At 49.5% G+C, this 110,092-nt stretch overlaps 3 protein-coding genes and 1 non-coding gene across 6 annotated transcripts; all 4 read left to right on the top strand.

The window, feature by feature from the left end:
• Window positions 1-5,597: 5,597 nt before the first annotated feature.
• On the top strand, window positions 5,598-5,670 carry TRNAR-CCG (transfer RNA arginine (anticodon CCG)). The gene has a single exon. It is a non-coding gene; the product is annotated as a tRNA-Arg (tRNA).
• A 40,467-nt stretch (window positions 5,671-46,137) lies between these two features.
• Window positions 46,138-57,085, top strand: MGP (matrix Gla protein). 2 transcript variants are annotated; one of them, XM_077276952.1, is made up of 5 exons: window positions 46,138-46,251; window positions 48,839-48,945; window positions 54,462-54,497; window positions 54,664-54,727; window positions 56,708-57,085. In XM_077276952.1, the coding sequence occupies exons 2-5, from the start codon at window positions 48,885-48,887 to the stop codon at window positions 56,844-56,846; spliced, it is 300 nt and encodes a 99-aa protein (XP_077133067.1). In that variant the 5' UTR covers window positions 46,138-46,251; window positions 48,839-48,884; the 3' UTR covers window positions 56,847-57,085. The 2 variants fall into 2 exon arrangements, with proteins under 2 accessions (XP_077133067.1, XP_077133068.1); XM_077276953.1 differs by having other exon boundaries at window positions 46,210-46,251; window positions 48,836-48,945.
• Window positions 57,086-64,534: 7,449 nt separating this feature from the next.
• LOC143787846 (osteocalcin-like) lies at window positions 64,535-81,641 on the top strand. The gene is made up of 5 exons (XM_077276951.1): window positions 64,535-64,718; window positions 75,403-75,450; window positions 78,414-78,486; window positions 78,900-79,960; window positions 81,191-81,641. Exons 1-4 carry the CDS (start codon window positions 64,658-64,660, stop codon window positions 79,027-79,029), a joined length of 312 nt encoding a protein of 103 aa, XP_077133066.1. The 5' UTR covers window positions 64,535-64,657; the 3' UTR covers window positions 79,030-79,960; window positions 81,191-81,641.
• Window positions 81,642-93,220: 11,579 nt separating this feature from the next.
• WBP11 (WW domain binding protein 11) lies at window positions 93,221-109,699 on the top strand. Of its 2 annotated transcripts, none has more exons than XM_077276950.1 (12): window positions 93,221-93,461; window positions 94,154-94,255; window positions 97,734-97,765; window positions 97,901-97,994; window positions 98,230-98,426; window positions 100,566-100,699; window positions 100,779-100,975; window positions 102,193-102,381; window positions 107,917-108,021; window positions 108,210-108,509; window positions 108,601-108,774; window positions 109,037-109,699. In XM_077276950.1, exons 2-12 carry the CDS (start codon window positions 94,192-94,194, stop codon window positions 109,462-109,464), a joined length of 1,914 nt encoding a protein of 637 aa, XP_077133065.1. In that variant the 5' UTR covers window positions 93,221-93,461; window positions 94,154-94,191; the 3' UTR covers window positions 109,465-109,699. The 2 variants fall into 2 exon arrangements, with proteins under 2 accessions (XP_077133065.1, XP_077133064.1); XM_077276949.1 differs by having other exon boundaries at window positions 93,453-93,592.
• Window positions 109,700-110,092: the final 393 nt, after the last annotated feature.

The raw sequence follows: 110,092 nt of genomic DNA, 5'->3' as shown, positions 1-110,092 counted from the left end.
ACTTTTGCAGGATGCGTTTTTTCTCCAACGACGCATTGCGACGGAAGCCAAAAAACGCTAGTGTGAAAGTAGCCTAACCCTAACCCTAGCCCTAACCCTAACCCTAAATTTAGCCCCAACCCTAACCCTAACCCTAACTCTAACCCTAACTCTAACCCTAACCCTAACCCTAACCCTAACTCTAACCCTAACCCTAACCCTAACTCTAACCCTAACCCTAACCCTAACCCTAACCCTAACCCTAACTCTAACCCTAACCCTAACCCTAATTTTAGCCCCAACTTGTATTCTCCTGCCGGCCGGCAGATGGCAGCAGATGGCGGGCGCACTGCGCATGCGCCCGCCATGATGAAAAAGCCGGCTGGCAGGAGAAGACAGAAGAGGACCCAGGGACCCCGGGTGAGTATGATAGGGTCCCCGAATCCCCCTATTTCTCTGTCCTCTGATGTGCGATCACATCAGAGGACAGAGAAATAACTGATCGCTTTTTTTTTTTTTTTTTTTTGCGGTCGCCGGTAAACTGTTAATTACCGGCGATCGCAAAGCAGGGGTCGGTGCAAACCGACCCCGATCATGTTCTTTGGGGTCTCGGCTACCCCTGGCAGCCGAGACCCCAAAGAACATCCGGGTGCCGGGCGGCGGGCGCACTGCGCGTGCGCCCGCCATTTTTTCCCGGAAGAAAGATGGCGGCGCCCATGGGGAGACACGAGGAGCACCGGGGGAGGTAGGTAAGTATTGGGGGGCTATTGGGGGCCATCGGGGACCACATTTCTCTGTCCTCCGATGTGCGATCACATCGGAGGACAGAGAAATTAAACGGCAAATCACGTTTTTTTTTTTTGTTGTTGCGACCGCCGGTAAACGGTTAATTACCGGCGATCGCAACTCGGGGGTCGGTAAAAACCCCCCGAATCATGTTCTCTGGGGTCTCGGCTACCCTCGGCAACCGAGACCCCAGAGAAAATCCGACTCTGGGGGGCGCTATTCACTTTTTCCACAGCGCCGTTAATTAATGGCGCTGTGGATTAAGTACCCTTAGCGGCCGCCGTTAAAAGGCGTATCGGCGGTCGTTAAGGGGTTAAAGGCAATGTTAAATTATTGTTCCACAATTTTGCACTTAGTAGAATACACGGTTGGGTAAGAAAAGTTAATTGTAGCATGTTGCTATGATATCTAACCATGTTTGTAACGTTCAAGTGTCCTTACCTCCCATAAAGGGAAGCTCTGTTTAAATATGCTTATTGTTATTGCACTCAACAAAACTGTATGTCTTTTTGCTAACTTGTATTGTTGTTTTCTTCCCAGTCCCGGAGTACTGTGTTTAACCAGGGGGGAGTGCAGCGCCCCAGAGTCCTGGTCGTTGCAGTACTGTGGCTCCGCCACTATGGGGAGCTATGGTGCGTCCGATGGCACTGAAGGAGTTCATCTGATCAGGTATCACAGACACCAATACATTTCACAGTCGGGCCTCCGGGGGGAGCTAAGGGTTCTATTCACTAGGCCACTCCCCACCATAGTGGGTAAACTGGGGGTCAGGCAGGAAGTTAGATCAGAAAGCTGACTGGGTTGGAACCAGGCAACACCTTGTGGCAGAGGGTGTTGTGGGGGAAGATACAGTAGGGTCTCTGTCAGGGGTGGGATCCTGACAGAGGCTTGGCAACTTGAGCGAACGTAACGGGACCGTGCCTGCTCCGGGTAGCGGCGGTGCCCAAGGAAGGATCAGAAGCGAGATAGATTGTGCTGAGTGAGAAACGAGATCAAAGCAATAAGGAGAAATACCAGTAGGAGTCGTGCTGTAAGACCGAGGCAACATCCTACTGAGGCGCACTACCGGTGGCCGGAACGCCGAGGGAGTATCATAACATTCAGCTTCAAGCAATACTCCAAACAGCGGCAGGACAGTCAGTCTAAGGTGGGCTGTCTAACTTAAATCACCTATGCAGTCTTGGGGGGCAACTTGTGGAGAGGGGCGTCTCTAGGGTCCCGGAAGAGCTCCGAGCCTACCCGTCAAACGGGTGCCGTTCCTACCCGAACCTCAGGGAGGGACGGAGGATTAGCAGAACATCATCTAATCGAGTTGTGAGGGAACTTAAGAAACAGACACAACAGTTGTGGGGACTTTCCGTAAGCACAGCAGGGAAGGACCACAACACATAGCGCTAGCAGGAAGGCACAGATTTCCACCTGTGGAGAGAACTCTGGAGGTGCCATCGGACCGGCCAGACTTGCGCAGCCTGGTGAACCGTGTTCTGGACTGAGGACCCAGAGACCTTCAGTAAAGAGGTAAAGAGACTGCAACTTGGTGTCCTCGTTATTTACTGCACCGCACTACTACAGCATCACCGCCGTCACCCGTCACATCTTTCACTGTGCGCCCCTCGGCAGGGTCACGGACCGGGCCTAGCCCCCGTGACAACCCCAGAGCAGAGACTCACAGGCCCGGTACCGGGTACCCCTCGGCCCTGCGGCAGTGGGGGGGTGCCGCAGAAGCTCAGTCCAGAGAAGCTCAGTCCGAAGAAGCTCAGTCCGGAGAAGCTCAGTCCGAAGAAACTCAGCACAGAGAAGCTCAGCACGGAGACATTCAATCTGGCTCTGTAGCTCGCTGCTCCCACTCTGTGACTCATTGCCCTCAGCTCTGTGACTCGCTGCCCTCACTCTGTGGCTCGCTGCTCCCGCTCTGTGACTCGCTGCCCTCACTCTGTGGCTCGCTGCTCCCGCTCTGTGGCTCGCTGCCCCTGCTCTGTGACTCGCTGCTCCCGCTCTGTGACTCGCTGCCCTCACTGTGTCTCGCTGCCCCCGCTCTGTGGCTCGCTGCTCCCACTCTGTGACTCGCTGCCTCCACTCTGTGGCTCGCTGCTCCCGCTCTGTGGCTCGCTGCTCCCGCTCTGTGGCTCGCTGCCCCCAGCTCTGTGACTTGCTGCCCCCGCTCTGTGACTCACTGCCCTCACTCTGTGACTCGCCGCCCCCTGCTCTGTGACTCGCTGCCCTTGCACTGTGGCTAGTGCCCCCACTCTGTGGCTTGCTGCCCGCTGTGGCCCGCTGCCCCCACTATGTGGCTTGCTGTCCCCGCTATGTGATTCGCTGCCCCCACTCTATGGCTCGCTGCCCTCGCTCTGTGGCTCACTGCTCCCGCTGCGACTTACTGCCCTCGCTCTGTGGCTCACTGCTCCCGCTCTGTGACTTGCTGCCCCCCGCTCTGTGGCTCCCTGCCCCCTGTGGCTCGCTGCCCCCACTCTGTGACTCGCTGCCCCTGCTCTGTGGCTCACAGCCCTCGCTCCGTGGCTTTCTGCCCTCGCTCTGTGGCATGCTGCCCCCACTCTGTGACTCGCTGCCCTCGATCTGTGGCTCGCTGCCCCCTGTGGCTCACTGCCCCCACTCTGTGACTCGCTGCCCTCGCTCTGTGACTCGCTGCCCTTGCTCTGTGGCTTGCTGCCCTCGCTCTGTGACTCGCTGCCCCCCGCTCTGTGACTTGCTGCCCCCACTCTGTGACTCGCTGCCCTCGCTCTGTGGCTCACTGCCCTCGCTCTGTGGTTCGCTGCCCTCGCTCTGTGGCTCACTGCCCCCGCTCTGTGATTCGCTGCCCTTGCTCTGTGGCTCACTGCCCCCCGCTCTGTAACTCGCTCTCTGACTCGCTGCACCCTGTGGCTCGCTGCCCCCGCTCTCTGATTCGCTGCCCTTGCTCTGTGGCTCGCTGCCCCCTGTGGCTCGCTGCCCCCGCTCTGTGATTCGCTGCCCTTGCTCTGTGGCTCACTGCCCTCCGCTCTGTAACTCGCTGCCCTCGTTCTCTGACTCGCTGCCCTCGCTCTGTGGCTCGCTGCCCTCGCTCTGTGGCTCGCTGCCCCCCGCTCTGTGGCTCACTCCCCTCGCTCTGTGGCTCGCTGCCCTTGCTCTGTGACTCGCTGCCCTCGCTCTGTGGCTCGCTGCCCCCGGTGGCTCGCTGCCCTCGCTCTGTGGCTCGCTGCCCCCTTCTCTGTGGCTCACTGCCCTCGCTCTGTGGCTCGCTGCCCTCGCTCTGTGACTCGTTGCGGCTCATATCTGTTCCTATCTGTCTGACGATCGCCCATATCTGCGGCAGTTTTCCTAGGTCCAGATCTGCTGCAGTCCTGGTACTGTGCCCATCATAAGGGTGGAAATGACACTCCAGCCTCAGAACAGATAGAGGGCACAGAAGTCCACTCTGCAGATCCAGGGAGTGGAGCTTATGCTTTTTATTTGTCTATTTCCCACTTTTAGGGGGTCATTCACTTTGTCTGATTGCGCCCCCTAGCTCAGCAGCACGAGCACATGGCACAGATGCCCGGATCTGAGAACTGGACTGGATCCCTTTAAGAAGGTTACGGAGCCATTACACCACAGTACTGGTCCTGATTGCACAATTTGGGGGGATTTTCGTGCGTTATGAGGCAGGGGGGACGGCAGGATCTGGGATTGGCGTTGCTCCAGACGTTCCTTCATGGAACATTAGTACAGTAAATTCTTTCTCTCGGGCAGAGGACGGTGGAAATGAAATCAGCAGCAATGTTTGCTTTTATGTGGTTACATTTAATTTCCATGTAAAGGAGAAAAACACGAAAGAAGAAGTCTGGAGCAGAGGGAGAGGCGACAGGAACCGACGCGGATCCTAAAAATAGGGGATTGTCCAAAAACATAATAACAAGTGAATCAGATCACGAGGGATGATGGGGGCTTATTACTTCCCCCAAAACATCCAGTGCTATCAATTATGCAATATTTTACTGTTCCCTGGATCCAGCCTGCAGTGTAAAGTATAGACTATATAGTGGTGTATATAGCTGCGTCATGTTAGGGCAATGATGAGACCCTAGAACCACAGTCCATTATCAGCTGAAGAAGAGGCTCCCACAATAAGAATCGCTGTCACTTCAAGAAACTCAATAGTGTAAGAAAATAAGAGACTTTGCAGTATATCAGGAAATGTGCTTCTTTCTCCACTTATAGACCACTTCTGCTGTTGTAGCCCTTAGTTAATGTGTATCTCACCCAGAGCTGGATTCACAGCTCTGCAGCTCAGTGCTGCTCTATAATTTCCTTCATTCTGATGCTTTCTAGAAAGTGTTTTATCGCACCTCATCTTCAGCTGCACTACTGCTGTATAATGTCTTCTACACCGCTGCTGCTTTCTAGCAAGTATTTATCTCACTACGGAGCAGGATCTGCAGCTACACTGCTCAGGGCTGCTGTATAATGTCCTCTACCCAGCTGCTTTCTAGTAAGTGTTTTATCTCACCACAGAGCTGCATTCATAACTACTCAGCCCAGTACTGATGTATTATGTCTTTTATGCTGATGCATTTTTTCTCACCTGATTGCTGCATTCACATCTGCACTGCTCCGTACTGCTGTATAATGTCCTCCATGTTGCAGCTGCTTAATATGCTGTACATAAAGAAGAGCAGGAATCCATCATGTCTGTGTCTGCTGTGTATGGGAGACATTATGGCAGCTTGTCTACATCCACCAGCTCAGAGACAACTGATAATTACAGATGGGGTCTGCAGAGAGGAAACTGGTGAAATTGCAGAATGCAAATCACATCACTGGACGGCTCATCCTGAACTGTCACCTGAAACTACAGTGGCCCAGTGGCCTAATGGATAAGGCGCCAGCCTCCGGAGCTGGAGATTGTGGGTTCAAGTCCCATCTGGGTCGGAAATTTTAGGAACTTGTAAAATCCCTAAATGATTCCAGGGACAGAATTTACCAAAAGTGTCAGACGTCACGTGATGTATCCATCACAGGAGTGAAGAGAATCCTGGGGCTTTTATAATATATGTGTTTATCAGCATTTTTTTCATTCTTGAAGGAGAGGGGTTAAGTAAGCAGCACAGAGGATTTCAGGATAGGAGTGTTCTAGTCTGGGTGGTCACTGACAGCAGCACAGAGTATTTCAGAATGCAGATTATGTGGGAGGTCACAGACTGAGGGTTACATAGTATAAGGAAGTGTGTCCAGCAGCAGCACAGAGTATTTCAGGATCGTGCAAATTATGTGGGCGGCCATAGACAGAGGGGCTTCAAGCAGCACAGAGTATTTCAGGATTGATTGTTAGATGTGGGAGGTCTCAGAATGAGGGTTACATTGTATAAGGAAGTGTGTCCTGCAGCGGCACAGAGTATTTTAAGAGAGGATTAGTGAGTGCATCATCTCCTCCTCAGCTCCTTAGGTGGTTGTCACTCAGCTTTCCTGGGCTCCTGATCGGCCTCGTTATACATCATCCCTCTATATCAGTATATTAAGAGGTTTGGATCCCGGTAAAGATGGGTGACAACCGTTGAGGATCAGCAATGGTCGCCGGATTGGTTGTCGCCCGTTTTATCAGGATGATCTGTCATCCAGACGTGAAGAGCTCCTGATTTGCCTGCGGGGTTTTCTCGCTGCTGCTTTTTATGCACATTTTTCAGGTAAGGTAAATAGATATTTTCTCTTCGGCTTTAATTTCTTCCATCTGCAACTTCCCGGTCCAGAAAGTGGGAGCGAGCGGATAAATAAGACATAAAGCAGAATCTGTGCACCCTGTGTGTGACCTGAGGGGCCCCGGTGCCAGCGGGCGCAGTCAGACCTGTGCCAGTCACACGCGGAAGTCTGAGTCACCGACAGCGAGGGGCAGCGGTGCCAAAACCTGCACACCCGGGGAAAGGAAATGTGTGCAGGTATTAATGGTATCACTCCCACTATCTGCAGCCACTCACCAGAGAACACAAGTGATTCATGGACACGAAGAAACGAATGAAAACACAGAAGAAAAATAATATTTACAATTAAAACCTGAGGAAAAGTGAAGTAACCAGAAAAAGCCGATCACTGCACTCTCCGCCCGGCCACGGCCCATCTGTTACTCAGCTAATGGGCCCAACAGGCGGTGCTGAGAAACCTCGTATCACATCCACATAGAAGACAGCCCGGAGAACCCAACACAAAGCTCCAAAACTCCAGAGACGATCAAAGCTGTAAGTCTGCAGCCACCACTAGGGGGAGCTCCCTGTATACAGAGATACATGATAAGATCCTGTCTGCAGCCACCACTAGGGGGAGCTCACTGTATACAGAGATACATGATAAGCTCCTGTCTGCAGCCACCACTAGGGGGAGCTCCCTGTATACAGAGATACATGATAAGATCCTGTCTGCAGCCACCACTAGGGGGAGCTCCCTGTATACAGAGATACATGATAAGATCCTGTCTGCAGTCACCACTAGGGGGAGCTCCCTGTATATAGAGATACATGATAAGATTCTGTCTGCAGTCACCACTAGGGGGAGCTCCCTGTATACAGAGATACATGATAAGATCCTGTCTGCAGCCACCACTAGGGGGAGCTCCCTGTATACAGAGATACATGATAAGATTCTGTCTGCAGTCACCACTAGGGGGAGCTCCCTGTATACAGAGATACATGATAAGATCCTGTCTGCAGCCACCACTAGGGGGAGCTCCCTGTATATAGAGATACATGATAAGATCCTGTCTGTAGTCACCACTAGGGGGAGCTCCCTGTATACAGAGATACATGATAAGATCCTGTCTGCAGCCACCACTAGGGGGAGCTCCCTGTATACAGAGGTACATGATAAGATCCTGTCTGCAGCCACCACTAGGGGGAGCTCCCTGTATACAGAGATACATGATAAGATCCTGTCTGCAGCCACCACTAGGGGGAGCTCCCTGTATACAGAGATGCATGATAAGATCCTGTCTGCAGCCACCACTAGGGGGAGCTCCCTGTATACAGAGATACATTATAAGATCCTGTCTGCAGTCACCACTAGGGGGAGCTCCCTGTATACAGAGATACATGATAAGATCCTGTCTGCAGTCACCACTAGGGGGAGCTCCCTGTATACAGAGATACATGATAAGATCCTGTCTGCAGCCACCACTAGGGGGAGCTCCCTGTATACAGAGATACATGATAAGATCCTGTCTGCAGCCACCACTAGGGGGAGCTCCCTGTATACAGAGATGCATGATAAGATCCTGTCTGCAGCCACCACTAGGGGGAGCTCCCTGTATACAGAGATACATGATAAGATCCTGTCTGCAGTCACCACTAGGGGGAGCTCCCTGTATACAGAGATACATTATAAGATCCTGTCTGCAGTCACCACTAGGGGGAGCTCCCTGTATACAGAGATACATGATAAGATCCTGTCTGCAGCCTCCACTAGGGGGAGCTCCCTGTATACAGAGATGCATGATAAGATCCTGTCTGCAGTCACCACTAGGGGGAGCTCCATGTATACAGAGATACATGATAAGATCCTGTCTGCAGCCTCCACTAGGGGGAGCTCCCTGTATACAGAGATACATGATAAGATTCTGTCTGCAGTCACCACTAGGGGGAGCTCCATGTATACAGAGATACATGATAAGATCCTGTCTGCAGTCACCACTAGGGGGAGCTCCCTGTATACAGAGATACATGATAAGATCCTGTCGGCAGTCACCACTAGGGGGAGCTCCCTGTATACAGAGATACACGATAAGATCCTGTCTGCAGCCACCACTAGGGGGAGCTCCCTGTATACAGAGATACATGATAAGATCCTGTCTGCAGTCACCACTAGGGGGAGCTCCCTGTATACAGAGATACATGATAAGATCCTGTCTGCAGCCACCACTAGGGGGAGCTCCCTGTATACAGAGATACATGATAAGATCCTGTCTGCGGCCACCACTAGGGGGAGCTCCCTGTATACAGATGTCGGGGTCGTAACAACAATTAATCCTCATTCACCAGTCATTCCAAATTGTAATGTGAGCGCAGAATATCTGGTACCGAAAAAAAGAAATGATTCAGACACGTAGCTGATTCAATCTTTGCTGATGCTCTTGCGTTCACTTGTGTCCAGAGCAGTTACAGCAACTACTTTATTTTTGAATACGCAGTACTATTGTTTAGGAAAAAGGAATGCATTAGGCGGAGTTTAAGCAGCATACATCTAGTGCTCAGTCTCTCTCTCTGATTGGTCAGAACGTCTCCCGCTGGTTACTTCTTTCTTCACATTCCAGAGTTATCTTTTTAGGAGAAATAATACTTAACCCTTCAAATTCTAAACTGAGGTGAAGAATGAACACTGGCAGCCATCTTTAGATACAATTACATGTGCATTAGCTAGCAGATAGGAAAAAACTTATTGCTTCACAGTATAAGATATATAAAGTACAAAAAAGTATATAAGAAAGTATATTTTCACCTTGACACAGAGATACATGATAAGATCCTGTCTGTGGCCACCATTAGGGGGAGCTCCCTATATACGGAGATACATGATAAGATCTTGTCTGCAGCCACCACTAGGGGGAGCTCCCTGTATACAGAGATACATGATAAGATCCTGTCTGCAGTCACCACTAGGGGGAGCTCCCTGTATACAGAGATACATGATAAGATCCTGTCTGCAGCCACCACTAGGGGGAGCTCCCTGTATACAGAGATACATGATAAGATCCTGTCTGCAGCCACCACTAGGGGGAGCTCCCTGTATACAGAGATACATGATAAGATCCTGTCTGCAGCCACCACTAGCGGGAGCTCCCTGTATACAGAGATACATGATAAGATCCTGTCTGCAGCCACCACTAGGGGGAGCTCCCTGTATACAGAGATACATGATAAGATCCTGTCTGCAGCCACCACTAGGGGAGCTCCCTGTATACAGAGATACATGATAAGATCCTGTCTGCAGTCACCACTAGGGGGAGCTCCCTGTATACAGAGATACATAATAAGATCCTGTCTGCAGCCACCACTAGGGGGAGTGTTATGATCCGGTTACCTTGGAGCCGCATGAGAGACTTTCTCAGGAGTAGGTGGAACCTGTACTGACCGCAAACCCTAAACTAACACCGCAACTAGAAGTAGCCGTGGGATGTACCTAACACGTCCTAGACACCTCGACACAGCCGGAGGACTAAATACCCCTATAGATGGAAATGGGAATTCTATCTTGCCTCAGAGCAGAATCCCAAAGGATAGGCTGCCCCCCACAAATATTGACTGTGAGTATAAGAGGAAAGACACACGCAGGCAGAAAAACAGGATTTAGCAAAAGAGGCACTTCTAGCTAAATAGAAAAGGATAGGACAGAATTCTAAGCGGTCAGTATTAACATCCTAAAAATATCCACAGCAGATAATACAAATATTCTACATCTAACTAAAGACATAGAAAGTATATCTGCATCTCCTGAGAATCCAGCATGACTGAAAAATCCAAACAAAGTCTAAGCTGGACAAAAACACAATGAATTGCACTGAATTGCAAAGCACACTGCATGTGTGCACAGAGACAAAAAACCAGACACTTAGCTGAATTGGCAGCAGGGCATGAGGAACCAGAGAGAGATGCAATCCCTCCAAGAACAATGGACAACTGGCAAGGACTCATGGATCCTGCACACCTAAATACCTAATAGAGCTGCAATCAGCAGAAACACCTGCCCGGATTACAACCCCAAGACAACTGCACTACCACCAACAACCACCGGAGGGAGCCCAAGAGCAGAATTCACAACAGTACCCCCCCCCCCCTTGAAGAGGGGTCACCGAACCCTCACCAGAGCCCCCAGGCCGATCAGGACGAGCCAGATGAAAGGCACGGACCAAATCAGCAACATGGACATCAGAGGCAAAAACCCAAGAATTATCCTCCTGGCCATAACCCTTCCATTTGACAAGGTACTGAAGCCTCCGCCTCGAAAAGCGAGAATCCAAAATCTTCTCAACCACATACTCCAACTCCCCATCAACCAACACAGGAGCAGGAGGATCAACAGAGGGAACAACGGGCACCACATATTTCCGCAATAAAGATCTATGGAAAACATTATGGATGGCAAAAGAGGGCCGGAAGGGCCAAACGAAAAGACACCGGATTGATAATCTCAGAAATCCTATAAGGACCAATAAACCGAGGCTTAAACTTAGGGGAAGAAACCTTCATAGGGACATGACGGGAAGACAACCAGACCAAATCCCCAACCTGAAGCCGGGAACCAACACACCGACAACGGTTAGCAAAACGTTGAGCCTCCTCCTGAGACAACACCAAATTGTCAACAACATGAGCCCAAATCTGCTGCAACCTGTCAACCACAGAATCCACACCAGGACAGTCAGAAGGTTCAACTTGCCCCGAAGAAAAACGAGGATGAAAACCAAAATTACAAAAAAAGGGCAAAACCAAGGTAGCAGAACTAGCCCGATTATTAAGGGCAAACTCGGCCAATGGCAAGAAAGCCACCCAATCATCCTGATCAGCAGACACAAAGCATCTCAAATAAGTTTCCAAAGTCTGATTAGTTCGCTCGGTCTGGCCATTTGTCTGAGGATGAAATGCGGAAGAAAAAGACAAATCAATGCCCAGCCTAGCACAAAAGGCCCGCCAAAACCTAGAAACAAACTGGGAACCTCTGTCGGACACAATATTCTCCGGAATACCATGCAAACGAACCACATGCTGAAAAAACAACGGAACCAAATCAGAGGAAGGCAATTTAGGCAAAGGTACCAAATGAACCATCTTAGAAAACCGGTCACAAACCACCCAGATAACCGACATCCTCTGGGAAACCGGAAGATCCGAAATAAAATCCATAGAAATATGCGTCCAGGGCCTCTCAGGGACCGGCAAAGGCAAAAGTAACCCACTAGCGCGGGAACAGCAAGGCTTGGCCCGCTCACAAGTCCCACAGGACTGCACAAAAGAACGCACATCACGTGACAAGGAAGGCCACCAAAAGGACCTACCAACCAAATCCCTGGTACCAAAAATACCAGGATGGCCAGCCAACACAGAACAATGAACCTCAGAAATCACTCTACTAATCCATCTATCAGGAACAAACAATTTCCCCACTGGACAGCGGTCAGGCTTGTCAGCCTGAAATTCCTGCAGAACCTGTCGCAAATCAGGGGAGATGGCAGAAAGAATCACCCTTTCCTTCAGAATGCCGACCGGCTCAAGTACCTCAGGAGAATCAGGCAAAAAACTCCTAGAGAGGGCATCAGCCTTAACATTCTTAGAACCCGGAAGATACGAGACCACGAAATCAAAACGGGAGAAAAACAGGGACCATCGGGCCTGTCTAGGATTCAGCCATTTGGCAGATTCGAGGTAAATCAGATTTTTATGATCGGTCAAGACCACAATACGGTGCTTAGCTCCCTCAAGCCAATGTCGCCACTCCTCAAACGCCCACTTCATAGCCAACAACTCCCGATTGCCGACATCATAATTGCGTTCAGCAGGCGAAAACTTACGGGAAAAGAAGGCACACGGTTTCATCAAGGAACCATCAGAATTCCTCTGAGACAAAACGGCCCCTGCCCCAATCTCAGAAGCGTCAACCTCAACCTGAAACGGAAGAGAAACATCTGGCTGACGCAACACCGGGGCAGAAGTAAATCGGCGTTTAAGCTCCTGAAATGCAGAGACAGCCGCAGAGGACCAATTCGTCACATCAGCGCCTTCGTCAAATCGGTCAGGGGTTTAACCACACTGGAGAAGTTAGCAATGAAACGGCAATAAAAATTAGCAAAGCCCAAAAAATTCTGAAGGCTCTTCACGGATGTGGGCTGAATCCAATCATGAATGGCCTGAACCTTAACCGGATCCATTTCTATAGATGAGGGAGAAAAAATAAAGCCCAAAAAAGAAACCTTCTGCACTCCAAAGAGACACTTAGACCCCTTCACAAACAAAGTATTATCACGAAGGATCTGAAATACCATCCTGACCTGTTTCACATGAGACTCCCAATCATCGGAAAAAATCAAGATGTCATCCAAATATACAATCATGAATTTATCAAGATAATCCCGAAAAATATCATGCATGAAGGACTGAAAAACAGATGGAGCATTAGAGAGCCCGAATGGCATCACAAGGTATTCAAAATGGCCTTCGGGCGTATTAAACGCAGTTTTCCATTCATCACCCTGCTTAATACGAACCAAATTATATGCCCCCCGAAGGTCAATCTTCGTAAATCAACTAGCCCCCTTAATCCTAGCAAACAGATCAGAAAGCAAAGGCAAAGGGTATTGAAACTTGACCGTGATCTTATTCAAGAGGCGATAATCAATACGGGGTCTCAAAGAGCCATCCTTCTTAGCAACAAAAAAAATCCCGCTCCCAACGGTGAAGAAGATGGCCGAATATGCCCCTTCTCCAAAGACTCCTTAACATAACTCCGCATAGCGGTATGTTCTGGCACAGACAGGTTGAAAAGTCGGCCCTTAGGAAACTTACTGCCTGGAATCAAGTCAATAGCACAATCACAGTCCCTATGCGGTGGAAGGGAACTGGACTTGGGCTCATCGAATACATCCTGAAAATCAGACAAAAACTCTGGAACTTCAGAAGAGGAGGAGGAGGCAATTGACATCAAAGGAACGTCACCATGACCCCCCTGACAACCCCAACTAGTCACAGACATAGATTTCCAATCCAACACAGGATTATGTATCTGCAACCATGGAAAACCCAGCACAATAGCATCATGCAAATTATGCAACACCAGAAAACGACAATCTTCCTGATGGGCTGGCGCCATGCACATGGTCACCTGTGTCCAAAACTGGGGTTTCTTATTAGCCAAAGGTGTAGCATCAATGCCCCTTAAAGGATTAGGGTTCTGCAAAGACTGCAAGGGGAAACCACAACGCCTGGCAAACTCAAAGTCCATTAAGTTCAAAGCGGCGCCTGAATCCACAAACGCCATGACAGAAAATGACGACAATGAGCAGATCAAGGACACCGATAACAGAAATTTAGGTTGTACAGTACTGATGGTAAATGAACTAGCGATCCTCTTTGTACGCTTAGGGCAGACTGAAATGACATGAGAAGCATCGCCACAATAAAAACACAACCTATTCTGACGTCTGAATCCTTGTCGTTCAGCTCTAGACACAATCCTATCACACTGCATAGGCTCAGGACTCCGCTCGGAAGACAATGCCATAGCGCGCACAGTTCTACGCTCCCGCAAGCGCCAATCAATCTGAATGGCCAGAGACACAGAATCACTCAGACCAATAGGCGTGGGAAACCCCACCATAACATCTTTAACGGATTCAGAAAGACCCTTTCGGAAAATTGCCGCCAAAGCATCATCATTCCATTTAGTCAGCACAGACCATTTTCTAAATTTCTGACAATACAATTCTGCCGCTTCTTGACCCTGAGACAGGGCCAACAAGGTCTTCTCCGCTTGATCCACAGAATTTGGTTCATCATATAATAATCCTAGAGCCTGAAAAAAGGCATCTACATTAAGCAAGGCCGGATTCCCAGATTCCAGGGAAAATGCCCAATCCTGAGGGTCGCCACGCAGCAGGGAGATGACAATTTTAACCTGCTGAATGGGATCACCAGAGGAACGAGGCTTCAGAGCAAAAAACAGTTTACAGTTGTTTTTAAAACTCAAAAATTTGGACCTGTCCCCAAAAAACAAATCAGGAGTAGGAATCCTAGGCTCTAAAAGCGGAGTCTGAACAATATAACCAGAAATACCCTGTACTCTAGCAGCAAGCTGGTCTACACGAGAAACTAATCCCTGAACATCCATGCTAGCACAAGACTCCTCAGTCACCCAGAGGAAAAGAGGGAAGAAAAGACAAAGCAGGCTACAGAAAAAAAAATGGCTCTTTCTTCCCTTCTTCTGAGATGCATTTAAGTCATTGTTGGCAAGTTGTACTGTTATGATCTGGTAACCTTGGAGCCGCATGAGAGACTTCCTCAGGAGTAGGTGGAACCTGTACTGACCGCAAACCCTAAACTAACACCGCAACTAGAAGTAGCCGTGGGATGTACCTAACACGTCCTAGACACCTCAACACAGCCGGAGGACAAAATACCCCTATAGATGGAAATGGGAATTCTATCTTGCCTCAGAGCAGAACCCCAAAGGATAGGCAGCCCCCCACAAATATTGACTGTGAGTATTAGAGGAAAGACACACGCAGGCAGAAAAACAGGATTTAGCAAAAGAGGCACTTCTAGCTAAATAGAAAAGGATAGGACAGAATTCTAAGCGGTCAGTATTAAAATCCTAAAAATATCCACAGCAGATAATACAAATATTCTACATCTAACTAAAGACATAGAAAGTATATCTGCATCTCCTGAGAATCCAGCATGACTGAAAAATCCAAACAAAGTCTAAGCTGGACAAAAACACAATGAATTGCACTGAATTGCAATCCGTTACCTCTCCACCCATTCCCTTCTAGACCCTTCACAGTCTGGTTTCCGCCCGCGCCCTACATTCGACAGAAACTGCACTCATCAAGGTGACCAATGACCTTCTGACAGCAAAATGTAACGGTGACCACTCTCTGCTCATTCTCCTCGATCTTTCTGCAGCTTTCGACACTGTTGACCACCCTCTCCTACTCTCTAGGCTCCAGTCACTGGGCATTAAGGACACTGCTCTCTCCTGGTTCTCTTACTATCTTTCTGACCGCTCCTTCAGTGTTCTGTTCTCTGGCTCCACTTCATCTCCTCTTCCTCTCACTGTCGGGGTACCCCAGGGCTCAGTCCTTGGCCCCCTTCTCTTCTCCCTCTACACGGCCCCAATTGGACAGACCATCAGCAGATTTGGTTTTCAGTACCATCTTTACGCTGATGACACACAACTATACACGTCATCCCCTGACCTTACCCCCGCTGTACTACAGAACGCCACTGACTGTCCGCAGTCTCCAACATCATGTCTGCTCTCTATCTGAAACTCAACCTCTCCAAAACTGAACTTCTTCTGCTCCCGCCTTCTACTAACCTCCCTAAATCTGACATTTCCCTCTCCGTGGGTGGCACCATAATAACACCCCGGCAGCAGGCGCGCTGTCTGGGTGTCATGTCTGACTCCGATCTCTCCTTCACATCCCATATACAATCTCTTGCCCGCTTGTGCCGCTTACACCTAAAGAACATCTCTAGAATCCGCCCTTTTCTCACCATGGAGACAACAAAAACTCTCACTGTCGCCCTAATCCACTCCCGTCTGGACTACTGTAACACTCTATTAATTGGCCTCCCTGTTACTCGACTTTCCCCTCTCCAGTCCATCCTTAATGCAGCAGCCAGGGTCGTCCATCTGGCTAATCGTTACTCGGACGTGTCCGCTCTTCGCCAGTCGTTACACTGGCTGCCCATTCATTACAGGATACAATTCAAAGTACTTGTTCTCACCCACAAAGCTCTCCACAGTGCGGCACCCCCTTACATCTCCTCCCTCATTTCTGTCTATCGGCCTAACCGACCTCTGCGCTCTGCAAATGACTTTCGACTAACCTCTGCACTAATCCGTACCTCCCACTCCCGACTCCAAGACTTCTCCCGTGCTGCGCCAATCCTCTGGAATGCTCTACCCCAAGATATTAGGACCAGCCACAACTTGCATAGTTTTAGGCGCTCACTCAAAACACATTTGTTCAGAGCGGCCTATCACATTCCCTAATCAAACTCATTTTATGTTTTTTTTTGTGTGTGTAGCCCATTCACTACTTCCATCTACCCCCACCCCCGGAAGATGGCTGGACCATCACTGTAAATACTCCATTGTAAATACACACCTGTGCTTTGTATCTCCCCACCTCATTGTAGATTGTAAGCTCTCACGAGCAGGGTCGTCTTATTTTGTCTTATTTTTGCTTTATTACTGTATTGTTAACGTTGTTAACTATGACTGTTGTGTTTGAAACTGTTAAACTGTAAAGCGCTGCGGAATATGTTGGCGCTATATAAATAAAGATTATTATTATTATTATTATTAAAGCACACTGCATGTGTGCACAGAGACAAAAAAACAGACACTTATCTTAGCTGAATTGGCAGCAGGGCATGAGGAACCAGAGAGAGATGCAATCCCTCCAAGAACCAAGGACAACTGGCCAGGAGTCATGGATCCTGCACACCTAAATACCTAATAGAGAAGCAATCAGCAGAAACACCTGCCCTGGATTACAACCCCAAGACAACTGCACTACCACCAACAACCCCCGGAGGGAGCCCAAGAGCAGAATTCACAACAGGGGAGCTCCCTGTATACAGAGATACGTGATAAGATCCTGTCTGCAGCCACCACTAGGGGGAGCTCCCTGTATACAGAGATACATGATAAGATCCTGTCTGCAGCCACCACTAGGGGGAGCTCCCTGTATACAGAGATACATGATAAGATCCTGTCTGCAGCCACCACTAGGGGGAGCTCCCTGTATACAGAGATACATGATAAGGTTCTATCTGCAGCCACCACTAGGGGGAGCTCCCGGTATAAAGAGATACATGATAAGATCCTGTCTGCAGTCACCACTAGGGGGAGCTCCCTGTATACAGAGATACGTGATAAGATCCTGTCTGCAGCCACCACTAGGGGGAGCTCCCTGTATACAGAGATACATGATAAGATCCTGTCTGCAGCCACCACTAGGGGGAGCTCCCTGTATACAGAGATACATGATAAGGTTCTATCTGCAGCCACCACTAGGGGGAACTCCCTGTATACAGAGATACATGATAAGATCCTGTCTGCAGCCACCACTAGGGGGAGCTCCCGGTATAAAGAGATACATGATAAGATCCTGTCTGCAGTCACCACTAGGGGGAGCTCCCTGTATACAGAGATACATGATAAGATCCTGTCTGCAGTCACCACTAGGGGGAGCTCCCTGTATACAGAGATACATGATAAGATCCTGTCTGCAGCCACCACTAGGGGGAGCTCCCTGTATACAGAGATACATGATAAGATCCTGTCTGCAGCCACCAGTAGGGGGAGCTCCCTGTATACAGAGATACATGATAAGATCCTGTCTGCAGCCACCACTAGGGGGAGCTCCCTGTATACAGAGATACAAGATAAGGTCCTGTCTGCAGCCACCACTAGGGGGAGCTCCCTGTATACAGAGATACATGATAAGATCCTGTCTGCAGCCACCACTAGGGGGAGCTCCCTGTATACAGAGATACATGATAAGATCCTGTCTGCAGTCACCACTAGGGGGAGCTCCTGTGTACAGAGATACATGATAAGATCCTGTCTGCAGTCACCTCTTTGAGGATTTTCTTCAGAGCCAGGTACCCTTACTGGATCTTTGTAGTAGTAGGTCAGAGTGGTGGGAGATGTTCAAGGAAAGGGTGGCGAGATTCTTCCGCCAGCTCTTGAGCCTCAGGAGTCTGAGCAGGTACCGCCTGTATCAGGGTCTGAGGAGGAAACTCGAGCATCTTGTCTCAACTGGAGGTAGCCGCGAGGAGATCTCCAGAGTGAAATCTTTGCTTATGAGGTGTCAGTACGATAGACACGCATCTTTGGTTTTTGAGGGCTCCACCGTGGGTATTCTCCTGTAGGGGATGGTTTCAGCCTTTCTTCCAGAAATGGGAGACAGGAGGGCAAGTGAAGGATCTTCGCACACCGCATGGACATCTTCCGGCTTACGCTACCTTGGTTCTGAAGGTAATTCGTCGGTGGGGTCTGGGAATGTGGGAGATCAGGACTCTGCCAAGGAAACTACTTGACAGTAGGGTTCTGTTGACCCATTTCCAGAGGCCTCTGGCGCTCAGGGACTGCCCAAGTCGGGATCTTGGGGTGGGTTTACATCTTTTGAATTCTATCAGGATCCCCTCGAAGTTTTGGGACTTGGCTTGGCGCTGCTTCCATGGGAAACTGTGTGTGAGGGACAATCTGAAGTGTAGGAGCTCTGAGGACAGGAATTGTCCTCGGGAGCATTGTGGTACCCTGCTGGAAAGCATGGACCACTTCCTGCTTCATTGTCCCTTCAACACAGAGGTGTACAACAGGGTGGGCGCCTTCATTGGCTGGTCTCGGCTGGCCGGTCTCTCCTATGCGGAATGGGCCTATGGAGCATTCGGAGACCTGGGTGGTCGGGACCGTTGCACCTTATTTCTAGTTAGCGCAGTGGTTAGGTATCACACGTGGAACGCACGGTGCTTAGTATCGACGCAACGAAAAATCCTCCCAGTGGACGATGTGTTTAGGACCATACTCGGTGACCTGGTGAAGGTGCGCTCTCTGGAGTATGGGAGACTGGGCGCACGGAGAGCCGCGCTCCTCTGGAGGGGCTTTTCTTTTAGTGTGCCCTAGTCTGGTCATCTCCTTTCCTGGTGGTGGGCTGCTGCTGACACTGTAGATGTTTGTTTTGTTTGATCATTATACAGTGATGTAGGGCTGCAGGCGCCAAACTTGGGCTTCGTGAGTTGTGATTATTGTGGTGTGTGCTGCTGTATATAATGTATATATTGTATATAGGGATATAGAATTGGGTGTAGGTGTTAGGTTGGGTGGTGGGAAAAGGGGGGCGGTGGGTTTATCTTGTGGGACTATGGGACACTGGGTTGTTTGGGGGAAAAACTGGCACTGCCTGATCTGGCCTATGGACGTTGGACATGGACTGAGGCATGAGACGCAGGACCAGCTCTCAGGTCAGTGCGGGGGGTTGGGAATGGAGGATAGCTTGTAGTATTGTATATATTTGTTTAATTTGTAGTTATTTTATTTAAAACGAAAAAAAAAAAAAAAAGTTAATGTATATAGTCTTTGTTTTCCATTGTTTATTTTATTTGTTATTATTATTTTGTTTGGTGACCGGACCTGAAGTTATTGTTCTGTATATACTGTATAATATGTGTGAGAGGAGAGAATGAGCGGCTGGACCAGTGTTCAGTATACTGATTATTTTCTGGCTAATATTTTTGTTATGTTTTCTGCTATTATTGTTGTTATGTTTTTCATTTTTATAATAAAAGATCTACAGGATGTAACTCAGGATCAGTAATGTAATGTATGTACACAGTGACTGCACCAGCAGAATAGTGAGTGCAGCTCTGGGGTATAATACAGGAGGTAACTCAGGATCAGTAATGTAATGTATGTACACAGTGACTGCACCAGCAGAATAGTGAGTGCAGCTCTGGAGTATAATACAGGATGTAACTCAGGATCAGTAATGTAATGTATGTACACAGTGACTGCACCAGCAGAATAGTGAGTGCAGCTCTGGAGTATAATACAGGATGTAACTCAGGATCAGTAATGTAATGTATGTACACAGTGACTGCACCAGCAGAATAGTGAGTGCAGCTCTGGAGTATAATACAGGATGTAACTCAGGATCAGTAATGTAATGTATGTACACAGTGACTGCACCAGCAGAATAGTGAGTGCAGCTCTGGAGTATAATACAGGATGTAACTCAGGATCAGTAATGTAATGTATGTACACAGTGACTGCACCAGCAGAATAGTGAGTGCAGCTCTGGAGTATAATACAGGATGTAACTCAGGATCAGTAATGTAATGTATGTACACAGTGACTGCACCAGCAGAATAGTGAGGGCAGCTCTGGGGTATAATACAGGATGTAACTCAGGATCAGTAATGTAATGTATGTACACAGTGTCTGCACCAGCAGAATAGTGAGTGCAGCTCTGGAGTATAATACAGGATGTAACTCAGGATCAGTAATGTAATGTATGTACACAGTGTCTGCACCAGCAGATTAGTGAGTGCAGCTCTGGAGTATAATACAGGATGTAACTCAGGATCAGTAATGTATGTACACAGTGACTGCACCAGCAGAATAGTGAGTGCAGCTCTGGGGTATAACACAGGATGTAACTCAGGATCAGTAATGTAATGTATGTACACAGTGACTGCACCAGCAGAATAGTGAGTGCAGCTCTGGAGTATAATACAGGATGTAACTCAGGATCAGTAATATACGTACACAGTGACTGCACCAGCAAAATAGTGAGTGCAGCTCTGGAGTATAATACAGGAGGTAACTCAGGATCAGTAATGTAATGTATGTACACAGTGACTGCACCAGCAGAATAGTGAGTGCAGCTCTGGAGTATAATACAGGATGTAACTCAGGATCAGTAATGTAATGTATGTACACAGTGAATGCACCAGCAGAATAGTGAGCGCAGCTCTGGAGTATAATACAGGATGCAACTCAGGATCAGTAATGTAATGTATGTACACAGTGACTGCACCAGCAGAATAGTGAGTGCAGCTCTGGGGTATAATACAGGATGTAACTCAGGATCAGTAATGTATGTACACAGTGACTGCACCAGCAGAATAGTGAGCGCAGTTCTGGAGTATAATACAGGATGCAACTCAGGATCAGTAATGTAATGTATGTACACAGAGACTGCACCAGCAGAATAGTGAGTGCAGCTCTGGGGTATAATACAGGATGTATCTCAGGATCAGTAATGTAATGTATGTACACAGTGACTGCACCAGCAGAATAGTGAGTGCAGCTCTGGGGTATAATACAGGAGGTAACTCAGGATCAATAATGTAATGTATGTACACAGTGACTGCACCAGCAGAATAGTGAGTGCAGCTCTGGAGTATTATAGGAGGTAACTCAGGATCAATAATGTAATGCACAGATACTTCTTACAAAATTAGAATATCATCAAAAACGTAGTTTATTTCAGTTCTTCAAAACAAAAAGAGAATCTCCTATATTCTATAGAGTCATTACACACAGAGTGATCTATTTCACGTGTTTACTTCTGTTAATGTTGATGATTATGACTTACAGCCAATGAAAACCCAAAAGTCATTATCTCAGTAAATTAGAATACTTTATAACACCAGCTTGAAAATGATTGTAAAATCTGAAATGTTCCCTACTGAAATGTGTGTTCAGTAAATGCCCTCAGTACTTGGTCGGGATCCTTGTGCATCAATTACTGCATCAATGAGGCGTGGCATGGAGGCGATCAGCCTGTGGCACTGCTGAGGGGTTATGGAAGCCCAGGTTGCTTTGAAGCAGCCTTCAGCTCATCTGCATTGTTGGGTCTGGTGTCTCATCTTCCTCTTGACAATACTCTATAGATTCTCTATGGGGTTAAGGTCAGGCGAGTTTGCTGCCAATCAAGCCCAGTGATACTGTTGTTTTTACACCAGGTACTGGTACTTTTGGCAGTGTGGACAGGGGCCAAGTCCTGCTGGAGAATGACATTTCCATCTCCAAAAATCTTGTCGGCAGAGGGAAGCATGAAGTGCTCTACAATGTCCTGGTAGACGGCTGCGCTGACTTTGGTCTTGATAAAACACAGTGGACCTACACCAGCAGGTGACATGGCTCCCCAAACCATCACTGATTGTGGAGACTTCACACTAGACCTCCAGCAGGTTGGATTGTGTCCTCTCCACTCTTCCTCCAGACTCTGGGACCTTGGACCACTGACAACAGTCCGGTTCTTTTTCTCCTTGGCCCAGGTAAGACGCTTCTGGCGTTGTCTATTGGTCATGAGTGGCTGACACAAGGAATGTGACACTTGTAGTCCATGTCCTGGATTCGTCTGTGTGTGGTGAAGCAATGACCCCAGCAGCAGTCCACTCCTTGTGAATCTCCCCCACATTATGGAATGGCCTTTTCTTAACAATCCTTTCCAGGCTGCGGTTCTCCCGGTTGCTTGTGCACCTTTTTCTACCACACTTTTTCCTTCCACTTTCCAGTAATCTGCTTGGATACAGCACTGTGTGAACAGCCGGCTTCTTTAGCAATGACCTTTTGTGGCTTCCCCTCCTTGTGGAGTGTGTCAGTGACGCCTTCTGGACATCTGTCAGGTCAGCAGTCTTCCCCATGATTGTGGAGATACTGAAACAGACTCAGGCCATGTGCACATGTTCAGTATTTTTCGCGTTTTTTTCACGTTTTTTCGCTATAAAAACGCTAACATATGCCTCCCTTTATTTTCAGTGTATTACGCATTTTTTGTGCAAATGTAGCCTTTTTTTCCGCGAAAAAATCGCATCGCGGAAAAAAAAGCATCATGTTCATTAAAATGCGGAATTGCGGGGATTCCGCACACATAGGAGTGCATTGATCTGCTTACTTCCCGCACGGGGCTGTGCACACCATACCGGGAAGTAAGCAGATTATGTGCGGTTGGTACCCAGGGTGGAGGAGAGGAGACTCTCCTCCACGCACTGGGCACCATATAAGTGGTCAAAAAATAAGAATTAAAATAAAAAATAGTCCTATACTCACCTTTGATGTCTTCCCGCCTCTCAGGTGCATGCTGCCGCTTCGGTTTCTATAGCTGGTGTGCGGTGAAGGACCTGCGATGACGTCACGGTCTTGTGATTGGTCGAGACCGGTCATGTGACCGCTCACGTGACCGCGACGTCATGGAAGGTCCTGAACCACACCGGCATCTATAGGAACGGACGCCTGCAGGTGAGTATAACCATTTTTTTTATTTTTTTTATTATTTTTAAACATTCTATCTTTTACTATAGATGCTGCATAAGCTGCATCTATAGTAAAAAGATGATCACACTTGTCAAACACTATGTTTGACAAGTGTGACCAACCTGTCAGTCAGTTTTCCAAGCGATGCTACAGATTGCTTGGAAAACTTTAGCATTCTGCAAGCTAATTACGCTTGCAGAATGCTAAAAAAACCGCGAAAAAAACGGAAAAAAAACGCAAAAAAAAATGCAGATTTCATGCAGAAAATTTCCGGTTTTCTTCAGGAAATTTCTGCAAGAAATCCGGACGTGTGCACATACCCTAAGGGACCTTTAAAAACACTTAGGAGCCTTTACAGGTGTTTTTTGGTAATTATTCTAAATTATTGAGATAATGACTTTTGGGTTTTCATTGCCTGTAAGCCATAATCATCAACATTAACAGAAATAAACACGTGAAATAGATCACTCTGTGTGTAATGACTCTATAGAATATAGGAGAGTCACTTTTTGATGATATTCTAAGTTTGTAAGAAGCACCTGTGTGTACACAGTGATTGCTCCAGCAGAATAGTGAGTGCACTCTGGAGTTTATTACCGAATGTAACTTAAAAGCAGTTATTGGGTATACATTATAAATTTCCTCATTCAAGTACCATTAGTATGAGCTCCCCATAGTGGTGACTGCAGACAGGATCTTATCATGTATCTCTGTATACAGGGAGCTCCCCCTAGTGGTGGCTGCAGACAGGATCTTGTCATGTATCTCTGTATACAGGGAGCTCCCCCTAGTGGTGACTGCAGACAGGATCTTATCATGTATCTCTGTATACAGGGAGCTCCCCCTAGTGGTGGCTGCAGACAGGATCTTATCATGTATCTCTGTATACAGGGAGCTCCCCCTAGTGGTGGCTGCGGACAGTATCTTATCATGTATCTCTGTATACAGGGAGCTCCCCCTAGTGGTGACTGCAGACAGGATCTTATCATGTATCTCTGTATACAGGGAGCTCCCCCTAGTGGTGGCTGCGGACAGTATCTTATCATGTATCTCTGTATACAGGGAGCTCCCCCTAGTGGTGACTGCAGACAGGATCTTATCATGTATCTCTGTATACAGGGAGCTCCCCCTAGTGGTGGCTGCAGACAGGATCTTATCATGTGTCTCTATATACAAGGAGCTCCCCCTAGTGGTGACTGCAGACAGGATCTTATCATGTATCTCTGTATACAGGGAGCTCCCCCTAGTGGTGGCTGCGGACAGTATCTTATCATGTATCTCTGTATACAGGGAGCTCCCCCTAGTGGTGACTGCAGACAGGATCTTATCATGTATCTCTGTATACAGGGAGCTCCCCCTAGTGGTGGCTGCGGACAGTATCTTATCATGTATCTCTGTATACAGGGAGCTCCCCCTAGTGGTGACTGCAGACAGGATCTTATCATGTATCTCTGTATACAGGGAGCTCCCCCTAGTGGTGGCTGCGGACAGTATCTTATCATGTATCTCTGTATACAGGGAGCTCCCCCTAGTGGTGACTGCAGACAGGATCTTATCATGTATCTCTGTATACAGGGAGCTCCCCCTAGTGGTGACTGCAGACAGGATCTTATCATGTATCTCTGTATACAGGGAGCTCCCCCTAGTGGTGACTGCAGACAGGATCTTATCATGTATCTCTGTATACAGGGAGCTCCCCCTAGTGGTGGCTGCAGACAGGATCTTATCATGTATCTCTGTATACAGGGAGCTCCCCATAGTGGTGACTGCAGACAGAATCTTATCATGTATCTCTGTATACAGGGAGCTCCCCCTAGTGGTGGCTGCAGACAGGATCTTATCATGTATCTCTGTATACAGGGAGCTCCCCCTAGTGGTGACTGCAGACAGGATCTTATCATGTATCTCTGTATACAGGGAGCTCCCCCTAGTGGTGACTGCAGACAGGATCTTATCATGTATCTCTGTATACAGGGAGCTCCCCCTAGTGGTGGCTGCAGACAGGATCTTATCATGTATCTCTGTATACAGGGAGCTCCCCCTAGTGGTGACTGCAGACAGGATCTTATCATGTATCTCTGTATACAGGGAGCTCCCTGTTATGGTTCTCAATGGCAAGAGAACATAGCCCAGCATACATAGGAACTAGCTCTTGGAAGGATGGAAACTTAAACTGACCATGAACTAAACCTGCCGCACAACTAACAGTAGCCGGGTAGCGTAGCCTGCGTTTTATCCCTAGACGCCCAGCGCCGGCCGGAGGACTAACTAATCCTGGCAGAGGAAAATATAGTCCTGGCTCACCTCTAGAGAAATTTCCCCGAAAGGCAGACAGAGGCCCCCACATATATTGGCGGTGATTTAAGATGAAAATGACAAACGTAGTATGAAAATAGGTTTAGCAAAATCGAGGTCCGCTTACTAGATAGCAGGAAGACAGAAAGGGTACTTTCATGGTCAGCTGAAAACCCTATCAATACACCATCCTGAAATTACTTTAAGACTCTAGTATTAACTCATAACATCAGAGTGGCAATTTCAGATCACAAGAGCTTTCCAGACACAGAAACTAAACTGCAGCTGTGAACTGGAACAAAATGCAAAAAACAAACAAGGACAAAAGTCCGACTTAGCTGGAAGTTGTCTGGTAGCAGGAACATGCACAGAAAGGCTTCTGATTACAATGTTGACCGGCATGGAAGTGACAGAGGAGCAAGGTTAAATAGCGACTCCCACATCCTGATGGGAACAGGTGAACAGAGGGGATGATGCACACAAGTTCAATTCCACCAGTGGCCACCGGGGGAGCCCAAAATCCAATTTCACAACAGCTCCCCCTAGTGGTGGCTGCAGACAGGATCTTATCATGTATCTCTGTATACAGGGAGCTCCCCATAGTGGTGACTGCAGACAGAATCTTATCATGTATCTCTGTATACAGGGAGCTCCCCCTAGTGGTGACTGCACACAGGATCTTATCATGTATCTCTGTATACAGGGAGCTCCCCATAGTGGTGACTGCAGACAGGATCTTATCATGCATCTCTGTATACAGGGAGCTCCCCATAGTGGTGACTGCAGACAGGATCTTATCATGTATCTCTGTATACAGGGAGCTCCCCCTAGTGGTGGCTGCAGACAGGATTTTATCATGTATCTCTGTATACAGGGAGCTCCCCCTAGTGGTGACTGCACACAGGATCTTATCATGTATCTCTGTATACAGGGAGCTCCCCATAGTGGTGACTGCAGACAGGATCTTATCATGCATCTCTGTATACAGGGAGCTCCCCATAGTGGTGACTGCAGACAGGATCTTATCATGTATCTCTGTATACAGGGAGCTCCCCCTAGTGGTGGCTGCAGACAGGATTTTATCATGTATCTCTGTATACAGGGAGCTCCCCCTAGTGGTGACTGCAGACAGGATTTTATCATGTATCTCTGTATACAGGGAGCTCCCCCTAGTGGTGACTGCAGACAGGATCTTATGTATCTCTGTATACAGGGAGCTCCCCCTAGTGGTGGCTGCAGACAGGATCTTATCATGTATCTCTGTATACAGGGAGCTCCCCCTAGTGGTGACTGCAGACAGGATCTTATCATGTATCTCTGTATACAGGGAGCTCCCCCTAGTGGTGACTGCAGACAGGATCTTATGTATCTCTGTATACAGGGAGCTCCCCCTAGTGGTGGCTGCAGACAGGATCTTATCATGTATCTCTGTATACAGGGAGCTCCCCCTAGTGGTGACTGCACACAGGATCTTATCATGTATCTCTGTATACAGGGAGCTCCCCATAGTGGTGACTGCAGACAGGATCTTATCATGCATCTCTGTATACAGGGAGCTCCCCATAGTGGTGACTGCAGACAGGATCTTATCATGTATCTCTGTATACAGGGAGCTCCCCCTAGTGGTGGCTGCAGACAGGATTTTATCATGTATCTCTGTATACAGGGAGCTCCCCATAGTGGTGACTGCAGACAGGATCTTATCATGTATCTCTGTATACAGGGAGCTCCCCCTAGTGGTGACTGCAGACAGGATCTTATGTATCTCTGTATACAGGGAGCTCCCCCTAGTGGTGGCTGCAGACAGGATCTTATCATGTATCTCTGTATACAGGGAGCTCCCCCTAGTGGTGACTGCAGACAGGATCTTATCATGTATCTCTGTATACAGGGAGCTCCCCCTAGTGGTGACTGCAGACAGGATCTTATCATGTATCTCTGTATACAGGGAGCTCCCCCTAGTGGTGGCTGCAGACTGGATCTTATCATGTATCTCTGTATACAGGGAGCTCCCCCTAGTGGTGACTGCAAACAGGATCTTATCATGTATCTCTGTATACAGGGAGCTCCCCCTAGTGGAGGCTGCAGACAGGATCTTATCATGTATCTCTGTATACAGGGAGCTCCCCCTAGTGGTGGCTGCAGACAGGATCTTATCATGTATTTCTGTATACAGGGAGCTCCCCCTAGTGGTGGCTGCAGACAGGATCTTATCATGTATCTCTGTATACAGGGAGCTCCCCCTAGTGGTGGCTGCAGACAGGATCTTATCATGTATTTCTGTATACAGGGAGCTCCCCCTAGTGGCGGCTGCAGACAGGATCTTATCATGTATCTCTGTATACAGGGAGCTCCCCCTAGTGGTGACTGCAGACAGAATCTTATCATGTATCTCTGTATACAGGGAGCTCCCCCTAGTGGTAGCTGCAGACAGGATCTTATCATGTATCTCTGTATACAGGGAGCTCCCCCTAGTGGTGGCTGCAGACAGGATCTTATCATGTATCTCTGTATACAGGGAGCCCCCCCTAGTGGTGACTGCAGACAGGATCTTATCATGTATCTCTGTATACAGGGAGCTCCCCCTAGTGGTGGCTGCAGACAGGATCTTATCATGTATATCTCTATACAGGGAGCTCCCCCTAGTGGTGACTGCAGACAGGATCTTATCATGTATCTCTGTATACAGGGAGCTCCCCCTAGTGGTGGCTGCAGACAGGATCTTATCATGTATCTCTGTATACAGGGAGCTCCCCCTAGTGGTGACTGCAGACAGAATCTTATCATGCATCTCTGTATACAGGGAGCTCCCCCTAGTGGTGGCTGCAGACAGGATCTTATCATGTATCTCTGTATACAGGGAGCTCCCCCTACTGGTGACTGCAGACAGAATCTTATCATGTATCTCTGTATACAGGGAGCTCCCCCTAGTGGTGACTGCAGACAGGATCTTATCATGTATCTCTGTATACTGGGAGCTCCCCCTAGTGGTGGCTGCAGACAGGATCTTATCATGTATCTCTGTATACAGGGAGCTCCCCCTAGTGGTGGCTGCAGACATGATCTTATCATGTATCTCTGTATACAGGGAGCTCCCCCTAGAGGTGACTGCAGACAGGATCTTATCATGTATCTCTGTATACAGGGAGCTCCCTCTAGTGGTGGCTGCAGACAGGATGTTATCATGTATCTCTGTACACAGGAGCTCCCCCTAGTGGTGACTGCAGACAGGATCTTATCATGTATCTCTGTATACAGGGAGCTCCCCCTAGTGGTGGCTGCAGACAGGACCTTATCTTGTATCTCTGTATACAGGGAGCTCCCCCTAGTGGTGGCTGCAGACAGGATCTTATCATGTATCTCTGTATACAGGGAGCTCCCCCTAGTGATGTCTGCAGACAGGATCTTATCATGTATCTCTGTATACAGGGAGCTCCCCCTAGTGGTGGCTGCAGACAGGATCTTATCATGTATCTCTGTATACAGGGAGCTCCCCCTAGTGGTGACTGCAGACAGGATCTTATCATGTATCTCTGTATACAGGGAGCTCCCCCTAGTGGTGGCTGCAGACAGGATCTTATCATGTATCTCTGTATACAGGGAGCTCCCCCTAGTGGTGACTGCAGACAGGATCTTATTATGTATCTCTGTATACAGGGAGCTCCCCCTAGGACTGTCTTATCTCCGCTTCTTCCAAGAGAGACGAATTGAGCCTCCAAAAGCCTCTTCCCATCCGGAGGGTCTCTGTAACATTCAGAGAAAACAAAATTAAACAGTGGTCGGAGAACTCCACCTCAACAACAGACACTGCTGAAGAGACAGCTTCCTCCTTTAAATAAAACCTATCTATTCTGGACCTACAGTTACCTCTATGATAGGTGAACCCCTCGTGGCCTGGGGTGTGCCGAATGTGGACATCCACCAGGCGAGCCTCACTAGCTATACTATTAAGGGCGACGCTATCATAAGTCAGCTTGTCTCTGGAACCTCCTCTATCTCGGGGCCTCGTGACAGCATTGAAGTCCCCTCCAAAGACAACCTGCCGACTTGTAAAAAGGTAGGGCTTGATCCTCATAAAGAGACACTTCCGGTCCCACTTAGAATGGGGACCATAGATGTTGATGAGCCGGAGCTCTTGTCCCTTCATGAGGACATCTAAGATCAGGCACCTCCCCATTTCTAACTCAATAACCCGTCGGCATTCCACCGGTGCGGTAAAAAGGACCGCCACTCCGCTATACGGCTCGGCCGCAAGAGACCAATAGGAGGGCCCGAGTCTCCACTCCCTCTTAGCTTTAAACACATCTGCCATGTTTGGCAGCCTGTTCTCTTGCAAAAAGAAAATGTCAGCTTCAACCCGGCTGAGAAAATCAAAGGCCGCAAATCTAGCTGTATTTGACTTTATGCTGGCGACATTAATGGACGCCAGCGTCAACGGAGTGGGTTCCGCCATCATTGGTGATTGAGTTAGATGGCTTTCTTTTTCCCACTCCCCTTATCCTCTGCCTCAGAGGAGGAATCCTTCCCCCTCTTTAATGACATGGAGGTATCCATTTCCACGCGTTTTTTATTTTTTTCGTCCTCGTCTCCGGACTCTGGGCCAGTCCCTCCCTCCAAGGATCTTACGTTCCCAGAAGGAGGAGACTCGGCGCCCCCTGTGAGCCCCGCCGAAGCCAGAACCTCACCCTCAGCTTCCTCCTCAGAGGAAGAGATGTTTTCAAGGGCTTGGAACCGGTTAGAAAGACCAACCAGAGGGGAGTCGGTTTTTCCTTCCTTGGGTACCTTGGTCAGAGTGAGAGAAGATTTTTTATCTCCCTTCTTTCTCTTCTTTTTGGTGCCGAGCTTACGCTTGTCCTCTAGCCACTGCCTATTATCCTCATCCATACTTTCATAATGGGAGGACTCTGAGGCAGTGGCATTCTCCTCCCTGTGGATCCTCCTGACCTCCTCATCCAACTCATCATCCCTTGGGGCCTCAGCAGCAAGACTGGCATCCAGGACAGGGGCCGCCCCAGTAGCCCGAGGCTCGCCCAGCTCCCTATCCTGTCTGCGCTTGTCTAGACGCCTTAGCTGGGCAGGCGTCTTTTTATTGCTTTTCTTCCTTGGCCCCTCAGCTCCCTCACCCTTGCTAGTCCCTTCCCCAGCAGAATCAGCCTCACGGCTTCCTCCCACCGGGGTCACGACTGCGTTAGCGAAGGAGCGAGGACAACGGCTGAATGGGTGACCTAACTCACCACACAGGTGGCACCTAATCTCCACACAAGATGCAGCAAGATGGCCGACATCCCCACACAATGCACACTTCTGCACAGTGCAGTTTGCGCTGAAGTGTGTGGGGTCGCCGCACCTGTGACAGAGCTTCGGTTGCCCCTGGTAGAAGACCAGGATACGATCCCTACCCAGGAAGGCAGATGATGGTATGTGGGCAACCGTACCACCTGAACGCTTAAGTTTTACCATAAACGTCCAGGCCCCTGACCAGATACCAAACTCGTCACGGTTTTTCTTTGGCATCTCCACTACCTCTCCATACGGCCAAGCCACGTCATGATGTCATAACAAGAAAGCGACTCGTTACATGTCATCACGGTCACTTTCTTGACTTGATTTTGGCGAGACACCGCCTGAACGGCAAAGTCTCGCCAGCCGGGCTCATTTTTTGCCAACTCATAGTTCGACCAGAAAAGTTCAAGCCCCTCCGGCCGAACAAAGCTGACATCAAACTCAGGTGTGGAATAGGGATGTATCAAGGCGTAGATGTCAATCGCCTTGAAGCCCATCCTCAGCAGGAGCTCCACAACCTTCGACCTTGGAGGACACGCATCACTGCCCCTCCACCGAAGACGGACCACATTCCTACGCACACTACCCGGCCCGGCTGTTGGGAGGGACCACACTGTATCCCCCCCTCTTTGCTCTCGGAAGGCCCCGAGGCCATGCCTCTCTATCCAGAAGGATAGATCAACCTCTCGACCCTCTACCATTAGTGATCTCTCTCCCTTCTTTAGAGCCTCCAGGAGACGCCGTTGCAACATGCCGTCCCCAGAGCCCAGAGACGAGGAGGACGCCGTATTTCCCCCGGAGGTGACAGCGGCATAACTCCTGACAGGTGCTGCCACCACCGGGGGGGCAACCGGACCAGTGACCACATCCACACCAACAGTATCACCATTACCCACCTCCATAACCTCCTCACCCTCCACCAAACCAGCAACCACACCACTAGACAAAGAGTTTTCCTCATCCATACCCACCACCACATTCACTCCTGCTGGACCAGTGACAACAGGGGGTGACATTTTGGCCTCCGCATCATCAGGCACAAGGGGCTGAGTCTCCTCCACAGAACTGGAGGTGACCTCACCCCTGGTTTTATGTGTGCCCTCCGCATCATCAGTTGATATTTTCCGCTGCTTCATGGTTGCTACCAGGCGCCGTTGATCTTTAGCTCCTGTGAGGCACCGCTGATCCTTAGCATCAGGATCTTGTTGACCAGCGGCGCCAACACAGAACAGGACTTTGGTGGGAGGACCGGAACGCCCAGCCCCGGTAACCCCCTCACACTGCCGCCGCTTCTCAACTAAGTGATCAGCGGCAACAGCATTCAGGGGCACCGAGGCTACCGGAGCTGCCCCTGACACCGGGCTGCTCCCCCCTCCTACTGGGGAGCGCACCACAGTATCGTGGCCTGATTTTTCGCCCGCCGCCGGGCCGCCCTCACTGTCCAGCCTCTCGGCTGATGCACCTGCTGCTACGTCCCCGCTACTACAAGCAGAGACGGAGCTCTGCGCCTCACTACATTGCTTTGTAGTCTCCCCGCGCCTTTGCACCGGATCCACAGCAGAACCCGGGCTGGGCTGGGCAACGGGGCTTATACAGCGAGCTGACCCTGCAGCCGACTCAGGGGGTACAGGGAGGGGGGCATACACATAGCTTACCGCTTCCTGCAGCTTAGGTTTGATCTTCTTTACCTTTTTCTTGTGGCCCCCAGGTGCCTCCTCTGGCAAATCATCACCAAGATGGAAGTTCTGAAGGCACACTGGGGACTCCAGGAGCTTGATCTCTGCCATTAGTGCCCCTCCCTGGCCGATGTCACTGTCCTCCCCAGAGCCAGCAGAACTGCGACGAGATGTCATTGTCGCCTGTCCAGCAGGGAGCTCGCTGCACGTGGCCTGTGAGTGACTAAGCAGGCTGCCAGGTGGGGCTTTCTGCTGGTCATCCTCCTTCTCATCATCATCATCATCATCATCCACCTGGCTCCCAGGCTGCAGCCCTATCTGCCTTTGCTCTCTGTTATCAGCCATTTCTCTAAATCGGTCTTCATTTTGCAATTTTTCTTTAAATGGTCCACTTTTTTCTTGGATAAACGCTTTTCTTACCTCTAGGTCATTAATTTCAAGCTTCAGCCTCTTTACCTCCGCCTGGAATTGCGTCTTCCTGGGTCTGGAGGCGCCTGCAGCTTTTGCGCTTGTGCAGCGCAGCTCCTCCCGGAGCCTTCTCAATCTCTTGCTTGCTTCTTCATACTCACGAAGGTGGCTCATGACCCGGGAGGCATAGGTGGACACAGACTCCCGGGGTCTCTGCAGCGCCCAACCCTCCTCAGTGAGGTCGGCCTCACCTCCGTGAGCACTCAGCTTTCCTCCGGAAGGGCCGTCATCCTGCACGCTAGCAGGCTTCTCCTCCATGGAAGCCTTGCGGCTTCTCTGGGTCTCTGCAGACCTGGGGGGAGTAGGAGCCACATTGCTGCGACTCCTGGTGGAGCGTCTCACCCCCGAATCTTCTGATGTGCAGGCTGGTCGCTGGTTCCTTCTGCCCCCCGCCAGCCTGGTCCGGGAAGCCGAAGCCTGGGACTTGGCCCCCTCATTCATCCCAGGAAACCCACTCACTCCCTGGGTAAGAGAGAGAGCAGGTCCCCGGGTGGAGAGGTGGCGGTTCCCAGGAGCTCAGGAGCACACAGCAGGTTCAGCAGCGACCGCACCCACAATCAGCACAGTGAGAAGCAGCTGAGCAGAGCTGCACCCACTATCCTGCTGGGGCAGTCATTGTGTACATACATTACTGATCCTGAGTTACATCCTGTAGATCTTTTATTATAAAAATGAAAAACATAACAATAATAGCAGAAAACATAACAAAAATATTAGCCAGAAAATAATCAGTATACTGAACACTGGTCGAGCCGCTCATTCTCTCCTCTCACACATATTATACAGTATATACAGAACAATAACTTCAGGTCCGGTCACCAAACAAAATAATAATAACAAATAAAATAAACAATGGAAAACAAAGACTATATACATGAAAAATATATATTTTTTTTTTTTTTAGTTTTAAATAAAATAACTACAAATTAAACAAATATATACAATACTACAAGCTATCCTCCATTCCCAACCCCCCGCACTGAACTGAGAGCTGGTCCTGCGTCTCATGCCTCAGTCCATGTCCACGTCCATAGGCCAGATCAGGCAGTGCCAGTTTTTCCCCCAAACAACCCGGTGTCCCATAGTCCCACAAGATAATCCCACCTCCCCCCTTTTCCCACCACCCAACCTAACACCTACACCCAAATCTATATCCCCATATACAATATATACATTATATACAGCAGCACACACCACAATAATTACAAAACACGAAGCCCAAGCTCGGCGCCTGCAGCCCTACATCACTGTATAATGATCAAACAAAACAAAAATCTACAGTGTCAGCAGCAGCCCACCACCAGGAAAGGAGATGACCAGACTAGGGCACACTAAAAGAAAAGCCCCTCCAGAGGAGCGCGGCCCTCCGTGCACCCAGTCGCCCATACTCCAGAGAGCGCACCTTCACCAGGTCACCGAGTATGGTCCTAAACACATCGTCCACTGGGAGGATTTTTTGTTGCGTCGATACTAAGCACCGTGCGTTCCACGTGTGATACCTAACCACTGCGCTAACTAGAAATAAGGTGCAGCGGTCCCGACCACCCAGGTCTCCGAATGCTCCATAGGCCCATTCCGCATAGGAGAGACCGGCCAGCCGAGACCAGCCAATGAAGGCGCCCACCCTGTTGTACACCTCTGTGTTGAAGGGACAATGAAGCAGGAAGTGGTCCATGCTTTCCAGCAAGGTACCACAATGCTCCCGAGGACAATTCCTGTCCTCAGAGCTCCTACACTTCAGATTGTCCCTCACACACAGTTTCCCATGGAAGCAGCGCCAAGCCAAGTCCCAAAACTTCGAGGGGATCCTGATAGAATTCAAAAGATGCAAACCCACCCCAAGATCCCGACTTGGGCAGTCCCTGAGCGCCAGAGGCCTCTGGAAATGGGTCAACAGAACCCTACTGTCAAGTAGTTTCCTTGGCAGAGTCCTGATCTCCCACATTCCCAGACCCCACCGACGAATTACCTTCAGAACCAAGGTAGCGTAAGCCGGAAGATGTCCATGCGGTGTGCGAAGATCCTTCACTTGCCCTCCTGTCTCCCATTCCTGGAAGAAAGGCTGAAACCATCCCCTACAGGAGAATACCCACGGAGGAGCCCTCTCTTTCCAGAGGTTTGCGATATTGATCTTAATGAAGGTATCCACAAGGAATACCACAGGGTTGACCATACCCAACCCTCCTAGTCTCCTCGTACGGTAAGTAACCTCCCTCTTGACCAGGTTCAGTCTATTCCCCCATAACAGTTGGAAGAACAAACTGTAGACCCGAGTCCAGAGAGATTCCGGCAAGATGCACACACTGCCCAGATAAATCAGTAAAGGGAGCAGGTAAGTTTTGCTCAGGTTTACCCTTTCCCTTAGGGTCAAAGACCAACCCTTCCATTGGTTCACCTTCTGAGTGGCGATCTCTAGCCTGCTGTCCCAATTTTGTTTGGGGTAATCCCCCTGGCCAAATTCGATGCCAAGGACTTTTGCAGAGACTTTGGGTCCTGGAAGGGTGTCCGGGAGATCAAAACCAGGATCTCCTCCTCCCAGCCAGAGACTCTCACACTTATCCCGGTTGATCTTGGACCCGGATGCCTCCGAGTAGCGATCTACCTCTGACATCAGCCACCCTGCCTCCTCGTGAGAGGAAGCAAACACAGTGACATCATCGGCATACGCCACCACCCTCAGAGTGGCTTCCGGTGCTGCCTGATCCATCCTGATCCCGGCCAACGGTCCACGCTCCACCCTCCTAAGAAGAGGGTCAATCGCAAACACGTACAGCAGCGGGCTCAAGGGACAACCCTGGCGAACACCGGACCCAACCTCAAAAGAGCTACCAATCCAACCATTCACAAGCGGGAAACTCTCTGCCCCACTGTACAAGGTCTTAAGCCAATCAACAAACCCCCCCGGCAGGCCATATCTCAGAAGGACGGACCAGAGGTACTCGTGATTAACCCGATCAAACGCTTTTGCCTGGTCCAGTGACAGCATGTACCCCTTCCAGTGACCAGCCCTACCCTGCTCCACTGCCTCTCGGACACAGAGCACAGCACTAAATGTGCTGCGGCCTGGAACAGAGCAATGCTGGGCCCCCGAAAGGAGTCGGGGTGCAAATTTCACCAGCCGATTAAACAGCACCTTTGCCAGAACCTTCCTGTCTGCATTGAGAAGCGCTATGGGACGCCAATTCTCAATGCAAGATGGGTCCTTACCCTTTGACAAGATGATCAGAGCAGACCTCCTCATTGACTTCGGCAGAGTGCCCGAGGAAAGACACTCATTGAATACCTCAGTCAAGAGGGGAACCAAAACGTCCTTAAAGGTCTTATAGAATTCAGATGTTAAGCCATCTGGACCAGGCGATTTTTTGGGAGCAAGCCCTTCAATCGCCAACTGAACTTCCTCTTCCCTGATCATTTCTGTCAAAACGTCAAGAGAAGGGTCTACCCCTGGTTCGGGGACAGCTTCTGCCAGGAAAGCCGACATCTCATCCCAATCAAGATCCCTCTTCCCCAAGAGGTGCGAGAAGAAGGATCTGACAACCTCCAGGATCCCTGATCTGGATCGCCTCAGGGACCCCGTAGTGTCGACCAGTCCTGTAACCACTTTACTATTCACTGACATCTTGCAGTTTCTGTAAGGGTCGGGTGAGCGGTACTTCCCGTAATCCCTCTCAAAAACCAAAGATGCGTGTCTATCGTACTGACACCTCATAAGCAAAGATTTCACTCTGGAGATCTCCTCGCGGCTACCTCCAGTTGAGACAAGATGCTCGAGTTTCCTCCTCAGACCCTGATACAGGCGGTACCTGCTCAGACTCCTGAGGCTCGAGAGCTGGCGGAAGAATCTCGCCACCCTTTTCTTGAACATCTCCCACCACTCTGACCTACTACTACAAAGATCCAGTAAGGGTACCTGGCTCTGAAGAAAATCCTCAAAGGACTGTCTTATCTCCGCTTCTTCCAAGAGAGACGAATTGAGCCTCCAAAAGCCTCTTCCCATCCGGAGGGTCTCTGTAACATTCAGAGAAAACAAAATTAAACAGTGGTCGGAGAACTCCACCTCAACAACAGACACTGCTGAAGAGACAGCTTCCTCCTTTAAATAAAACCTATCTATTCTGGACCTACAGTTACCTCTATGATAGGTGAACCCCTCGTGGCCTGGGGTGTGCCGAATGTGGACATCCACCAGGCGAGCCTCACTAGCTATACTATTAAGGGCGACGCTATCATAAGTCAGCTTGTCTCTGGAACCTCCTCTATCTCGGGGCCTCGTGACAGCATTGAAGTCCCCTCCAAAGACAACCTGCCGACTTGTAAAAAGGTAGGGCTTGATCCTCATAAAGAGACACTTCCGGTCCCACTTAGATTGGGGACCATAGATGTTAATGAGCCGGAGCTCTTGTCCCTTCATGAGGACATCTAAGATCAGGCACCTCCCCATTTCTAACTCAATAACCCGTTGGCATTCCACCGGTGCGGTAAAAAGGACCGCCACTCCGCTATACGGCTCGGACGCAAGAGACCAATAGGAGGGCCCGAGTCTCCACTCCCTCTTAGCTTTAAACACATCTGCCATGTTTGGCAGCCTGGTCTCTTGCAAAAAGAAAATGTCAGCTTCAACCCGGCTGAGAAAATCAAAGGCCGCAAATCTAGCTGTATTTGACTTTATGCTGGCGACATTAATGGACGCCAGCGTCAACGGAGTGGGTTCCGCCATCATTGGTGATTGAGTTAGATGGCTTTCTTTTTCCCACTCCCCTTATCCTCTGCCTCAGAGGAGGAATCCTTCCCCCTCTTTAATGACATGGAGGTATCCATTTCCACGCGTTTTTTATTTTTTTCGTCCTCGTCTCCGGACTCTGGGCCAGTCCCTCCCACCAAGGATCTTACGTTCCCAGAAGGAGGAGACTCGGCGCCCCCTGTAAGCCCCGCCGAAGCCAGAACCTCACCCTCAGCTTCCCCCTCAGAGGAAGAGATGTTTTCAAGGGCTTGGAACCGGTTAGAAAGACCAACCAGAGGGGAGTCGGTTTTTCCTTCCTTAGGTACCTTGGTCAGAGTGAGAGAAGATTTTTTATCTCCCTTCTTTCTCTTCTTTTTGGTGCCGAGCTTACGCTTGTCCTCTAGCCACTGCCTATTATCCTCATCCATACTTTCATAATGGGAGGACTCTGAGGCAGTGGCACTCTCCTCCCTGTGGATCCTCCTGACCTCCTCATCCAACTCATCATCCCTTGGGGCCTCAGCAGCAAGACTGGCATCCAGGACAGGGGCCGCCCCAGTAGCCCGAGGCTCGCCCAGCTCCCTATCCTGTCTGCGCTTGTCTAGACGCCTTAGCTGGGCAGGCGTCTTTTTATTGCTTTTCTTCCTTGGCCCCTCAGCTCCCTCACCCTTGCTAGTCCCTTCCCCAGCAGAATCAGCCTCACGGCTTCCTCCCACCGGGGTCACGACTGCGTTAGCGAAGGAGCGAGGACAATGGCTGAATGGGTGACCTAACTCACCACACAGGTGGCACCTAATCTCCACACAAGATGCAGCAAGATGGCCGACATCCCCACACAATGCACACTTCTGCACAGTGCAGTTTGCGCTGAAGTGTGTGGGGTCACCGCACTTGTGACAGAGCTTCGGTTGCCCCTGGTAGAAGACCAGGATACGATCCCTACCCAGGAAGGCAGATGATGGTATGTGGGCAATCGTACCACCTGAACGCTTAAGTTTTACCATAAACGTCCAGGCCCCTGACCAGATACCAAACTCGTCACGGTTTTTCTTTGGCATCTCCACTACCTCTCCATACCGGCCAAGCCACGTCATGAGTCATGATGTCATAACAAGAAAGCGACTCGTTACAAGTCATCACGGTCACTTTCTTGACTTGGTTTTGGCGAGACACCGCCTGAACGGCAAAGTCTCGCCAGCCGGGCTCATTTTTTGCCAACTCATAGTTCGACCAGAAAAGTTCAAGCCCCTCCGGCCGAACAAAGCTGACATCAAACTCAGGTGTGGAATAGGGATGTATCAAGGCGTAGATGTCAATCGCCTTGAAGCCCATCCTCAGCAGGAGCTCCACAACTTTAGACCTTGGAGGACACGCATCACTGCCCCTCCACCGAAGACGGACCACATTCCTACGCACACTACCCGGCCCGGCTGTTGGGAGGGACCACACTGTATCCCCCCCTCTTTGCTCTCGGAAGGCCCCGAGGCCATGCCTCTCTATCCAGAAGGATAGATCAACCTCTCGACCCTCTACCATTAGTGATCTCTCTCCCTTCTTTAGAGCCTCCAGGAGACGCCGTTGCAACATGCCGTCCCCAGAGCCCAGAGACGAGGAGGACGCCCTATTTCCCCCGCAGGTGACAGCGGCATAACTCCTGACAGGTGCTGCCACCACCGGGGGGGCAACCGGACCAGTGACCACACCACACCAACAGCATCACTATTACCCACCTCCATAACCCCCTCACCCTCTACCAAACCAGCAACCACACCACTAGACAAAGAGTTTTCCTCATCCATACCCACCACCACATTCACTCCTGCTGGACCAGTGACAACAGGGGGTGACATTTTGGCCTCCGCATCATCAGGCACAAGGGGCTGAGTCTCCTCCAGAGAACTGGAGGTGACCTCACCCCTGGTTTTATGTGTGCCCTCCGCATCATCAGTTGATATTTTCCGCTGCTTCATGGTTGCTACCAGGCGCCGCTGATCTTTCGCTGTTGTGAGGCACCGCTGATCCTTAGCATCAGGATCTTGTTGACCAGCAGCGCCAACACAGAACAGGACTTTGGTGGGAGGACCGGAACGCCCAGCCCCGGTAACCATACCTCCCAACCGTCCCGATTTCAGCGGGACAGTCCCGCTTTGGCACTGGGGTCCCGCTGTCCCGCTTCGGGCATTTAAAATCCCGAATTTGCGGCCGCCGGTGTAGCCCCGCCCACTTCCGGGACGTAGAGAGAGCCTGTTTTTTTTTTTTTTTTATAAAAGCTGCCTCCTGACCGCCCGCGCAACACCCCCCCCCCCCTCCCGCCCCCTGTGCGGCGCTGCCACGCTGAAGGAGACAGCCTGCAGCAATCAAGAAGAAAGGTCAGCGATTCACTACGTCTGGCTGTGTGTGCACGGAGCTCCGGCTTCTGCTCTTAGCTGCTATCCCGGCAGAGAAGGAGAGACGGGGGAGGTGCCGGGATAGTGCAGAGCTGTGAGCAGGAGACTGAAGACTTCAGCAGAGAGCTGCACATGGACATCAGCCGCCCCTGCATCACAGAGGAGATTGTGTGTGTGTGATGTGTGTGATGGCTGCGTGTGTGTGTGTGATGGCTGCGTGTGTGTGTGATGGCTGCGTGTGTGTGTGATGGCTGCGTGTGTGTGTGATGGCTGCGTGTGTGTGTGATGGCTGCGTGTGTGTGATGGCTGCGTGTGTGTGATGGCTGCGTGTGTGTGATGGCTGCGTGTGTGTGATGGCTGCGTGTGTGTGATGGCTGCGTGTGTGTGATGGCTGCGTGTGTGTGTGTGATGGCTGCGTGTGTGTGTGATGGCTGTGTGTGTGTGATGGCTGCATGTGTGATGGCTGCGCGTGTGTGTGTGATGGCTGCGTGTGTGTGTGTGATGGCTGTGTGTGTGATGGCTGCGTGTGTGTGTGATGGCTGTGTGTGTGTGATGGCTGGGTGTGTGTGTGTGATGGCTGTGTGTGTGTGATGGCTGCGTGTGTGTGTGTGATGGCTGCGTGTGTGTGTGTGATGGCTGCGTGTGTGTGTGTGATGGCTGCGTGTGTGTGTGATGGCTGTGTGTGTGTGATGGCTGCATGTGTGATGGCTGCGCGTGTGTGTGTGTGTGTGATGGCTGCGTGTGTGTGTGTGATGGCTGCGTGTGTGTGTGATGGCTGCGTGTGTGTGTGATGGCTGTGTGTGTGTGATGGCTGCGTGTGTGTGATGGCTGCGTGTGTGTGATGGCTGCGTGTGTGTGATGGCTGCGTGTGTGTGATGGCTGTGTGTGTGTGTGTGATGGCTGTGTGTGTGTGTGATGGCTGCGTGTGTGTGATGGCTGTGTGTGTGTGATGGCTGTGTGTGTGTGATGGCTGTGTGTGTGTGATGGCTGTGTGTGTGTGATGGCTGTGTGTGTGTGATGGCTGCGTGTGTGTGATGGCTGCGTGTGTGTGTGTGTGTGTGTGTGTGATGGCTGCGTGTGTGTGTGATGGCTGCGTGTGTGTGTGATGTCTGCGTGTGTGTGTGATGGCTGCATGTGTGTGTGATGGCTGCGTGTGTGTGTGTGTGTGCATTATTGCTGTGCATTATTGCTGTGCATTACGGCTGTGCATTACGGCTGTCCATTGCGGCTGTGCATTACAGCTGTGCATTATGGCATTACGGCTGTGCATTACGGCTGTGCATTATTGCTGTGCATTATTGCTGTGCATTACGGCTGTGCATTACGGCTGTCCATTGCGGCTGTGCATTACGGCTGTGCATTACAGCTGTGCATTATGGCATTACGGCTGTGCATTACGGCTGTACATTACGGCTGTGCATTACGGCTGTGCATTACGGCTGTACATTACGGCTGTGCATTATGGCTGTGCATTACGGCTGTACATTACGGCTGTGCATTATTGCTGTGCATTATTGCTGTGCATTATGGCTGTAAATTACGGCTGTACATTACAGCTGTCCATTATGGCTGTACTTTACGGCTGTGCATTACGGCTGTACATTACGGCTGTGCATTACTGCTGTGCATTATTGCTGTGCATTATTGCTGTGCATTACGGCTGTGCATTACGGCTGTCCATTGCGGCTGTGCATTACGGCTGTGCATTACAGCTATGCATTATGGCATTACGGCTGTGCATTACGGCTGTGCATTACAGCTGTACATTACGGCTGTGCATTATGGCTGTATATTACGGCTGTGCATTACGGCTGTACATTATGGATGTGCATTACGGTTGTGCATTACGGCTGTATATTACGGCTGTGCATTACGGCTGTGCATTACGGCTGTACATTACGGGTGTACATTACGGCTGTGCATTACGGCTGTATATTACGGCTGTGCATTACGGCTGTACATTACGGCTGTGCATTATGGCTGTGCATTACGGGTGTACATTACGGCTGTGCATTACGGCTGTATATTACGGCTGTGCATTACGGCTGTGTATTATGGCTTTGCATTACGGCTGTACATTACGGCTGTACATTATGGATGAGCATTACGGTTGTCCATTACGGCTGTACATTATGGATGTCCATTACGGCTGTACATTACGGATGTGCATTACGGCTGTATATTACGGCTGTACATTACAGATGTGCATTACGGCTGTGCATTACGGCTGTACATTACGGATGTGCATTACGGCTGTATATTACGGCTGTACATTACAGATGTGCATTACGGCTGTGCATTACGGCTGTACATTACGGGTGTGCATTATGGCTGTACATTACGGCTCTGCATTACGGCTGTACATTATGGCTGTGCATTACGGCTGTACATTATGGCTGTGCATTACGGCTGTACATTACGGCTGTACATTACGGCTGTACATTACGGCTGTGCATTACGGCTGTACATTACGGATGGGCATTACAGCTGTACATTACGGCTGTGCATTACGGCTGTGCATTATGGCTGTGTATTATTGCTGTGCATTACGGCTGTATGTTACGGCTGTGCATTACGGCTGTGCATTACGGTTGTACATTACGGCTGTGCATTACAGCTGTATATTACGGCTGTGCATTACGGCTGTGCATTATGGCTGTACATTACGGATGTGCATTACAGCTGTGCATTACGGCTGTGCATTATGGCTGTGCATTATTGCTGTGCATTACGGCTGTATATTACAGCTGTGCATTACGGCTGTGCATTACGGCTGTACATTACGTCTGTGCATTACGCCTGTGCATTATTGCTGTGCATTACAGCTGTATATTACGGCTGTGCATTACGGCTGTACATTACGTCTGTGCATTACGCCTGTGCATTATTGCTGTGCATTACAGCTGTATATTACGGCTGTGCATTACGGCTGTACACTACGGCTGTCCATTGCGGCTGTGCATTACGGCTGTGCATTTCGGCTGTGCATTATGGCATTACGGCTGTGCATTACGGCTGTTAATTACGGCTGTACATTACGGCTGTGCAATACGGCTGTGCATTATTGCTGTGCATTATTGCTGTGCATTACGGCTGTGCATTACGGCTGTCCATTGCGGCTGTGCATTACGGCTGTGCATTACGGCTGTACATTACGGCTGTGCATTACGGCTGTGCATTACGGCTGTACATTACGGCTGTGCATTACGGCTGTGCATTACGGCTGTACATTACGGCTGTGCATTATTGCTGTGCATTATTGCTGTGCATTATGGCTGTAAATTACGGCTGTACATTACAGCTGTCCATTATGGCTGTACTTTACGGCTGTGCATTACGGCTGTACATTACGGCTGTGCATTACGGCTGTACATTATGGCTGTGCATTACGGCTGTACATTACGGCTGTACATTACGGCTGTACATTACGGCTGTGCATTACGGCTGTACATTACGGATGGGCATTACAGCTGTACATTACGGCTGTGCATTACGGCTGTGCATTATGGCTGTGTATTATTGCTGTGCATTACGGCTGTATGTTACGGCTGTGCATTACGGCTGTGCATTACGGTTGTACATTACGGCTGTGCATTACAGCTGTATATTACGGCTGTGCATTACGGCTGTGCATTATGGCTGTACATTACGGATGTGCATTACAGCTGTGCATTACGGCTGTGCATTATGGCTGTGCATTATTGCTGTGCATTACGGCTGTATATTACGGCTGTGCATTACGGCTGTGCATTACGGCTGTACATTATGTCTGTGCATTACGCCTGTGCATTATTGCTGTGCATTACAGCTGTATATTACGGCTGTGCATTACGGCTGTACATTACGTCTGTGCATTACGCCTGTGCATTATTGCTGTGCATTACAGCTGTATATTACGGCTGTGCATTACGGCTGTACACTACGGCTGTCCATTGCGGCTGTGCATTACGGCTGTGCATTTCGGCTGTGCATTATGGCATTACGGCTGTGCATTACGGCTGTTAATTACGGCTGTACATTACGGCTGTGCAATACGGCTGTGCATTATTGCTGTGCATTATTGCTGTGCATTACGGCTGTGCATTACGGCTGTCCATTGCGGCTGTGCATTACGGCTGTGCATTACGGCTGTACATTACGGCTGTGCATTACGGCTGTGCATTACGGCTGTACATTACGGCTGTGCATTACGGCTGTGCATTACGGCTGTACATTACGGCTGTGCATTATTGCTGTGCATTATTGCTGTGCATTATGGCTGTAAATTACGGCTGTACATTACAGCTGTCCATTATGGCTGTACTTTACGGCTGTGCATTACGGCTGTACATTACGGCTGTGCATTACGGCTGTGCATTATTGCTGTGCATTATTGCTGTGCATTACGGCTGTGCATTACGGCTGTCCATTGCGGCTGTGCATTACGGCTGTGCATTACAGCTATGCATTATGGCATTACGGCTGTGCATTACGGCTGTGCATTACAGCTGTACATTACGGCTGTGCATTATTGCTGTGCATTACGGCTGTGCATTATGGCTGTGCATTATGGCTGTACTTTACGGCTGTGCATTATCGCTGTGCATTATGGCTGTGCATTACGGCTGTGCATTATCGCTGTGCATTACGGCTGTACATTATCGCTGTGCATTACGGCTGTACATTATCGCTGTCCATTATGGCATTACGGCTGTACATTACGGCTGTGCATTATGGCTGTACTTTACGGCTGTGCATTATCGCTGTGCATTATGGCTGTGCATTACGGCTGTACATTACGGCTGTGCATTATCGCTGTGCATTACGGCTGTACATTATCGCTGTGCATTGCGGCTGTACATTATCGCTGTCCATTATGGCATTACGGCTGTACATTACGGCTGTGCATTATCGCTGTGCATTACGGCTGTACATTATCGCTGTCCATTATGGCTGTGCATTACGGCTGTGCATTATCGCTGTGCATTATGGCTGTGCATTACGGCTGTGCATTATTGCTGTGCATTATGGCTGTAAATTACGGCTGTACATTACAGCTGTCCATTATGGCTGTACTTTACGGCTGTGCATTATCGCTGTGCATTATGGCTGTGCATTACGGCTGTGCATTATGTCTGTGCATTACGGCTGTACATTACGGCTGTGCATTATTGCTGTGCATTATGGCTGTAAATTACGGCTGTACATTACAGCTGTCCATTATGGCTGTACTTTACGGCTGTGCATTACGGCTGTGCATTATTGCTGTGCATTACGGCTGTGCATTACGGCTGTCCATTGCGGCTGTGCATTACGGCTGTGCATTACGGCTGTGCATTATTGCTGTGCATTACGGCTGTAAATTACGGCTGTACATTACGGCTGTGCATTATCGCTGTGCATTATCGCTGTGCATTATGGCTGTACATTATCGCTGTGCATTATCGCTATGCAATACGGCTGTACATTACGGATGTGCATTACGGCTGCTGCTACCGGCATTACATAGAGCACCGGCGCACACTGACCACGGAGACCCCGGTATAAGAGCAGGTCTCCGGCCCTATGCAGCCAATTACTCATCATAATGCACAATTCCACCTGCTCTGGAGGTCGTGGCCCCTTATTTCTCGGGCCCCTTATTTCTCGGGCCCCTTATTTCTCGGGCCCCTGTGCGGCTGCACATGATGCACCAGTGAGACGTCCACCTCGGACATATCGCCATGTAATCCGGACGCCTTATAATACTATACTCATCATGTATCACTGCTGACAACCAGACTGCACACATGTATGAGAGGTTGTCAGACATCACTGATAGAATTTAATGACATTTTTATTTTCGCTCGTCGTCACTGTAAGCCCCGGAGAGACACAACGCACAGATATGGCGGCGCGCCCTCCGCTGTTGGCGCTTTAAGGACCTTGTGAGCGATTTTCCTGCATCTTCGCCCCCATCAGAGTCATCAAAGGGTCTGCGGCCAATTAAGGGCCATATGTGGTTTATGTCTGAAGCGTGGTCCGAGATTTCCTCCAGGAGGGAAGGAAGTGTAAAGACTGAGGTAAGAGCTGAGTGATCAGGAGGAAAACATGAAGGGGATGTAGGTGGAGGCTCAGGATAAATACCCCTGGCACCCAGACATTTCCTCACCAGTCCCAGCGGAGAACCGGACTTGTGAGTATTATATACCATCATATTACACACTATTCTCATAAAATTATCTGCTGTAATGTGACAGTGATACTTCTAACAAGTGCTGGCTCAGTGGTTACATGCACTGACCCTACAGAGTCAGCCCCTAAAGACCATGCCTTTACTTTAGGTATATGATCAGTTATATTAATTGATTATATCCTGAATCTTTCATAATTACATGGCTGATAATGTAGAGGAGAAGCTGGCTCAGTGGTTACATGCAATGACCTAGATCCAAAGTTAGGCTCCGAGGACCGTGCATGTCACTTTAGATTTATGATCAGTTATGTTAATTGATTATATCCTGAATCTTACATAATTACATGTCTGATTCTTAGGGTTAATTGAAAAGCTTCAGATTAGCGTACATCCAAATAGTTATAGCGCTTACTGAATAGCTGCTTCGGGAACCGGATACCTGGAGCGCTCCCGGGGATCAGCTGTTTGGCGCCACAGATGCATGTGTCACGGTTGTGTGCCAGTCACAACACATGCATGGAGAGCCTGTTTCCTATATGATCAACCCTACTGATAATGTAGAGTAGAAGCTGGCTCAGTGGTTACATGCACTGACCTACATCCAGAGTTAGCCCCTGAAGACCATACCTTCGAATTTAGATATATGAGCAGTTACACTGATTAATTATGTCCTTAATCTTCATAGTTATATTTCTGATAATATTGAGTAGACGCTGGCTCAGTGGTTACATGCACTGACCTAGACCCAGAGTTAGACCCCGACGACCATTCCTGTCGCTTTAGGTATATGATCAGTTTTATTGATTAATTATATCCTGAATTTTCCATAGTTACATGTCTGATAATGTAGAAGAGATGCTGGCTCAGTGGTTACATGCACTGACCTAGACCCATAGTTAGCCCCTGAGGACCATGCCTTTCAGTTTAGGTATATGATCAGTTTTATTGATTAATTATATCCTGAATTTTCCATAGTTACATTTCTGATAATATTGAGTAGACGCTGGCTCAGTGGTTACATGCACTGACCTAGATCCAGAGTTAGACCCCGACGACCATTCCTGTCGCTTTAGGTATATGATCAGTTTTATTGATTAATTATATCCTGAATTTTCCATAGTTACATGTCTGATAATGTAGAAGAGATGCTGGCTCAGTGGTTACATGCACTGACCTAGACCCATAGTTAGCCCCTGAGGACCATGCCTTTCAGTTTAGGTATATGATCAGTTATATTGATTGATTGATTGATTATATCCTGAATCTTCCATCGTTACATGTCTGATAATGTAGAAGAGATGCTGGCTCAGTGGTTACATGCACCTGATTATTATTAGCTATATTTAAGCTATTAATAATTTAGTCTTCTAGTCTTATGTATATATTAAGGAGAGCTAGATATGAGCCAGTGACGACCTCTGTAACTTGGGGAAAGGGAGAGTCGTGTAAAAGATGGAGTTTCTGCAGGTGAGAGAGAAATATCCAGGGGGAGAAGGTTCCAGTACATTCGATGGAACGTGCAATTTCCTGCTATGGAAATTGTGGCCTGAAGCATCAGGTGCGATGGATATGAATGTAGCAGAGGCGGCTCCGCGCCCCGAGGGCTTATTATATACATTTATAGACAGGTCAGACTTAACCACTTCATTCCCAGCGTGTTTTCCATTCTCCAGTTTTATAAGAAACGACAGTTTACGATGAGATGGAACATTTTCTAATAGACTTCAGGCTCATTCATCATTTCATTTACACCTTTTATTTTTTTCTTGTTTTTTTCTTTTTTTTTGAGGCATGAAACTTTTTCTCATTTTTTTTTTGCATAATTTTTACAGAACATTCAACTTTTTGTACTAAAAAACAGATAAAAGTCAAACATAAGGAGCACTCGGAGCAAACTGTGTTTGTTATTTTGATTCATTGGTGTAAAAATCGTCAGCGAATAAAAAACTAAAAAACGAAAGCGACTTAAAATCGCAGATGATGAATTGGGTCCGTCATGTTTCATTTCAATGCCATTATAAGATCTCTGCTTGCTGTCAGTGAATGAAGACACTGGTTTCCATCGGAGGCAGCAATCAGTGGTTACAATTGTATCCAGTGCAGACAACTCTGTGATCAGACTCCAGGCTGATACATTGTAACAAACTGTCAGATTTGTGAAGATGCTTCCTTGTATCATCAGCGCCTTGTTCTCAAGCAGAGATCCTGAAAAGATCAGATTTTTCTTTTATACATTGAATCAATATATAAGACAGTGAGGACCCTTAAATGTTTCATGGGGTACATGGGGGCACAATGTCATATACTAGGGCTGGATTTGGACATCTAGCAGGCACTAGTAGGTCATGGAGCTCCTGGGAGTTGTAGTTCACCTCCACAGATTGGTACACTTGGTTATTTCACAGTCTTCTATAATATTTTTCACCTTTTGATATTTTTGTCACCGTCCCTCTCGCCGCCCCCCACCCTGGTATGACTGTGCCAGCACATACCTCTCAGCATTCTTGGTGCCGCCCACCCCAGATGTTGGGTTTTATAGTAGCGCCGCTCTCTTATAAGCAGTAATTACTCCTTCTATCCCCAGAAGAAGATTTCCTTGTGGCAAGTGGAGAAGGAAAAATACACAAGTCAGCATGAAGACCCTGGCACTGCTCCTGGTCGTGGCGCTGGCCATTGCGGTCACCCTCGCATACGGTAACGATTATTTATTTGATTTCTTCGAAGGAAAAACTGCAAATTATTTGAAATGTTCGAAATACTGGAGTGCCTAGAGGCCACAGACAGGACACAGGCTGTTGTAACCAGAACCATAGAAAGGACACAGGCTGCTATAACCAGAACCATAGACAGTATACAGGCTGCTGTAACCAGAACCATAGACAGTATACAGGCTGCTGTAACCAGAACCATAGACAGGACACAGGCTGCTGTAACCAGAACCATAGACAGGACACAGGCTGCTGTAACCAGAACCATAGACAGGACACAGGCTGCTGTAACCAGGAACATAGACAGGACACAGGCTGTTGTAACCAGAACCATAGAAAGGACACAGGCTGTTGTAACCAGAACCATAGAAAGGACACAAGCTGCTGTAACCAGAACCATAGACAGAACACAGGCTGCTGTAACCAGGAACATGGACAGGACACAGGCTGCTGTAACCTGAACCATAGACAGGATACAGGCTGCTGTAACCAGAACCATAGACAGGACACAGGCTGCTGTAACCAGAACCATAGACAGGACACAGGCTGCTATAACCAGAACCATAGACAGGACACAGGCTGCTGTAACCAGGATCATGGACAGGACACAGGCTGCTGTAACCAGGATCATAGACAGTATACAGGCTGCTGTAACCAGAACCACAGACAGGACACAGGCTGCTATAACCAGAACCATAGAAAGGACACAGGCTGCTGTAACCAGGATCATAGACAGTATACAGGCTGCTGTAACCAGAACCATAGACAGGACACAGGCGGCTGTAACCAGGAACATGGACAGGACACAGGCTGCTGTAACCAGAACCATAGACAGTATACAGGCTGCTGTAACCAGAACCATAGACAGGACACAGGCTGCTGTAACCAGGAACATAGACAGGACACAGGCTGTTGTAACCAGAACCATAGAAAGGACACAGGCTGTTGTAACCAGAACCATGGACAGGACACAAGCTGCTGTAACCAGAACCATAGACAGGACACAGGCTGCTGTAACCAGAACCATAGACAGGACACAGGCTGCTGTAACCAGAACCATAGACAGGACACAGGCTGCTGTAACCAGAACCATAGACAGGACACAGGCTGCTGTAACCAGAACCATAGACAGTATACAGGCTGCTGTAACCAGAACCATAGACAGAACACAGACTGCTGTAACCAGAACCATAGACAGGACACAGGCTGCTGTAACCAGGATCATGGACAGGACACAGGCTACTGTAACCAGGATCATGGACAGGACACAGGCTGCTGTAACCAGAACCATGGCCAGGACACAGGCTGCTGTAACCAGAACCATAGACAGTATACAGGCTGCTGTAACCAGAACCATAGACAGTATACAGGCTGCTGTAACCAGAACCATAGACAGGACACAGGCTGCTGTAACCAGAACCATGGCCAGGACACAGGCTGCTGTAACCAGAACCATAGACAGTATACAGGCTGCTGTAACCAGAACCATAGACAGTATACAGGCTGCTGTAACCAGAACCATAGACAGTATACAGGCTGCTGTAACCAGAACCATAGACAGGACACAGGCTGCTGTAACCAGAACCATAGACAGGACACAGGCTGCTGTAACCAGAACCATAGACAGTATACAGGCTGCTGTAACCAGAACCATAGACAGGACACAGGCTGCTGTAACCAGAACCATAGACAGGATACAGGCTGCTGTAACCAGAACCATAGAAAGGACACAGGCTGCTGTAACCAGGAACATAGACAGGACACAGGCTGCTGTAACCAGAACCATAGACAGGATACAGGCTGCTGTAACCAGGATCATAGACAGGATACAGGCTGCTGTAACCAGAACCATAGACAGGATACAGGCTGCTGTAACCAGAACCATAGACAGGACACAGGCTGCTGTAACCAGAACCATAGACAGTATACAGGCTGCTGTAACCAGAACCATAGACAGGACACAGGCTGCTGTAACCAGAACCATAGACAGGATACAGGCTGCTGTAACCAGAACCATAGAAAGGACACAGGCTGCTGTAACCAGGAACATAGACAGGACACAGGCTGCTGTAACCAGAACCATAGACAGGATACAGGCTGCTGTAACCAGGATCATAGACAGGATACAGGCTGCTGTAACCAGAACCATAGACAGGATACAGGCTGCTGTAACCAGGATCATAGACAGTATACAGGCTGCTGTAACCAGAACCATAGAAAGGACACAGGCTGCTATAACCAGAACCATAGACAGGACACAGGCTGCTGTAACCAGGAACATGGACAGGACACAGGCTGCTGTAACCAGAACCATAGACAGTATACAGGCTGCTGTAACCAGAACCATAGACAGAACACAGGCTGCTGTAACCAGAACCATAGACAGTATACAGGCTGCTGTAACCAGAACCATAGACATGATACAGGCTGCTGTAACCAGGAACATAGACAGAATACAGGCTGCTGTAACCAGAACCATAGACAGAACACAGGCTGCTGTAACCAGAACCATAGAGAGGACACAGGCTGCTGTAACCAGAACCATAGACAGAACACAGGCTGCTGTAACCAGAACCATAGACAGAACACAGGCTGCTGTAACCAGAACCATAGACAGGATACAGGCTGCTGTAACCAGGAACATAAGCAGGACACAGGCTGCTGTAAGCAGGAACATAGGCAGGACACAAGCTGCTGTAACCAGAACCATAGACAGTATACAGGCTGCTGTAACCAGAACCATAGACAGGACACAGGCTGCTGTAACCAGAGCCATAGACAGGACACAGGCTGCTGTAACCAGGAACATAGACAGTACACAGGCTGCTGTAACCAGAACCATAGACAGGATACAGGTTGCTGTAACTAGAACCATAGACAGGACACAGGCTGCTGTAACCAGAACCATAGACAGGACACAGGCTGCTGTAACCAGAACCATAGACAGTATACAGGCTGCTGTAACCAGAACCATAGACAGGACACAGGCTGCTGTAACCAGAACCATAGACAGGACACAGGCTGCTGTAACCAGAACCATAGACAGGATACAGGCTGCTGTAACCAGAACCATAGACAGTATACAGGCTGCTGTAACCAGAACCATAGACAGGACACAGGCTGCTGTAACCAGAACCATAGACAGGACACAGGCTGCTGTAACCAGAACCATAGACAGGACACAAGCTGCTGTAACCAGAACCATGGACAGGACACAGGCTGCTGTAACCAGAACCATAGACAGGACACAGGCTGCTATAACCAGAACCATAGACAGAACACAGGCTGCTGTAACCAGAACCATAGACAGGATACAGGCTGCTGTAACCAGGAACATAAGCAGGACACAGGCTGCTGTAAGCAGGAACATAGGCAGGACACAAGCTGCTGTAACCAGAACCATAGACAGTATACAGGCTGCTGTAACCAGAACCATAGACAGGACACAGGCTGCTGTAACCAGAGCCATAGACAGGACACAGGCTGCTGTAACCAGGAACATAGACAGTACACAGGCTGCTGTAACCAGAACCATAGACAGGATACAGGTTGCTGTAACTAGAACCATAGACAGGACACAGGCTGCTGTAACCAGAACCATAGACAGGACACAGGCTGCTGTAACCAGAACCATAGACAGTATACAGGCTGCTGTAACCAGAACCATAGACAGGACACAGGCTGCTGTAACCAGAACCATAGACAGGACACAGGCTGCTGTAACCAGAACCATAGACAGGATACAGGCTGCTGTAACCAGAACCATAGACAGTATACAGGCTGCTGTAACCAGAACCATAGACAGGACACAGGCTGCTGTAACCAGAACCATAGACAGGATACAGGCTGCTGTAACCAGAACCATAGACAGTATACAGGCTGCTGTAACCAGAACCATAGACAGGACACAGGCTGCTGTAACCAGAACCATAGACAGGACACAGGCTGCTGTAACCAGAACCATAGACAGGATACAGGCTGCTGTAACCAGAACCATAGACAGTATACAGGCTGCTGTAACCAGAACCATAGACAGGACACAGGCTGCTGTAACCAGAACCATAGACAGTATACAGGCTGCTGTAACCAGAACCATAGACAGGACACAGGCTGCTGTAACCAGAACCATAGACAGGACACAGGCTGCTGTAACCAGAACCATAGACAGGACACAAGCTGCTGTAACCAGAACCATGGACAGGACACAGGCTGCTGTAACCAGAACCATAGACAGGACACAGGCTGCTATAACCAGAACCTTAGACAGGACACAGGCTGCTGTAACCAGGAACATGGACAGGACACAGGCTGCTGTAACCAGAACCATAGACAGTATACAGGCTGCTGTAACCAGAACCATAGACAGGACACAGGCTGCTGTAACCAGAACCATAGACAGTATACAGGCTGCTGTAACCAGAACCATAGACAGGACACAGGCTGCTGTAACCAGAACCATAGACAGGACACAGGCTGCTGTAACCAGAACCATAGACAGGATACAGGCTGCTGTAACCAGAACCATAGACAGTATACAGGCTGCTGTAACCAGAACCATAGACAGGACACAGGCTGCTGTAACCAGAACCATAGACAGGACACAGGCTGCTGTAACCAGAACCATAGACAGGACACAAGCTGCTGTAACCAGAACCATGGACAGGACACAGGCTGCTGTAACCAGAACCATAGACAGGACACAGGCTGCTATAACCAGAACCTTAGACAGGACACAGGCTGCTGTAACCAGGAACATGGACAGGACACAGGCTGCTGTAACCAGAACCATAGACAGTATACAGGCTGCTGTAACCAGAACCATAGACAGGACACAGGCTGCTGTAACCAGAACCATAGACAGTATACAGGCTGCTGTAACCAGAACCATAGACAGGACACAGGCTGCTGTAACCAGAACCATAGACAGGATACAGGCTGCTGTAACCAGAACCATAGACAGGACACAGGCTGCTATAACCAGAACCTTAGACAGGACACAGGCTGCTGTAACCAGGAACATGGACAGGACACAGACTGCTGTAACCAGGAACATGGACAGGACACAGACTGCTGTAACCAGGAACATGGACAGGACACAGGCTGCTGTAACCAGGAACATGGACAGGACACAGACTGCTGTAACCAGGAACATGGACAGGACACAGGCTGCTGTAACCAGAACCATAGACAGGACACAAATGCCAAATAAGAATGAGAGGCTCCTCTGCGCTGCTGATAAAGGACGATTCTCTGAGACGGGATTGGGAGCGATGACTTTTATTATCATCAGTAAAACACAACACACATTTCGTCGGACATCTTGACACCTGTGGCTTCCATCAATAGTTGTGTGTTACATGAGGTGACTGAGTCCTTTCACCCTACGGTCTCCGATCATCATCGGATAAGACCCCACTGCGCTTTCTTGCCCCCAGTCTTTGCTACATAGGATTCTCAGACTGCGGCTTGTACTCATCACTGACACTTGTCTTCCTTCTCTAGACTCACATGAAAGCCACGAGTCCTACGAACGTTACGGTAAGAACGATTTATAGGAAGGATTGCAGGATTCCTGCTTGTATCTGAGGGGTTGTTACAGTGTATCAGTGTGCACAATCCTTTGCCCTCTACCTCTTTGCCCTTTCTCTTTTCTTTGCTGTCTGACTTGTGTTCTATACACATCACTCTTATATTTTTGCTGCAGATCCGTTTGTTAACTCAAGAAATGCCAACTCCTTCATGCAACGGAACGTGCGAATGAATGAGCGGTAAGGAGAACGGCGGGAACCGAGAATAACCTGACAATCCGCTCCTGTACATGCAGATTACACAGGACTATAGTCAGTGACTGCAAAGTATGTGGCAAGTACTGCTGCAGAGCTGCATTCACAAGTGTTCTACTCCAGCCACATCCAGAGCTGCATTCACAGGTGTTATACTCCAGCCACATCCAGAGCTGCATTCACAAGTGTTCTACTCCAGCCACATCCAGAGCTGCATTCACAGGTGTTATACTCCAGCCACATCCAGAGCTGCATTCACAAGTGTTATACTCCAGCCACATCCAGAGCTGCATTCACAAGCGTTATACTCCAGCCACATGCAGAGCTGCATTCACAAGTGTTCTACTCCAGCCACATCCAGAGCTGCATTCACAGGTGTTATACTCCAGCCACATCCAGAGCTGCATTCACAAGTGTTATACTCCAGCCACATCCAGAGCTGCATTCACAAGTGTTATACTCCAGCCACATCCAGAGCTGCATTCACAGGTGTTATACTCCAGCCACATCCAGAGCTGCATTCACAAGTGTTCTACTCCAGCCACATCCAGAGCTGCATTCACAGGTGTTCTACTCCAGCCACATCCAGAGCTGCATTCACAGGTGTTATACTCCAGCCACATCCAGAGCTGCATTCACAAGTGTTCTACTCCAGCCACATCCAGAGCTGCATTCACAGGTGTTATACTCCAGCCACATCCAGAGCTGCATTCACAAGTGTTATACTCCAGCCACATCCAGAGCTGCATTCACAAGCGTTATACTCCAGCCACATGCAGAGCTGCATTCACAAGTGTTCTACTCCAGCCACATCCAGAGCTGCATTCACAGGTGTTATACTCCAGCCACATCCAGAGCTGCATTCACAAGTGTTATACTCCAGCCACATCCAGAGCTGCATTCACAAGTGTTATACTCCAGCCACATCCAGAGCTGCATTCACAGGTGTTATACTCCAGCCACATCCAGAGCTGCATTCACAAGTGTTACACTCCAGCCACATCCAGAGCTGCATTCACAGGTGTTCTACTCCAGCCACATCCAGAGCTGCATTCACAGGTGTTATACTCCAGCCACATCCAGAGCTGCATTCACAGGTGTTATACTCCAGCCACATCCAGAGCTGCATTCACAAGTGTTATACTCCAGCCACATCCAGAGCTGCATTCACAAGTGTTATACTCCAGCCACATCCAGAGCTTAATTCACAAGTGTTATACTCCAGCCACATGCAGAGCTGCATTCACAAGTGTTATACTCCAGCCACATCCAGAGCTGCATTCACAAGTGTTATACTCCAGCCACATCCAGAGCTGCATTCACAGGTGTTATACTCCAGCCACATCCAGAGCTGCATTCACAAGTGTTATACTCCAGCCACATGCAGAGCTGCATTCACAAGTGTTATACTCCAGCCACATCCAGAGCTGCATTCACAAGTGTTATACTCCAGCCACATGCAGAGCTGCATTCACAAGTGTTCTACTCCAGCCACATCCAGAGCTGCATTCACAAGTGATCTACTCCAGCCACACCCAGAGCTGCATTCACAATTCTGATGTTACAACACATGTTATTTACTCCAGCCACATCCAGAGCTGCATTCACAAGTGTTACACTCCAGCCACATCCAGAGCTGCATTCACAATTCTGCTCTTACAACATGTGTTATTTACTCCAGCCACATCCAGAGCTGCATTCACAATTCTGCTCTTACAACACGTGTTATTTACCCCAGCCACATCCAGAGCTGCACGCCCTGGTTATTTTCTTTGAGTGATACAATTGGATTCAAAACTATTTTTCCTCTGTTGATTTACTCAATGAAATGAGTCAGGAAACTCGAAGCAGTGTGCAGCTCTGGATGTGACTGGAGTGGAATAGCTCAGTTCTGCAGGGATCTGATCCATGAACCATTGTGGAGTTGCCCTTTAAGCGCTGCTCTTGTCATTTCCGTTTCTCCAGACTTCGCGCCAAGAGCCCCTGGGAGCGGCAGCGCGAGACCTGCGAGGAGTACAACCCCTGCGAGCGCTACGCCATGAGACACGGCTGGGGAGCGGCGTACAAGCGATACTTCGGGCAGCGCCCCGGCGGGAGATACTAGAAGCCGCAGTGCGCGAGGAGATGATGGGGCCCCTGCGTTATACCGGCTCACACATTGCTGCGCAGTTTCTCTTTAATTTTTGAGTTTTATCGTCTGCACCTTACAATCAGCACTTTTCATATATTGTCAGAATTCTGGGGGATCCAGGACGGGGACACGATATCCGCACCCGATTCTGGGGCTGTAAATCGCTACACTGTGGAAACATAAGTACGAGAAATAAAAATCTGCTTTATAAATGGTGTCACTGGTCACATGGCGCGAAAACCCGGAATGTGCGAGTCTCCATAGCAACCAGTGTTCATACTGATACAAAGTGACACACAGCCCTGTCCTCATTAACATCCGCATAAGAGTCAGCACTCCTCTCCTGAAATACTCTGTGCTGCCGGGGACCTGCGCCTTCCACTACATCCAAGTTATAGGGAAAATGCTGCAGAGTCAGAAGTTTCCAGTAATAGAAGAGTTAACAGTTTATCTTTATTAATTAACAAAATGCAAAGTGACTGAAGAGAAATGTAAATCTCATCAGTATCTGGTGACCACCCGTCGCCTCCATCATCAGTATCTGGTGACCGCCCTTCGCCTCCATCATCAGTATCTGGTGACTGCCCATCACCTCCATCATCAGTATCTGGTGACCACCTGTCGCCTCCATCATCAGTATCTGCTGACCGCCCATCATCTCCATCATCAGTGTCTGGTGACCGCCCTTCCCCTCCATCATCAGTATCTGGTGATCACCCGTCATCTCCATCATCAATATCTGGTGACCGCCCATCGCCTCCATCATCAGTATCTGGTGACTGCCCATCACCTCCATCATCAGTATCTGGTGACCGCTCTTCACCTCCATTATCAGTATCTGGTGACCGCCCGTCACCTCCATCATCAGTATCTTGTGACAGCACATTACCTCCATCTTCAGTATCTGGTGATTGCCCATTGCCTCCATGTTCAGTATCTGGTGACAGCTGTGAGGCAGTGACCCCTGTTACAGCTAGGGGGCGCTGTTTGTGCTCCCCAGAATGCGCATGGAGGCCATAGGTGTGCATGGCAGTTGCAGGTGTAGCTGTGATTGCAGTGGGATGCAGTGACTCATGTCACAGGTAGGGGTCGCTGTGTGTCCTCCCCAGGTTGTGCATGCAGATGGATGACGTCCATAGGTGTGCATGGGAGTCACAGATTTCCGGTCCAGGTTTGCAATGTAGCTGAAGGCCACAGGTTTGTGTGTGTTAGGGTATGTGCACACGCTGCGGATTTTGCTGCGGATCCGCAGCAGTTTCCCATGCGTTTACAGTACGATGTAAACCTATCGGAAACGCAATCCGCAGTGCACATGCTGCGGAAAAAAATACGCGGAAATGCAGCGGTTTACATTCCGCAGCATGTCAATTCTTTGTGCGGAATCCGCAGCGATTTTACACCTGCTCCATAATAGAAAACCGCAGGTGTAAAACCGCAGTGGAATCCGCACAAAAACCGCGGTAAATCTGCAGTAAATCCACAGTGGACCATTCTACGTGTGCACATACCCTAAAAAGCCCTGCAGTAAGAGGTATGGGTGTGTCAGGTGTGTGAGGTGTGTTATGACCCCAATGGCGAGGGTCTCAGAGGAACGTGTAAGTCTGCGAGATACCAAAATCCAGCTCATAGGGCAGTGGTAACTGGGTTGACCAAATATCTACTCCTAACGCCAACACTAGAAGTAGCCGGGGAACATGCCTACGGTGATCGCTAGATGACTCGCGCCAGCCGGAGAATCTAGCTACCCCTAGAAGAGGAAAACAAAGACCTCTCTTGCCTCCAGAGAAAGGGACCCCAAAGTTGGATACAAGCCCCCCACAAATAATAACGGTGAGGTAAGAGGAAATGACAAACACAGAAATGAACTAGGTATAGCAAAGAGAGGCCCGCTCACTCATAGCAGAATAAAGCAAGATAACTTATTTGGTCAACAAAAACCCTATAAAAATCCACGCTGGAAATTCAAGAACCCCCGAACCGTCTAACGGCCCGGGGGGAGAACACCAGCTCCCTAGAGCTTCCAGCAAGGTCAGGATATAGTTTAGTACAAGCTGGACAAAAATGCAAACAAAAACAAATAGCAAAAAGCAAGAAAGCAGACTTAGCTGAATCTAGCAGGAACCAGGATCAGTAGACAAGAGCACTACGGATTAGCTCTGAAAACAACGATGCCAGGCATTGAACTGAAGGTCCAGGGAGCTTATATAGCAACGCCCCTGAACTAACGGCCCAGGTGAGCAAATAAGAGAAGACAGACGCTCCCAGAGTCAAATCACTAATAACCACTAGAGGGAGCAAAAAGCAAATTCACAACAGAGGTGCACGCCAGTGTCAGTCTGATGTGTGCTGTGTGCAGAGCAGAGGCCTGCAGAGCGCTGGCTGAGTGCATGGAGGCACAGGCCAGCGGAGCCAGCACCCAGGGCAGCTGAATAGCCTGGCACCCGCAGCGTATACAGCGATGCAGGTCGTCCATGGTAACTGGTCTCAGATGTGGACAGTCCTGTGCCTGAAAGAGATGGATGTGGACAGTCCTGTGCCCGGACGTGGATGTCCTGTGCTCGAAAGAGGACTAGCATGTGTAACGATTGCAAATAGGTGGATATGTTGCCCGGCTGCTATCCGGAGGATATCCTTGGCTGTGTACAGCTGTGTGAGTAAAGAGACTGTGATACAGCGATGCAGGACACCCACGGGAACTAGTCAGAGGGGCTGGCGTGTGTAGTGTCTGCAACATATGAGGCTGTGTGTATGGAGACTGTAATATGGCGTGCGGTCACCCAGGGAAACTGGACAAGGGAAGTCTGGCCTGTTTAGGGACTGCAATCTACAGTCATATGATATGTATTGCTATGAACTGGTGTGAACTGAACACTGATAATATACACTGGAGTTATATGCATTGTGTGAATTGGACTTTAATGCTGTGAGGAAACACATTGAAGAGACCTGTGTGTTGGAACTTTGTGGGTCACTGCCTCTTCACTGTGTACGATGCTACCGCAGCCTTACATCACCCGTCGCCTCCATCTTCAGTATCTGGTGACCGCCCATCGCCTCCATCACTTCTCCTCACTTGTACACAGGTTATGGAGGATCTCGGCAGGAGGTTGTAATAAACATCTTGGACACCTGACCCCCGATCTTCTGTGTATGAGTCTTGTGCGGATCCTTCATGTGATCCCAGACAGACTGGATGATGGGAGATCAGGGCTCCGGATCATCACCCCCAGGACTCCTCGTTATTAATGACACTGGCTGGATGTTGGGGGTCGTTGTCCGGCTGCAGGATACATGTGGATCTGATCAGACGCCTTCTGGTGACATTACATGACGGCTCAGTGTCTGCCGGGATTTCTCCGCATTGAGGACACCATTAATCCTGACCAAATCCACAACTATCTGCTGAAATGCAGCCGCTGACCTGCCGGACCCTCCGCCTGCCTCACTGCTCTGCAGACCCTCGTTCTTGTCTCCAGCCATTGTTCCAGTCTGCTTCTGTTACAGCCGAATATTCCAGGTCCTCAGTCCGGGCTCCTGCTGACACTATCTGCCCCCGGATCCTGGGTTTTTGTGCAGAGTTTAGTCACTTGCTCCCATGTAGAAGGTTTGGTGTTTTGGACTCAATTCTTCCATGGAGACGACTTCTGGCCGGACTTCTCCGCACTGTTCTGAGCTGATGGCACTGCTGGACATCTCCATGATGTGTCTCCTCACTAAGTCACCTTCATGACTCCATCTGAGCACAGGTGACAGACGTGAGGGTCTGGAGACGCCAGAGGTGAACGTTGTGCTGACAGATACATCATCATGGCTGACTGGTGTGACAATGGTCAGTGACGGTGTGGGGAGGTCAGTGACGGTGTGAGGAGGTCAATGACGGTGTGAGGAGGTCAGTGACGGTGTGGGGAGGTCAGTGACGGTGTGGGGAGGTCAGAGATGGTGTGGGGAGGTCAGTGACGGTGTGGGGAGGTCAGTGACAGTGTGAGGAGGTCAGTGACGGTGTGAGGAAGTCAGTGACGGTGTGAGGAGGTCAGTGACGGTGTGAGGAGGTCAGTGACGGTGTGAGGAGGTCAGTGACGGTGTGGGAAGGTCAGTGACGGTGTGGGGAGGTCAGTGACGGTGTGAGGAAGTCAGTGACGGTGTGGGGAGGTCAGAGACGGTGTGGGAAGGTCAGTGACGGTGTGGGGAGGTCAGTAACGGTGTGAGGAGGTCAGTGACGGTGTGGGGAGGTCAGTGACGGTGTGGGGAGGTCAGTGACAGTGTGAGGAGGTCAGTGACGGTGTGAGGAAGTCAGTGACGGTGTGGGAAGGTCAGTGACGGTGTGAGGTCAGTGACGGTGTGAGGAGGTCAGAGACGGTGTGGGAAGGTCAGTGGCGGTGTGGGGAGGTCAGTGACAGTGTGAGGAGGTCAGTGACAGTGTGGGAAGGTCAGTGACGGTGTGGGAAGGTTAGTGACGGTGTGAGGAGGTCAGTGGCGGTGTGGGGAGGTCAGTGACGGTGTGAGGTGGTCAGTGGCGGTGTGGGGAGGCCAGTGACAGTGTGAGGAGGTCAGTGACGGTGTGGGAAGGTCAGTGACGGTGTGGGGAGGTCAGTGACAGTGTGAGGAGGTCAGTGACAGTGTGAGGAGGTCAGTGATGGTGGGAGGAGGTCAGTGACGGTGCGGGGAGGTCAGTGACGGTGTGGGGAGGTCAGTGACGGTGTGGGGAGGTCAGTGACAGTGTGGGAAGGTCAGTGACGGTGTGGGGAGGTCAGTGACAGTGTGGGAAGGTCAGTGACGGTTTGGGGAGGTCAGTGACGGTGTGGGGAGGTCAGTGACGGTTTGGGGAGGTCAGTGACGGTGTGGGGAGGACAGTGAAGGTGTGAGGAGGTCAGTGACAGTGTGAGGAGGTCAGAGACGGTGTGGGAAGGTCAGTGACAGTGTGGGAAGGTCAGTGACAGTGTGGGAAGGTCAGTGACGGTGTGAGGAGGACAGTGACGGTGTGGGAAGGTCAGTGACAGTGTGAGGAGGACAGTGACGGTGTGGGAAGGTCAGTGACGGTGTGAGGAGGTCAGTGACGGTGTGAGGAGGTCAGTGACGGTGTGAGGAGGTCAGTGACGGTGTGAGGAGGTCAGTGACGGTGTGGGAAGGTCAGTGACGGTGTGAGGTCATTGACAGTGTGAGGAGGTCAGTGACGGTGTGGGAAGGTCAGTGACAGTGTGGGGAGGTCAGTGACAGTGTGGGAAGGTCAGTGACGGTGTGAGGAGGTCAGTGGCGGTGTGGGGAGGTCAGTGACGGTGTGAGGTGGTCAGTGGCGGTGTGGGGAGGTCAGTGACAGTGTGAGGAGGTCAGTGACGGCGTGGGAAGGTCAGTGACGGTGTGGGGAGGTCAGTGACGGTGTGAGGAGGTCAGTGACGGTGTGAGGAGGTCAGTGACGGTGTGGGGAGGTCAGTGACGGTGTGGGGAGGTCAGTGAAGGTGTGGAGAGGTCAGTGACGGTGTGGGAAGGTCAGTGACGGTGTGGGGAGGTCAGTGAAGGTGTGGGGAGGTCAGTGAAGGTGTGGGGAGGTCAGTGACAGTGTGAGGAGGTCAGTGACGGTGTGAGGAAGTCAGTGACGGTGTGAGGAGGTCAGTGACGGTGTGAGGAGGTCAGTGACGGTGTGAGGAGGTCAGTGACGGTGTGGGAAGGTCAGTGACGGTGTGGGGAGGTCAGTGACGGTGTGAGGAAGTCAGTGGCGGTGTGGGGAGGTCAGTGACAGTGTGAGGAGGTCAGTGACGGTGTGGGAAGGTCAGTGACGGTGTGGGGAGGTCAGTGACGGTGTGAGGTGGTCAGTGGCGGTGTGGGGAGGCCAGTGACAGTGTGAGGAGGTCAGTGACGGTGTGGGAAGGTCAGTGACGGTGTGGGGAGGTCAGTGACAGTGTGAGGAGGTCAGTGACAGTGTGAGGAGGTCAGTGATGGTGGGAGGAGGTCAGTGACGGTGCGGGGAGGTCAGTGACGGTGTGGGGAGGTCAGTGACGGTGTGGGGAGGTCAGTGACAGTGTGGGAAGGTCAGTGACGTTGTGGGGAGGTCAGTGACGGTGTGGGGAGGTCAGTGACAGTGTGGGAAGGTCAGTGACGGTGTGAGGAGGTCAGTGACGGTTTGGGGAGGTCAGTGACGGTGTGGGGAGGTCAGTGACGGTTTGGGGAGGTCAGTGACGGTGTGGGGAGGACAGTGATGGTGTGAGGAGGTCAGTGACGGTGTGAGGAGGTCAGAGACGGTGTGGGAAGGTCAGTGACAGTGTGGGAAGGTCAGTGACAGTGTGGGAAGGTCAGTGACGGTGTGAGGAGGACAGTGACGGTGTGGGAAGGTCAGTGACAGTGTGAGGAGGACAGTGACGGTGTGGGAAGGTCAGTGACGGTGTGAGGAGGTCAGTGACGGTGTGAGGAGGTCAGTGACGGTGTGAGGAGGTCAGTGACGGTGTGGGAAGGTCAGTGACGGTGTGAGGTCATTGACAGTGTGAGGAGGTCAGTGACGGTGTGGGAAGGTCAGTGACAGTGTGGGGAGGTCAGTGACAGTGTGGGAAGGTCAGTGACGGTGTGAGGAGGTCAGTGGCGGTGTGGGGAGGTCAGTGACGGTGTGAGGTGGTCAGTGGCGGTGTGAGGAGGTCAGTGACGGCGTGGGAAGGTCAGTGACGGTGTGGGGAGGTCAGTGACGGTGTGAGGAGGTCAGTGACGGTGTGGGGAGGTCAGTGACGGTGTGGGGAGGTCAGTGAAGGTGTGGAGAGGTCAGTGACGGTGTGGGAAGGTCAGTGACGGTGTGGGGAGGTCAGTGAAGGTGTGGGGAGGTCAGTGAAGGTGTGGGGAGGTCAGTGACGGTGTGGGGAGGTCAGTGACGGTTTGGGGAGGTCAGTGACGGTGTGGGGAGGTCAGTGATGGTTTGGGGAGGTCAGTGACGGTGTGGGGAGGTCAGTGACGGTGTGGGGAGGTCAGTGACGGTGTGGGGAGGTCAGTGACGGTGTGGGAAGGTCAGTGACGGTGTGGGGAGGTCAGTGACGGTGTGGGAAGGTCAGTGACGGGGTGGGGAGGTCAGTGACGGTGTGAGGAGGTCAGTGATGGTTTGGGGAGGTCAGTGACGGTGTGGGGAGGTCAGTGACGGTGTGGGAAGTCGCACAAACCTCCATGATAGCCGGCAGCACAGTATTATTATCCGTGCGTTGTATGGCGCTCCTATGTGGGCACAGTATGGAGCTGTTATCTAGGATCTCTGTGTCAGTATTAAAGGGATTTTTCACTCACACCATATTGGTGACCTTTCTGAATTGTCACAGTATAGTTCCAATATTCCTACTTTGTACAGCGGCATTAAATAGGCACTGTATGGCAGCATTATATGGCGGCACTGTATGGCAGCACTATATGTAGGCACTGTATGGCAGCACTATATGGAGGCACTGTATGGCGGCACTGTATGGAGGCACTGTATGGCAGCACTATATGGCAGGACTGTATGTAGGCACTGTATGGCAGCACTGTATGGCAGCATTATACATTAGGACGGATCGGACTGACAGCGATACATGATATTCTGGAATCCTGCTGGATACTGAGAGCGCCAGGATCCGGAGCCCAGGGACCGTGTGACTTTATGAATGCGCCTGAAAGGCCACGACATCCATAACCCCATCCAAGAATGAGCTGACACCCCAAGAATTTGGCTGTGGGAACAAAGAATAAAAGCCGCTATTATATAAGAAGCCATAATACAAAGCAGACACCAGATAAGGAGGACGCAGATCACAGCTGAGCCCAGAAAAGTGACACCGGCCGCCATGAAGAAGCTGATGGTCCTCTCCCTGCTGGGGATAATGGCCGGATGCCTCGCCCTGAAAGGTGAGAACCGCTGATATTAAAGGCGCCGTCACCGGAAAGACCAGAGCTTATAGCAGAGGGGATCATGGGGCAGCACTGTCATGGCTGATAACAGGGAGTAATAGATTGTACTGATTATCCTGCAGGACTGCACGTTCTCGTCGTTTCCCTCTTTCCCATCCCTCGTGTCGCTCGTCTCTCCCCCAATTACACGACTGTGGAGCAGATTTCTGGCCTCTGATGGATTCTGTAACTTATAGATGAAATGTTTCCACAAAAACGGCAAAAGGCTGCAAAGAGTATAAAGGGGCTGAGAAATCACCGAGATACCGGTGTGAGGTGTATAGGATTAGATACACGGCTCAGCAGTCAGTATCACACAGGAGAGGATTAGATACACGGCTCAGCAGACAGTATCACACAGGATAGGATTAGATACACAGTTCAGCAGTCAGTATCACACAGGAGAGGATTAGATACACGGCTCAGCAGTCAGTATCACACAGGAGAGGATTAGATACACGGCTCAGCAGTCAGTATCACACAGGAGAGGATTAGATACACGGCTCAGCAGTCAGTATCACACAGGAGAGGATTAGATACACGGCTCAGCAGTCAGTATCACACAGGAGAGGATTAGATACACAGCTCAGCAGTCAGTATCACACAGGAGAGGATTAGATACACGGCTCAGCAGTCAGTATCACACATGATAGGATTAGATACACGGCTCAGCAGTCAGTATCACACAGGAGAGGATTAGATACACAGCTCAGCAGTCAGTATCACACAGGAGAGGATTAGATACACGGCTCAGCAGTCAGTATCACACAGGAGAGGATTAGATACACGGCTCAGCAGTCAGTATCACACAGGAGAGGATTAGATACACGGCTCAGCAGTCAGTATCACACAGGAGAGGATTAGATACACTGCTCAGCAGTCAGTATCACACAGGAGAGGATTAGATACACAGCTCAGCAGTCAGTATCACACAGTAGAGGATTAGATACACGGCTCAGCAGTCAGTATCACACAGGAGAGGATTAGATACACGGCTCAGCAGTCAGTATCACACAGGAGAGGATTAGATACACGGCTCAGCAGTCAGTATCACACTGGATAGGATTAGATACACAGCTCAGCAGTCAGTATCACACAGGAGAGGATTAGATACACGGCTCAGCAGTCAGTATCACACTGGATAGGATTAGATACACAGCTCAGCAGTCAGTATCACACAGGAGAGGATTAGATACACGGCTCAGCAGTCAGTATCACACAGGACAGGATTAGATACACAGCTCAGCAGACAGTATCACACAGGAGAGGATTAGATACACGGCTCAGCAGACAGTATCACACAGGATAGGATTAGATACATGGCTCAGCAGACAGTATCACACAGGATAGGATTAGATACACGGCTCAGCAGTCAGTATCACACAGGAGAGGATTAGATACACAGCTCAGCAGACAGTATCACACAGGATAGGATTAGATACACAGCTCAGCAGACAGTATCACACAGGATAGGATTAGATACACAGCTCAGCAGACAGTATCACACAGGAGAGGATTAGATACACGGCTCAGCAGACAGTATCACACAGGAGAGGATTAGATACACGGCTCAGCAGTCAGTATCACACAGGATAGGATTAGATACACAGCTCAGCAGTCAGTATCACACAGGATAGGATTAGATACTCGGCTCAGCAGTCAGTATCACACAGGATAGGATTAGATACACGGCTCAGCAGACAGTATCACACAGGATAGGATTAGATACACAGCTCAGCAGTCAGTATCACACAGGATAGGATTAGATACTCGGCTCAGCAGACAGTATCACACAGGAGAGGATTAGATACACAGCTCAGCAGACAGTATCACACAGGAGAGGATTAGATACACGGCTCAGCAGTCAGTATCACACAGGATAGGATTAGATACACAGCTCAGCAGACAGTATCACACAGGAGAGGATTAGATACACGGCTCAGCAGTCAGTATCACACAGGATAGGATTAGATACACAGCTCAGCAGACAGTATCACACAGGAGAGGATTAGATACACGGCTCAGCAGTCAGTATCACACAGGAGAGGATTAGATACACGGCTCAGCAGTCAGTATCACACAGGATAGGATTAGATACACGGCTCAGCAGTCAGTATCACACAGGAGAGGATTAGATACACTGCTCAGCAGTCAGTATCACACAGGAGAGGATTAGATACACTGCTCAGCAGTCAGTATCACACAGGAGAGGATTAGATACACGGCTCAGCAGACAGTATCACACAGAAGAGGATTAGATACACGGCTCAGCAGTCAGTATCACACAGGATAGGATTAGATACACGGCTCAGCAGACAGTATCACACAGGAGAGGATTAGATACACGGCTCAGCAGACAGTATCACACAGGATAGGATTAGATACACGGCTCAGCAGTCAGTATCACACAGGATAGGATTAGATACACAGCTCAGCAGACAGTATCACACAGGAGAGGATTAGATACACAGCTCAGCAGGCAGTATCACACAGGAGAGGATTAGATACACGGCTCAGCAGACAGTATCACACAGGAGAGGATTAGATACACGGCTCAGCAGTCAGTATCACACAGGATAGGATTAGATACACAGCTCAGCAGTCAGTATCACACAGGATAGGATTAGATACTCGGCTCAGCAGTCAGTATCACACAGGATAGGATTAGATACACAGCTCAGCAGACAGTATCACACAGGAGAGGATTAGATACACGGCTCAGCAGTCAGTATCACACAGGATAGGATTAGATACACAGCTCAGCAGACAGTATCACACAGGAGAGGATTAGATACACGGCTCAGCAGTCAGTATCACACAGGAGAGGATTAGATACACGGCTCAGCAGTCAGTATCACACAGGAGAGGATTAGATACACAGCTCAGCAGTCAGTATCACACAGGAGAGGATTAGATACACGGCTCAGCAGTCAGTATCACACAGGATAGGATTAGATACACGGCTCAGCAGTCAGTATCACACAGGAGAGGATTAGATACACAGCTCAGCAGACAGTATCACACAGGATAGGATTAGATACACGGCTCAGCAGTCAGTATCACACAGGATAGGATTAGATACACAGCTCAGCAGACAGTATCACACAGGAGAGGATTAGATACACGGCTCAGCAGTCAGTATCACACAGGATAGGATTAGATACACAGCTCAGCAGACAGTATCACACAGGAGAGGATTAGATACACGGCTCAGCAGTCAGTATCACACAGGATAGGATTAGATACACAGCTCAGCAGACAGTATCACACAGGAGAGGATTAGATACACGGCTCAGCAGTCAGTATCACACAGGAGAGGATTAGATACACAGCTCAGCAGACAGTATCACACAGGATAGGATTAGATACACGGCTCAGCAGTCAGTATCACACAGGAGAGGATTAGATACACTGCTCAGCAGTCAGTATCACACAGGAGAGGATTAGATACACTGCTCAGCAGTCAGTATCACACAGGAGAGGATTAGATACACGGCTCAGCAGACAGTATCACACAGAAGAGGATTAGATACACGGCTCAGCAGTCAGTATCACACAGGATAGGATTAGATACACGGCTCAGCAGACAGTATCACACAGGAGAGGATTAGATACACGGCTCAGCAGTCAGTATCACACAGGAGAGGATTAGATACACGGCTCAGCAGACAGTATCACACAGGATAAGATTAGATACATGGCTCAGCAGTCAGTATCACACAGGATAGGATTAGATACACGGCTCAGCAGTCAGTATCACACAGGAGAGGATTAGATACACGGCTCAGCAGACAGTATCACACAGGAGAGGATTAGATACACGGCTCAGCAGTCAGTATCACACAGTATAGCATTAGATACACGGCTCAGCAGTCAGTATCACACAGGACAGGATTAGATACACAGCTCAGCAGACAGTATCACACAGGATAGGATTAGATACACGGCTCAGCAGACAGTATCACACAGGATAGGATTAGATACACGGCTCAGCAGTCAGTATCACACAGGATAGCATTAGATACACGGCTCAGCAGTCAGTATCACACAGGAGAGGATTAGATACACGGCTCAGCAGACAGTATCACACAGGATAGCATTAGATACACGGCTCAGCAGTCAGTATCACACAGGAGAGGATTAGATACACGGCTCAGCAGACAGTATCACACAGGAGAGGATTAGATACACGGCTCAGCAGTCAGTATCACACAGGATAGGATTAGATACACGGCTCAGCAGACAGTATCACACAGGAGAGGATTAGATACACGGCTCAGCAGTCAGTATCACACAGGAGAGGATTAGATACACGGCTCAGCAGACAGTATCACACAGGATAAGATTAGATACATGGCTCAGCAGTCAGTATCACACAGGATAGGATTAGATACATGGCTCAGCAGTCAGTATCACACAGGATAGGATTAGATACAGGGCTCAGCAGACAGTATCACACAGGATAGGATTAGATACACGGCTCAGCAGTCAGTATCACACAGGAGAGGATTAGATACACGGCTCAGCAGACAGTATCACACAGAAGAGGATTAGATACACGGCTCAGCAGTCAGTATCACACAGGATAGGATTAGATACACGGCTCAGCAGTCAGTATCACACAGGAGAGGATTAGATACACGGCTCAGCAGTCAGTATCACACAGGAGAGGATTAGATACACGGCTCAGCAGACAGTATCACACAGGATAAGATTAGATACATGGCTCAGCAGTCAGTATCACACAGGATAGGATTAGATACATGGCTCAGCAGTCAGTATCACACAGGATAGGATTAGATACATGGCTCAGCAGTCAGTATCACACAGGATAGGATTAGATACATGGCTCAGCAGTCAGTATCACACAGGATAGGATTAGATACATGGCTCAGCAGACAGTATCACACAGGATAGGATTAGATACACGGCTCAGCAGTCAGTATCACACAGGATAGGATTAGATACACGGCTCAGCAGTCAGTATCACACAGGATAGGATTAGATACACGGCTCGACAGACAGTATCACACAGGATAGGATTAGATACACGGCCCAGCAGTCAGTATCACACAGGAGAGGATTAGATACACGGCTCAGCAGACAGTATCACACAGGATAGGATTAGATACACAGCTCAGCAGACAGTATCACACAGGATAGGATTAGATACACGGCTCAGCAGACAGTATCACACAGGAGAGGATTAGATACACGGCTCAGCAGACAGTATCACACAGGATAGGATTAGATACACGGCTCAGCAGACAGTATCACACAGGAGAGGATTAGATACACGGCTCAGCAGTCAGTATCACACAGGAGAGGATTAGATACACAGCTCAGCAGTCAGTATCACACAGGAGAGGATTAGATACACGGCTCAGCAGACAGTATCACACAGGATAGGATTAGATACTCGGCTCAGCAGTCAGTATCACACAGGATAGGATTAGATACACAGCTCAGCAGACAGTATCACACAGGAGAGGATTAGATACACGGCTCAGCAGACAGTATCACACAGGATAGGATTAGATACACGGCTCAGCAGACAGTATCACACAGGAGAGGATTAGATACACGGCTCAGCAGTCAGTATCACACAGGAGAGGATTAGATACACAGCTCAGCAGTCAGTATCACACAGGAGAGGATTAGATACACGGCTCAGCAGACAGTATCACACAGGATAGGATTAGATACTCGGCTCAGCAGTCAGTATCACACAGGATAGGATTAGATACACAGCTCAGCAGACAGTATCACACAGGAGAGGATTAGATACACGGCTCAGCAGTCAGTATCACACAGGATAGGATTAGATACACAGCTCAGCAGACAGTATCACACAGGAGAGGATTAGATACACGGCTCAGCAGTCAGTATCACACAGGAGAGGATTAGATACACGGCTCAGCAGTCAGTATCACACAGGAGAGGATTAGATACACAGCTCAGCAGTCAGTATCACACAGGAGAGGATTAGATACACGGCTCAGCAGTCAGTATCACACAGGATAGGATTAGATACACGGCTCAGCAGTCAGTATCACACAGGAGAGGATTAGATACACAGCTCAGCAGACAGTATCACACAGGATAGGATTAGATACACGGCTCAGCAGTCAGTATCACACAGGATAGGATTAGATACACAGCTCAGCAGACAGTATCACACAGGAGAGGATTAGATACACGGCTCAGCAGTCAGTATCACACAGGATAGGATTAGATACACAGCTCAGCAGACAGTATCACACAGGAGAGGATTAGATACACGGCTCAGCAGTCAGTATCACACAGGATAGGATTAGATACACAGCTCAGCAGACAGTATCACACAGGAGAGGATTAGATACACGGCTCAGCAGTCAGTATCACACAGGAGAGGATTAGATACACAGCTCAGCAGACAGTATCACACAGGATAGGATTAGATACACGGCTCAGCAGTCAGTATCACACAGGATAGGATTAGATACACGGCTCAGCAGTCAGTATCACACAGGAGAGGATTAGATACACTGCTCAGCAGTCAGTATCACACAGGAGAGGATTAGATACACTGCTCAGCAGTCAGTATCACACAGGAGAGGATTAGATACACGGCTCAGCAGACAGTATCACACAGAAGAGGATTAGATACACGGCTCAGCAGTCAGTATCACACAGGATAGGATTAGATACACGGCTCAGCAGACAGTATCACACAGGAGAGGATTAGATACACGGCTCAGCAGTCAGTATCACACAGGAGAGGATTAGATACACGGCTCAGCAGACAGTATCACACAGGATAAGATTAGATACATGGCTCAGCAGTCAGTATCACACAGGAGAGGATTAGATACACGGCTCAGCAGACAGTATCACACAGGAGAGGATTAGATACACGGCTCAGCAGTCAGTATCACACAGTATAGCATTAGATACACGGCTCAGCAGTCAGTATCACACAGGATAGCATTAGATACACGGCTCAGCAGTCAGTATCACACAGGACAGGATTAGATACACAGCTCAGCAGACAGTATCACACAGGATAGGATTAGATACACGGCTCAGCAGACAGTATCACACAGGATAGGATTAGATACACGGCTCAGCAGTCAGTATCACACAGGATAGCATTAGATACACGGCTCAGCAGTCAGTATCACACAGGAGAGGATTAGATACACGGCTCAGCAGACAGTATCACACAGGATAGCATTAGATACACGGCTCAGCAGTCAGTATCACACAGGAGAGGATTAGATACACGGCTCAGCAGACAGTATCACACAGGAGAGGATTAGATACACGGCTCAGCAGTCAGTATCACACAGGATAGGATTAGATACACGGCTCAGCAGACAGTATCACACAGGAGAGGATTAGATACACGGCTCAGCAGTCAGTATCACACAGGAGAGGATTAGATACACGGCTCAGCAGACAGTATCACACAGGATAAGATTAGATACATGGCTCAGCAGTCAGTATCACACAGGATAGGATTAGATACATGGCTCAGCAGTCAGTATCACACAGGATAGGATTAGATACAGGGCTCAGCAGACAGTATCACACAGGATAGGATTAGATACACGGCTCAGCAGTCAGTATCACACAGGAGAGGATTAGATACACGGCTCAGCAGACAGTATCACACAGAAGAGGATTAGATACACGGCTCAGCAGTCAGTATCACACAGGATAGGATTAGATACACGGCTCAGCAGTCAGTATCACACAGGAGAGGATTAGATACACGGCTCAGCAGTCAGTATCACACAGGAGAGGATTAGATACACGGCTCAGCAGACAGTATCACACAGGATAAGATTAAATACATGGCTCAGCAGTCAGTATCACACAGGATAGGATTAGATACATGGCTCAGCAGTCAGTATCACACAGGATAGGATTAGATACATGGCTCAGCAGTCAGTATCACACAGGATAGGATTAGATACATGGCTCAGCAGTCAGTATCACACAGGATAGGATTAGATACATGGCTCAGCAGACAGTATCACACAGGATAGGATTAGATACACGGCTCAGCAGTCAGTATCACACAGGATAGGATTAGATACACGGCTCAGCAGTCAGTATCACACAGGATAGGATTAGATACACGGCTCGACAGACAGTATCACACAGGATAGGATTAGATACACGGCCCAGCAGTCAGTATCACACAGGAGAGGATTAGATACACGGCTCAGCAGTCAATATCACACAGGAGAGGATTAGATACACGGCTCAGCAGACAGTATCACACAGGATAGGATTAGATACACAGCTCAGCAGACAGTATCACACAGGATAGGATTAGATACACGGCTCAGCAGACAGTATCACACAGGAGAGGATTAGATACACGGCTCAGCAGACAGTATCACACAGGATAGGATTAGATACACGGCTCAGCAGACAGTATCACACAGGAGAGGATTAGATACACAGCTCAGCAGTCAGTATCACACAGGAGAGGATTAGATACACGGCTCAGCAGACAGTATCACACAGGATAGGATTAGATACACGGCTCAGCAGTCAGTATCACACAGGAGAGGATTAGATACACGGCTCAGCAGACAGTATCACACAGGATAGGATTAGATACACAGCTCAGCAGACAGTATCACACAGGAGAGGATTAGATACACGGCTCAGCAGTCAGTATCACACAGGAGAGGATTAGATACACAGCTCAGCAGACAGTATCACACAGGAGAGGATTAGATACACGGCTCAGCAGACAGTATCACACAGGATAGGATTAGATACACAGCTCAGCAGACAGTATCACACAGGAGAGGATTAGATACACGGCTCAGCAGACAGTATCACACAGGATAGGATTAGATACACGGCTCAGCAGACAGTATCACACAGGAGAGGATTAGATACACGGCTCAGCAGTCAGTATCACACAGGATAGGATTAGATACACGGCTCAGCAGACAGTATCACACAGGAGAGGATTAGATACACAGCTCAGCAGACAGTATCACACAGGAGAGGATTAGATACACGGCTCAGCAGAGTGTATCACACAGGAGAGGATTAGATACACGGCTCAGCAGTCAGTATCACACAGGAGAGGATTAGATACAGCTCAGCAGACAGTATCACACAGGATTGGATTAGATACACGGCTCGGCTGCACACTGTTGACTGACTTAGGCTACTTTCACACATCAGTTTTTTGCTGTCAGGCTCAATCTGGCGAATGTTGAAAAAACGGATCCGTCGCAAATTGTGAAAAACTGATACAACGGATCCGTTTTTTTGACTAGCTGATATCCGGGGACCAGCTGATGAGAGAGAGATTTAAAACATGCTCAGTTTACAAAAAAACGGAATCTGGTGCCGGGATCAGTCATTTTACAGATCCAGCGCCATAAGCTTCCATTATAGCAAACGCCAGATCCGTCGCTGTCCGGTTTTTTGACGGACACAAAAACTTTACTATGTTCGTTTTCTCCGGCCGCTGGTAAACAAATTTTCGACGGATGCGGCAAAAAAAAACGGAGAGAAACGTGAGGCAATCTGTCGTTAATACAAGTCTATGAGAAAAAAAAACGGTTCCGGCGGCAACTTTTGCCAGATCCGTTTTTTTTTCAAAATACGCTGGATTTAGCCTGACTGAAAAAAACTGATGTGTGAAAGCAGCCTTAGGCTATGTGCACACGTTGCAGATTTCCTGCAGATCTGCAGCTTTTTTTTCCGCACAGAAACGCAGTTCCGCAAGTGATTTAGGCTATGTGCACACGTTGCGGATTCGGCTTAGGAATTTCTGGTGCGGATTCTGTCTCTCCTGGCAGAAAACGCACCTGCGGTTTTATGTGCGGTTCCGCAGCGTTTTTTTGTGCGTTTTTGCTGCGGTTTTCTTGCGGACTTGCTGCGGTTTTTACCCCTGCGGTTTTCTATAATGGAGTGGGTACAAAAACGCTGCAGATTCAAGAAAAAAGAAGTGACGTGCTACTTCTTTTAAACTGCAGCGTTTCCGCAGCGGATTTTCCGCACCATTAGCACAGCATTTTTTTTTCTCATTGATTTACATTGTACTGTAAATCAATTGCGGATCTGCAGCGTTTCTGCATCTCAAAAAACGCTGCGGATCCGCAGAGAATCCGCAACGTGTGCACATACCCTTACAGTACAATGTAAATCAATGGCAAAAAAAAATGCTGTGCTGATAGTGCGGAAAAATCTGCACGGAAAACGCAGCAGATTCAAAAAAGGAGCATGTCAATTCTTTTTGCAGATCTGCTGCGTTTCTGCACCCATTCCATAATAGAAATCCACAGGGGTAAAAAAAGGAAGAAATCCGCACAAAAATCTGCAACGTGTGCACATACCGAAAAAAGGTGCAGATTCTCACCTGCGTTTTCTGTCAAGAAATTCAGAATCTGCACAGAAAATTCCAGTCAAGTTTGCAACTTGTGCACATAGCCTTACACTGTGACGTCTTTGATTCGCTCCAGCGCCATCATGTGGCCAGAACACATTTTTACATCTAGTCTGAGCGCTGGGTCCGGCCTCCATTTCTCCCTTTATGATCAGGCAGCTAAACCTTCTCTTATATTTTAATATTTCTAATATTACACTGCAGACTGTAACTATTTTTTACTTTTTCCTGCAGGTGATGATCCCCCAGATGGAAATTCAAGGAAGTTGTTAAATGATCAAGGTAACCATCCTAACATAAAAGATCAATGCATTTTTCTGCTGAAATACTCTGTGCCTCTGAGGGACACTGCTCCTTCCATTATGTAACTTCTTCCCTATGATCTCCTATAACCGGCACACTCCTGTGCTGAAATACTCTGTGCCTCTGAGGGACACTGCTCCTTCCATTATGTAACTTCTTCCCTATGATCTCCTATAACCGGCACACTCCTGTGCTGAAATACTCTGTGCCACTGTGGGACCCTGCTCCTTCCATTATGTAACTTCTTCCCTATGATCTCCTATAACCGGCAGACTCCTGTGCTGAAATACTCTGTGCCACTGAGGGACCCTGCTCCTTCCATTATGTAACTTCTTCCCTATCACCTCCTATAAGGCCGGAGTGACACTATAGTGTAATACGGACGAATGCTATGCGATAAAAAAATCGCATAGCACTCGGACCAGTATCCCTCTATGGGGCAGCTCACATAACCGTTTTTTTCCTCGGCCGTTTTCAGTGTGCGAGTGAAATCGCAGCATGCTGCAACTGTCACCGACACTCGGCCGAGTCTCTGCTCATTTGCACCCATATAAGCCTATGGGTGCGAGTGAGACAACGCACATCACTCAGATATCATCCGAGTAAAGTGCGTTATACGCTGATCCAGGCAATGGAGATGGAAAAATTCATTTCTCCGCCTCCTCTGCAGCTGTGCTCCGATCCGCTCTCTGCGAGAGGCTCGGAGCACAGACGCATGACACTCGGCTCCCGCACGCAGCAGAGCAGGAGCCGAGTGTCATTAGCATATCGCATCTGATGCTCTCGCATCGGATGCAATTCGCTAGTGTGACCCCGGCCTAACCGGCACACTCCTGTGCTGAAATACTCTGTGCTACTGATGGACCATGCTCCTTCCGTTATGTAACTTCTTTCCTATGACCTCCTATAACTGGCACACTCCTGTGCTGAAATGCTCTGTGCCACTGAGGAACCCTGCTCCTTCTGTTATGTAACTTCTTCCCTATGACCTCCTATAACCAGCACACTCCTGTGCTGAAATACTCTGTGCCACTGAGGGACCCTGCTCCTTCCCTTATGTATCTTCTTCCCTATGACCTCCTATAACCGGCACACTCCTGTGCTAAAATGCTCTGCTGCTGAGGGACCCTGCTTCTTCCATTATGTAACTTCTTCCCTATGACCTCCTATAACGGGCACACTCCTGTGCTGAACTGCTCTGTGCCGCTGAGGGACCCTGCTCCTGCTGCTATGTAACTTCTTCCCTATGACCTCCTATAACCGGTACACTCCTGTGCTGAAATACTCTGTGCCGCTGAGGGACCCTGCTCCTTCCATTATGTAACTTCTTCCCTATGACCTATAACCGGCACACTCCTGTGCTGAAATGCTCTGTGCTGCTGAGGGACCCTGCTTCTTCCGTTATGTAACTTCTTCCCTATGACCTCCTATAACCGATACACTCCTGTGCTGAAATACTCTGTGCCGCTGAGGGACCCTGCTCCTTCCGTTATGTAACTTCTTCCCTATGACCTCCTATAACCGGCACACTCCTGTGCTGAACTGCTCTGTGCCGCTGAAGGACCCTGCTCCTTCTGCTATGTGACTTCTTCCCTATGATCTCCTGTAAACGGCACACTCCTGTGCTGAAATGCTCTGTGCTGCTGAGGTCTCAGCTCTTTTCCACCATGTATGTAACAACTCTGCTGGCATCACGGCATGGCCTCGCATTTCTCACACTATCTTACCCACTGCTCCAGGCCATGATGTGGTTTCTGTTTTATGCCAGTTCCATGTTCTATGTCTCTGCTCTCTGCATGCTTCATGGTTCTGTGTATAGAGGGGCGGCGCCTGAACTCTCTGGTTCTTATAGGAATCAGGTGCATCTGTCCAATCTGTTCCTGACCAATTGCCAGGAGGCCTCCAGTATATAGTGCAGTTCCACCCAGTGTTCTGGGCCTGTGCAATGTGTTAGCTCAGTTAGTGTCTTGCTTCTGAGTTTGCCTGGCCTTGCTCTGAGTTACTCCCTCTCTGGAGGATTCTCTGTGTTATTTCCTTGGTCTTGTTGTCCGCCCACCAGGAGGCAGAATATCCTGGTCCCAGTGTCTTTGTCCTTGTGTCTTGTTCCATTGCCTTGTCTGTACTTAGTCTTACCTCGGTCTCCTAGTCTTTGGCTTCCTTCCCTGTTGTCTTTCCTTGTATTCTCAGTCTGCTTTCACTCCGCACTCTTGCAGCTCTGCCTGCTCTGAACCTTTGTGACTTTACCTCTGCTCCTCACTTCTGCGTTTCTGCTCCTTTCTACTCAGCTTATCTTCTGCTGTTGCAGTTATCCCTTGCTGCAGCTTCTCTCCACATTCTTTGTGGCTCTGCTCAGCTTTGCTGCAGAGACCCCTCCCGCAGCTCCTATCCGCTCTTGCGGTCTTTATCTACTTATTCCTAGGTCCTCGTGTCTGAACAGGTTCTTACCCGTTCTACATACCTGCCTGCTGACCGGTCCCTACCGGTTCTTCCAGTGTTCCAGTCTTGTCCACCAGTCCTGCCAGAGAGCCAGCCGTGCCCGCCTGCCTACCAGAGAGCCAGCCGTGCCCGCCTGCCTGACAGTGTTCCTGTTGTACCCGTCTGCCTGCCTATGTGCCAGCCGTGCCCGCTTGCTTGTCTATGTTCCGTTCCCCGGTGGGATCAGCAGCCACAACCAGACTCCACCCTGGAGTGGTACCTGGAAGCTTCCTATTGCACAAGTCTGACCTCACCATCAGAGGCTCCAGCGAACACCTAGGAAGCTACTTAGTTACGCCCCTTCCAGGGAGGTTTGGTCTGTGGTCCAGTGGGGCCACTCCCCCGCACACCCGCGCCAACCAGTCTGGGCGCGAGCATGACAACGTAGCTCTCCGTCTGCTCTCCGACCCGTCGTCACGTTTGTCCATCGCCTTCATATTTACTTTGCGTTTTTCTTTCCGTTTAAGATGTCCTGATGTCGCGGAGCGCAGCAAACTCCGTCATCAAGAGGCACCGGCGCTCCTATGACTTTTTAGAAAGGTAAGGCTTGTGACGGGTCGCTGAACCCAATACTGTGCTCACAGGGACTCGGGTCTGTCCAGTGTGAGCCCCGATGGTTCCCCACATTCTCATGGTCTCCTCTTACACTCCACTTCGCATAGAGAGTAGATTGTTAGCTCCTGGGGTCAGGGATGATGAGGGTGATCCATCCTGGGTGTATGACGGACAGTACATTATCAGCTTTTCAGGCCCGTGATGATGGGAGTGATACAAGAATCTTTGTGAAAAAGTCTGGAAAAATCTGGACAACAAGCGATAAAAGTGCTGAAGTGCCACAGCGGCCATAATAGCTGTCACCTGCTTTCCCCAAAAGAGTGAAAGACATTTTTTATTGCTGGCGGAGAATGACAACTCCTAACATTCTTTTCATCGTTCTCTTTCTTGTATTTTAGGGTCTTTCAGAGAATAAAGTCTCCTCTGGAGATAAAGATGGAGCAGTGTGAGAACTACCGGCCCTGCGATCAGCTGTCAGAGTGGGTCGGCTTCTACCCGGCCTATCAGAGATACTTTGGGCGCGTGTGAATCAAGAGCCATGAACGAAGGGGACACGGACCCCAAATCTGCAGCTTTGAGGCTTCCGATATGATCTAATGTCAAATAAGACGTGTGTGACCTGATGAGTGACCCTGTACACCCCATGTAATAAGACGTGTGTGATCCCATAAGTGACCCTGTACACCTCATGTAATAAGACTTGTGTGACCTGATGAGTGACCCTGTACACCCCATGTAATAAGACGTGTGTGATCCCATAAGTGACCCTGTACGCCCCATGTAATAAGACGTGTGTGATCCCATAAGTGACCCTGTACGCCCCATGTAATAAGACGTGTGACCCCATAAGTTACCCTGTACACCCCATGTAATAAGACGTGTGTGACCCCATAAGTGACCCTGTACATCTCATGTAATAAGACTTGTGTGACCCTATATGTGACCCTGTACAACCCATGTAATAAGACGTGTGTGACCCCATAAGTGACCCTGTACGCCCCATGTAATAAGACGTGTGTGACCCCATAAGTGACCCTGTATGCCCCATGTAATAAGACGTGTGACCCCATAAGTTACCCTGTACGCCCCATGTAATAAGACGTGTGTGACCCCATAAGTGACCCTGTACATCTCATGTAATAAGACTTGTGTGACCCTATATGTGACCCTGTACAACCCATGTAATAAGACGTGTGTGACCCCATAAGTGACCCTGTACGCCCCATGTAATAAGACGTGTGTGACCCCATAAGTGACCCTGTACGCCCCATGTAATAAGACGTGTGACCACATAAGTTACCCTGTACACCCCATGTAATAAGACGTGTGTGACCCCATAAGTGACCCTGTACATCTCATGTAATAAGACTTGTGTGACCCTATATGTGACCCTGTACAACCCATGTAATAAGACGTGTGTGACCCCATAAGTGACCCTGTACGCCCCATGTAATAAGACGTGTGTGACCCCATAAGTGACCCTGTATGCCCCATGTAATAAGACGTGTGACCCCATAAGTTACCCTGTACGCCCCATGTAATAAGACGTGTGACCCCATAAGTTACCCTGTACACCCCATGTAATAAGACGTGTGTGACCCCATAAGTGACCCTGTACACCCCATGTAATAAGACGTGTGACCCCATAAGTTACCCTGTACACCCCATGTAATAAGACGTGTGTGACCCCATAAGTGACCCTGTACGCCCCATGTAATAAGACGTGTGACCCCATAAGTTACCCTGTACACCCCATGTAATAAGACGTGTGTGACCCCATAAGTGACCCTGTACGCCCCATGTAATAAGACGTGTGACCCCATAAGTGACCCTGTACGCCCCATGTAATAAGACATGTGACCCCATAAGTTACCCTGTACACCCCATGTAATAAGACGTGTGTGACCCCATAAGTGACCCTGTACGCCCCATGTAATAAGACGTGTGACCCCATAAGTGACCCTGTACGCCCCATGTAATAAGACATGTGACCCCATAAGTGACCCTGTACACCCCATGTAATAAGACGTGTGTGACCCCATAAGTGACCCTGTACGCCCCATGTAATAAGACGTGTGACCCCATAAGTGACCCTGTACATCTCATGTAATAAGACTTGTGTGACCCTATATGTGACCCTGTACAACCCATGTAATGAGTGTGACCCCATATGTGGCCCTGTACACTCCATGTAATAAGTGTGTGACCCGATATAAGTGACCCTGTATACAGCATGTAATAAGACGTGTGACCCTGTGCACCCCATGTAATAAGACGTGTCACCCCATATGTGACCCTGTACACTCCATGTAATAAGTGTGTGACCCCATATAAGTGACCCTGTACACCCCATGTAATAAGGTGGTGACCCTGTGCACCCCATGTAATAAGACGTGTGTGACCCCATGTGACCCTGTACACTCCATGTGATAACTGTGTGACCCCATACATGACCCTGTACACCCCATGTAATAACTTATGTGACCTGATATAAGTGACCCTGTACACCCCATGTAATAACTTATGTGACCTGATATAAGTGACCCTGTACACCCCATGTAATAAGATGTGTGTGACCCTGTACACCCCATGTAATAAGACGTATGTGACCCCATATGTGACCTTTTACACTCTATGCAATAAGACGTGTGTGACCTCATATGTGACCCTGTACACTCCATGTAATAAGTGTGACCCCATATAAGTGACCCTGTACACCCCATGTAATAAGATGTGACCCCATGTGACCTTGTACACCCCATGTAATAACACGTGTGTGACCCTATATATGACCATGTGCACCCCATGTAATAAGATGTGTGACCCCATATAACTGACCCTGTACACCCAGTGTTATGCTTGATATGTACATCATCATTTCAGAGCCAAATACACAAACTTTTACTGAAGCATAAATTCGGTCACAAGAATATTTCATTTCACAAACATACCAGAAATAGGAGAAAACACTAAAATGTCTCCATAATCAGCAAAGGTAGAAGGAAAATTGCTACAAGTGCTTCTCAATAAATTAGAATATCATCAAAAAGTGAATTTATTTCATTTCTTCAATACAATCTCATATACAGTCATGGCCAAAAGTATTGACACCCCTGCAATTCTGTCAGATAATACTCCGTTTCTTCCTGAAAATGATTGCAAACACAAATACTTTGTTATTATTATCTTCATTTAATTTGTCTTAAATGAAAAAACACAAAAGAGAATGAAGCAAAAAGCAAAACATTGATCACTTCACACAAAACTCCAAAAATGAGCCAGACAAAAGTATTGGCACCCTCAGACAAATACTTGGTTGCACAACCTTTAGCCAAAATAACTGCGACCAACCGCTTCCGGTAACCATCAGTGAGTTTCTTACAATGCTCTGCTGGAATTTTAGACCGTTCTTCTTTGGCAAACTGCTCCAGGTCCCTGATATTTGAAGGGTGCCTTCTCCAAACTGCCATTTTAGATCTCTCCACAGGTGTTCTATGGGATTCAGGTCTGGACTCATTGCTGGCCACCTTAGAAGTCTGCAGTGCTTTCTCTCAAACCATTTTCTAGTGCTTTTTGAAGTGTGTTTTGGGTCATTGTCCTGCTGGAAGACCCATGACCTCTGAGGGAGACCCAGCTTTCTCACACTGGGCCCTACATTATGCTGCAAAATTTGTTGGTAGTCTTCAGACTTCATAATGCCACGCACACGGTCAAGCAGTCCAGTGCCAGGGGCAGCAAAGCAACCGCAAAACATCAGGGAACCTCCACCATGTTTGACTGTAGGGACCGTGTTCTTTTCTTTGAATGCCTCTTTTTTTCTCCTGTAAACTCTATGTTGATGCGTTTGCCCTAAAAGCTCTACTTTTGTCTCATCTGACCAGAGAACATTCTTCCAAAATGTTTTAGGCTTTTTCAGGTAAGTTGTGGCAAACTCCAGCCTGGCTTTTTTATGTCTCGGGGTAAGAAGTGGGGTCTTCCTGGGTCTCCTATCATACAGTCCCTTTTCATTCAGACGCTGACGGATAGTACGGGTTGACACTGTTGTACCCTCGGACTGCAGGGCAGCTTGAACTTGTTTGGATGTTAGTTGAGGTTCTTTATCCAACATCCGCACAATCTTGCGTTGAAATCTCTTGTCAATTTTTCTTTTCCGTCCACATCTTGGGAGGTTATCCACAGTGCCATGGGCTTTACACTTCTTGATGACACTGCGCACAGTAGACACAGGAACATTCAGGTCTTTGGAGATGGACTTGTAGCCTTGAGATTGCTCATGCTTCCTCACAATTTGGTTTCTCAAGTCCTCAGACAGTTCTTTGGTCTTCTTTCTTTTCTCCTTGCTCAATGTGGTACACACGAGGACACAGGACAGAGGTTGTGTCAACTTTAATCCATGTCAACTGGCTGCAAGTGTGATTTAGTTATTGCCAACACCTGTTAGGTGCCACAGGTAAGTTACAGGGGCTGTTAATTACACTAATTACAGAAGCATCGCAGGATTTTTCGCACAGTGCCAATACTTTTGTCCACCCCCTTTTTTATGTTTGGTGTGGAATTATATCCAATTTGGCTTTAGGACAATTCTTTTTGTGTTTTTTCACCTAAGACAAATTAAATGAAGATAATAATAACAAAGTATTTGTGTGCAATCATTTTCAGGAAGAAACTGAGTATTATCTGACAGGGGTATCAATACTTTTGGCCATGACTGTATTCTATAGAGTCGTTACACAAAGTGATCTACTGTATTTCTGTGTTTATTTCTGTTAATGTTGATGATTATGGCTTTCAGCCAATGAAAACCTAAAAGTCATTATCTCAGTAAATTAGAATACTTTATAACACCAGCTTGAATAATGATTTTAAAATCTGAAATGTTCCCTATGGAAATGTATATTCAGTAAATGCGATCTATACTTGGTCGCGGCTCCTTTTGCATCAATTACTGCAGCAATGCGGCGTGGCATGGAGGCGATCAGCCTGTGGCACTGCTGAGGGGTTATGGAAGCCCAGGTTGCTTTGATAGCAGCCTTCAGCTTGTCTGCATTGTGGGGTCTGGTGTCTCCTCTTCCTTGGACCACTGACAACAGTCCGGTTCTTTTTCTCCTTGGCCCAGGTAAGACGCTTCTGGCGTTGTCTATTGGTCATGAGTGGCCGGACACAAGGAATGTGACACTTGTAGCCCATGTCCTGGACACGTCTGTGTGCGGTGGCTCTTGGAGCAATGACTCCAGCAGCCGTCCGCTCCTTGTGAATCTCCCCCACATTACTGAATGGCCTTTCCTGAACAATCCTTTCCAGGCTGCGGTTCTCCCGGTTGCTTGTGCACCTTTTCCTACCACACTTTTTCCTTCCACTTCCCATTAATATTCTTGGATACAGCACTGTGTGAACAGTCGGCTTCTTTAGCAATGACCTTTTGTGGCTTCCCCTCCTTGTGGAGTGTGTCAGTGACGCCTTCTGGACATCTGTCAGGTCAGCAGTCTTCCCTATGATGGTGGAGCGACTGAAACAGACTAAGGACCTTTATAAACACTTAGGAGCCTTTACAGGTGTTTATTGTTAATTATTCTAATTTACTGAGATAATGACTTTTGGGTTTTCATTGGCTGTATACTATCCTCATACACGTTAGCACGGTGTGTAATGAGACATGTAGCTAAACCCCCGTCTTCTTTAAGAAAAAGAGGCTGTAAAGTTGTAACCTTCTGTTATTGATTATAACTATAATAATAAATAATAATAATAATAATTGATTATGTGACAGGAAAGGGTGAAACTATAGGATCCAATAACAGCATTTCAAAATATATAACTGTACAGCGCCTAAAATCCAGATAGTCTGCAATACACAGTAACATGAGGTAATATACAAGCTGATGATTACCCATGTAATGGAGCAAACGTACTGATGAACACAGGACTGTAACACACAGATAGCGACTTACCAACTATGCTTAGAGCAGGCTGTTTATAAGGATAATGCAGAAAAACGAGTGGTATGGTTTGTCCTCCGCACCATGCAGGAACAATGGCTGCTGTTCCTTTCACAGTGTCATAAGACCAGAATGCAACAGGAACAATCCCACGATGCCCTGGGAACTTCCCATAATACATTGCAAACTACACCAGAATGCAAAGAATAAATCGCCAGCAGATGGTGCCGTTACCTTACAATATAACTAGGAAGGATTAATATACACAGAAAACACAAGTCTGTAATAACCAAGACACAAAATGACTAAACTTTAACCCCTTACTGACATCGGACGGGATAGTACGTCCGATGTCAGCTCCCCCGCTTTGATGCAGGGCTCCGGCGATGAGCGCACATCAAAGCCGGGACATGTCAGCTGTTTTGAACAGCTGACATGTGCCCGCAATAGCGGCGGGTGAAATCGCGATTCACCCGCCGCTATTAACTAGTTAAATGCCGCAGTCAAATGCAGACAGCGGCATTTAACTACCGCATCCGGCCGGGCGGCCGGAAATGACGTCATCACCGACCCCCGTCACATGATCGGGGGTCGGCGATGCTTCAGAATAGTAACCATAGAGGTCCTTGAGACCTCTATAGTTACTGATCGCCGGTAGCTGTGAGCGCCACCCTGTGGTCGGCGCTGACAGCACACCTCATTTTCTGCTACATAGCAGCGAACAGCAGATCACTGCTATGTAGCAGAGCCGATCGGGCTGTGCCTGCTTCTAGCCTCCCATGGAGGGTATTGAAGCATGGCAAAAGTTAAAAAAAAAAAGTTAAAAAAAAATGTGAAAAAAAAAAAAAATATATAAAAGTTTAAATCACCCCCCTTTTGCCCCAATCAAAATAAATCAATAAAAAAAAAATCAAATCTACACATATTTGGTATCGCCACGTTCAGAATCGCCTGATCTATCAATAAAAAAAAGCATTAACCTGATCGCTAAACGGCGTGACGAGAAAAAAAATCGAAATGCCAGAATTACGTTTTTTTGGTCACCGCGACATTGCATTAAAATGCAATAACGGGCGATCAAATGAAACGTATCTGCACCGAATTGGAATAATTAAAAACGCCAGCTCGGCGCGCAAAAAATAAGCCCTCACCTGACCCCAGATCATGAAAAATGGAGACGCTACGAGTATCGGAAAATGGCGCAATTTTTTTTTTTTTTTTTAGCAAAGTTTGGAATTTTTTTTCACCACTTAGGTCAAAAACAACCTAGTCATGTTAGGTGTCTATGAACTCTTAGTGACCTGGAGAATCATAATGGCAGCTCAGTTTTAGCATTTAGTGAACCTAGCAAAAAAGCCAAGCAAAAAACTAGTGTGGGATTGCACTTTTTTTGCAATTTCACCGCACTTGGAATTTTTTTCCCGTTTTCTAGTACACGACATGGTAAAACCAATGATGTCGTTCAAAAGTACAACTCGTCCTGCAAAAAATAAGCCCTCACCTGGCCAAATTGACAGAAAAATAAAAAAGTTATGGCTTTGGGAAGGAGGGGAGTGAAAAACGAACACGGAAAAACGAAAAATCCCACGGTCATGAAGGGGTTAAACAGCAACTATACGGCGAGGTCAGGACAGGGCTGTAAGCCATAATCATCAACATTAACATAAATAAACACGTGAAATCAATCACTCTGTGTGTAATGACTCTATAGAATATAGGAGAGTCACTTTTTGTATTGAAGAACTGAAATAAATTAACTGATAATCTAATTTAGTGAGAATCATCTGTATAAGTGTTAGTGATCCAGCAGTGATCAGGGGAGGGGGCTGCAGATTATGGGGATCACTCCAAGAAATAACGTTATTCAGAAAACTCGTACCCCAGCACCGAAATTCCCAATATCAACCAGAGTCCTGCAACTCACAAAGAGCAGCACAAAGCTCGGGAGCCAAAGACCCAGGGACCAGCCCAGAGAAGTGGTGAAAGCAGCGTCAGCGCAGAGCTCAGGCCGGTGCGGGACACAGAGCGGCACCGGGGACCAAATGGTGGTAAAAGACAAAAGACTGAGACCAGATCCAGAGGATTCATGAGAACCGACGAGTAAATGTGTAACCGACCGAAAGGAAAAGGAGTGTGGCTCTGATAATGGGAGACAGTCACACAGTATAGTGACAAGTGTCCGACCGAGAGTGCGTCCAATCTCCACGGGGAATGTTCAATGGGATACGGTTACTAGTGGCTGTAGGGAGGGCTCCGGCCGATAGACACCCTCTCATGTCTCCAATGGTCCAAACAAGTCAAGTGATTTCACTATAATCTTTAGTACAGACGACTCCACGATCCACAAAGCCCCAGAACATCGGCTTCCTTGTACTTTCTAAAGCCATACTTCACTATAGACATCATCGGTGAGAGCCTCCTCTTTCTCCCGAGTCCATGTAGTATCACCAGTGATAGCCTCCCTTTCCTACCGAGTCCATTGCTGGTGATGGCCTCCTTTTCTGCCCGAGTCCATCGCTGGTGATGGCCTCGTCTTCCTCCCGAGTCCATCGCTGGTGATGGCCTCGTCTTCCTCCCGAGTCCATCGCTGGTGATGGCCTTGTCTTCCTCCCGAGTCCATCGCTGGTGATGTCCTTGTCTTCCTCCCGAGTCCATCGCTGGTGATGGCCTTGTCTTCCTCCCGAGTCCATCGCTGGTGTCGGCCTTCTCTTCCTCCCAAGTCCATGTAGTATTGCTATTGACAGCCTCCTCTTTCTCCCGAATCCATCACTGGTGTCGGCCTCCTCTTCCTCCCGCGTCCAAGTAATGATGCTGTGATGGCCTCCTCTTCCTCCCGTATTCATGTAGTGTTGCTGGTGATGGACTCCTCTTCCTCCCGTGTCTATGTAGTGTTGCTGGTGACGGCCTCCTCTTCCTCCTGTATTCATGCAGTGTCGTTGGTGACGGCCTCCTTTTCCTCCCTTGTCCATGTTGTGTAGCTGGTAACGGCCTCCTCTTCCTCCCGTGTCCATGTTGTGTCGCTGGTGACAGCCTCCTCTTTCTCCCGCATCCATGTGTCGCTGGTAACGGCCTCCTCTTCCTCCCGTGTATATGTTGTGTCGCTGGTGACGGCCTCCTCTTCCTCCCGCATCCATGTGTCGCTGGTAACAGCCTCCTCTTCCTCCCGTGTCCATGTTGTGTCGCTGGTGACGGCCTCCTCTTCCTCCCGCATCCATGTGTCGCTGGTGACGGCCTCCTCTTCCTCCCGCGTCCATGTGTCGCTGGTGACTGCTCCTCTTCCTCCCGCATCCGTGTGTCGCGGGTGACGGCCTCCTTTTCCTCCCTTGTCCATGTTGTGTCGCTGGTAACGGCCTCCTCTTCCTCCCGTGTCCATGTTGTGTCGCTGGTGACGGCCTCCTCTTCCTCCCGCATCCATGTGTCGCTGGTGACTGCTCCTCTTCCTCCCGCGTCCATGTGTCGCTGGTGACTGCTCCTCTTCCTCCCGCGTCCATGTGTCGCTGGTGACTGCTCCTCTTCCTCCCGCGTCCATGTGTCGCTGGTGACGGCCTCCTCTTCCTCCTGTATTCATGCAGTGTTGCTGATGACGGCCTCCTCTTCCTCCCGCATCCATGTGTCGTTGGTGACGGCCTCCTCTTCCTCCAGCATCCATGTGTGGCTGGTGACGGCCTCCTCTTCTTCCCGCGTCCATGTTGTGTCATTGGCGACGGCCTCCTCTTCCTCCCGCGTCCATGTGTCGCTAGTGACAGTCTCCTCTTCCTCCCGCATCCATGTTGTGACACTGGTGACGGCCTCCTCTTCCTCCCGCGTCCATGTTGTGTCGCTGGTGACGGCCTCCTCTTCCTCCCGTGTCCATGTTGTGTCGCTGGTGACGGCCTCCTCTTCCTCCAGCATCCATGTGTCGCTAGTGACGGCCTCCACTTCCTCCCGCATCCATGTGTCGCTGGTGACTGCTCCTCTTCCTCCCGCGTCCATGTGTCGCTGGTGACGGCCTCCTTTTCACCCTTGTCCATGTTGTGTCGCTGGTAACGGCCTCCTCTTCCTCCCGTGTCCATGTTGTGTCGCTGGTGATGGCCTCCTCTTCCTCCCGCATCCATGTGTCGCTGGTGACGGTCTCCTCTTCCTCCCGCGTCCATGTGTCGCTGGTGACTGCTCCTCTTCCTCCCGCGTCCATGTGTCGCTGGTGACGGCCTCCTTTTCCTCCCTTGTCCATGTTGTGTCGCTGGTAACGGCCTCCTCTTCCTCCCGTGTCCATGTTGTGTCGCTGGTGACGGCCTCCTCTTCCTCCCGCATTCATGTGTCGCTGGTAAAGGCCTCCTCTTCCTCCCGTGTCCATGTTGTGTCCCTGGTGACGGCCTCCTCTTCCTCCCGCATCCATGTTGTGTCACTGGTGACAGCCTCCTCTTCCTCCCGCGTCCATGTTGTGTCGCTGGTGACGGCCTCCTCTTCCTCCTGTGTCCATGTTGTGTCGCTGGTGACGGCCTCCTCTTCCTCCAGCATCCATGTGTCGCTAGTGACGGCCTCCTCTTCCTCCCGCGTCCATGTTGTGTCGCTGGTGACGGCCTCCTCTTCCTCCCGCGTCCATGTGTCGCTGGTGACGGCCTCCTCTTCCTCCCGCGTCCATGTTGTGTAGTTGGTGACGGCCTCTTCTTCCTCCCGCGTCCATGTATCGCTGGTGACTGCTCCTCTTCCTCCCGCGTCCATGTGTCGCTGGTGACGGCCTCCTCTTCCTCCTGTATTCATGCAGTGTTGCTGATGACGGCCTCCTCTTCCTCCCGCATCCATGTGTCGTTGGTGACGGCCTCCTCTTCCTCCAGCATCCATGTGTGGCTGGTGACGGCCTCCTCTTCTTCCCGCGTCCATGTTGTGTCATTGGCGACGGCCTCCTCTTCCTCCCGCGTCCATGTGTCGCTAGTGACAGTCTCCTCTTCCTCCCGCATCCATGTTGTGACACTGGTGACGGCCTCCTCTTCCTCCCGCGTCCATGTTGTGTCGCTGGTGACGGCCTCCTCTTCCTCCCGTGTCCATGTTGTGTCGCTGGTGACGGCCTCCTCTTCTTCCAGCATCCATGTGTCGCTAGTGACGGCCTCCTCTTCCTCCCGCATCCATGTGTCGCTGGTGACTGCTCCTCTTCCTCCCGCGTCCATTTGTCACTGGTGACAGCCTCCTTTTCCTCCCTTGTCCATGTTGTGTCGCTGGTAACGGCCTCCTCTTCCTCCCGTGTCCATGTTGTGTCGCTGGTGATGGCCTCCTCTTCCTCCCGCATCCATGTGTCGCTGGTGACGGCCTCCTCTTCCTCCCGCGTCCATGTGTCGCTGGTGACGGCCTCCTTTTCCTCCCTTGTCCATGTTGTGTCGCTGGTAACGGCCTCCTCTTCCTCCCGTGTCCATGTTGTGTCGCTGGTGACGGCCTCCTCTTCCTCCCGCATTCATGTGTCGCTGGTAAAGGCCTCCTCTTCCTCCCGTGTCCATGTTGTGTCCCTGGTGACGGCCTCCTCTTCCTCCCGCATCCATGTTGTGTCACTGGTGACGGCCTCCTCTTCCTCCCGCGTCCATGTTGTGTCGCTGGTGACGGCCTCCTCTTCCTCCCGTGTCCATGTTGTGTCGCTGGTGACGGCCTCCTCTTCCTCCAGCATCCATGTGTCGCTAGTGACGGCCTCCTCTTCCTCCCGCGTCCATGTTGTGTCGCTGGTGACGGCCTCCTCTTCCTCCCGCATCCATGTGTCGCTGGTGACGGCCTCCTCTTCCTCCCGCGTCCATGTTGTGTAGTTGGTAACGGCCTCCTCTTCCTCCTGCGTCCATGTGTCACTGGTGACGGCCTCCTCTTCCTCCCGCGTCCATGTGTCGCTGGTGACAGCCTCCTCTTCCTCCCGCGTCCATGTTGTGTAGTTGGTGACGGCCTCCTCTTCCTCCCGCGTCCATGTGTCGCTGGTGACGGCCTCCTCTTCCTCCCGCGTCCATGTTGTGTAGTTGGTGACGGCCTCCTCTTCCTCCCGCGTCCATGTGTCGCTGGTGACGGCCTCCTCTTCCTCCCGCGTCCATGTTGTGTCACTGGTGACGGCCTCCTCTTCCTCACGCGTCCATGTTGTGTCGCTGGTGACGGCCTCCTCTTCCTCCCGCATCCATGTGTCGCTGGTGATGGCATCCTCTTCCTCCCGCGTCCATGTTGTGTAGTTGGTAACGGCCTCCTCTTCCTCCTATGTCCATGTGTTACTGGTGACGGCCTCCTCTTCCTCCCGCGTCCATGTGTCGCTGGTGACGGCCTCCTCTTCCTCCCGCGTCCATGTTGTGTAGTTGGTGACGGCCTCCTCTTCCTCCCGCGTCCATGTGTCGCTGGTGACGGCCTCCTCTTCCTCCCGCGTCCATGTTGTGTCGCTGGTGACGGCCTCCTCTTCCTCCTGCGTCCATGTGTCGCTGGTGACGGCCTCGTCTTCCTCCCGCGTCCATGTTGTGTCGCTGGTGACGGCCTCCTCTTCCTCCTGCGTCCATGTGTCGCTGGTGACGGCCTCCTCTTCCTCCCGCGTCCATGTTGTGTCGCTGGTGACTGCTCCTCTTCCTCCCGCGTCCATGTTGTGTCGCTGGTGACTGCTCCTCTTCCTCCCGCGTCCATGTTGTGTCGCTGGTGACGGCCTCCTCTTCCTCCTGCGTCCATGTGTCGCTGGTGACGGCCTCCTCTTCCTCCCGCATCCATGTTGTGTTGCTGGTAACGGCCTCCTCTTCCTCCCGCGTCCATGTTGTGTTGCTGGTGACGGCCTCCTCTTCCTCTCGCGTCCATGTTGTGTTGCTGGTGACGGCCTCCTCTTTCTCCCGCGTCCATGTTGTGTTGCTGGTAACGGCCTCCTCTTCCTCCCGCGTCCATGTTGTGTTGCTGGTGACGGCCTCCTCTTCCTCCCGCGTCCATGTTGTGTTGCTGGTGACGGCCTCCTCTTCCTCCCGCATCCATGTTGTGTTGCTGGTAACGGCCTCCTCTTCCTCCCGCGTCCATGTTGTGTTGCTGGTGACGGCCTCCTCTTCCTCCCGCGTCCATGTTGTGTCGCTGGTAACGGCCTCCTCTTCCTCCCGCGTCCATGTTGTGTTGCTGGTGACGGCCTCCTCTTCCTCCCGCGTCCATGTTGTGTTGCTGGTAACGGCCTCCTCTTCCTCCCGCGTCCATGTTGTGTTGCTGGTGACGGCCTCCTCTTCCTCCCGCGTCCATGTTGTGTTGCTGGTGACGGCCTCCTCTTCCTCCCGTGTCCATGTTGTGTTGCTGGTGACGGCTTCCTCTTCCTCCCGCGTCCATGTTGTGTTGCTGGTGACGGCCTCCTCTTCCTCCCGCGTCCATGTTGTGTTGCAGGTGACGGCCTCCTCTTCCTCCCGCATCCATGTTGTGTCGCTGGTAACGGCCTCCTCTTCCTCCCGCGTCCATGTTGTGTTGCTGGTGACGGCCTCCTCTTCCTCCCGCGTCCATGTTGTGTCGCTGGTAACGGCCTCCTCTTCCTCCCGCGTCCATGTTGTGTTGCTGGTGACGGCCTCCTCTTCCTCCCGCGTCCATGTTGTGTCGCTGGTGACGGCCTCCTCTTCCTCCCGCGTCCATGTTGTGTTGCTGGTAACGGCCTCCTCTTCCTCCCGCGTCCATGTTGTGTTGCTGGTGACGGCCTCCTCTTCCTCCCGCGTCCATGTTGTGTTGCTGGTAACGGCCTCCTCTTCCTCCCGCGTCCATGTTGTGTTGCTGGTAACGGCCTCCTCTTCCTCCCGCGTCCATGTTGTGTTGCTGGTAACGGCCTCCTCTTCCTCCCGCGTCCATGTGTCGCTGGTGACGGCCTCCTCTTCCTCCCGCGTCCATGTTGTGTCGCTGGTGACGGCCTCCTCTTCCTCCCGCGTCCATGTTGTGTTGCTGGTAACGGCCTCCTCTTCCTCCCGCGTCCATGTTGTGTTGCTGGTGACGGCCTCCTCTTCCTCCCGCGTCCATGTTGTGTTGCTGGTGACGGCCTCCTCTTCCTCCCGCATCCATGTTGTGTTGCTGGTAACGGCCTCCTCTTCCTCCCGCGTCCATGTTGTGTTGCTGGTAACGGCCTCCTCTTCCTCCCGCGTCCATGTGTCGCTGGTGACGGCCTCCTCTTCCTCCCGCGTCCATGTTGTGTTGCTGGTAACGGCCTCCTCTTCCTCCCGCGTCCATGTTGTGTTGCTGGTAACGGCCTCCTCTTCCTCCCGCGTCCATGTTGTGTTGTTGGTGACGGCCTCCTCTTCCTCCCGCGTCCATGTTGTGTTGTTGGTGACGGCCTCCTCTTCCTCCCGCATCCATGTTGTGTTGCTGGTAACGGCCTCCTCTTCCTCCCGCGTCCATGTTGTGTTGCTGGTAACGGCCTCCTCTTCCTCCCGCGTCCATGTGTCGCTGGTGACGGCCTCCTCTTCCTCCCGCGTCCATGTTGTGTTGCTGGTAACGGCCTCCTCTTCCTCCCGCGTCCATGTTGTGTTGCTGGTAACGGCCTCCTCTTCCTCCCGCGTCCATGTTGTGTTGTTGGTGACGGCCTCCTCTTCCTCCCGCGTCCATGTTGTGTTGCTGGTAACGGCCTCCTCTTCCTCCCGCGTCCATGTTGTGTTGTTGGTGACGGCCTCCTCTTTCACTCCCCATAGAATCCAATGTCGGCTCTGGAGTTCTGTGCCGTTCAGAAGTCACATGACCACCTGTGATTGGCTGCAGCGGTCAGGTTACTAGAGAGCGCATCATTGGAGACACTTGGTGACACAGGTGAGGACACAGGAGTGCGCGGTATCTGTGATAATAACCAATCATGCCTTGTCTATCACGTGCGGCACAGTCACAACAGGATGAAGCTCCACACAGAAATGTCCGCGGAGCCATCGTGTCTACTGTATCTGTGTCGCATCCTCTGCTGAGCTACGGAAACATGGCCGCCGGGAAAGTTCTGACTTGTGCTCACGTGACTGGTTAGCGCAGTGACCCCGGAAGTAGATGCGCGCGTTGCCTGGACACGGAAGCGGAAGTTTGGCTCTGCACGGCGGAGCTTGTGGTGGCGCTGCCGCGGAGGTGAGGTGATCAGGTCGGGAGATGTCGGCCGATGTGTGCAGGATCTGTGCTCCGACTGCACACACAGAACGGCGGGGCCGCATCGTCCTGTGTCCCGGGGCCGCTGGGAGGCGCTGCTCTCTGCATCCATAGTGTGTGACCGGGCCGCGCATCCTCCTCTCACCATGTGCCCTTCTCACAGCTGAGGGTTTGTTCCACTGTGTCCAGCCTGCACTGATACATTGTAACAAACGCTCAACTGTAGAACGTGTGAGGGTAGAATGGGGCAGAAACCACAGACCGGACCCCAGATAAGGGGCGCGGGCCCAGCATGGAGGGGTCTGCACCGTCCGGGCCCCTATTACCTGCCCCGGGCCCCTATTACCTGCCCCGGGCCCCTATTACCTGCCCCGGGCCCCTATTACCTGCCCCGGGCCCCTATTACCTGCCCCGGGCCCCTATTACCTGCCCCGGGCCCCTATTACCTGCCCCGGGCCCCTATTACCTGCCCCGGGCCCCTATTACCTGCCCCGGGCCCCTATTACCTGCCCCGGGCCCCTATTACCTGCCCCAGGCCCCTATTACCTGCCCCAGGTCCGAGACGTCAGCAGTGTGGGGGAGGGGATCTGCCCGATAATCAGTCACCGGGCGTGGGGTACGGGGGGAAACTGCAGAATCCGGGAACTGACCGATCACCGTCTGCTCCATCACAGGTGTCTACTGTCAGCGCGAGGAAGAGGACGGCGGCAAGATGGGGCGAAGATCCACCTCCTCCACCAAGAGTGGCAAGTTCATGAACCCCACAGATCAGGCCCGTAAGTGACCAACACTGAGCAGAAGCCTGAGGGAGCGCAGCTCCGGAGTATAATACAGAATATGTAATGTGTGTACATAGTGAGTGCAGCTCCGGAGTATAATACAGGATGTAATGTGTGTACACAGTGAGTGCAGCTCCGGAGTATAATACAGGATGTACTGTGTGTACACAGTGAGTGCAGCTCCGGAGTATAATACAGGATGTAATGTGTGTACACAGTGAGTGCAGCTCCGGAGTATAATACAGGATGTACTGTGTGTACACAGTGAGTGCAGCTCCGGAGTATAATACAGGATGTACTGTGTGTACGTAGTGAGTGCAGCTCCGGAGTATAATACAGAATATGTAATGTAGCCAAAAAATAGAGAAAAAGAAATTAGCACCGCTGTTGTGCACTTACCCCTCGTGCACGGAATTCATCCGAGTTGCTGAGACTCCATTGTCTCATATGGTCGGCCCTTTGAGGGTGCTGCATACGGTGAAAATACAAATGTGGAGAAACCAAAAAGACAAAATGTAGCGCACTCCTCTTGTCCAGACAAAATCTTGATCTTTATTTGGACATCTTACAAAGACGAACGGGTGGGAGAAAACGTGTAGGAAGGAGAAGGACTACAGCTGTTTCGCGCAGAAGGCGCTTCTACAGGTCCTGTAATGTGTGTACATAGTGAGTGCAGCTCCGGAGTATAATACAGGATGTAACTCAGGATCAGTAATGTAATGTATGTACACAGTGACTGCACCAGCAGAATAGTGAGTGCAGCTCTGGAGTATAATACAGGAGGTAACTCAGGATCAGTAATGTAATGTATGTACACAGTGACTGCACCAGCAGAATAGTGAGTGCAGCTCCGGAGTATAATACAGGATGTAACTCAGGATCAGTAATGTAATGTATGTACACAGTGACTGCACCAGCAGAATAGTGAGTGCAGCTCTGGGGTATAATACATGATGTAACTCAGGATCAGTAATGTATGTACACAGTGACTGCACCAGCAGAATAGTGAGTGCAGCTCTGGGGTATAATACAGGATGTAACTCAGGATCAGTAATGTAATGTATGTACATAGTGACTGCACCAGCAGAATAGTGAGTGCAGCTCTGGGGTATAATACAGGAGGTAACTCAGGATCAGTAATGTAATGTATGTACATAGTGACTGCACCAGCAGAATAGTGAGTGCAGCTCTGGGGTATAATACAGGATGCAACTCAGGATCAGTAATGTAATGTATGTACACATTGACTGCACCAGCAGAATAGTGAGTGCAGCTCTGGAGTATAATACAGGAGGTAACTCAGGATCAGTAATGTAATTTATGTACACAGTGACTGCACCAGCAGAATAGTGAGTGCAGCTCTGGGGTATAATACAGGAGGTAACTCAGGATCAGTAATGTATGTACATAGTGACTGCACCAGCAGAATAGTGAGTGCAGCTCTGGGGTATAATACAGGATGTAACTCAGGATCAGAATGTAATGTATGTACACAGTGACTGCACCAGCAGAATAGTGAGTGCAGCTCTGGGGTATAATACAGGATGTAACTCAGGATCAGTAATGTAATGTATGTACACAGTGACTGCACCAGCAGAATAGTGAGTGCAGCTCTGGAGTATAATACAGGAGGTAACTCAGGATCAGTAATGTAATGTATGTACACAGTGACTGCACCAGCAGAATAGTGAGTGCAGCTCTGGAGTATAATACAGGAGGTAACTCAGGATCAGTAATGTAATGTATGTACACAGTGACTGCAACAGCAGAATAGTGAGTGCAGCTCTGGAGTATAATACAGGAGGTAACTCAGGATCAGTAATGTAGTGTATGTACACAGTGACTGCACCAGCAGAATAGTGAGTGCAGCTCTGGGGTATAATACATGATGTAACTCAGGATCAGTAATGTATGTACACAGTGACTGCACCAGCAGAATAGTGAGTGCAGCTCTGGGGTATAATACAGGATGTAACTCAGGATCAGTAATGTAATGTATGTACACAGTGACTGCACCAGCAGAATAGTGAGTGCAGCTCTGGAGTATAATACAGGAGGTAACTCAGGATCAGTAATGTAATTTATGTACACAGTGACTGCACCAGCAGAATAGTGAGTGCAGCTCTGGAGTATAATACAGGATGTAACTCAGGATCAGTAATGTAATGTATGTACACAGTGACTGCACCAGCAGAATAGTGAGTGCAGCTCTGGAGTATAATACAGGATGTAACTCAGGATCAGTAATGTAATTTATGTACACAGTGACTGCACCAGCAGAATAGTGAGTGCAGCTCTGGAGTATAATACAGGAGGTAACTCAGGATCAGTAATGTAATGTATGTACATAGTGACTGCACCAGCAGAATAGTGAGTGCAGCTCTGGGGTATAATACAGGATGTAACTCAGGATCAGTAATGTAATGTATGTACACAGTGACTGCACCAGCAGAATAGTGAGTGCAGCTCTGGGGTATAATACAGGATGTAACTCAGGATCAGTAATGTTATGTATGTACACAGTGACTGCACCAGCAGAATAGTGAGTGCAGCTCTGGGGTATAAATACAGGATGTAACTCAGGATCAGAATGTAATGTATGTACACAGTGACTGCACCAGCAGAATAGTGAGTGCAGATCTGGAGTATAATACAGGATGTAACTCAGGATCAGTAATGTAATGTATGTACACAGTGACTGCACCAGCAGAATAGTGAGTGCAGATCTGGAGTATAATACAGGATGTAACGCAGGATCAGTAATGTAATGTATGTACACAGTGACTGCACCAGCAGAATAGTGAGTGCAGCTCTGGAGTGTAATACAGGAGGTAACTCAGGATCAGCAATGTAATGTATGTACACAGTGACTGCACCAGCAGAATAGTGAGTGCAGCTCTGGGGTATAATACAGGAGGTAACTCAGGATCAGTAATGTAATGTATGTACACAGTGACTGCACCAGCAGAATAGTGAGTGCAGCTCTGGGGTATAATACAGGATGTAACTCAGGATCAGTAATGTAATGTATGTACACAGTGACTGCACCAGCAGAATAGTGAGTGCAGCTCTGGGGTATAAATACAGGATGTAACTCAGGATCAGTAATGTAATGTATGTACACAGTGACTGCACCAGCAGAATAGTGAGTGCAGCTCTGGAGTATAATACAGGAGGTAACTCAGGATCAGTAATGTACGTACACAGTGACTGCACCAGCAGAATAGTGAGTGCAGCTCTGGGGTATAATACAGGAGGTAACTCAGGATCAGTAATGTATGTACACAGTGACTGCAGCAGTTAGTGAGTGCAGCTCTGGAGGATAATACTGGATAAGTTTATGCGCAGTACTTCAGTAGCTCCATAGTTTGTGGCCAGTGGTTATAAGGTCTTTCTAGGATCGCAGTTGGATTCCTTGTGCTGGATGTGACTGTGATGTGTTTACTGATCATTTTCTCTGTTCTGCCCCCTGTAGGAAAGGAGGCGAGGAAGCGGGAGCTGAAGAAGGTGAGGTCCTGTCAGTAGTGACGTCCTGTGGATGATGAGTCTTCTGTTCTGTACTTGGGTTTCCCGTGAGTTCAGCGCGGTGGTATAAGTTGGTGATATATTATGATCCTTTGTCTTTGCTTGTTTCCCATGTAGAACAAGAAGCAGCGGATGATGGTGCGAGCGGCGGTGCTGAAAATGAAAGACCCAAAGCAAATTGTCCGAGACATGGAGAAGCTGGATGAGATGGGTGAGTCCAGTCTTCGAATCTACAGCTAAATCAGTGGGGTCTGACTGATTCGGGGCATAAAGGGGCTTGGGAAAAAAATAGCCTCAGTTCCACTGTCTGCATGACATCATGAACAAGTAGGGATCTATATCTGCGTTCATCCAGGGCCTGCTGCTTCACGAACAGAACACACAAGTCCTAAACTGTGGCGATTTCTGCCGGCTCCATGCACTGACGAATTCTCTTTTTTTTTCAGAATTTAACCCCGTGCAGCAGCCGCAGCTGAACGAGAAAGTTCTCAAAGACAAAAGGAAGAAACTGAGGGAGACGTTCGAGCGCATCCTGCGCCTGTACGAGAAGGAGAACCCCGAAACGTACAAAGAACTGCGCAAAATCGAGCTGGACTACGAGCACAAGAGGGCGCAGCTCAGTCAGTACTTCGATGCTGTTAAGGTGCGGGCCGTCTCCAACCTCCGTAGTTTTCTAAGACTCTTTATTTTCTTTACGCTCCCTAATTATTTTCAAGATCTTTGCTGTAAATCGGAGAGCTGAAAATGGTTCTTGAATATTTTGGGTTACGTTTACTGTGTCTCATTACAATCTGAAGGTCCCGAAAATCTGATAATCTGATTTATTTGCAGAAGGATTAAGGGAGTTTTCTTGTCCTGCTCAGATCTGTGGGTCTGTAGCCCATTAGTGATGGCACTGCGCTCTCCCACTGTATGGCGTGCAGTGCAGATGGTGGCTGGTGGCTGTGCTACACCACCAGCACCCGAGTGCGACGTGATCGGGCTCTACTTTATAGGAGACCAGGAATATTACCACCGTATATACTCGAGTATAAGCTAAGATTTTCAGCCCATTTTTTTAGCCTGAAAGGGAACACCCCCCCCCCCCCCCCCCGTTTATACTCGAGTCATTGTCGGTGGGGTTCGTCAGGGGAGGGGGAGTGGCGGCTGTCACATACTCACCTGCTCCCGGAGCGGTCCCTGCATGTCCGATGGTCTCCGGGCAGCGCTTCCTGTGTTCAGTGGTCACGTGGCACCGCTCATTAAAGTAATGGATATGGACGCATATTTAGTACTTTAATGAGCGGTATGTGACCGTTGACCATAGGAAGATGCCGTCGGCTCCCGGAGACCATCTGACAGTGAGACGCTGCCAGGGACCGCGCTGGGAGCAGGTGAGTATAACGGGGAGGGTGAGCATTGCGCTATATTCACCTGACCCCGTGGCACCACTCCGTCTTACGCATCCTCAGCCTGTGACTGTTCAGGTCAGAGGGTGCACCCTCTGCCTGAGCAGTCAGAGAGCCGGAAGACAGAGCGGTGCCCGGTGGTGGAACGAGGCCAGGTGAATATCGCAAGTGTCGGGGGCCTGAGCGACGAGAGGTGAGTATGTGATTTTTTTACTTTAATCGCAGCATATGGATCATAATCTATGGAGCATTTTATGGATCGTAATCTATGGAGCATTTTATGGGGCGTAATCTATGGAGCATCTTATGGGGCCATTATTATATTAACCTTTGTGCAGCATTATATGGGGCATATTTTTTATATGGGGCGTATTTTGTATGGAGCATCTTATGGGGCCCATCATGATCTGTATGGAGCATTATATGGGGCTCCTGATTCAATATGGATATTCAAACACACTTAACCTACTGATGTCTCAATTAATTTTACTTTTATTGGTATCTATTTTTATTTTTGACATTTACCAGTAGCTGCTGCATTTCCCACCCTAGGCTTATACTCGAGTATATATAGTATGTTACATCAGTACTATGGTACTGCATAAGTCATCTCAGGTCCTTGTCTCCTGTGAGTACCATGACGGAAAAAAAAATCTACAAAAGTTTGTCCCCTTCATGACGGGGCGATGTTTCCTTTTTATGCTTCTATTTTGCAAACTGCAGCAAATTCTGATGTCCTTAGAAAAGAAAACCTGCAGCTTGACAATCAAAGAAACAATCCCCCAACCCCCTCGCACAGCGACATTGACGAGAAAATAAAAAGAATTACCAGTCTCGCAAAAAAATTAAATTTTATTTTACAAAATTCTGACATTTTTTTTTAACCACTCCAGTTAAAAAAAAAAATAAAAACAAATCCCCTTATCATTTTGGTCTCGCTGTGCTTGTACCTACCCAGCAATCACATGCACAAAAACCTAAAAACATCTTTCAAATGGGGGAGGGGGTGTGTTTCCTTCTCTCTGCACTTGAACTGAAGAACTGGAAAAATACGTTATATGGCAAAGTGAATGGTGTTAGTGTAAGTTGTCCTGCAAGTAAACTAATTCCTTGACCCATACAGAGGTAGGAAAAAAAAGTTAAGGCTCTTGAAAGAGTGGAGGAAAAGAACCAAAAGCAAAAAATTGCCTGGTTCTTAAGGGGTTTAAAAAAAAAATAAAAAAAAAAATACATCACCTCCTAGACTGGACTGATACATTGTAGCAAGCCCATCAGCTGTGTGAACCTGCACCTGTCCAGGAGAGGTGTTACCAGTCAGTGACTTGCAGCAGAGTTGTTGAGTCTCCTCGGTGGTGTTCTCTGTTATCTGACGAATGTCGGGTTTCCATCTGCAGAACGCGCAGCACGTGGAGGTGGAGAGCATTCCCCTGCCGGACCTGCCGCACGCTCCCTCTAATATTCTGATCCAGGACATCCCCCTCCCCGGGACGCAGCCGCCCTCCATTCTGAAGAAGACGTCTGCCTACGGGTGAGTGCAACGCCATGACTGGCCCTTGTTCTTTGGAGACCTGCATCCGCCATGATGTAACGCTGCTCTACGCCCCTAGGCCCCCCGGCCGTGGAGTCTCGTTGCCGTTCCCCCCAGGACATGGGGTTCCTCGTTTACCCCCAGGGAAGAAGCCTCCTGGGCCGCCCCCCGGTCCTCCCCCACCACAAGTGCTGGCGATGTACGGGCGCAGGGTCGGATTTGCTTTGGAGAACATAATGAGAAGAAGAGAGGATGAGAGGTACAGTCCTGAGGGAGGTGAGTGCCGGTATTGGGGTCCTGTCTGATGAGGGGATGTGGTAGACGCCCCAGGATATACGGTGGTCTCCAGTCAGGGGCTGCTTCACCTTTTCCTGACGGGACTATTTTTATTTCGGGCAACGCCATTTCTTCCCTGGATTATTACTAGTGCTGAGTGAGTGTACTCGGTGCTCGGGTGATCTCTGAGTATTTGACTGTTCGGAGATTTAGTTTTCCTTGCGGCAGCTGAATGATTTACAGCTACTAGCCAGGCTGAGTACATGTGGCAATTCCCTACCAACCAGGCAACCCCCACATGTACTCAGCCTGGCTAGTAGCTGTAAATCATTCAGCTGAGGTGATGAAAACTAAATCTCCGAACACTAACAAATACTCGGAGACCACCCGAGTACACTCGCTCATCACTAGCCATTACTTATGTTCCTGCCGACATTGCTGTTTGGAGCTCGTTTTTCGCTGGACGACTTGTGATTTTTAGTGATATCGTTCACTTTACCATAAAATAGAGTGAAATATGGGGGGAAAAAAAGTGCAGTGAAACGGAGGGACACAATGCGAATCCACCATTGTTTCTTGGGTTTCATTTTTGGAGCTTTGTACGGTAAATCTGACCTGGTGACAAGATTCTTCTGGTCACTGCCACTGCGGCGATGCCAGACATGTTTGCGTTTTTTGTTTTTTTTTTTAATCGATGGTGCGAAATGTTTTTTATGGATGCAGTGATCACAAATATGTCATTTTTTTTCAAAAAGGGAGTCACTTCAGACTTGTGAATATCAACTTATATTCTTTGAAGTTTATTATTTTTGTACTTTATACTGATACCTATAGATGCTGTATCACTCTGCTCCTGAGCCCATTCCGTACACCCACCCCGAAATAGGATGTACATTTTATGGTGGGACTGAGTTAAAGGGGTTGTCTGACCAAGGGCTATTCCTTGAATATAATGTCCACCGCAACTACTAAGAGCCCCGGGCAATGCTGCCCACTACTGGTGCAGTGTAGTATTACATGTTTCCATTGACATGACTGGAGCGGTTCCTCTCTTTGTTATATAGGGGGGTTGGGAAATGTGTATAAATATTGATAGTGGTTGCCCCCATTAATGGACCCTGTCCCCCCCATGCAGGGCCGGTGTGTAAAAGTGATCATGTCTACATACTTCCCCACCATGACGCCTCCTCTTTGAACTGCCGCTCGCATCTCTTCAGGGCTGAAAAGTCACCATGACATCTCCAGCTCCAGTGAGGATGAGGACTATCCCGACGACATGGAGCAGGATAAGGAAGACGAGGGCAGCAGCGACGAGGACAGCGACAGCAACCACTCCGACGGCCGGGATAGCGACAGCGCCGAGCAGGACGATGAGAAGAAAGCCGGCGGGGACAAGAAGGCGGCAGGTGAGTCCCCCGCACTCCTCAGTGCGGGATCACGGCGCACTTTTCCTTGGGTCTGTATTCGGGTTTAACCCTTTACACTTTGCGTGTTCCTGCTTTATCGTAACGTGAAGAGTCTTCGTCTCCTCAGCAGAAGGGATTTTGTGAACTTGTTTGCGCTGCTGATCATTAAAGACGTCAAAATCAGAGGATTAATCAAATATATGAGAACTCACGAACCTACAATAAACATTATTTATATGGATTTAGAAAGCGGGTCAGATAATAATGAGAATACGGCATTATGAGACCTATATAATAATGTCACCTGAGATGATCCTTCTAATCTGCTGCAGAAAATCCCGATTACCACGGCGCAGTTTCCTTTTCCTTTGTGTTTCTTCGTTTACATTGACCTTTTATTTCTATGCAGCAACTCCCCCAATCTAATCTGTAAATCACGTAAGTATTGACCTACATCAGCCCGGAGAGAACGTTTCCATTGCTCCGAGTTCCCATTCTAGAACTCCCCACTTTACTGGCCCCTTCTTCTTGGAAAATGTCTCTGTCTGTCTCTCTCTCTCTCTCTCTCTCTCTCTCTCTCTCTCTCTCTCTCTCTCTCTCTCTCTCTCTCTCTCTCTCTCTCTCTCTCTCTCTCTCTCTCTCTCTCTCTCTTTTCACTATTTGTGAAAACTTATGAATTATTCACAATTTCTAGCAGTTGAAACTGTCCAATTAAGTATGAAATTAACAGGCTAATATTGTCAGTCATCGCATGTATGAAGAAGCAGTTTACAATTGATCTATAATATATTGGGAAGAATCATAGTTTTACATGACAAATATTTTTACATTTTATTTTTCTTCTCCCAGAATAAGATTCTACATAAATACTTTTCTCTGATCGCCCATGACGGCACCACGGAGAGAGGGGATCCGCCCACCAAGGACAGGAAACCTACGGATAAAAAAGGCGGTACCACTCTCCTGCATCAGTTGGTTTCCTGTCCTTGATGGGAGACCTACGGACTTACCAGTCGACGTTGGAATTCCGGGGCCAACCAGTCCGATTCAAGGCAGCTGGGGTCCCTCTGCCTCGGCTAGGGTGGTGACCCGAAGCGCCACCGCTGGGAGCCAGGGGCAACAGGGTGTGCGGGGGAGGTGATAAGGAGTCGCGGTCACCTCCCCTAGGTAAGATGCAGCAGCAACAACATCCAGGGGGGTCCCTCTGTGGTTGTGGGAGGTGCAGCGCGACCCTCCCTGAGTAAGCATGAGACTGCACGCTGCACCGCCATCGGGCGTGCAGAGGACGCGCTACAAGGGCTGCATAGGACCGGGGGCGCCGGTCAGCAGCGCCATAACTGCTTCCCGGGCGCCATCTTGGAGTCGGCGCATGCCCGGGATCCAGGCTGGTCCCGCGAGAATCGAGAACGTGACGCTCAAGCGCTAAGCACGGCCTGCGCAGGCGCCGGCGGGGCGCCGCTCACTAGAAGCGATCTGCGCAGGCGCCGAAAAGCGCCGCTCGAGCGCTGAGCGTGGTCTGCGCAGGCGCCGACGGGGCGCCGCTTGGGCGCTAGAAGCGATCTGCGCAGGCGCCGGCGGTGAGCGCCGAGCTAATTGCTTGGAGAGTTCGGCGCTCCTCCCCGCGGGCTGCGTGAAGCGGCGGGAGAATTTAAATATGGAGATGCACATCCTCCCAGTGGCTCTGCTGTAATAAGCAAAAGAGCCTCATGAGCAGTAGTGCCGCAGCGTCAGCTCAGCATCCGCAGACCAGCAGCAATATGAGCGACCCGACATCACCTCAGCCCGAGTCACCTCCACCTGTAGCATCGCCGCAGCAGCAGCAGCAAAAAAGGCGACAGCAGAAAGGGCACCAGGACACCAGCAAAGAACGCCAAAGGTCCCAACACAGTAAGGAGTCCAGTACGGCGTCGGGGAAGAAGCCAGAGGCAGACAATCCCCAACTGGTATTTATGGGTCCTGGAGGTGGTAAGTGGATCTTCGTGAATGTCAGAGACAGTAAGATTATTATTTGTCTCTTATAGGGGAAGAAAAGCGTATGTAAAACTAAGCACAAAAGTTGCGCCATCTGTAGAGAGGATCTTCCACCTACATGGGATAAGAGACTATGCAATACTTGCATTCAGCAAACTTTATCCGAAAACCTTCCTGGGTTTGCAACAGACCTTAAGAGCCTGATTAAAGATCAAGTAGAGGACACCTTCAGATCACTAAAAAGTGGGAAAAGAAGGAGGAAAGCCAGACTCAGGTCCCCATCTCCCGTCTCAAAATCAGGAAGTGATAGTGAGAGTTCGGTGTCCGTTAACTCCTCCACCTCATCTTCATCATCTACTTCTTCCTCGGGGGGACATAACTGTTTCCCTCTAGAGGATACTGATGGCCTCATAAAAGCCGTGAGAAGTACCATGGGTCTGGTAGACTCCCACCCCAAAAAAACGGTACAAGACATAATGTTTGGAGGCCTGGAACAAAAAAAGAGAAGAGCTTTCCCTCTTAACGAAACAATAGCAGCCTTAATTAAAAAGGAATGGAAGAAGCCTATGAAAAAGGCTCTTTTAACACCTAAAAGAAAATACCCCTTCGAGGAAGAATCCTGCTCCTTTTGGGAAAAGGCCCCCAAACTGGATGTAGCGATCGCTAAGGCCTCTAAAAAATTTTCCCTCCCGTTCGAGGACATGGGGGTCCTAAAAGACCCGATGGACAAAAAGGCAGATGCCTTTCTTAAAGGTACCTGGGAGGCAGCGGGAGGAGGCCTGAAGCCGGCGGTAGCGGCAGCATGTACATCACGCTCCCTGATGATTTGGCTGAACCAACTAGAGGGCCAATTAAAGGGGAAAACTTCCCGGGACTCAATACTGGACACACTACCTGTAATGAGAGGGGCTGCGGCTTTCCTAGCTGATGCCTCGGCCGACTCTATCAGGCTATCCGCCAGAGCAGCAGGGTTTGCTAATGCGGCCAGGCGCGCCCTCTGGCTTAAAAATTGGCCAGGCGACCTGCAGACGAAAACAAAACTGTGTACTATCCCCTGTGAAGGAGAATTTTTGTTTGGTTCCACCCTAGATGACATCTTGGAAAAAGCGGGGGACAAGAGAAAATCCTTCCCCCCTCTGGGTCTCCCCTCTTATAGGAAGCCCTTTCGGAACAAGAGGTTTTTCCGTAGGAACACGGGGAGAAACCAGGGGAAATGGGAAGATAAAAAGAGCAAAAATAAGGGCTCCCTATCTCCCTTGGGGAACCCAGTAGCTGTGGACGCTTTCCTGATTTCTTGGGGTCACCACCTGGTCTATGCCTTTCCTCCTCTCATCCTGATTCCAGCAGTGCTGAGGAAGATTCGGGAGGACGGGGCACTAGTCATCCTGATTGCCCCGTTCTGGCCGAAGAGGCCGTGGTTCTCATGGATGAGGAAAATGTCAATATCCGACCCGTGGGTATTACCAGACCTCCAGGATCTGTTGTCGCAGGGCCCAGTTTGTCATCCGCAAGTCAAGAACTTGCACTTGACAGCTTGGCTCTTGAGAGGAAGATATTAGAAAACAGAGGGTTCTCTTCAGGCGTAATCTCAACTCTGTTAAAAAGTAGGAAGCCGGTTACAACAAGACAGTACGGCAAAATATGGAAAAAGTTTTTATCTTCTTCAGGGGCAAAAATAGGGAAAGAGATTCCCCTCGATTCCATATTAGAGTTCCTACAAAAAGGTTTGGAGATGGGGTTAGCCACCAGTACCCTAAAAGTTCATGTGGCAGCATTAGGTGCATTATTCAATTTTGACTTAGCTTCAAATAGGTGGGTCTCTAGATTCATCAGAGCAGCAGGAAGATCGAGGCCTCTGCCAGTGAAAGTGGTTCCACGATGGGACTTAAACTTGGTCCTTAAAGCCCTCACTAGTCCACCATTTGAACCATTACACAAAACTTCAATAAAAAACTTGTCTCTCAAAACCGCTCTGTTAGTCGCCCTCACTTCTGCCCGTAGGGTCAGCGACTTACAGGCTCTATCAGTTAATGCCCCTTACACACAAATTTTAGAGGATAGGGTCATTTTAAAAACAGACCCAGCATATCTCCCGAAAGTGGCTTCAAAATTTCACAGGTCTCAAGAGATATCTCTCCCCTCCTTCTGTCCCAACCCTACAAATAAGGAGGAACAAACATTACATACACTGGATGTAAGAAGGTGTCTCTTACACTACCTAGAAGCCACTAGAGAGAGTAGGGAGGATTCCTCTCTGTTTGTGTGTTTCCAGGGTCCCCGGAAGGGGAAAAAAGCTTCTAAGGCCACCATAGCAAGATGGATCACGGACGCCATCAGTCTTTCATACTCGGCAAGTGGGATGTCCGTTCCCGGTGAGGTTAAGGCTCACTCGACAAGGGCAGTGGCGACTTCCTGGGCGGAGAAGGCCGGAGCTTCTATAGACCAGATATGTAGAGCTGCTACCTGGTCCTCACCATCTACTTTCTATAGGCACTATAGATTGGACCTAATCTCTTCCTCAGATCTTACCTTCGGTAAAAGGGTTCTGGAAGCAGTGGTCCCTCCCTGAATGTACTATCTATGCAATTCTCTCCGTGGTGCCGTCATGGGCGATCAGAGAAAAATATAGTTCTTACCGATAACGGTATTTCTCTGAGCCCATGACGGCACCCGTACATTCCCTCCCTTCACTTATGGGTGTGCACATTTTTAGAGTGCCTTAGTCTATTCATAGTCTACTTTTAGTTAAAGTCACGCGGTATCTTATTAGGCTAAACAGTTGAAAATTACAAATGCCTTAAGTAGTCTCCCATCATTCTCTATGTAAACAAACTGATGCAGGAGAGTGGTACCGCCTTTTTTATCCGTAGGTTTCCTGTCCTTGGTGGGCGGATCCCCTCTCTCCGTGGTGCCGTCATGGGCTCAGAGAAATACCGTTATCGGTAAGAACTATATTTTTTGTCACTTTACCAACACTGCAAATAGTGTAAACAGTAAGTTGCCCATAATATCATTGACGTTCACAAAGAATTAAGTTCCATTATTTATTTTTAATGTAGAATCGTAAAAAGGGAAGTAATTTTGTTCTTTGTACAATTCTATACCTATATTATATCCTCTTATATTGTTGAAATTGTGATTATTGATATATAATCAATGTCAGTTGAATTTTACTAACCGCCCTTTCCGTGATCTGTGACCCGTCGTTGCTGCCTCGGCGCCTCTTATGTGAAGCTTACACATGTTCCTTGCTGTCTGTGTGTTCCTGTACTGTCTCTCCTGAGGAAGAAGTGTATTGTACTTCGGAATGCGTAGAACAAAACCGTATATTTAATGAATCCTCTGACTTTGACGTCTTCAGTGATCAGCAGCGGGAACAAGTCTACAAAATCCCTCCTGGTTTTTATTGCGAGTGGTCGGACGACCCGTGGATCCGCAGCAGCTGAATAATATTTTAAAACGCACAATTGTGTTGATCGTTTGAGCAAAACCTGCTATTTTTAATTCAGATTTTTTATCGGGTAAGACCCTATTGCGCTATTTTTTTCTACTTCGTCTCCTCAGGTCACAGCGTGCGATTTGCTGATTCTGCAGAAAAGCCTCGTAAGAAAAAGAAGAAAAATGTCAAGGATCTGACTCCCCTTCAAGCCATGATGTTACGTATGGCAGGTAAGTCCTCCTCATCCTTTCCACTGAGGACATCGATGGCTTGAGACACACAACTTTACCAGTCTCCTGAATGGCAGACATACCTGGAGTAAACATGGCGCCTTTACAGAAAGTCCATCTGTCGTCCATAGATCACCGACTAATGTCAGGAAGAGCCACTTGTCTGGTAATGCGTCATTAATCCGCAGGTCAGGAGGTCACAGAAGAAGACGAGGAGCGTGAAGTCGAAGAATACTCTTCATCTTCCTCATCAGAAGAGGACTCTGGTTCCGAGGACGAGCAGCAGACTGAAGAGCCCAAAACCGAATCTGCTGAGAGCAGCTCCTCCTCCGCACCAATCACTGTACCCCCACCCGTTACCGTCCCACCTCCGCCCTTGCAGATGCCGCCATCCATCATGACAGGGCCACCTCCATTGGGTCCACCTCCAGTTCCACCTCTCCGACCACCTGGTCCCCCAACAGGAATGCCACCAGGACCACCTCCAGGTAATATATGAGTGGACACAACATGACAGCGATGTGTTCTCAGCTGAAAATATAAAACAACAATGTAACCATTCTACGCTGTCTATTTCAGGTGCACCCCCATTCCTAAGACCCCCAGGACTCCGTGGACCTCCACCACGACTGTTACCTCCAGGACCTCCACCTGGCCGTCCTCCAGGCCCACCTCCAGGTCCTCCGCCTGGCCTACCACCAGGTCCTCCACCCCGAGGGCCCCCGCCAAGGCTACCCCCACCTGGACCTCCAGGTATATTTTTATTATTGAGTGGGTGTCTTTGCAGACATTAAGCTGCATTGGCCATAATATATTCTAGTGGGCCAAGGGATGCTGCATGGATCCCCACGTGACCCAACGTGTCAGCTGTCCATGTGATGTACACTGTGATGACCCCACTGCAGTGAGGTTACAGCGTACAATCTGGGCTGTGACCCCAGTAACCCAACAAGTCAGTGACGTACGTGAAACACATCGATTAACCTCCTGATCTCTTATGTCCCTGTCTGTGCAGGTATGCCCCCTCTTCCTCGTCCCATGATGCGGCCCCCCATGGTTCCTCCTCCAGGCACCGTCCCCCCAGGCCTTTACCCTCCAACACCATTGGCAAACCCTGGAGTGCTAAGTGCTCCCCCCAGCTTGATACAAAGACCCAAGTCAGACGATGGAGGTGCCACCATTGAGAAGAAAGCCACCGCCACCATCAGCGCCAAACCACAGATTACAAATCCCAAGGCCGAGGTAACGCGGTTTGTACCCACCGCACTCCGAGTGCGCAGAGAAAATAAAGGCGCCCCAGTTACAGCTCCTGCCAAAAAGCAAGAGGAGGAAGTGGTGCGGCCAGCGGTGAAAACAGGTCCCAAGGCTGGAAACCCAATGCCCGTGCAGACCAAGGACGATATGTATGAGGCGTTCATGAAAGAGATGGAAGGGCTGCTATAAGGCGGGTAGTGAAATTAACTGTGAGGTCGCCCCCTGTGCCCGGCACCAGCCTCGCCATCTGTGCCCACCCCGTCACCGGCCGCCCTCTGCTCCTGTAGAGCTGATGCCCTCTTGTAAGGATTACTGCGGATCGTAGTCTGGTTCTATGTTCTTTCCACATCAGATGCCGTTTAGGTCCATTATGTCGACCATTTACATTTATTTTTAAAGTCTTGGTATTAAATGTGTGATATAATCTGCGGCTCTGTGGGGATTCGATGGGCAGTCGCTTTTGGATACCGATCCAGGAGAGCAACCACCTGAGCTGCCGACATCAGGTCATATGACCTTTACAGCTGTGGGGTCAGGCATGGTGTTCTGTGAGGTCTGCAGTGTATGCTGCACAGATCCGACTGATGCCAGCGGAGTGTCGAGCTATGGGGAATCGCTGAGTAATGGAGGATCCAAGGCACTGGTCCTGCTGCGGGCACAGCTGCATCCTACATCCGGGCAGGAGCTCGGGCATCTGCACCAACGCATTCTGCGCAGTTGGCCATCACGCTGCTTTATCAGTCCAAGTCTACAGGCGCTTCTCACAAAATGAGAATATCATCAGAAAGTGAATGTATTTCAGTTCTTCAATGCAAAA

This window comes from Ranitomeya variabilis, chromosome 8, assembly GCF_051348905.1.
Source record: "Ranitomeya variabilis isolate aRanVar5 chromosome 8, aRanVar5.hap1, whole genome shotgun sequence".
In the NCBI taxonomy this organism is placed as follows: Eukaryota; Metazoa; Chordata; class Amphibia; order Anura; family Dendrobatidae; genus Ranitomeya; species Ranitomeya variabilis.
This window is presented reverse-complemented; position numbering and strand designations above follow the sequence as displayed.

Excerpts from the sequence above, each read along its gene's own strand:
- LOC143787846 (XM_077276951.1), top strand. The coding sequence starts at position 64,658 with ATGAAGAAGCTGATGGTCCTCTCCCTGCTGGGGATAATGGCCGGATGC. Across the intron at positions 64,719-75,402 it reads CGGATGCCTCGCCCTGAAAG|GTGATGATCCCCCAGATGGA; the intron begins GTGAGAACCGCT and ends TTTTTCCTGCAG. Across the intron at positions 75,451-78,413 it reads GAAGTTGTTAAATGATCAAG|ATGTCCTGATGTCGCGGAGC; the intron begins GTAACCATCCTA and ends TTTCCGTTTAAG.
- MGP (XM_077276952.1), top strand. The coding sequence starts at position 48,885 with ATGAAGACCCTGGCACTGCTCCTGGTCGTGGCGCTGGCCATTGCGGTC. Across the intron at positions 54,498-54,663 it reads CGAGTCCTACGAACGTTACG|ATCCGTTTGTTAACTCAAGA; the intron begins GTAAGAACGATT and ends TTTTTGCTGCAG. Across the intron at positions 54,728-56,707 it reads AACGTGCGAATGAATGAGCG|ACTTCGCGCCAAGAGCCCCT; the intron begins GTAAGGAGAACG and ends CCGTTTCTCCAG.
- WBP11 (XM_077276949.1), top strand. The coding sequence starts at position 93,493 with ATGTGTGCAGGATCTGTGCTCCGACTGCACACACAGAACGGCGGGGCC. Across the intron at positions 100,976-102,192 it reads GAGGTACAGTCCTGAGGGAG|GGCTGAAAAGTCACCATGAC; the intron begins GTGAGTGCCGGT and ends GCATCTCTTCAG. Across the intron at positions 108,775-109,036 it reads ACCCCCACCTGGACCTCCAG|GTATGCCCCCTCTTCCTCGT; the intron begins GTATATTTTTAT and ends CTGTCTGTGCAG.